The 109,316-nt window shown below is 43.1% G+C and overlaps 1 protein-coding gene across 1 annotated transcript; it reads left to right on the forward strand.

Moving 5' to 3' along the window:
• The first annotated feature begins 9,544 nt into the window (after positions 1–9,544).
• Positions 9,545–72,702, forward strand: stxbp4 (syntaxin binding protein 4). Its single transcript, XM_071393814.1, has 20 exons — positions 9,545–9,663; positions 9,838–9,911; positions 12,515–12,610; positions 15,710–15,782; positions 17,862–17,936; positions 27,966–28,057; positions 28,729–28,909; positions 29,395–29,527; positions 29,710–29,816; positions 30,128–30,431; positions 30,616–30,688; positions 33,479–33,579; positions 34,656–34,770; positions 48,080–48,201; positions 49,238–49,327; positions 49,455–49,520; positions 60,279–60,461; positions 62,548–62,664; positions 63,522–63,571; positions 71,058–72,702. The coding sequence occupies exons 1-20, from the start codon at positions 9,545–9,547 to the stop codon at positions 71,203–71,205; spliced, it is 2,319 nt and encodes a 772-aa protein (XP_071249915.1). The 3' UTR covers positions 71,206–72,702.
• Positions 72,703–109,316: the final 36,614 nt, after the last annotated feature.

Here is a 109,316-nt window from a genome sequence, read left to right on the forward strand (position 1 = left end):
CGTTGTTGCTGGTGATGTCTGGTGAGGACCTGCCTTACAACAGGCCTACAAGCCCTCAGTCCAGCCTCTCTCAGCCTATTGCGGACAATCTGAGCGCTGATGGAGGGATTGTGCATTCCTGGTGTAACTCAGGCAGTTGTTCTTTCCATCCAGTACCTGTCCCGCAGGTGTGTTGTTCGGATGTACCGATCCTGTGCAGAAGGCCAGCATCCCAGAGTCACCTCTTCACTGTTGACGTTGAGACTGTTGTTTTGCGGGTACTACTTAATGAAGCTGCCAGTTGAGGACCGCCCTGAGACGCATCCTCACCACCAAAAAGAAGGTAAACATCTGGTCTGCCTGATCTCTGTTTAGCTGAGTAGACCACCACACAATACTACTGGGCCATTGTGGTTTAATCCACTGAATCCATCATCACTAGCACTGCGTCCATAGAAATGTCCTAATAAGATAATATACAGTACCAGTCTAAAGTTTGGACACACCTACTCATTCAAGGGTTTTTCTTTATTTGTACTGTTTTCTACATTGTAGAATAATAGTGAAGACATCAAAACTATGAAATAACACATATGGAATTATTTAGTAACAAAAAAAAGTGTCAAACAAGTGCCTTGATGACAGCTTTGCACACTCTTGGCATTCTCTCAACCAGCTTCACCTGGAATGCTTTTCCAACAGTCTTGAAGGTCTTCCCACATATGCTGAGCACTTGTTGGCTGCTTTTCCTTCACTCTGCGGTCCAACTCATCCCAAACCACCTCAGTTCGGTTGAGGTTGGGTGATTGTGGAGGCCAGGTCATCTGATGCAGCACTCCATCACTCTCCTTCTTGGTCAAATAGCCCTTACACAGCCTGCAGGTGTGTTTTGGGTCATTGTCCTGTTGAAAAATAAATGATAGTCCTACTAAGCGCAAACCAAATGAGATGGCGTATCGCTGCAAAATGCTGTCGTAGCCATGCTGATTAAGTTTGCCTTGAATTCTAAATAAATCACAGTGTCACCAGCAAAGCACCCCCACATCATCACACCTCCTCCTCCATGCTCCACGGTGGGAACCACAAATGCAGAGATCATCCATTCACCTACTCTGCGTCTCACAAAGATGGAGGTTGGAACCAAAAATCTCAAACTTGGACTCATCAGACCAAAGGACAGATTTCCACTGGTTTAATGTCCATTGCTCGTGTTTCTTGGCCCAAGCAAGTCTCTTCTTCTTATTCGTGTCCTTCAGTAGTAGTTTCTTTGCAGCAATTCGACCATGGCCTGATTCACGCAGTCTCCTCTGAACAGTTAATGTTGAGATATGTCTGTTGCCGATTTCTGACGCTGGTAACTCTACTGAACTTATCCTCTGCAGCAGAGGTATCTCTGGGTTTCCCTTTCCTGTGGCGCTCCTCATGAGAGCCAGTTTCATCATAGCGCTTGATGGTGTCTTAAAGTAATGATGGACTGTCGTTTCTCTTAGCTTATTTGAGCTGTTCTTGCCATAATATGGACTTGGTCTTTTACCAAATAGGGTTATCTTCTGTATACCAACCCTACCATGTCACAACACAACTGATTGGCTCAAATGCATTAAGGAAATAAATGAATTTTTAACAAGGCACTCCTGTTAATTGTAATGCATTCCAGGTGACTACCTCATGAAGCTAGTTGAGAGAATGCCAAGAGTTTGCAAAGCTGCCATCAAGGCAAAGGGTGGCTACTTTGAAGAGTCTCAATTATAAAATATATTTGGATTTGTCTAACACTTTTTTTGGTTACTACATGATTCCATATGTGTTATTTCATAGTTTTGATGTGTTCACTATTATTATTATTGTACAATGTAGAAAATAGTAAAAATAAAGAGAAACCCTGGAATGAGAAGGTGTGTCCAAAGTTTTTATTGGTACTTTATATATATTATTATTATTATTATTTTGGTTGGAAATTTGTCCGCAGGCCTACCAGTAGCCTATAGCAGCTAGAGCCCTGTGACCGGTGCTGGCCTATCCTGTATTACCATATTACTGTTGCAGCAGGAGGAAGAACGGAACTTTTTAATCGCTACTCCGCCAATAACGCACTATAATGACTCACTCACTGTTTATTGATAAAGGGTTCTATATGTGGTAATGTAGGCTATAGGGTGTTTTTATAATAGTCTTTCGTAGGTTTCAGGAACAATAGCTGTTTAGATATCTTGCTATGAGACTTTGAAGACAGTGACTGTCCGTCTTGGTCATTGTCTATTGGTCAGTGTAATCTCCTGGGCTAAATTTAGAAATGTGGGCTTTTGTTGTGAAGGGGGCAGGGGATGGGGAAGAGCAGAAGAGGGAGGAGAGGACAAGATGGGAGGGGAAAGGGGGAGGGGGCTGGAGGAGAACACAGAAATGACAGGAGAGGAAAGGATAGAAGGGTAGAGAAGAGGAGATAAGGAGAGAGGAGGGTAGACAGGAGAAGGAAAATAAAAGACAGGAAAAGGAGGTGGTAATGATGAAATGAGAGGGGGAAGGGAATCAATAGGAATTGAAAGAAGAGGCAGAGGAGATGGGGAGAGGAAGGAGAGGAAAGTCAGAACCAGGTCAGCTCTTCCTAAATCTGGAATGTCGAACCTCTTGCTGAACCCTTTTCCACTGCTACTTACAGGGTCAGTTCAATACAGAGTCCTGAGCAGGGCCAACATAGGCCGTAGAAATACGGAAAACGGTGGTTTCTTTTCATGACAATGTCATCCAAGTAAAGCACAAATGAGTGAAAGGTCGGCAAATATATACGTTTGGTTCAGATTTGGTCCGGTCTGGACTGCCCCTGATTTCAACGTCCACAGACATCCGGACCAGACTATATTTGGTCCATAGATGTCTATAATTAGTTCAGACTTGGTCCGGTCCAGACCGGCTTTGATTTGGCCCAAACATAGAAGTCTATAATTGGTTCAGATTTGGTCCGGACCGGATCAAATTTGAACCAATCATAGACATCTATGTTTCACAAGTTTGAATAGCACAGTACAGCACAATACAGTACAGTAGAGCACAACATATTACAGTTCAGTACACAGTACAGTAAAGAAAAGTAGAGTACAGTACAACACAGTAGAGTACAGTAAAGTATAGTGTACTGTACCCTACTTTACTCTAATGTACTCTGCTCTACTGCTGCTTACCTATTGCAGATTCAGTCTTCCCAGCCTGGTGCAGGTCTACAATTTTGTTTCTGGTGTCCTTTGACAGCTCTTTGGTCTTGGCCATAGTGGAGTTTGGAGTGTGACTGTGAGGTTGTGGACAGGTGTCTTTTATACTGATAACAAGTTCAAACAGGTGCCATTAATACAGGTAACGAGTGGAGGACAGAGGAGCCTCTTAAAGAAGAAGTTACAGGTCTGTGAGAGACAGAAATCTTGCTTGTTTTTAGGTGACCAAATACTTATTTTCCACCATAATTTGCAAATAAATTCATTCAAAATCCTACAATGTGATTTTCTGGATTTTTTTTCTTCTCATTTTGTCTGTCATAGTTGAAGTGTACCTATGATGAAAATTACAGGCCTCTCTCATCTTTTTAAGTGGGAGAACTTGCACAATTGGTGGCTGACTAAATACTTTTTTGCCCCACTGTACATCAAATCAAATGTTATTTGTCACATACAACAGGTGTAGACCTTACTCGAAATGCTTACTTACAAGCCCTTAACCAACAATGCAGTTTTAAGAAAAATAAGAGTTAAGAAAAGTATTGACTAAATAAACTAAAGTAAAAAATAAAAGAGCAACAATAAAATAACAATTACAAGGCTATATACAGGGGGTACTGGTACCGAGTCAATGTGCGGGGGTACAGGTTAGTAAAGTGACTGGATATACTGTATAATAAACAGTGAGTAGCAGAGCTCCAAGGGAAAAAAAGGGGGGGTGTCAATGCAAATAGCCATTTGATTAACTTTTTGAGGATCTGAGGACCCATGCCAAATCTTTGATTAATTGTTCAGCAGTCTTATGGCTTGAGGGTAGAAGCTGTTAAGGAGCCTTTTGGACCTAGACTTGGCGCTCCGGTTTCAGCTTGCTGTGCGGTAGCAGAGAGAACAGTCTATAACTTGGGTGACTGGAGTCTTTGACAATTTTTTGGGCCTTCCTCTGACACCGCCTAGTATATAGGTCCTGGATGGCAGGAAACTTGGCCCCAGTGATGTACTGGGCTGTATGCACTACCCTCTGTAGTGCCTTACGGTCGGATGTTGAGCAGTTGCCATACCAAGCGGTGATGCAACTGGTCAGGATGCTCTCGATGGTGCGGCTGTAGAACTTTTTGAGAATCTGGGGACGCATGCCAAATCTTTTCAGTCTCCCGAGGGGGAAAAGGCATTGTCGTGCCCTCTTCCCGACATTCTTGGTGTGTTTGAACCATGATAGTTTGTTGGTGATGTGGGAAACAAAGAACTTGAAACTCTCAACCCACTCCACTACAGCCCCATCGATGTGAATGGGGACAGGAAGTCCAGGATCCAGTTGCAGAAGGAGGTGTTTAGTCCCAGGGTCCTTAACTTAGTGATGAGCTTTGTGGGCACTATGGTGTTGAATGCTGAGCTGTAGTCAATGAACAGCATTCTCACATACAGTGGGGAGAACAAGTATTTGATACACTGCCGATTTTGCAGGTTTTCCTACTTACAAAGCATGTAGAGGTCTGTAATTTTTATCATAGGTACACTTCAACTGTGAGAGACGGAATCTAAAACAAAAATCCAGAAAATCACATTGTATGATTTTTAAGTAATTAATTTGCATTTTATTGCAAGACATAAGTATTTGATCACCTTCCAACCAGTAAGAATTCCGGCTCTCACAGACCTGTTAGTTTTTCTTTAAGAAGCCCTCCTGTTCTCCACTCATTACCTGTATTAACTGCACCTGTTTGAACTCGTTACCTGTATAAAAGACACCTGTCCACACACTCAATCAAACAGACTCCAACCTCTCCACAATGGCCAAGACCAGAGAGCTGTGTAAGGACATCAGGGGTAAAATTGTAGACCTGCACAAGGCTGGGATGGGCTACAGGACAATAGGCAAGCAGCTTGGTGAGAAGGCAACAACTGTTGGCGCAATTATTAGAAAATGGAAGAAGTTCAAGATGACGGTCAATCATCCTCGGTCTGGGGCTCCATGCAAGATCTCACCTCGTGGGGCATCAATGATCATGAGGAAGGTGAGGGATCAGCCCAGAACTACACGGCAGGACCTGGTCAATGACCTGAAGAGAGCTGGGACCACAGTCTCAAAGAAAACCATTAGTAACACACTATGCCGTCATGGATTAAAATACTGCAGCGCACGCAAGGTCCCCCTGCTCAAGCCAGGGCATGTCCAGGGCCGTCTGAAGTTTGCCAATGACCATCTGGATGATCCAGAGGAAGAATGGGAGAAGGTCATGTGGTCTGATGAGACAAAAATTGAGCTTTTTGGTCTAAACTCTACTCAACGTGTTTGGAGGAAGAAGAAGGATGAGTACAACCCCAAGAACACCATCCCAACCGTGAAGCATGGAGGTGGAAACATCATTCTTTGGGGATGCTTTTCTGCAAAGGGGACAGGACGACTGCACCGTATTGAGGGGAGGATGGATGGGGCCATGTATCGCGAGATCTTGGCCAACAACCTCCTTCCCTCAGTAAGAGCATTGAAGATGGGTCGTGGCTGGGTCTTCCAGCATGACAACGACCCGAAACACACAGCCAGGGAAACTAAGGAGTGGCTCCGTAAGAAGCATCTCAAGGTCCTGGAGTGGCCTAGCCAGTCTCCAGACCTGAATCCAATAGAAAATCTTTGGAGGGCGCTGAAAGTCCGTATTGCCCAGCGACAGCCCCGAAACCTGAAGGATCTGGAGAAGGTCTGTATGGAGGAGTGGGCCAAAATCCCTGCTGCAGTGTGTGCAAACCTGGTCAAGAACTCCAGGAAACGTATGATCTCTGTAATTGCAAACAAAGGTTTCTGTACCAAATATTAAGTTCTGCTTTTCTGATGTATCAAATACTTATGTCATGCAATAAAATGCTAATTAATTACTTAAAAATCATACAATGTGATTTTCTGGATTTTTGTTTTAGATTCCGTCTCTCACAGTTGAAGTGTACCTATGATAAATATTACAGACCTCTACATGCTTTGTAAGTAGGAAAACCTGCAAAATCGGCAGTGTATCAAATACTTGTTCTCCCCACTGTAGGTGTTTTTTTTGTCCAGGTGGGAAAGGGCAGTGTGCAAATTGTGGATCTGTTGGGGTGGTATGCAAATTGGAGTGGGTCTAGGGTTTCTGGGATGATGGTGTTGATGTGAGCCATGAGCAGCCTTTCAAAGTACTTCAGATAAAGAAAAAAAAATGGAAATCATGAAATTGGGGAGAAAAAATAAATAAATAGTTAAAAAAAATATACACAATTTTTTGGGTTAAAACGGATTTAAGTTTCCCTGCATTAACTTCCCCGGCCACTAGGAGTGCCGCCTCTGGATGAGCATTTTCTTGTTTGCTTATGGCTTTATACAGCTCGTTGAGTGCGGTCTTAGTGCCAGCATCGGTGTGTGCTGGTATATAGACAGCTACGAAAAATATAGATGAAAACTCTCTTGGTAAATAGTGTGGCCTACAGCTTATGATAGTCTACCTCAGGCGAGCAAAACCTTGAGACTTCCTTAATATTTGATTTCGCGCACCAGCTGTTATTGACAAATAGACACAGACCGACATCCCTTGTCTTACCGGAGTCAGCTGTTCTGTGGGCCTGGTCTGGTATCTGGAGTAAATCCTTTGTGTCTGACTCGTTAAAGATCAAATCATTGTTCAGTTCGAGGTGAGTAATCGCTGTTCTGCTATCCAGATGCTCTTTTCGGTCATAAGAGACGGTGGCAGAAACATTATGTACAAAATAAGTTGCAAACAACCACACACAATAGCACAGTTGGTTAGGAGCCCGTAAAACGGCAGCCATCTCCTCCGGCGCCATTCCCAATACATGCTGTATTCTTGACATAGCTCATCCTATGTAACTACTGCTGTACATACATTTTTCCTACTTACACTACCGTTCAAAAGTTTGGGGTCACTTAGAAATGTCCTTGTTTCTGAAAGAAAAGCAAATTTTTTGTCCATTAAAATAACAACAAATTGATCAGAAATACAGTGTAGACATTGTTAATGTTGTAAATGACTATTGTAGCTGGAAATGTCTGATTTTTAATGGAATATCTACATAGGCGTACAGAGGCCCATTATCAGAATCCATCATTCCTGTGTTCCAATGGCACATTGTGTTAGGTAATCCAAATGTATCATTTTAAAAGGCTAATTGATCATTAGAAATTATGCAATTATGTTAGCACAGCTGAAAACTGTTGTTCTGATTAAAGAAGCAATAAAACTGGCCTTTAGACTAGTTGAGTATCTGGAGCATCAGCATTTGTGGGTTCAATTACAGGCTCAAAATGGCCAGAAACAGGACTTTGTTCTGAAACTCGTCAGCCTTCATTTCTCAGAACAAGAATAGACTATTCCATGCGAGAAATTGCCAAGAAACTGAAGATCTCGTACAGGGCTGTGTACTACTCCCTTCACAGAACAGCGCAAACTGGCTGTAACCAGAATAGAAAGAGGAGTGAGATGCCCCGGTGCACAAATGAGCAAGAGGACAAGTACATTAGAGTGTCTAGTTTGAGAAACAGACAAGTCCTCAACTGGCAGCTTCATTAAATAGTACCAGCAAAACACCAGTCTCAACGTCAACAGTGAAGAGGCGACTCCGGGATGCTGGCCTTCTAGGCAGAGTTCCTCTGTCCAGTGTTTGTGTTCTTTTGCGCATCTTAATATTTTATTTTTATTGGCCAGTCTGAGATATGGCTTTTTCTTTGCAACTCTGCCTAGAAGGCCAGCATCCCGGAGACGCCTCTTCAACCTCCTTCAACCTCGTGGCTTGGTTTTTTTCTCTGACATGTCAAATGTGGGACCTTATATAGACAGGTCTTTCCAAATCATGTCCAATCAATTGAATTTACCACAGGTGGACTCCAATAATGTTGTAGAAACATCTCAAGGATGATCAATGGAAACAGGATGCGCCTGAGCTCAATTTCGAGTCTAATAGTAAACGGTTTGAATAATTACGTAAATAATGTTTTCCTGTTTTAAAAAAAATTATGAAAAACTGTTTGTCCTTCATCATTATGGGGTATTGTGTGTAGATTGATGAGGACATTTTTTTTATTTAATCCATTTTTGAATAAGGCTGTAATGTAACAAAATGTGTAAAAAGTCAAGGGCTCTGAACACTTTCCAAATGCTCTGTATGTGCAGTTGAAATTTGGCCATAGAATCAATGACCGAAAAATACATATTTTCAACATCTGTAAATTATGTATTTTCAACATCCGGAAAATACGGATTTTTGACGTCCGTAAAGTATGTATTTTCACTTTTCATTAAGCACCTAAAATGCACCTGATTTCAAAGTCCGGAAAATGCTTATTTTTAACGTCCGGAAAATACATATTTTCACCCTTCATTTAGCACCTAAAATGCACCTGATGTCAACGTCTCTGTGTACACTACGTTTGAAACAATTGTATTGACTGTAGTCTTCCATTGCCCTAGTTTGAGCCCAAAGCCTTTGTCCTCTGCTTCTTCCTGTGTGTGTCTGTCCAGAGGATTACCTCGCCTGCCCTGTCCTCCCAGGTCTGCAGATTGGCAGCAGCGTTTTCCAATACCTAATGCACCCGTTTAGACTGTAATTACTTTTTCATAATTTAAAAGATCTAGAAGCTCTTTGCTGCTGTAACCTATTTACTCCTATTGGTGACACAGCTTGCAATAAAACTTACACACAGGTACACAGGCACATGTTGTCTTTCCCTGGTGGAGATATCCACTGAAGTACTCATACTGTTTACAGTATAAGGCCAGGAATTTTTCCTGTTGACGGATTCAGAAAAAAGCTCCTGTACCTTACTATATTGCATCATTAGGACGAGGAAAACTTTTCCTTGATCACATGAGCTGTCCTGGAAAAACTTCTGACCGTGTACAATTTACCAGCATAATGGCATTAATTCTCAACAACAAATCTTCTTTTCAGATTGGGCTAAGTCCTTGGTTATTACTGTCATATGGTGCATTTTAATGCCGAGAATGGCTCAGAGGGAGATTGGTCTGGACAGCCTGAGCTGATGTGATTCTGCCAGTCAAATTCCCTGTGAAGAGATGAGACAGTGTGTTTTTGTTTTCCCCTGATGCTAAAACCCTGTCAGTCTGTGTCTGGCTGCTGCTTCTGACCCCACATACACTCCCAATGCACCGACACACACACCCGCCTCACACACTCTCACCTTAAACTCACCACACACACTTGCAGCCACTCTGGACGCCCACACACACTCACCTCACACACTCGCCAGACACTTTGGTGGCTCCGCAGACCACACACTTCCTACACACACTCTCTCTGCACACTCGTGCGGCAGCTGCTGACACATCTCATCCCAGCTTGTCTCTAAAGCCAATCCACAGCTGGTTATGGAACTAATTGGTGTTGCTCTCGGAACCTATTCTAACGAAATTCTTTGGACAATGATTCAATTACATCTCGAGACCGAAGACGAAAGCTCATTCAACGAACTCTGTGACTGTGAGAGGTCGCCACTCTTTCTCTCTTGCTTTATCTCTTCCCTTAACTCTTCCATTCTCTCCTTCTATCCGTCATAAGTATTCTTCTTTCTCCGTCGACGAGGAAGGGACGGGCTTAATATTTATTTTTCAAATGGTAAACGTTGGGATGACGTGACAGAGGAGGTGTTTGTGTGTTCCAGGACTATCATGGGACCTCACGGCATCAACCGGGCCATCGAGAGATTGGAGTTCTGTGACTGCAAGAAGGGACTGGGTCAGTATAAAACTTCACCTCGTATGTGATGTGCATTATGAATACATGTAGCTACAGTGAGTGTATACATGTATAATGTTTTATCAGGCTATAACTGGAGCCCAGAGGTTTCCCTGGTCAGGTTGTGAAGGAAAAACTATTGGCCCTAGCAATGAATGTTTATTATAAATGTTTATTATATTATATTATACTAAAGCTAACTCTCTCTCCTCTGCTCTCATCCTTCTAGACCTATCGGCTGCCTTTGATACTGTGAACCATCAGATCCTCCTCTCCACCCTCTCCGAGCTGGGCATCTCCGGCGCGGCCCACGCTTGGATTGCGTCCTACCTGACAGGTCGCTCCTACCAGGTGGCGTGGCGAGAATCTGTCTCCGCACCACGTGCTCTCACCACTGGTGTCCCCCAGGGCTCTGTTCTAGGCCCTCTCCTATTCTCGCTATACACCAAGTCACTTGGCTCTGTCATATCCTCACATGGTCTCTCCTATCATTGCTATGCAGACGACACACAATTAATCTTCTCCTTTCCCCCCTCTGATAACCAGGTGGTGAATCGCATCTCTGCATGTCTGGCAGACATATCAGTGTGGATGACGGATCACCACCTCAAGCTGAACCTCGGCAAGACGGAGCTGCTCTTCCTCCCGGGGAAGGACTGCCCGTTCCATGATCTCGCCATCACGGTTGACAACTCCATTGTGTCCTCCTCCCAGAGTGCTAAGAACCTTGGCGTGATCCTGGACAACACCCTGTCGTTCTCAACTAACATCAAGGCGGTGACCCGTTCCTGTAGGTTCATGCTCTACAACATTCGCAGAGTACGACCCTGCCTCACGCAGGAAGCGGCGCAGGTCCTAATCCAGGCACTTGTCATCTCCCGTCTGGATTACTGCAACTCGCTGTTGGCTGGGCTCCCTGCCTGTGCCATTAAACCCCTACAACTCATCCAGAACGCCGCAGCCCGTCTGGTGTTCAACTTTCCCAAGTTCTCTCACGTCACCCCGCTCCTCCGCTCTCTCCACTGGCTTCCAGTTGAAGCTCGCATCCGCTACAAGACCATGGTGCTTGCCTACGGAGCTGTGAGGGGAACGGCACCTCCGTACCTTCAGGCTCTGATCAGGCCCTACACCCAAACAAGGGCACTGCGTTCATCCACCTCTGGCCTGCTCGCCTCCCTACCTCTGAGGAAGTACAGTTCCCGCTCAGCCCAGTCAAAACTGTTCGCTGCTCTGGCACCCCAATGGTGGAACAAACTCCCTCACGACGCCAGGTCAGCGGAGTCAATCACCACCTTCCGGAGACACCTGAAACCCCACCTCTTTAAGGAATACCTAGGATAGGATAAAGTAATCCTTCTAACCCCCCCCCCTTAAAAGAGTTAGATGCACTATTGTAAAGTGGTTGTTCCACTGGATATCATAAGGTGAATGCACCAATTTGTAAGTCGCTCTGGATAAGAGCGTCTGCTAAATGACTTAAATGTAAATGTAAATTATATCAAGTCTAAGGGCGACATTTCCCCCCGCAAAAACTAGCTAACACACCGCAACCTTCTAAATAATAGTAGCTCCGATGTTGTACCTCGAAATTTCCCTAAATGTACTATCTGCTAGTTAGATAGAAGACCCCATAGATTTTATCTACTGGTGGTTCATATACACTACCAGTCAAAAGTTTTAGAACACCTACTCATTCAAGGGTTTTTCTTTATTTTTACTATTTTCTACATTGTAGAATAATAGTGAAGACATCAAAACTATGAAATAACACATATGGAATCATGTAGTAACCAAAAAAGTATATTTTATATTTGAGATTCTTCAAATAGCCAGCCTTTGGCTTGATGACAGCTTTGCACACACTTGGCATTCTCTCAACCAGCTTCACCTGGAATGCTTTTCCAACAGTTGAAGGAGTTCCCACATATGCTGAGCACTTGTTGGCTGCTTTTCCTTCACTCTGCGATATGACTCATCCCAAACCATCTCAATTTGGTTGAGGTCGGGGGATTGTGGAGACCAGGTCATCTGATGCAGCACTCCATCATTCTCCTTCTTGGTAAAATAGCCCTTACACAGCCTGGAGGTGTGTTGGGTCATTGTCCTGTTGAAAAACGAACATGTGCGCTATCGTGCATAAATTTATTTTGTCCCCCTACACCAAACGCGATCACGACACGCAGGTTAAAATATCAAAACAAACTCTGAACCAATTACATTAATTTGGGGACAGGTCGAAAAGCATTAAACATGTATGGCAATTTAGCTAGTTAGCTTGTACCTGCTAGCTAATTTGTTCTATTTAGCTAGCTTGCTTTTGCTAGCTAATTTGTCCTGGGATATAAACATTGAGTTGTTATTTTACCTGAACTGCACAAGGTCCTCTACTCCAACAAATTAATCCACACATAAAACGGCCAACCAAATCGTTTCTAGTCATCTCTCCTCCTTCCAGGCGTTTTCATCGTTGAACTTATATGGTGATCGCATCTAAACTTTCATAGTATTACCACGACTATGAAAAACATTATTTTGCGACGCTCGAGCACGCGATGTGTCCAGTCTGGTCAGCATGTTACTTCTGTCTCTTGTTTCTCATCCAGGGTTGAAAATCATAGGTGGCTACAGAGATCAAACACGGGAAGAGTTTGGGATCTTCATCAAGCGGGTGTTACCGGGAGGTCTGGCTGCTCAGGATGGTACGTTAATGTCTGGTTGTTGTTGTTTTTTGTTTTGTATCATTTACTACTATGTTGATAATAGGGCTGTCAAAGTTAAAGCATTAATTACAGTTAACTTTTGACATTTTTAATGCTGTCATTTTTTTGGAAGCTGTTAATGGCATCTCCATTTCTTCACCCAAGTCTGTTTCCTCATGGACCCTTTTAATCGCAGCACACACACACACGCTCTGCTCTGCTCACTGAGGTGTAATATTAACTGGTGACTGGGTCCAAGGTATGGACCATCTATATCCAGGTTGCATCCGGTGTATACAGACAAACATTTTAATTTAGCACTCAGTGCGCACAGCGAGCAGCGTGAGCAGCAACGCCATCCCAAAAAATGGCAGACATTGGATGAATATAACATTTTAATATCTTCAGCTGTGAGTGATGGAAAAAAAATAGACTTCAGCCACAATTATTTGAATAATTCAATGGATGTTTTGTGCACAAAAGTGATGTCTAAAGTGTCTTATTAGGAATTTTCCAATCTGACTTCTCTATGTGGCACTCTATGGAAATTGTCTTTCTGGGCCGGGTGTCAATTAAACTGCAGTACTGAAGCAAAACTGTAGGAGCAGTCTAAACCGTGCTTCTAGACCAGAACACTGCCCCCCTTGGCTGTGCTGTGTGCTCTTAGTCTTGGCAGCTAACAGCTCCTGGAGAACTGTGAAACTGTCTGTCTCTCTTTTGTGGTGCATCCACTATGCACATCCACTATGCACATCCACTATGTGTGCAGCTTTTGAGCAACAATTTCAAAGGAAAACTTACAGAAAGTTCAATCATCAACACATTCCCAGGCATTTCTTTGAATAACAGTAAAAACTTAATTTGCACAGAAGTAGCTAACTAGTTATGCTAACCAAACGAGAATGTTTACAATGCCATGGCTGAATGCTTCTTGATTTAATTAACTCTAATTTCCCACAATTATTTTAATCAGAACAGGACATCCATTCCACTTAGCTACTGCTTTTGTTGTAGTTCTCAGGTCAAAAGATTTAAAGTAACTATCCAGTGTTTCCACATTTCTATGAAATACAATAGGAAATACAAAATAAGAGTGATATAGTTTTCCCTCCAATTTTGTATTTATTAAGTATGTTAAAAATCTGCTTTTCTGTGTTGGAATGGTGTGGCTGTATCCCAACAACAGAATGATGTGGGCGTATACCGGTCATAAAAAATATTAACGCAAGTAGAACACTGGCCAGCTCATCCTCCTCAGGAAGATGACATCATGAAACAGTCTGCGTGAGATAGATACACGTTTGAGGTGGAGTTTTTTCTCCAATGTATGCTTTGGCCACAAAAACGAGTATAGGATGAGTCAACAGCATTATTTGGGTATGAGTTAACAGAATATTAACGTTTAAAAGTGTTTTTTTCCCCCTGGACAATTACTTTAAGCAAATGATCCCAATTCTAGTAGTAGCAGCTTGTGACTAGTTCATGTTGAAGAACATGGATAAGTAACCTAGCTTAGGCTATATTTTAATAGCTGTATTATATTTTTACATGACCTCAGACTTGGCTGAGCTGTTGTTATTGTCTTAGAATATAGTTTTTTTGTGTTTTCTTCCCCTATATTAAAAAAATATATTATTCCTACAACCCAATGTCAAATCAAATTTTATTTGTCACATGTGCCGTAGACCTTACCGTGAATTGCTTACTTACAAGCTCTAAACCAACAATGCAGATCAAGAAATAGTGTTAATAAAATATTTACTAAATAAACTAAAGTAAAAACTTGGATTACATCAAAAAGTAAGATAAGATATTTACATAACAATAACGGACTATATAAAGGGTGTACAGGTTAGTCGAGGGTAATTTGTAAACTGACTATGCATAGATAATAAACAGCGAGTAGCAGCACTGTATAAACAAAGGGGGGGGGGGGGGGGTCAATGTAAATAGTCTGGGTGGCCATTTGATAAATTGTCCAGCAGTCTTATGGCTTGGGTGTAGAAGCTGTTAAGGAGCCTTTTGCTCCAAGACTTGCCGCTATGGTACCGCTTGCAGTGCGGTAGCAGAGAGAACAGTCTATGGGTGACTGGTGACTGGAGATTTTGACAATTTTTTGGGCCTTCCTCTGACACCGCCTAGTATATAGGTCCTGGATGTCAGGAGGCTTGAACCCGGTGACGTACTGGGCCGTACGCACTTCCCTCTGTAGCGCCTTACGGTCAGATGCAGAGCAGTTGCCATACCAAGCGGTGATGAAACCGGTTAGGATGCTCTCGATGGTGCAGCTGTAGAACTTTTTGAAGATCTGGGGACCCATGCCAAATCTTTTCAGTCTTCTGAGGGGGAAAGGTGTTGTCGTGCCCTCTTCACAACTGTCTTGGTGATAGTTTGTTGATGATGTGGACACCAAGGAACTTGAAACTCTCGACCCACTCCACTTCAGCCCTGTCGATGTTAATGGGGACATGTTCGGCCGTCCTTTTCCTATAGTCCACGATCAGCTCCTTTGTCTTGCTCACATTGAGGGAGAGGTTGTTGTCCTGGCACCACACTGCAAGGTCTCTGACCTCCTCCCTATAGGCTGTCTCATCATTGTCGGTGATCAGGCCTACCACTGTTGTGTCGTCAGCAAACTTAATGATGGTGTTGGAGTCGTGCTTGGCCACGAAGTCGTGGGTGAACAGGGAATACAGGAAGGGACTAAGCACGCACCCCTGAGGGGCCCCAGTGTTGAGGATCAGCGTGGCAGATGTGTTGTGCCTACCCTTACCACCTGGGGGGCGATTAACTCAATATTCTTTTTTTTGTCGTTTGACAGCCCTAGTTGATAAACAACCTCTGTTGCTGATGATGGCAAAATGCTCTCTCTCTCTCTCTCTCTCTCTCTCTCTCTCTCTCTCTCTCTCTCTCTCTCTCTCTCTCTCTCTCTCTCTCTCTCTCTCTCTCTCTCTCTCTCTCTCTCTCTCTCTCTCTCTCTCTCTCTCTCTCTCTCTCTCTCTCTCTCTCTCTCTCTCTCTCTCTCTCTCTCTCTCTCTCTCTCTCTCTCTCTCTCTCTCTCTCTCTCTCTCTCTCTCTCTCTCTCTCTCTCTCTCTCAGGACGGCTTAGAACGGGCGACCTCGTTTTGGAAGTCAATAATATGAGTTTAGGAGGACAAGTAACCAACGAGAGGTAGGTCAGTAGTGCACAGTGGTAGACTCTGAACCTAAGGTGTGAATGACGCTATACTAGATCTCTTGTTTATTCTTACTGATCCTTAACTTATTAGTCTCTAAAGCATGTTTCATTGACTTTTGTCTTTCAAACATGTTTTCAATCAATCAAATCAAATGTATTTATGAAGCTCTTTTTACATCAACAGATGTCAAAGTGCTATACAGAAACCCAGCCTAAAACCACAAACAGCAAGCAATGCAGACGTAGAAGCACGGAAATAATCTACTTGAATCCCACACGTTGCATAAAAAAACAACTGGAATTTGTACATAGAGGGCTATGATGTGTATGTCTACTGTATTAACAGTGCATTGGGAAAGCATTCAGACCCCTTGACTTTTTCCACATTTTGTTACATTACAGCCTTATTCTAAAATGGTTTAAATAGTTTTTACTCCCCTCATCAATCTACACACAATACCCTATACCCTACAAAGCATACCCAATACCCTACAAAGCAAAAACAGGTTTTTCAAGATTTTTGCAAATGTCATTATTTTTTTTTTTTTTACATAGGTATACAGACCCTTTACTTTGTTGAAACACCTTTGGAAGCGATTACAGCCTCGAGTCTTCCTGGGTATGACACTACATGCTTGGCACACCTGTATTTGTGGAGTTTCTCCCATTCTTCTCTGCAGATCCTCTCAAGATCTGTCAGGTTGGATGGGGAGTGTCGCTGCACAGCTATTTGCAGGTCTTTCCAGAGATGTTTAATTGGGTTCAAGTCTGGGCTCTGGCTGGGCCACTCAAGGACATTCAGAGACTTGTCCCGAAACCACTCCTGTGTTGTCTTAGCTGTGTGCTTAGGGTCGTTGTCCTGTTGGAAGGTGAACCTTCGCCCCAGTCTGAGGTCATCAAGGATCTCTCTGTACTTTGCTCCGTTCATCTTTCCCTCAATCCTGACTAGTCTCCCAGTCCCTGCCGCGGAAAAACATCCCCACAGCATGATGCTGCCACCACCATGCTTCACCGTAGGGATGGTGCCAGGTTTCCTCCAGACGTGACACTTGGCATTCAGGCCTAAGAGTTCAATCTTGATTTCATCAGACCAGAGAATCTTGTTTTTCATCGTCTGAGTCCTTTAGGTGCCTTTTGGCAAACTCCAAGCGGGCTGTCATGTGCCTTTTACTGAGGAGTGGCTTCCGTCTGGCCACTCTTCATAAAGGCGTAATTGGTGGAGTACTGCAGAGATGGTTGTCCTTCTGGAAGGTTCTCCCATCTCCAAAGAGGAACTCTGGAGTTCTGTCAGAGTGACCATTGGGTTCTTGGTCACCTCCCTGACCAAGGCCTTTCTCCCCCGATTTCTCAGTTTGGCCGGGCGGTCAGCTCTAGGAAGTCTGCTGCTTCCAAACTTCTTCCATTTAAGAATCATGGAGGCCACTGTGTTCTTGAGGGCCTTCAATGCTGCAGACATTTTTTGGTACTCTTCCCCAGATCGGTGCCTCGACACAATCCTGTCTTGGAGCTCTACGGACAATTCCTTCGACCTCATGGCTTGGTTTTTGCTCTGACATGAACTGTCAACTGTGGGACCTTATATAGACAGGTGTGTGCCTTTCCAAATCATGTCCAATCAATTGAATTTGCCACAGGTGGACTCCAATCAAGCTGTAGAAACATCTCAAGGATGATCAATGTAAACAGGATGCACCTGAGCTCAATTTCGAGTCTCATAGCAAAGGGTCTGAATAATTATGGAAATAAAGTATTTCTGTATTTATTTTTTTATACATTTGCAAAAATTTCTAAAACTGTTTTTGCTTCGTCATTATGGGGTATTGTATGTAGATTGATGAGGACAAAATGTGGAAAATATCAAGGGGTCTGAATACTTTCCGAATGCACTGTATGTCTGAAAATGTTATGTCCGGTTGGAGCACCAACCTGTGTGTTCCAAATGGGACCCTATTCCCTATGGGCCCTGGTCAAAAGCAGTGCACTATAAAGGGAATAGGGTGCCATTTTGAGACACATAGTTTCTTGAACCTTGAACCTGTTAAAACTGCTCTCCTCTCTCCTGTGGTCCTATAGGGCGGTTGATATCCTCCGGTCAGCGTCAGCCTCCAATCACATGTCTCTGATGGTTGCCAGGGACGATGAAAGCAGGTAACCAAGGCTGACTTTATTTAATACATTTAATTATTTAATATATATATTTTATTTTTTCTCATCAGAAGTTTTGCCAGTCTTGGTTGAAATTATTTATACTTTGGAGCATTTAACCAATCATTTCAAACTCTTCTTAAAAGTTCCAATCCTGACCTCAAAGAACAGTAAAGAAAAATGCAACACAGTCTTGTTTGATTTGTGCTGTGTCACTGTGTGAAGGAGTTACACTATGATAATCACTGGACCTTTTTGCTCTGAGATGAACCTGAGAGACCTCAAGTGTGGAGTCTATGCTCTACTATTTTTACACTAACTTACACGCAGCTTGGCGGCTGTATTTCACATTATAGTACACCTACTGACATTTTTTATTTTTTTTACTTTTTTGACAGGGAGTCAATGCTGAGACCAAGGTCTCTTTTCCAGATGAGCCCTGTATAGCACAACAGTGTGTAATATAAATACGGTCACTTCAGCATGTACTGTGTAATGACATACAGTACAATACCGTCAGATTGAAGTTATTACACTTTTAAAGAAGTATACACATAGGAGTAAAATTGGTACAGCATTCTCACTCACAGGTGCAACAAATATTGCCTCTTACAAGGCACGCCTCAAAATATGTTAAGGAGCCAGAAACAACAATACCATGCGGTCAAAAGGTTTTTGGCGTTCTAAAAATATGGTACAGTACTGTGTTCTGTGGGGTGGAATTACAGTACCTTTTGAAATACAGCAATATTCTCACAATGCACCATCATTTTACAGCATGCTGTTGTTAAACATTTTAAAATGTTTCATGGTTGATAATACCTCAAATTACTGTATAAATTACAGTTTTCCATTGCAGTGTAGTGCTTAGCCTCTGTGAGGTTGTGTGTAGTCTATGTACGGTAGGGTGCACTACATCAGAGTACTTCATCATTGTTGTCACTACTGAACGAGGCTTAATCTTGTTAGGAGCTGAGTGGTTATAAACCCCTTGATTTGTTTTTGATCAATCTAAAAATAGGGTTAATACAGTAAGAACATTAAGGGGCTTTGGTAGTGTTCGCTCATAAACAGACACGGCGTCCCAAATGGTGCACTATTCTAATATTGTATTATCATATATAATGTATAATATATATATTAAATATAATATACTTTTTGGAATATTATATTCCTAACCAGAGCCCTGGTCAAAAATAGTTCACTATATTGGGAATAGGGTGACAGAAACAGAGAGTTTAGGGAAGAAAGGTAGAGTGTTGCGTAACAGTGTTTGAGGCCTTGATGTATAAATAATATAATACTACATGCCATTAACAAGACGCTTTTATCCAAAGTGACTTACAGTCATGTGTGCATACATATGTCCAATGTGCAGATTCAGAAAACGGCTTATGACAAGACAGATAAAGCACATTCATTCATAGCTGCAAGGGTGTTTGTTTGCTTCTGTTTGCTTCTATTGCATTTGGCACTCTTTTCAGAATACTTCATAGTTATATTAGAATGATGCCAATGAGAGATAGCCAAAGTGATCTATAGAAACAACTAAAGTTCATCAATCAAGACTTGATCTGAAAGCAGAGCTGCTCTGAAACAGAGAGCTCAAAGCAGTGTTGTTTTTGAGACCACCTGAAGTGAGACCGATTCAAGACCAAGACTGGAGCAAATTGAGTCTGAGTCAAGACCAAGACCGGAGGGGGGGCGAGACCGAGTCCAGACCAAGACCAGAAAAATGCAAATTAAAATTCAAGACCATGATTGTAAAATGTCCAGTATTTCTGAGTTCATATTTTAGAACAACATGGATTCTTTAGACATTCAGAATAGTGAAAACATGCATGCTGAGGGAAAACTACAAATTATTACTAACCCAAACACAGTGGGGAACAATGGGCCTTCTACACCTGCAGAGGATTTATAAAATAATGATTATAATAATAATAATGATAATTATATTATTATTTTCAATGATGTTCTGATTTTATCTCTTCAGTTTTTGTTGGAAAGTGAAAAGAAGAGAAAAAAAGATCCATTCAGGAATTTCTTTGGGGGAGATAAATCTAGCTAGCTAATCTAGCTCGGCCATCAGAAGCTAGATAAAGGCACCTATTAGGGCAACATTTTGGAGTGACAGTGGAATCAACCAACCAAATTTTTTTTAACCCACTTTTTTCTCCCCAATTTCATGGTATCCAATTGTTAGTAGTTACTGTCTTGTCTCATCGCTACAACTCCCGTACGGGCTCGGGAGAGACGAAGGTCGAGAGCCATGCGTCCTCCGAAACACAACCCAACACAGCGTGCATCCAACCCGGAAGCCAGCCGCACCAATGTGTCGGAGGAAACACCGTACACCTAGTGGCCTGGTCAGCATGCACTGCGCCCGGCCCGCCACAGGAGTCGCTAGTGCACGATGATACAAGGATATCCCTACCGGCCAAACCCTCCCCTAGCGTCGCCCCATGGACCTCCCGGTCGCGGCCAACTGCGACAGAGCCCTGGCTTGAACCCAGAGTCTCTGGTGGCCTTAGACCACTGCGCCACCCGGGAGGCCCTCAACCAACCACATTTTGACTTAATGGGTTGGACCATTTTTACGAAAACACATGGAATATTATGCCCTCTTGAAGGCAAACAGGTCACTGCACAATAGCTAGTGCAGGTGTTATCAAAAATGATGTTGCTAATTTGTTAGCTTATCCCTTTTAAAGAATAACTTTAAACAATAAGTTATGTTTCAAATAAACATCATCTGGTGAGTGGAACTGTGTTTGTTATTGCATCCCGCTTGACGTTGTTAGCCATCTCTTTGAAAATAACTTATGTGTGTGAAACATTGTTGCATTTAAAGTGGAACTGACAGAATTTTAGCAACATGAAATCTTATTAAAATCTGTTCATATACATCCCCAGGAAGAATATGACAATTTCTTTTACATTTTCTGCAAGCGACCACTTAAATATGGTCACGAATGGAATTACGTATCCTAAGGCATGTGTGAAAATTCTATAGCAATATAGAGTGGGAAAGCTGACATGCGTTTGGACAATTAATAGACATTGCAGTAAATAAAACCGAATAAAAACATCTGTCTTGTCCAGGAACGGAGAATACACAGACTATAGCCAATCAGAGCTACAGTAGGCCTTTATAAAAGCAAGACATTTGCCACACGGGCCTGCCATCATTCACTTTGAACCTTACTGTGTGTTTACAGGCAGTTGCAACAGCGCAACGTTAGATTATTAGAACGCATTCGCCAAAAGCCACAAAATATACCTGAATGGATTTCTGCAAATATGTAAACACCACGGGAGTCCTCTTACATTTGGAAACTTTACAGTACTGATCAAACAACCATGAAAAGGTATGCTCTCTCTCCCTCAGTTATGCATATCAACAAGATCAACAACTACGCTAGCCAGAGCAAGGTGAGCTAATATCTAAAGAAGGACCATTAGATAAAGCCTCTTAAATTTTTTCAGCTAGTTGGATGTCAAATTTGCACTGATAAACGATGGGGAATTGTAGCCTCCTCATCCTTCTGCAGCTTGCCTGCCTATGCATGCTTGTCCCAACCAAGCACCCAAGCTAACTGGCTAAAGTTGGCTAGCTTGCTAGATAGCTACTTTCAGACACAAATGAGAGAACACCTCATTCTAACCATTTTACTTGCCGTAGCAGAGCTGGTTAGGCTGTTTACATGTTATCTAGAGCGTTCTTGAGTAACTATTACTTTTTTTTTTACCTGCGCTTACTGACTGTAAATAGCCAGCGTGAATTTGTGAACACAAGAGATATGCTAACTAGATAACAGTCGATCAAGTTCTTGCTATCTAACCAAATGACACCTGCATCTCTAGCTGTGTATAGCCACCGAAAAATGATATGAGGGGGAAAAGTCAGTCCCTCACCCACTCCTCCAATGGCATGACATGACATCCTCCTAGCAGCTAGCTAGCTAGCGATCTAGCTACCATTAGGCTCCGTGTTTTTAGCTTGCTACATAAATAGATACACAAGCATATTATCCACGTTATGACTGACTTGTGATCATTGCCCTTGCTAGTTTTATTGTATTAACATTCCCAGCATTCGTTACATTTGTCTGTTTTTGTCCAGAATATCGAGTCATTAAAACTGAAACAATGTACCAGGCCAGCTATGATTTACAACCTGATAGCAATATTTTTTGGACTACCAAGAAATGTATTGGTGAATTATATTAATCATGCAATGAACTGCATCCATCTATTCTGCCAACAATGTCTTAGTTTACCTCATGGAACGTTGAATCAAATATAACCTATTTTTAAAACCTCTTATAAAGTTGGTTTTCTAGCATAAACTGGGAATTTGATATTTTCGACTGATATTATGATTGTTTGTTTGCAATCTGCAAATTAGTTAAAATGCTGTCAGTTCTACTTTAAACTTCAGGTCACCAGTTACTTTGTGTGCTAAACTTGACATGCTTTTTGCAATGGGAATTAATAGTTGTACATTTCGATTGGGAAATGCTTAATGGTCGTGTTTTTGTATTCTTATGATTGGGACCTATTGGCTGATTATGTCCAAGTTTATGGACTGCTTATCCTTTAACATCATGCTGTGTGTGACTGCTGTCTTTCCATCGGCCCTATGCAGTGGAGAAGTGGTACCTGGAGAAGTGGGTATACTCACATTTTGCCATAAAGTTCCCAAACGGCCAGCCTAGTGAAGGAATGGCACCCTGTGTGAAAAATCCTATGTTTTCCTATGTTTTTTCAATTTTATTTCCACTCTCAAAATCACTTAAAAATAAATAAATTGACCATACATTTTTTATATATTTTTTCTAAGTCCACAACAATACCACAAACAACATCAATCAGGTTGGGTGGGCCTGGCTCCCCAGTGGGTGAGCCTCTGTCCCAGGCCCATCCATGTCTATGCCCCTGATGCACGCAACGCATGATGACAATTGTGCATCAAAAATAGCCTACTAACCAACACTTCGCACGAAACTTTTTCAATACCTGGTTTGCATACTGGTATATATAAATTCCTACCCTACCGGCTACCGATGTTATTCTTCTGTGAGCTGCACACTTGCTGCCTGATGATGATATTCCGTTGAAACTAGGCTTTGTGTGCGGCGCGCATGTGAATATACAGTATTTCACGTCCTTTGCGATTGTGAAGGCTACTTTGTGCATGATTTCTCTTTTGTACTACATCATTGATATGTCGTATACCTCCACTACACTACTTTGATATGCATCAGTAAGGATTAAGAAGTGAGTATACGCAAAGCCCACTGAAAAAAAAGTGGGTATATGGTTTATAGCTGCTTAGACCTTCCACTAACGTTACACCATTTTGTGTTTTACAGAAAGTGTATTCTCCTACATGTGTGCGCTGATATTACGGTTGCTTTCTTTTTATAATCACGAATCTATCTCAACCTGAAGGCCTGGTCTCGGGAAGAAATTATGAGTCCTTATTGTCCGAGACCGAGTCAAGACCGAGTACAAATGTATCGACACCCCGAGACAAGACTGAGACACTCAATATGTGGTCTCGAGACCGGACTACAACACTGGCTCAAAGCCAGGTCAAATCAAATCAAATCAAATCAAATTTATTAGTCACATACACATGGTTAGCAGATGTTAATGCGAGTGTAGCGAAATGCTTGTGCTTCTAGTTCCGACAATGCAGTAATAACAACAAGTAATCTAACCTAACAATTCCGCAACTACTACCTTATACACGCAAGTGTAAAGGGATAAAGAATATGTACATAAAGATATATGAATGAGTGATGGTACAGACGGCATAGGCAAGGTGCAGTAGATGGTATAGAGTACGGTATATACCTATGAGATGAGTACTGTAGGGTATGTAAACATAAAGTGGCATAGTTTAAAGTGGCTAGTGGTCCATGTATTACATAAGATGGCAAGATGCAGTAGATGATATAGAGTACAGTATATACATATACATAAGAGATGTGTAATGTAGGGTATGTAAACATTATATTAGGTGGCATTGTTTAAAGTGGCTGGTGGTACATTTTTACATAATTTCCATCAATTCCCATTTTTAAGGTGGCTGGAGCTGAGTCAGTTTGTTGGCAGCGGCCGCTAAATGTTAGTGGTGGCTGTTTAACAGTCTGATGGCCTTGAGATAGAAGCTGTTTTTCAGTCTCTCGGTCCCTGCTTGGATGCACCTGTACTGACCTCGCCTTCTGGATGATAGCGGGGTGAACAGGTAGTGGCTTGGGTGGTTGTTGTCCTTGATGATCTTTATGGCCTTCCTGTGACATCGGGTGGTGTAGGTGTCCTGGAGGGCAGGTAGTTTGCCCCGGGTGATGCGTTCTGCCGACCTCACTACCCTCTGGAGAGCCTTACGGTTGTGTGCGGAGCAGTTGCCGTACCAGGCGGTGATACAGCCCGACAGGATGCTCTCGATTGTGCATCTGTAGAAGTTTGTGAGTGCTTTTGGTGACAAGCCGAATTTCTTCAGCCTCCTGAGGTTGAAGAGGCGCTGCTGCGCCTTCTTCACAACGCTGTCTGTGTGGGTGGACCAATTCAGTTTGTCCGTGATGTGTACACCGAGGAACTTAAAACTTTCCACCTTCTCCACTACTGACCCGTCGATGTGGATAGGGGGGTGCTCCCTCTGCTGTTTCCTGAAGTCCACAATCATCTCCTTTGTTTTGTTGACGTTGAGTGTGAGGTTATTTTCCTGACACCACACTCCGAGGGCCCTCACCTCCTCCCTGTAGGCCGTCTCGTCGTTGTTGGTAATCAAGCCTACCACTGTAGTGTCGTCCGCAAACTTGATGATTGAGTTGGAGGCGTGCATGGCCACGCAGTCGTGGGTGAACAGGGAGTACAGGAGAGGGCTCAGAACGCACCCTTGTGGGGCCCCAGTGTTGAGGATCAGCGGGGTGGAGATGTTGTTACCTACCCTCACCACCTGGGGGCGGCCCGTCAGGAAGTCCAGGACCCAGTTGCACAGGGCGGGGTCGAGGCCCAGGGTCTCGAGCTTGATGACGAGTTTGGAGGGTACTATGGTGTTGAATGCTGAGCTGTAGTCGATGAACAGCATTCTCACATAGGTATTCCTCTTGTCCAGATGGGTTAGGGCAGTGTGCAGTGTGGTTGCGATTGCGTCGTCTGTGGACCTATTGGGTCGGTAAGCAAATTGGAGTGGGTCTAGGGTGTCCGGTAGGGTGGAGGTGATATGGTCCTTGACTAGTCTCTCAAAGCACTTCATGATGACGGAAGTGAGTGCTACGGGGCGGTAGTCGTTTAGCTCAGTTACCTTAGCTTTCTTGGGAACAGGAACAATGGTGGCCCTCTTGAAGCATGTGGGAACAGCAGACTGGGCTAAGGATTGATTGAATATGTCCGTAAACACACCAGCCAGCTGGTCTGCGCATGCTCTGAGGACGCGGCTGGGAATGCCGTCTGGGCCTGCAGCCTTGCGAGGGTTAACACGTTTAAATGTTTTACTCACCTCGGCTGCAGTGAAGGAGAGCCCGCAGGTTTTGGTAGTGGGCCGTGTCAGTGGCACTGTATTATCCTCAAAGCGGGCAAAAAAGGTATTTAGCCTGTCTGGGAGCAAGACATCCTGATCCGCGACGGGGCTGCTTTTCTTTTTGTAATCCGTGATAGACTGTAGACCCTGCCACATACCCCTTGTGTCTGAGCTGTTGAATTGCGATTCAATTTTGTCTCTGTACTGGGACTTAGCCTGTTTGATAGCCTTGCGGAGAGAATAGCTACACTGTGTGTATTCGGTCATGTTTCCGGTCACCTTGCCCTGGTTAAAAGCAGTGGTTCGCGCTTTCAGTTTCACGCGAATGCTGCCGTTAATCCACGGTTTCTGGTTTGGGAATGTTTTAATCGTTGCTCTGGGTACGACATCGTCAATGCACTTCCTAATGAACTCGCTCACCGAATCTGCATATTCATCATTGTTGTTGTTGGACGCCGTGCGGAACATATTCCAATCCGCGTGATCAAAGCAGTCTTGAAGCGTGGATTCAGATTGGTCGGACCAGCGTTGAACAGACCTGAGCGTGGGAGCTTGTAGTTTTAATTTCTGTTTGTAGGCTGGAATCAACAAAATGGAGTCGTGGTCAGCTTTTCCGAAAGGAGGGCGGGGGAGGGCCTTATATGCGTCGCGGAAGTTAGTATAACAATGGTCCAGAGTTCTGCCAGCCCTGGTCGGACAATCGATGTGCTGATAGAATTTAGGGAGTTTTGTTTTTAGATTAGCCTTGTTAAAATCCCCAGCTACGATGAATGCAGCCTCAGGGTGTGTGGTTTCCAGTTTACAGAGAGTCAGATAGAGTTCGTTCAGGGCCATCGATGTGTCTGCTTGGGGGGGAATATATACGGCTGTGATTATGACCGAAGTGAATTCCCTTGGTAGATAATGCGGTCTACATTTGATTGTGAGGAGTTCTAGATCAGGTGAACAGAATGACTTTAGTTCCTGAGTGTTGTTATGATGGTCACACCACGTCTCGTTAATCATGAGGCATACCCCCCCGCCCCTCTTCTTACCAGAAAGATGTGTTTCTGTCTGCGCGATGCGTGAAGAAACCAGCTGGCTGCACCGACTCCATTAGCGTCTTTTCAGTTAGCCATGTTTCCGTGAAGCAGAGCACGTTGCAATCCCTGATGTCTCTCTCGAATGTTACCCGTGCTCGGATTTCATCGACCTTATTCTCAAGAGACTGGACATTGGCGAGTAGTATGCTAGGGAGTGGAGCGCGATGTGCTCGTCTCCGAAGCCTGACCAGGAGACCGCTACGTTTGCCCCTTTTTCGGCGTCGTGTAGCTTCGCCGGCTGGGATCAGGTCCATTGTATTGGGTGGAAGGCAAGACACTGGATCCGTTTCGGGAAAGTCATATTCCTGGTAGGAAGGGTGGTTAGTTGACGTTAATCGTATATTCAGTAGTTCCTCCCGGCTGTATGTAATGAAACTTAAGATCACCCGGGGTACCAATGTAAGAAATAACACATAGAAAAACAAAATACTGCATATTTTCCAAGGAACGCGAAGCGAGGCAGCCATCCTGTTCGGCGCCGGAAGGCGCCGAACAGTAATATTTCCTCAGAATGCTGTGATGAGTCATTCAGTTGGTTACAGTTAAACAATTCCCTAGCATCCTCTGTGACTAGTTCTAACTGCTGAGGAAAGGTCTCCGTCCTCTGTCTCTCTCTCCTGTCACGTCTCACCCTGTCTTGAACACCGGGCCTGACATAAAGGGACCTGGCACTTTGCTAGGCTCTGTGCTTTTCATTGTTTGTCAGCCACGTTAGTCACACCCAACGGCCCAACCGCCAGACAGCCAGACAGATACAAGCTGACATATTAGGGACAGAAGACTGTCTGTCTGTCTGTCTGCCCGGCCCATTATGTCCTGAAGTGGACCCTTCTCTTCCAGAAAAAACCAAGGTGAAGAACCTACAGATTAGATAAACTAGAATGACAGTCTCATTCACGTTGCACAAAAAGAGTTGAGTAAACCACACCCCAAAATATTCAAATGAGCTGCCACCCCTACATTTGAATTATCACGAAAAGATGAAAGAACCCGTTTCTGAAGGGCAACCAACCACTGAAGGGCTCAATGGGGTCTTTGGGTCAGTATGGTTCCACAAAGAACTCTCAAGGAACCCTCATCTTTCAGTGTCTATGGCACAAAACTGAATCACAGATCAGACAGTTGGTGGCAAGAGGTCAATCCCTCTCTCCAAGACATACTTATTAGGTTATGGCTGGGCTCCAAGCACCTAGACTCTTTACTGCAAGATTAAACTGGATTAGCAGCCTAATCTGATATAGCTCAAATAATCCTAATCTCAACCACTGACAAAGAAGTCACTTTTAATGAGTCCGCGCCCGTCAGATGTCACTGGGAATCAATGTCTCTCTGACCATGGGAGGGGGACAGAGATCTACTGCACTGTTTCTATGGGTAAATTGACAGTCTGGGTCTGTGTTTGTGTGTGTCTTCCAGGCGGGAGTTCATAGAGTTGATGAATAAGTATGGTTCTCAAAGCAGTTTTAAAGGAAGCTCAGGGAGAGTCTCCCCTACACAGCTTTCTACAGGTGAGTTTCTGTACCTAGGACCTTTGTATCCCAAATGGCTCCCATTTGGGAAAAGGGCCCTCTTTTGAAGGTAGTGGACTATATGGTGCCATTTGGGACTCATCCACTGTACCTAAGACCTGGTTATCCCCCGTTCCCCTCCTCATCTCCATGTAACACTATAGTCTCTTAACCATTATCTTCCTACTTTCACACTCCTTCTAATTCTCATTAATTTACCCTTTCACAATCCTTACTCTCATCCATATTCACAATTGTTTTCACCTTCTCCAACTGAGTGCTGGCACAGCTCCTCTCGCAATCCGCCTCCCTCTCCAAACATCCTTTCACCGACACTCAAATTCAACACGGCATTATTTAAAATAATAGAGCACTGAATCCTACCTTGAGATATGCATGAGAACTTTGGGCAACAATGTGGCTAACATGTGTAGGTGTTTCTCTATGCTAATCAAAAGAGCTGTTTTTACACCTCACAATGTGTGATTCATTATTGGCTCCTGTACCAATGTCTGTCATCGATCGGAAGTAACAAACCCTTTCTCTGTCTGTGTCTGTCTGTCTCTATCCTTCTCACTCCTTAACCGCCTTTCTCTCCGCTCCATTCTCTTTCTGTCCCTGCCCCCCTCTCTTCCTCTCTCTCTCTCTGCTCTCTCTCTCCCTCTCTTTAGGAGGCAAGACAGACACGGCCTCCTCCTCTTCCTCTTCTAGATCTACCAGTCCCACCAGCCAGCTCCTCAGCCCTAAAGAGGGGGTCACAGCACCCCCTTACACCCCTGGACCCCTCTATACCACTGGGCCCCCCTATACATCGAACCCTAACACAACCCCTACACAACACGTCTTCAACAAGTATGTGTCAGTCAGAATAGAATTAGACAGTTGAAGCACCGGGAATATTGCACTTGTTGTCACTGTCTGTTTGTCCTCATAATTTAAAATCCAGACAGAAGGTCCTTGTGTCACTAAGATAGATTGAAAGGTTGTAACAGTTTATCCTTGATATCCTTTTATATAAGATCTAGTTGTGTAACACAAAACAATATATTGAATGTGTGCATGCTGCTGAACAGTCACGTTGCTCTCTGACAGAAGAGAAACCCTCACATTTATAGAAGGAGAGAGATAAAGAGACAAATACAAAGGAAGAGATATTTGTTCAGGGACAGCCTGAATGAAACCTGTATGTTTATTTAATCATGCTCACAGTCTGTGTGCTAGTCTGAGATACTGCCCACTCTCACTTCCTCTTCCTCTCTCCCTGACTGCCCCTTTCTATCTTTCTCTTTTTCCCTGCCCTATTTTATATATATCTCTCTCTCTCTCTCTCTCTCTAGCGACAGCGTCATTCAGTTGATATGCGTCTCAAAGGGAACAGGCCTGGGCCTCATCATCAACGGCGGAGCTAACCGAGCCGAGGGACCAATGGTGTTGATTCAGGAAATAATACCTGGAGGAGACTGCCAGAGGGTGACTTGTCACTATGTTTAACTTTTGATACAGGGGGAATCAGGTGTTATTCATGGGGTTTTGTGGGAAGACATAAAGTGTGAGACAGGAAAAATATGTGTTGGTTCAACTGACAATGACCATGTTTTTTATAGTCAAACTATAGGCTAATGAACTAATGATATTCTCTATCTGCATTCCAGGACGGTAGACTACAGCCAGGAGATCAGCTGGTGTCGATTAATAAGGAGTCGTTAATTGGAGTGACCTATGAGGAGGCTAGAAGTATCCTGACACGCACCAAACTCAGGTGGGGCGCACCTGTATGACTCTACCTGAATATGTATTGACAGGATAAACCTCCTGAGGTCTACCACCTTGTTTTCAAGGGGTTCCTGTATAAAGATACAGTAGAAGAAGAGTAAACACGTTCATCTCTACTGTAGTAATTGTGTGAACTGTAACCTAGGATGCGTTCATGGCACCCTATTCTTTAAATAGTGCACTACTTTTGACTTGATCCCTTTGGGACCTGGTAGAAAATAGTGCCATTTGGGATGTATCCCTATTTACTACATTACAAGTATTCCAATCCATTCTCATTTCTCTGTCCTTCTTCAGACCAGACCCTACGGTGGAGATAGCGTTTATGAGACACAGGTCTTCCTCCAGCTCTGCTTCCTCCAGCAGTGGCCCCCAGAGCCCTATCACCCCCCAGGGCCCAGTCAGCGGAGCCCCCGCAGTGCCCCCCATCAGGAGAGAGACCCTGGCCGTGCTGGGGGCCCTGCCTCCCCCTGCATCACTGCTCCAGCACAGGAGAACCACACTCCCTGCAGCCCTCCCTGGGGTTCCCCTGGTGGTGCCCAAGATCACCTCCACCCCCAACCCCGCCAGCGAGGCCCTGCCATCTGTCAACCTTAGCCAGGTTAGTGGCTGAGGCTCGAACACACGTTCAACGTGTGTTCCACACACACCAGTCTTCAACCACACACACCAGTCTTCTGTGGTCTTCAACCACACACACCAGTCTTCTGTGAATATGGTTATTCCTCCTATATGGTATTAATGGTTGGTGTGGTTGGTGTGGTTTGTGTGGTTGTGTCCTGCAGGTTCGAATGAGAACAGAACAGACGTGTGTCTCCTCCTCCCGTCAGAGTCCCAGCACCACAGATGCCAAGCCTGGTGAGAAATCTGTCTACTTCTCTATCATCTCTGTGTCTCTGTTTCTGTTTTTCTCTGTCTTTCGCTCCTCCAATTATTTCTCTCTCCCTCTCTCTCAGCCTCTCTCTCTTAGCCTTTCTTTCTCTCAGCCTCTCTCTCTCTCTCTCCTTCTTTCTTCTTCTCTCCCTCTCTGTCTCACCTTCACATTTGCCTCTGGGCTAATATAACTATTCTGACATTTCTTAAAGCAGCAAGACCAGAAAGTTGTTGATGTACATTTGGGAACATGGTGTCCCATGGCTTTAAGACATGTTCCAGTCCCACCCTTACATACAGTACACCTACACTTTGAATGCATCCCAAATGGCACTCTATTCTCTATGTAGTGCACTAATTTTGATCAGGGCCCATAGGGCTCTGGTAAAAGGTACTGTACTATATAGGGTATAGGGTGCCCTTTGGGACTCACACCTCCAGGTGGGAACTATACTGGGAAACTGGTCACAGCAGGTGGTAAAGAAGAGATAATAGTAAAATGAGGGTGTGCCTTTTAGCCCTTATCTCTCTCCAGAGGACAGAGCCATGTCATGAACTCAGTCAGTGAGTCAGGCAAACAACCAGCCCAAGTAATGATGTGACCTATACTTGAAACCTACATTCGAAACCAGTTCTAACATGATATATTGTCAAGCACACACGCACACCTCGCTCCACGTGTGTCTCTGTGTAATTTCAAGGGTTCACAACTGTTCTGTGCGTTGGTGTGTATCTGTTCTGTGTTGTTCTAGGCAGTTTTACTTCACTGAGCTGGGTTGTACAGTTCTAAAGAAATGTACTCTGCTCTACTCTGTTCTATACCACTCTAAGCAGTTCAAAGCAATTCTGCAAGGTTATGTGGGGTACCAAAGTTCCCCCTCGTGAGAAAATGAAGTATATTCTATTCTGCTCTATACTGCCCTATGTTGTCTTCTAGAGTTGGCCATATGAGCCCTGGTCAAAAGTAATGCACTATATAGGGAATAGGGAGCCATTTGGGAACCCAAACTCTGATAAATATATCAGACACTGTTGCGTTGGTACATAGAGAAGATACACAGCAAATTATCCAGTCTAAAAAATATTCAATTTCACACTGAGAGTGTTACTATTTGAATAAGGCTTTACACTTAGCAGTGTGTTAATGTAACACTTCCGGTGCATATATGGGTCCACAGACTCAACATTTTCAGTGTTGATTTAACTCTGTTTGTTTTTTAACACTGGAGATTTGGCTGTGTAGACTGGTAGGACAGATGTAGCGTGGTGTGGCGTGCAGCCAGGAAGGAGGAGATCGAGTGAGGCGGGAGACGCTTCATCTGAATGTGTCAAAACAAGACATGTCTATTAGGTGGAAAAAGGCTAATCTGGCCTTGGATGTCTAGTCTACACAGTCTAGGGGACATTTTGTCCCACACTTGGACCTGGAGGTGTCAAAAACAAGACACTGTCATCTTCCGGATGGAATCCCTTCTCAGAATAATGTTCTTTGTGCAGCTTTGGTATGATGATGAGTGGGGAACCAGGGGAAACCCAGGGAGGGCTGTCTGGATGTTCTGTGTTGCTCAACATGTTAATGATCAGTTGATACAGAGATGTGAATGATTGGCACATAGGCTTCCTTCAAGTGTTGCCCAACATGTTAATGTTCAGTTGGTGCAGCCATATAATCAGATATGACTCCTGTGCACACATTTTAAATGTTTACTGCATTTGTCAACGTAACCTAAAACTGTTTTACATACATTGTCTACCTTCTTTACCTATACTAATTACCTGAACTACCTCGATTCACCACTTCCAAACTTTCAATTTGTTATAATAATAATAACAACATATACCATTTAGCAGATGCTTTTATCCAAAGTGACTTAGTCATGCTTGCATACATTTTACGTTCAGGTGGTCCCGGGAAACAAACCCATTATCCTACCGTTGGAAACGCCATGCTCTATCAACAGAGCTACAGAGGACTATATCTGTATCTGTCTGTCAGAGGACTGTACAAAGGACTGCATCTGTCTGTCAGAGGACTGTACAAAGGACTGCATCTGTCTATCATCTTGCTATGTCGTGAGCTTGGTAGATTTTTAACAAATATAATGTGGGGGTTTGAAAAGCTGTGAAGCAGAGCCGTCCATCAGAATAGTAATTTCCTCCCTCGTTCTTTCTGTCTTTTCTCCTCTGTGCCTTTCTCGCTAATTATGCCTCGCTCCAGACTCTGTGATACTGTCTGTTTACACCTGTAGCTCACCTGGGGTGCGTTCAGTTCACTTAAACGTTTGCTACATCGCTGAGCGTTTTTAACTGAACGACACATTTTCCCCAAACTTTCTTGTACTGAAAAGACTTTGAGATACGTTGGGTCCTTTTGGTGGGTGTACTGGGGTGTGGCTTGAAGCAACGAGTGATGCATTTAAAGAGCAAGGGTGCATTTTGAACCCATAACCCAACCCCTCCCCATTTTTCAACTGGTCGTTCAGTTCAGTACCGTTTTCGTTGAACGTTCTATTACACTTTTATGTACTGAACGCAGCCCTGTTCTCTCTCTCTCTCTCTCTCTCTCTCTCTCTCTCTTTCTCTCTCTCTCTCTCTCTCTCTCTCTCTCTCTCTCTCTCTCTCTCTCTCTCTCTCTCTCTCTCTCTCTCTCTCTCTCTCTCTCTCTCTCTCTCTCTCTCTCATATTTATATATATATATATGTAAATGCAATAAACATAAGTCATAAACATCAAAGAAGAGATACATTAACACCTCACCTGTGTCCCGATACTCAGAATCCTACCCTGCCTGTCAGCCAAACAGCATCCAGCACACACCACACAGGAAGTGCTCCCTCAGCTCCATCAGTCGCCTCAAACTGGAGAGGCTGGAGCAGGTCAGTGTGGATGTGGAAGTTTGTGTATTTGTTAGCGTGTATTGGTGAACTGTACGGTCAGGTCCATAATGATTGGCACCCTTGATAAAGAGCAAAAAAGACTAAATAAAAATGACAAATAATGAGCTATATTGTATGCACATAAAGATGTTATACTAATACAATAGTTCAGAGAAAGAGCTTTTGTTTAACAAATAATAACTGTATGACTCACAGGAGGCTGGTGGCACCTTAATTGGGGTGGACGGGCTTGTGGTAATGGCTGGAATGTAATGAGTGTAATGGTATCAAGCACATAGTTTCTATGTGTTTGATACCATTCCATTCGCTCTGTTCCTGCCATTATTATGAGCCGTCCTCCCCTCAGCAGCCTCCACTGGTATGACTGTATGTGCCTGTACCTGAGGATTTGTGAGTATGTGTGTAGGAATGTTTGTGATTGTCTTGGTGTGTCTGTAGATGTCTGTGTACAGTATGGATGTGGTTTGATGCTAGGGTCATTGCAGTGTAATGCTTGTGTTGACTTTGACCCCTCCCTGCAGAGGCACTGCTCAATAAGCTATTACTGCTGCTGGCCAGTCATTTGCTCTGGCCTAATCAAATGGATGCCTACACTCTTAGAAAAAAATGTGCTATCTAGAACCTAAAAGGATTCTTTGGCTGTGCCCATAGAAGAACCCTTTTTGGTTCCAGGTAAAACCCTTTTGGCTTCCACGTAAAACCCTTTCCACAGAGGGTTCTACCTGGAACCCTTTTTTCTAAGAGTGTACAGTCAAGCCAATGTGCATGTTACTGTGTGTGTGTGCGCACGCGTTGTGGTGCATGTTGTCCAAGCTGCTCCAATCCCTCTCCCACAACATCATTGCAAAATCACATTCAGCATGCTCAGTCACACTAGGTGTGCGTGTGTTTACTACTCTGTGTGTGTAGTCATGTGTGTATAAATGTGTGAGGGTAGGGTGTGTGTCTTTGATACGGTGTGTGTAAACTCTGTGTGTGTGTGTGTGTGTGTGTGTGTGTGTGTGTGTGTGTGTGTGTGTGTGTGTGTGTGTGTGTGTGTGTGTGTGTGTGTGTGTGTGTGTGTGTGTTGGCAGGCTCTGGATGCATTAGGACTGAATCCTACGGAGGCACAGAGACAGACGTTGAGGGCCAGACTGCGAACAGACCCTGCTGGGACCGTGGCCTACGCAGGTAATACTACACTTCACCATAACCTTACCTGATCCTAACTCTAACCCTAAGCCTGCTGGGACAGAGGCGTACGCAGGTAAGACTACACTTCACCATAACCTTACCTGATCCTAACTCTAACCCTAAGCCTGCTGGGACCGTGGCCTACACAGGTAAGACTACACTTCACCATAACCTTACCTGATCCTAACTCTAACCCTAAGCCTGCTGGGACCGTGGCCTACGCAGGTAAGACTACTCTTCACCATAACCTTACCTGATCCTAACTCTAACCCTAAGCCTGCTGGGACAGAGGCCTACGCAGGTAATACTACACTTCACCATAACCTTACCTGATCCTAACTCTAACCCTAAGCCTGCTGGGACAGAGGCCTACGCAGGTAAGACTACACTTCACCATAACCTTACCTGATCCTAACTCTAACCCTAAGCCTGCTGGGACCGTGGCCTACACAGGTAAGACTACACTTCACCATAACCTTACCTGATCCTAACTCTAACCCTAAGCCTGCTGGGACCGTGGCCTACACAGGTAAGACTACACTTCACCATAACCTTACCTGATCCTAACTCTAACCCCAAGCCTGCTGGGACCGTGGCCTACGCAGGTAAGACTACTCTTCACCATAACCTTACCTGATCCTAACTCTAACCCTAAGCCTGCTGGGACCGTGGCCTACACAGGTAAGACTACACTTCACCATAACCTTACCTGATCCTAACTCTAACCCTAAGCCTGCTGGGACCGTGGCCTACACAGGTAAGACTACACTTCACCATAACCTTACCTGATCCTAACTCTAACCCTAAGCCTGCTGGGACCGTGGCCTACACAGGTAAGACTACACTTCACCATAACCTTACCTGATCCTAACTCTAACCCTAAGCCTGCTGGGACAGAGGCCTACGCAGGTAAGACTACACTTCACCATAACCTTACCTGATCCTAACTCTAACCCTAAGCCTGCTGGGACCGTGGCCTACACAGGTAAGACTACACTTCACCATAACCTTACCTGATCCTAACTCTAACCCTAAGCCTGCTGGGACCGTGGCCTACACAGGTAAGACTACACTTCACCATAACCTTACCTGATCCTAACTCTAACCCTAAGCCTGCTGGGACAGAGGCCTACGCAGGTAAGACTACACTTCACCATAACCTTACCTGATCCTAACTCTAACCCTAAGCCTGCTGGGACAGAGGCCTACACAGGTAAGACTACACTTCACCATAACCTTACCTGATCCTAACTCTAACCCTAAGCCTGCTGGGACAGAGGCCTACGCAGGTAAGACTACACTTCACCATAACCTTACCTGATCCTAACTCTAACCCTAAGCCTGCTGGGACCGTGGCCTACGCAGGTAATACTACACTTCACCATAACCTTACCTGATCCTAACTCTAACCCTAAGCCTGCTGGGACCGTGGCCTACACAGGTAAGACTACACTTCACCATAACCTTACCTGATCCTAACTCTAACCCTAAGCCTGCTGGGACCGTGGCCTACGCAGGTAATACTACACTTCACCATAACCTTACCTGATCCTAACTCTAACCCTAAGCCTGCTGGGACAGAGGCCTACGCAGGTAAGACTACACTTCACCATAACCTTACCTCACCATAGCTCTAACCCTGCTCTGACCGTGGCCTACACAGGTAAGACTACACTCCACCATAACCTTACCTGACCCTAACTATTATTCTACGCAGGCAAGATAACCCCTTACCTTACCTGACCCTTAACCCTTAACCATACACAGGTAACACAGATCATCTCCAGCTATATCTAATCTATACTGTAAAAAGTGGGACGGAGCTGTTGTTCATCTGAAGTGCTTTTTCTGATCGGTATGATCCCAAAAATTGAATGAAAGCTTCTAAATTGCTTTTGTTAAGTTCCCCAATAAGAAACCAAAAATCGTCGCTCAACAGAAATAGGGAACTACCAAATGACGTTGAAAACCAGAACGAAACAGGTGGGGGTTTAAAATTGGTTCTGAAAGGCATCCATGGGGGTGCCTACAGACTGGATTCTGACCAAGCAAACTTGAGTCGGGTCTTAACACACACCCAGTAGATTTGCCTGATATCAGAAACTAAAGGAAAAGAAAACCCACACCAACTTAGGTAGGGGAGTGCAAATAACCGTGGAGCAAACCAAGCAGGTGAGACAAGATAAAACTTAAAAAGGAGGAGCTCTTCCAACATCTCTCATGCTAACTGGAGCACTGGGCCAGCACGGGAAACTAACGACTAACTAACCAGGCGACAGGGGTAACACATCCTGACCAACGAGGAGGATTCCAATCAAGGCAAACCACACCCAACAAAACCAACATCGAAATCGAAAACCAAATCAATCAAAAGCCTATAACACTTTCAACACCTCATGTGCATTCACATTGAATAGTGGTGGGTGCAATGTAGCGGCGGCAGCCTACCAGAAGAGATGGAGGCATGGCCTATTGAAGGGGGGGTGGCCTTCACTTAATTGTTTGGCCACCCTTGAGAGTGAATGTCATTCCAGGTAATGTGTTCTGTTGAGATTATTTTTTTTATTGTTATAATGTTCACTGCCTGCACTGAATCTTAAATTACAGTACATCTGTGTAAGTATTGTGATACTAAAGAGCCTGGGAAGGTTTCCATTGAGATGGTCACCATTTGGTTACAATATTGTAATATTGTAACCAGATAAAGTGAAACTTCACCGTTAGACATTATTTGGGGTGTTGTTCCAGTCTCCCTACATAATTATGATTGATGAGAGGCGTTTCAGACATAATTATGCACCATAGTGGTATTTGGTTTTTTTCACACTGGGAGAGGTCAACCAATTACGTCATCGGTTGATTGAGCCTGCTGTCTGATCTAAAAAGGAATGAGGTCGAGTTTTGTAGAAATTATTGTGGCCTTTGTGTTCACCGATTGGAATAAAAACGCTTGCAGTGAGTAGATATGGTTGGCCTTCAATAGAGCCATTGGACTTGTCTCAACGATGTTCTTATATGCCACGACATTGCAGGATATCTAGGTTAACACGTTTTACCTGGCTTTGTAAAGACTGCAGCCTGACGGTAGCCCTAGTTCCTTGTCCAATTGTGTTCCCACCCTCAAAGGCAGGCTTTTAAAAACAGGGGCAGTACTAGTTTCTATGGGTTCACAGAAGCCATGTTAACGTGCACTGTCTATCCAAGATGGCTAAATAATTACAATGGCTGCTTCTGATGATTCCTCTTTCCAAGAAGAGCTGGACGACAAAACAGTCTTTGATTTTCTTTTACATCGGGACATATAGTGCTATTCATTTGAGCTGTAATATACTGAAGCAGAGTTGAGAGAGAGAAATAGAATTGCGAATGCTGAATTGCCGGTGCAATTCAAGTCTGTGCTGCAACGAATTTGATCGCGGAAAGTTCTTACTGGAGAGGGTCACTGCAAACCCCATGGATCGTGTGTGTGTGTGACAGACCATCAATGTTTCTATGCACACATGGATAGAGGGATGCTGGAAACATCCTTCAGAACTTCCCAGATCAACTGGAGACGGCAGCATAGACCAGCTGGACCAGGAGGGCAAATGACAAACGAGTAAGTTGTTTTGCTGTCGGTAAAATCTTTTTACACGAGGCAGTGTTGTTCAGTACAGTATAATTTTGTGATCGATTCGGCCATAACGGGGCTTGCTAGTACCATTACTAGCCAAGTTGAGCTAGCTAGCTTTGTTTGCTATACCCAAAATATACTGTAGCCTAACATTATAGCTAGCTAGCCTCAGTGCATCTCATTAGGAGAAAAACTGGATAAATGTTTTGATGGTGATGACGAAGAGTAAAGGAATGACTTTGGCTTTATGACTCAGATTAGTCTTGGAGTAACTATACCTGTGTGCTGTAGCTAACTAGCTAGCTCACATTTGTCTGTGAGATGTCTCATATTCTACACCATGCTGCTACAGTAAGAAATCAGTCATTACACAACGATTGCCCATGAAAGTCTAATAGCGTTTTTGTCATTCTCTTACAGACAATACAGATTGGTGGTTTACAGATTATTTTTGGAGTTTGTTTTACGCGGGGAGAAGCTAGGCAGAGGGTATTGAATCCCCTTGCCTGCGTGTGTTGTTGGTGCCATTCAAGCAATGTATCCCTCACATGATGGACAGTCTGTTGGATACAATGAAGTTGATGACTTAAGGGAATATGTGGAAGGTTGTTAGTGGAATTAAATAATTCCTCTAATGTACTCATTAATTAAAATCAATCTGTCTCTTTATAAGAATTTGTAAGATACTTATTAACATAAAATAGACAGGATACAATCTTTTAAAATTAGATAATAGTATTTATTCTCGGAGCACGCTACCATTTGACCATAAACAACAGTTTATATACAAGATATGACGTCATAGGTTACAGAATAAATCTCCTCCTCCTGACCAATATAAAACAGGTTCAAAAGTTCATTCCAACTTCCCAGCGCACACACATGACACACAATATAATCTATTCTCCTGAAGGCTCACTATAATTTATTACCACTTTAGCAGACAACTCAAGATAATGGAAGACCTAAAAAGTTACTCACTGCCTTATCTAAACATCTCAGGGCTAAGTTGGGTCAGTTCAACCATAGTTTAACAACCCTTTTTGCTTACTTTATAACCCACAGCACAAATCTCTTTCACTAAGCGTGCAGAGTTCAATTAGTTATAGTTTTATCTAAATCTAGAAATTGTTTTAGTTATTATTTACAAAATTCCTAACAAAGGTCCCATAACAACAATCTCCCATTGTATCTAAGTGGCTCCGAACACCACACTGCATCACCCAAACACACCATATGCAAGTATTCCCTTAGTAGAACTGTAGTGTTTAATATAGGCGATAGTAGTATATTTTCCTCCTACTGTATATATGTCATACATTGCCATGACTGTTCCTGCATACTGCTGTGTAAACTCATTTTGGTCACCAGAGCAAATTAACTTTGTCTTGAAAACAAGCCATGAAAGAGCAAGATAGCACCGACAGACATGACAACTCTGCTTCTAGTGCCTAAGCAACTTCGCAGTACTAGCTGGCTAGTGATGGCACCTTAGAGGCTGCTGCCCTATGTACATAGACATGGAATCACTGGTCACTTTAATAATGAACCACTAGTCAATCATGTTTACATACTGCTTTGCTCAATTCACATGTATATACTGTATTCTACTGTATTTTAGTCAATGCCACTCTGACATTGCTCCTAATATTTATATACAGTGCATTCGGAAAGTATTTAGACCCCTTGACTTTTTCCACATTTTGTTACTTTACAGCCTTATTCTAAAATTGATTAAATAATTGTTTTCCTCATCAATCTACACACAATACCCCATAATGACAAAGCGGAAACAGAAATTCCTTATTTACATAATTATTCAGACCCTTTGCTATAAGACTCGAAATTGAGCTCAGGTGCATCATGTTTCCATTGATCATCCTTAAGATGTTTCTACAACTTGATTGGAGTCCACCTGTGGTCAGTTCAATTGATTGAAGATGATTTGGAAAGGCACACACCTGTCTATATAAGGTCCCAAAGTTGACAGTGCACCTCCTCAGGGAAGTGACCAAGAACCCAATGGTCACTCTGACAGAGCTTCAGAGTTCCTCTTTGGAGATGGGAGAACCTTCCAGAAGGACAACCATCTCTGCAGCACTCCACCATTCGGGCCTTTCCGGTAAAGTGGCCAGATGGAAGACACTCCTCAGTAAAAGGCACATGATAGCCCGCTTGGAGTTTGCCAAAAAGGCACCGAAAGGACTCTCAGACCATGAGAAACATGATTCTCTGGTCTGATGAAACCAAGATTGAACTCTTGGCCTGAATGCCAAGCGTCATGTCTGGAGGAGACCTGGCACCATCCCTAAGGTGAAGCATGGTGGTGGCAGCATCATGCTGTGGGGATGTTTTTCAGCGGCAGGGACTGGGAGACTAGTCGGGTCGAGGGAAAGATAAACAGAGCAAAGTACAGAGAGATCCTTGATGAAAACCTGCTCCAGAGCACTCAGACTTGAAACCGATCGAACATCTCTGGAGAGACCTGAAAATAGCTGTGCAACGAGGCTTCCCATACAGCCTGACAGAGCTTGAGAGGATCTGCAGAGAAGAATGGGAGAAACTCCGCAAATACAGGTGTACCAAGCTTGTAGCGTCATACCCAAGAAGACTCAGGGCTGTAATCGTTGCCAAAGGTGCTTCAACAAAGTAAAGGGTCTGTATACTTATGTAAATGTGATATTTCAATTTTTTATTTAATAAATAAATGTGTAAAAAATTCAGAATCTGTGTTTGCTTTATCATTATGGGGTATTGTGTGTACATTGATGAGAAGGGGGAAAAAACTATTTAATCAATTTTAGAATAAGGCTGTAGCGTAACAAAAAGTGGAAAATGTCAAGGAGTCTGAATACTTTCCAAATGCACCGTATTTCTTAATTCCATCCTTTTACTTTTAGATTTGTGTGTATTGTTAGGTATTACGGCACTTTTGGAGCTAGAAACACAAGCATTTCGCTACACTACACATGTGTATGTGACCAATACATTTTGATTTGTCTACTTATTTGCTACATTGACAGAGTAATGTACTGTTTTTTATAAACATCTTTACTTGCCAACAAATTAAAGTTTAAATGATACACCAACTCCCTGCATCATTTGTTTTAGCATTAAGATTGTAGTTAGTTACTTCCAAATACATTTAATGAATATCACATGAATTGATCCAGAAGTTGAAGTCAACACTTTAATGGTTTCTAATGCAGCTGGAACCATTTAGTCACTTGTCAGTACACTTGTAAAAAAATATGATATAAAACACCATTATATACATATGTACAGTTAGCAATATCTATACCACAATGCAGTTGTGAGTATACTAGGCTTTTTATATCAGTGTTTCCCAACCCTGGTCCTCGGGTACCCCCAACATTACACAGTTTTGTTGTAGTCCATGGCAAACACACCTCATTCAACTCATTGAGGGCTTGATGATTAGTTGACAAGTTGAATCAGGTGTGCTTGTCCAGGGTTAAAATACAAGCGTGTACTGTTGGTGGTGCTCGAGGACCAGTGTTGGGCAACAATGTTCTATATTACATTACAACATCAGTCTAACTGAATATATATGAGGTGTTGGCAAAATGTTCTTCGGCTGGTGATGTACCAGTCAAAGGTTTGGACACACCTACTCATTCAAGGGTTTTTCTTTATTTTTACTATTTTCTACATTGTAGAATAACAAGGAAGACATAAACTATGAAACAACACATACGGAATCATGTAGTAACCAAAAAAGTGTTAAAAAAATAAATATATTTTAGATACTTCAAAGTAGCCACCCTTTTCCTTGATGACAGCTTTGCAAGCTCTTGGCATTCTCTCAACCAGCTTCATGAATGCTTTTCCAAGAGTCTTGAAGGAGTTCCCACATATGCTGAGCACTTGTTGGCTGCTTTTCCTTCACTCTGCGGTCCAACTCATCCCAAACCATCGCAATTGGGTTGAGGTTGGGTGATTGTGGAGGCCACGTCATCTGATGCAGCACTCCATCACTATCCTTATTGGTCAAATAGCCCTTATTCAGCCTGGAAGTGGGTTGGGTCATTGTCCTGTTGAAAACAAATGATAGTACCACTAAGCCCAAACCAGATGGGATGGCGTATCGCTGCAGAATGCTGTGGTAGCCATGCTGGTTAAGTGTGCCTTGAATTCTAAATAAATCAGACAGTGTCACCAGCAAAGCACCCCCACACCATCACACCTTCTCCTCCATGCTTCACGGTGGGAACTACACATGCGGAGATCATCCGTTCACCTACACTGCATCTCACAAAGACATGGCGGTTGGAACCAAAAATCTCAAATTTGAACTCCAGACCAAAGGACAGATTTCCATCGGCCTAATGTCAATTGCTCATGTTTCTTGGCCCAAGCAAGTCTCTTCTTATTATTGGTGTCCTTTAGTAGTGGTTTCTTTGCAGCAATTCGACCATGAAGGCTTGATTCACGCAGTCCTTTCTGAGGCTGGTAACTAATGAACGTATCCTCTGCAGCAGAGATAACTCTGTGTCTCCCTTTCCCGTGGCGGTCCTCAGGAGAGCCAGTTTTATCATAGCACTTGATGGTTTTTGCGACTGCACAAAGTTCTTGAAATGTTCCGGATTGACTGATCTTCATGTCTTAAAGTAATGACTCTCTGCTTATTTGAGCTGTTCTTGCCATAATATGGACTTGGTCTTTTACCAAATAGGGCTTTCTTCTGTATACCACCCCTACCTTGTCACAACACAACTGATTGGCTCAAACGCATTAAGAAGGAAAGAAATTCCACAAATTAAGTTTTAAGAAGGCACACCTGTTAATTGAAATGCATTCCAGGTGACTACCTCATGAAGCTGGTTGAGAGAATGCCAAGACTGGCTAATCTCAAATATATTTTTATTTGTTGAACATGTTTTTGGTTACTACATGATTCCATATGTGTTATTTCATAGTTTTGAGGTCTTCACTATTATTATACAATGTAGGAAATAGTAACAATAAAGAAAAACCCTTGAATGAGTAGAGGTGTCCAAACGTTTGACTGGTACTGTATATACACTGCTCACTAAAATAACACATCCTAGATCTGAATGAATGAAATATTCTTATTAAATACTTTTTTCTTTACATAGTTGAATGTGCTGACAACAAAATCACACAAAAATTATCAATGGAAATCAAATTTATCAACCCATGGAGGTCTGGATTTGGAGTCACACTCAAAATTAAAGTGGAAAACCACACTACAGGCTGATCCAACTTTGATGTAATGTCCTTAAAACAAGTCAAAATGAGGCTCAGTAGTGTGTGTGGCCTCCACGTGCCTGTATGACCTCCCTACAACGCCTGGGCATGCTCCTGATGAGGTGGCGGATGGTCTCCTGAGGGATCTCCTCCCAGACCTGGACTAAAGCATCCGCCAACTCCTGGACAGTCTGTGGTGCAACGTGGCATTGGTGGATGGAGCGAGACATGATGTCCCAGATGTGCTCAATTGGATTCAGGTCTGGGGAACGGGCAGGCCAGTCCATAGCATCAATGCCTTCCTCTTGCAGGAACTGCTGACACACTCCAGCCACATGAGGTCTAGCATTGTCTTGCATTAGGAGGAACCCAGGGCCAACCGCACCAGCATATGGTCTCACAAGGGGTCTGAGGATCTCACCTCGGTACCTAATGGCAGTCAGGCTACCTCTGGCGAGCACATGGAGGGCTGTGAGGCCCCCCAAAGAAATGCCACCCCACACCATGACTGACCCACCGCCAAACCGGTCATGCTGGAGGATGTTGGAGGCAGCAGAACGTTCTCCACGGCGTCTCCAGACTCTGTCACGTCTGTCACATGTGCGTGTGAACCTGCTTTCATCTGTGAAGAGCACAGGGCGCCAGTGGCGAATTTGCCAATCTTGGTGTTCTCTGGCAAATGCCAAACGTCCTGCACGGTGTTGGGCTGTAAGCACAACCCCCACCTGTGGACATCGGGCACTCATACCACCCTCATGGAGTCTGTTTCTGACCGTTTGAGCAGACACATGCGCATTTGTGGCCTGCTGGAGGTCATTTTGCAGGGCTCTGGCAATGCTCCTCCTTGCACAAAGGCGGAGGTAGCGGTCCTGCTGCTGGGTTGTTGCCCCCCTACGCCTCCTCCACGTCTCCTGATGTACTGGCCTGTCTCCTGGTAGCGCCTCCATGCTCTGGACACTACGCTGACAGACACAGCAATCCTTCTTGCCACAGCTCGCATTGATGTGCCATCCTGGATGAGCTGCACTACCTGAGCCACTTGTGTGGGTTGTAGACTCCGTCTCATGCTACCACTAGAGTGAAAGCACCGCCAGCATTCAAAAGTGACCAAAACATCAGCCAGGAAGCATAGGAACTGAGAAATGGTCTGTGGTCACCACCTGCAGAACCACTCCTTTATTGGGGGTGTCTTGCTAATTGCCTATAATTTCCACCTGTTGTCTATTCCATTTGCACAACAGCATGTGAAATTTATTGTCAATCAGTGTTGCTTCCTAAGTGGACAGTTTGAGTTCACAGAAGTGTGATTGACTTGGAGTTACATTGTGTTGTTTAAGTGTTCCCTTAATTTTTTTGAGCAGTGTATTATTTTGTATTTATGTTATTTATTAAGTTTAACCAAAGGGGAAAGGTAAGTTGCGTGTTGAAAGAAATAGGTTGCAACTAGGTTTGTTAGTAATCAAACATAAAAGTCGGCATTGAATTGGTTTCAACTAAGGTTGCTAAATTACAGGAACTTTCAATAAATTCCCTGGTTTCCCAGCAATCCTGGTTGGAGATTTGTGGATTTCCTGCTTTTTCCCTTCTTATTCTGGGATTCCTCCAACCGGGATTTCAGGCGAACCAGGGAATTTATTGAAAGTTCCTGTAATTTTTCAACCCTAGTTTCAACAATTATATATATATATATTTTAAATGAGAACCTAATTGAAAACTAGCTGATGCAAAAAATGTTAATTGATCCAGAGTCATTTTTTACAGTTGTACCCTCATTTTAACCCTGATCTTTATGCTGACTCTAACTTGAACACATCCAACATTACACTAGCTCCTTAACCTTTACCTTAGCTTTCTAACGCTGACATTTACTGTACCTTACCACTTTACCTTAGCTAACCCGTTCACTATCTGTGGTCGTGTTCTCCTGCTCAGACGTTGCATGCATCAACCCATGATTGCATGTCATTTCATTGACTGTGCCGTCGGGCACCAGATTGCTATAACATATAATGTGGTTAGTTGATACGTAAAATACTTATCAAGGTATTGTAAGATCTGGCATGTGTCAGCAACCACATGAAAAAATACTACAGTTTACTATAGAATACTACAGCACTTACAATAGAATTCTATAGTAAATTGTACAATATAATCCCTACAGGTTATGCAAAAGAGCAGAAGTGCTGAATTATCTGTTCAGACCCCAGCCCTACCTACAGGTTGTGGAACATTTGATCTTTTAGTATTTCTCCAGTAGGTTTCCAGAAGGAGAAAGCCTCCGCTTTTGTGTCAAAGATAATACAACAAAAACACGATAGTAAATACTACAGTAATGCCTGAAAAAACACCACAGTAAATACTGTAGGGTAGTACAGTCTGCAAAAACACTACAGTTAAATACTGCAGTATACTACAATGTACAAAAACACTACATTAATTACTATAGTATATACTACAGTTTTCTTTACTACAGTATGTATACAATAGTTAACTGTAACTACTACAGTATACTACAGTAAATACCACAGTATCCGGAAAAACATTACAGTGAATACAACAGTCAAGTATGCGAAAGCACTACAGTGAATACTATAGTATTTATACCATAGTATACTTCTAGTATTTTTTCATGTGGGTTATCTTGACCACACTGATTTTATTGAAAGAGGACATTATAATAAATGTTCTTTCATCCAGAGAACTGCCTCTACAATACATACAGTTGAAGTCAGAAGTTTACATACACCTTTGCAAAGTACATTTAAACACATTTCTTTCACAATTCCTGACATTTAATCCAAGTAAAAATTCCCTGTCTTAGGTCAGTTAGGATCACCACTTTATTTTAAGAATGTAAAATGTCAGAATAATATTAGAGAGAATGATTTATTTCAGCTTTTATTTCTTTCATCACATTCCCAGTGGGTCAGAAGTTTACATACACTCAATTAGTATTTGGTAGCATTTCCTATAAATTGTTTAACTTGGGTCAAACGTTTTGGGTAGCCTTCCACAAGCTTCCCACAATAAGTTGGGTGACTTTTGGCCCATTCCTCCTGACAGAGCTGGTGTAACTGAGTCAGGTTTGTAGGCCTCCTTGCTTGCACACGCTTTTTCAGTTCTGCCCACACATTTTCTATAGGATTGGTCAGGGCTTTGTGATGGCCACTTCAATACCTTGACTTTGTTGTCCTAAAGCCATTTTGCCACAACTTTGAAAGTATGCTTGGAGTCATTGTCCATTTGGAAGACCCATTTGCAACCAAGCTTTAACTTCCTGACTGATGTCTTGAGATGTTGCTTCAATATATCCACATAATTTTTCTGCCTCATGATGCCATCTATTTTGTGAAGTGCATCCAGTCCCTCCTGTAGCAAAGCACCCCCACAACATGATGCTGCCACCCCCGTGCTTCACGGTTGGGATGGTGTTCTTCGGCTTGCAAGCCTCCCCCTTTTTCCTCCAAACATAACGATGGTCATTATGTCCAAACGGTTATATTTTTGTTTCATCAGACCAGAGGACATTTCTCCAAAAAGTACGATCTTTGTCCCCATGTGCAGTTGCAAACCATAGTCTGGCTTTTTAATGGCGGTTTTGGAGCAGTGGCTTCTTCCTTGCTGAGCGGCCTTTCAGTTTATGTCGATATAGGACTCATTTTACTGTGGATATAGATACTTTTGTACCTGTTTCCACCAGCATCTTCACAGGGTCCTTTGCTGTTGTTCTGGGATTGATTTGCACTTTTCGCACCAAAATACGTTCAACTCTGGGAGACAGAACGCGTCTCCTTCCTGAGCGGTATGACGGCTGCGTAGTCCCATGGTGTTTATACTTGCGTACTATTGTTTGTACAGATGAACGTGGTACCTTCAGGCGTTTGGAAATTGCTCCCAAGGATGAACCAGACTTCTGGAGGTCTCCAATCTTTTTCCCTGGTGTCTTGGCTGATTTCTTTTGATTTTCCCATGATGTCAAGCAAAGAGGCACTGAGTTTGAAGATAGGCCTTGAAATACATCCACAGGTATACCTCCAATTGACTCAAACATTGTCAATTATCAGAAGCTTCTAAAGCCATGACAAATTTTCTGGAATTTTCCAGGCTGTTTAAAGGCACAGTGTATGTAAACTTCTGACCCACTGGAATTGTGAAACAAAAAATTGTTGGAAAAATGACTTGTGTCATGCACAAAAGTAGATGTCCTAACCGACTTGCCAAAACTATAGTTTGTTTACAATAAATTTGTGGAGTGGTTGAAAAACGAGTTTTAATGACTCCAACCTACGTGTATATAAACTTCCGACTTCAACTGTATGTATAATGTAGCATGTTTCTATTGAAACTATAACAACAGGCAACAGTCTTTTCTTATGTGTTTTTCAGCGATACAAAATGTGCAACAAGCATCTATATTTATAGATTGTGATTATAAAACACATGTTATTACTCTGTGTGCAGACTTTGAGACACTGACACGGGAGCTGTTCAAGCTTCAGTTTGAGGAGTCAGGGGTCGGAGGTCAAGGCTCAAGGTTCGTGTCAGATGACCTCTCCAGTCTCCTAGAGTCACCTACCAACACGGTAGGAGATATTAATACTGTACACTTTAGCCTCTAGGCTTTTCTTCTGTGAAGACGCTAATGCATTGTAGTTGGTTAAGTGCACATCTGACTGCGAAATTTGAAATTGGTATGAGGATTTGCAGATCTGTCTTACGCTAAGGTGGCGATGGGCAACTCTAGTCCTCAGGGCCTGATTGGTGATACACTTTTGCCCCAGCAAACACACCTGACTCCAATAATCAACTAATCATGGTCTTTAGTTTAGAATGCAATTAGTTTAATCAGCTGTTTCATCTATATGGCTGGGGGAAAAGTGTGACACCAATCAGGCCCTGAGGACTAGAGTTGCCCATCCCTGCACTAACACAGTAGAGTGTTTCTCTATTGTAGCAGTGCTGTTTGCTGTTGTAAACATCCATGTGTAAAGTGTAATAGTGGTTATGGATGTCGACCTGTTGATGCTCTGCTTGAAGGTGATTAATGTGTGTAGTAGTGTGATTGTACAATATATGTTTGCAGTAAAGTCTTCAGTAACCGATATATTAGGGGTTTTGGGACACCCATCTGTTGTGACACCCATCTGTTCCATGCATTTGAACTGTTCCAGAGCTAGCACACCTGATTCAACTTGTCAACTACTGTAATTATCAAGCCCATGTTAGGTGCATCAGGTGAGCTAGTCCAGGACTACAACAAAATTGTGAAATATCTAGGGGTCCCCGAGGATAAGTTTGAAAACCACTGGCCTATATGCATGTGTTCCTATGTTGTAGTGTGTGTGAGAGTGTAATACACGCTGTAACTAAATCATGTAGTAACATGTTATTTTAATGATGATGTTGTGTTCCTGTGTTGATGCTATACATGATGGTAATGCCTGTTTGATGTAAAGCCTTTGACAAGGTGTTAGTCCCATGTTCCGGTGCTGTGATTATGTGTGAAGTAGAGCCTTTATTCATGTCCCTCTGTCTTCCGGTCTCTCCATATCATCCTTCACTGTTAGATCAGCCTTCACTTTCTGTCTAATAATGTCCCTGTTGTCCTGTATCTGTCAGCCTTCACTGTCTGACTCTGATGACCTGGAGGAGATGGAGAGACTGAGGAAAGACCACATTGAGGCTCTGAGAGAGATCAAGAAACTACAGGTATCACAGGAGTTAGAGAAATAAAACATTAGTAGGTCAGAAAACAGGAACATTTGTGTGTTGACTTTAGAGAATATATAGACTTTTTTTTTTTTTTATGTTCTTGCCGTGTCTCTACATTCTCCAGGAGCAGTTGGCAGAGTCAGAGAGACTTCACCTGCAGATGCAGGAAGAGCTGAACAGGGTCAAACAGGTGATTTTAGTATAGTTTATCTGGCCTTACACATACATCTGAAGCTCACTTACTGGAAGTTAGCTGGTTTTGTTGAGCTTTTTTGGGGGGTGCGTAGCTGTTTGCCTATTCACCAGAGGGCGCTCTGCACAAGCATGCACACTTACATGCATGCGTTTTATTCTGTAGGGTTCTTTGTCTTATGAAGAAGCAGGGAGCAAACCAGACACTTGAGGCCACATTAGGCTGCTGAGGGGAGGACAGCTCATAATAATGGCAGAAACCGAGCAAATGGAATGCCATCAAACACCTGCAGACCATGTGTTTGATGAATTTGATACCATTCCACTCCAGTCATTACTACGAGCAAGTTCTCCCCAATTAAGGTGCTACCAACCTCCTGTGTGCTTGAGTCCAACTGAAGTTTTGTTAACGACCGGCCGTGAAGAGGTAGCATAAGACTAGCATGCAATCTTTTAAATACATGTATCTAGATTACAGTTTATATTCAGCAAGCGATGGCGTTTTCTTGGTCATAGACTGTGGACTTCATACAATAATACAAGATTGTCCAGGTTTGTATTGTGGATGACCATGTCCGAAATCTGCCTTGCCTACTACTTACTAACGACATACTGTGTACTGTACTAATCTTACTACATACTATTTAGAACGTACTTTTTAGTAAAAACGCAGTAAGCAACAAATATAAACTAAGCTCATCCATACTAAGAATGCATCATGTTCTTTTTATTGAACCTTTATTTAACTAGGCGAGTCAGTTAAGAACAATTCTTATTTACAATGACGGCCTACCCCGGCCAAACCCTAACCCGGATAATGCTGGGCCAATTGTACGCAACCCTATGGGACTCCGATCACGACCGGTTGTGATACAGCCTGGAATCGAACCAAAGTCTGTAGTGACGCCTCTAGCACTGAGATGCGCTGCGCCACTCGGGAGCCCCTAATGTGTAATTGCGTTAATTCCCGCCATTCGTTCAATTTTGTACAGCACGTTCCCTTATCTGATTATCAGCTGTTGTCAAACGCACGTGGGTAGAGAAAGACAATTCTCTTCCTCAACAGTGTGTGGAGAATTCTAGTAGATGAAAAGCCAAAATTAGTATGGCATCCTGGCATTTTAAACATTTACTACATTTGACATTTCACATGCTATAACACTTTATATTTTTGCATACCCAAAAACCCTGCTATTTATGGTAGAATGCAACCAGGGGTATTCGGACACGGCCGATAAACTGATAACCCATGAGCATCACATACTGCATACACCCAACCACATGAGCGTCACATACTGAAACAAACAAACCCCTCATTATGAACTCCTTAATTCGCTACGGGACCCTAGAGCAGTCACACACTCTCTCAAACTTCCCCTCCATGCATGTTCGTCATCATTCCTAAGCATCTTTTCTCTGAGTGTGTTGAGAGCACGGGGTTTAAGCACGTACTGTATTGTAGTAGCACCGCGGCAGTACTCACCATGTGTAGGAGGGAGAAACGGACGGCACCGTGTAGGCTTACTGTATGATGTGTGAGACTACAGGGAACATAGAGGCGGGTGCACCCTAAATAGATCCTCCCTGTATTGTGAGTCATTGACACAGCACTCCTCTTCTTCTCTCTGGTTGCATCCCATCCCAAATGGCACTCTATTCCCTATATAGTGCACTACTTTTGACCAGGCCCATAGTAGAGCACTTAGGGGATAGTGTGTCATTTGGGACTCATCCTCTGATGCATAAAGCACATAGATCAATTTCCAAATGTAATATATCCCAACAGGCACTGGGATAGTAACATATTTATTCGGTTTTTCCATATCCCTCTATCTTCCTTCTGTACATCATGTTCGTCACGACACTGATTGCATATTAAGTAGTCACTACCTGGCTATCAGATTAAGTTCTACACCAGGGCTGCCCAATACTGGTCCTGGAGGCCTGAAACATTTGAGTTTTTTGTTTCTACCTGATAGTTAATTGCACTCAACTGGTGTCCCAGATCTGAATTAGTCCCTGATTTAAAAGGAGAGGATGGAAACCAGAAGTTTTTTGGCCCTCCGGGACCAGGTTTGGGCAGCCCTACTCTACACAGTAACACACGCGTATGCAGACAAATGCACAAACACACAGGCACACACACAAACACAGTGGGGTCATACTTGCGAACATTAGAAACAGTTAAAATGTAAACTCAGCCAATTAACATTGTTGATTTACTTGCACGTGATAGAACACTATTGTAGCTGGTCCCATCAGATAATCTGGCACACGTTAGTCCTATGCTAAAATCACCAGATGACAGTAATTATTTCCTGGAACAAGTTCTGCATTGGCCAATTACAAATGTAGTTGGATGTGAACAAACCCTTTTTCATAAGAGCACCCTTAACCAAGTCAACCACTCTCGTTATCATCCTACAGATTGCAGTAACAGTGTTAGTTATTTTAAAGAAGTTTATTGCGAGTCCACACTAGAGGAAAGTTTTTATCGTTCTACAGTACACCTGTCAATCCACTGATCAACACATCCGACTGCACACTGTAGGCCTACTAATGCTTTCAGGGTGTGTTAATTGTCAGTGACAACTGCAAATAATACTTCAATTTACGTACAATGAAAAATGATCTAAACTCGTATTTAATTGTAGCAAATCAACAGCAAACGCCGTTTAGCCTGCACATCTTTTACAGCATGTAATTGCTTGCCTCGTTGCTCAAGTGTTTTGCTTTGAATGTCACGTTCTTGACCTTATTTCCTTTGTTTAGCCTTGTTTAGTTGGTCAGGACGTGAGCTGGGTGGGCATTCTATGTTATGTGTTTCTATGTTGGGTTCATTCAACTAGCCTGATATGGTTCTCAATCAGGGGCAGGTGTTTTACGTTTCCTCTGATTGAGAACCATATTAAGGTAGGCTGTTCTCACTGTTTGTTTGTGGGTGATTGTTGCTGTGTCTGTGTTTGTTCGCCACACGGTACTGGTTCGTTCGTTTGTTCCTGTTCGTGCGTTCATGTTTTATGTTCTCAAGTTCAGGTCTGTTCACGTCGTTTTGTTATTTTGTATTTTGTCAGTGTTCTGTTTAGTTGGATAATTCATTAAAATTCAACATCATGAACATTCACCACGCTGCGCCTTGGTCCTCCTCTCTTCCACATAAAGACGAGCGTTACATTGAATGTGTAAGGCTTGGAAATAAAGATGGGCCAAACAACTTTTCTCTTCGATTATTAATATTTAATCCAACTGCTAGCTCCACATAGACCATGACAATCTGGGAATATTTATGAACACCAATAACCTTTACCCAGGTCAAGTATTCCATAGAGTAGGCTCGACTTCCAGGCCAGTAGGGTGAAAGCCTAGTAGAGGCTAACCATAGTGACTACGCCCTCTCCTGACGAGGAGACATTAGCATATCACTTTCTACAATTGTAACCTACATCTTGTAGTTTACCTGACATTTGATATAATGACAAAAGTAAACTGGCATGTTCTATTCGCTATCACATGTAGGTGCTTTCACCGGAGAAGCTTTTCCTCAAATAGTCTATTACAAACACAGTAATGGTCTATGCGAAACCGTATTTCCGAAACAACCTTGATCACTCACTTCACAAGGCTTGACAGGGTGGCACACTTTAGACTTAGGCTACCATTCAAATGTAGCCTCGCATATTAGGCCTACACTAATTATGATAGTGTGTTGTGGAGAGAAGTACATGCAAACCCTTGTAAATAAAGATTACGAATACATGAAGAGCTTCTTGTCGGAGTCCCTCTTGCAGACCCAACATAAGATACTGCCTCTGCTACATAAATAATTGTCGCTACTATAGGCTATATTACATAGACATGTAGGCTACACTTACACTACCAGTCAAAAGTTTTAGAATACTTACTCATTCAAGGGTTTTTCTTTATTTTGTACTATTATCTACATTGTAGAATAATAGTGAAGACATCAAAACTATGAAATAACACATGGAATCATGTAGTAACCAAACAAAGTGTTAAACAAATCAAAATATATATTATATTTGAGATTCTTCAAATAGGCACCCTTTGCCTTGATGACAGCTTTGCACACTCTTGACATTCTCTCAGCCATCTTCACCTGGAATGCTTTTCCAACAGTCTTTTCCTTCACTCTGCGTTCCGACTCATCCAAAACCATCTCAATTTGGTTGAGGTCTGGGGATTGTGGAGGCCAGGTCATCTGATGCAGCACTCCATCACTCTCCTTCTTGGTAAAATAGCCCTTACAAAGCCTGGAGGTGTGTTGGGTCATTGTCCTGTTGAAAAACAAATGATAGTCCCACTAAGCCCATACCAGATGGGATGGCGTATCGCTGCAGAATGCTTTTGTAGCTATGCTGGTTAAGTGTGCCTTGAATTCTAAATAAATCACAGTGTCAGCAGCAAAGCACCCCCACACCATAACACCTCCTCCTCCATGCTTCACGGTGGGAAATAGACATGCGAAGATCATCCGTTCACCCACACTGCGTCTCACAAAGACATGGCGGTTGGAACCAAAAATTTTACATTTCACTCCAGACCAAAGGACACATGTCCATCGGTCTAATGTCCATTGCTCGTGTTTCTTGGCCCAAGCAAGTCTCTTCTTATTATTGGTGTCTTTTAGTAGTGGTTTCTTTGCAGCAAATCGACCATGAAGGCCTGATTCACGCAGTCTCCTCTGAACAGTTGATGTTGAGATGTGTCTGTTACTTGTTCTCTGTGAAGCATTTATGTGGGCAGCAATCTGAGGTGCAGTTAACTCTATTGAACTTGTCCTCTGCAGCAGAGGTAACTTTGGGTCTTCCTGTCCTGTGGCGGTCCTTATGAGAGCCAGTTTCATCATAGCGCTTGATGGTTTTTACGACTGCACTTGAAGAAACTTTCAAGTTCTTGAAATTTTCCGTATTGACTGACCTTCATTGTTTAAAGTAATGATGGACTGTCGTTTCTCTTTGCTTATTTGAGCTGTTCTTGCCATAATATGGACTTGGTCTTTTACAAAATAGGGCTATCTTCTGTATACCACCCCTACCCTGTCACAACACAACTGATTGGCTCAAACGCATTAAGAAGGAAAGATATTCCACAAATTAACTTTTAAGAAGGTACACCTGTTAATTGAAATGCATTCCAGGTGACTACCTCATGAAGCTGGTTGAGAGAATGCTACGAGTGTGCAAAGCTGTCATCAAGGCAAAGTGTGGCTGTTTGAAGAATCTCAAATGTAAAATACATTTTGATTTGTTTAACACGTTTTTGGTTACTACATGATTCCATATGTGTTTTTTCATTGTTTTGATGTCTTCATTATTATTCTACAATGTAAAAATATAGAAAATTCCCTTGAATGAGTAGGTGTTCTAAAACTTTTGACCGGTAGTGTACATGTATACTGAACAAACATATAAACACAACATGCAACAATTGCAAAGATTTTACTGAGTTACAGTTCATATAAGGAAATCAGTCAATAGGGCCTAATTAATTCAATTCAAGTCTATGGATTTCACATAACTGGGCAGGGATGTAACCATGGGTGGTCCTTGGAGGGCGTAGGCCCACCCACTGGGGAGCCAGGCCCAGCCAATCAGAATGACGAAGCAGGATGTGGAGGTCCTGGGCAGGTGTGGTTACACGTGGTCTGCGGTTGTGAGGCCGGTTGGACGTACTGACACATTTTCTAAAACAACGTTGGAGTCAGCTTATGGTAGAGAAATGAACATTAAATTCTCTGGCAACATCTCTGGTGGACATTCCTGGAGTCAGCATGGCAATCTGTGACTGCGTTGTGTGACACAACTGCACATTTTAAAGTGGCCTTTTATTGTCCCCAGCACAAGGTGCACCTGTGTAATGATTGTGCTTTTTAATCAGCTTCTGCTTTTTGTGTTTATGGAACATTTCTGGTATTTTTTATATCAAATCAAATTTATTTATATCATTTCATGCAACATGGTACCGACACTTTGCTTTTATATTTTTCTACAACGCTTTATATACATTTTAATTATCATCTACTTTGTCACATATGCGTTATTTGATTCAAGGACCAACAATGGAGAGTTTTTTTCTTCCTCAAATTAAACCTTGCCCCTAAGGGAATTGCTTGTGCCTGTCGTTTTCCCCCGCTATCAAACACACCACAGTACTGGATCAAATGAGCTCAAAAGGATACATTGCCTTTCCGTTGAATCCATAAGAACGTTAAAGCTTTGTCTGGGATTTAACCCACCGTCTCGACACTTGCATCACAAGAAAGAGAACAAAGAGAACTTGATGGGAGTTAATTTTTTGTGGGAATTGAAAAAAGTTATAATTGAATACAGTTGAAATGTTTACAAATTAGATGCGCTGAAATGAAGGCAACTAACGAAAAAAAACACTTAGATTATAGCGATATTATGTATTTTCTCGCAAACAATGTAAAGTATGTTTAGATAGGTATAATGTAGAGCCAAGCATGTTGATTTTGAATCTGAGGGTATCCTGCTATTAACACACTTGTTGAATTATGCAAGTGAACAAGACAACAACAGTAATTATTGAGTCTAGACAGTGCAGGTACGGAAGATGGCACAAATGTTTGATGGTTGCAGCCATGTCGCTCCCCGTTATGTTAATGTATTCATATATGCAAATATGCTATATTTATGTAAATTTTGCACACATAATTATCTTTATATGAACACAGAATATAATAAAAAATACCTGATACAATAAGAAAATTTATAAATGAGTGCATTCTAATAAAAGTAAAACTCCATTATTTGTCTGTGCCAGTAAAATGTTTTATGTGCTATAATTCAGTCAATATCTGAGGATTATAACATTTCTAAAAGTTTGGAGTATCTTCACCCATTATCCAACTGTTGCATTAATTGGAAATATATTTTTTAACTTATTACCCCTTTTTCTCCCCAATTTCGTGATATCCAATTGGTAGTTACAGTCTTGTCCCATCGCTGCAACTCCCCTACGGACTCGGTAGAGGCGAAGGTCGAGAGCCATGCGTCCTCCGAAACACGACCCTGCCAAGCCGCACTGCTTCTTGACACACAGCCCGCTTAATCCGGAAGCCAGCCGCACCAATGTGTTGGAGGAAACACTGTACAACTGCCGACGGAAGTCAGCGTGCATGCTCGCGGCATGCCACAAGGAGTCGCTAGAGCGCAATGGGACAAGGACATCCCAGCCGGCCAAACCCTCCCCTAACCCGGACGACGTTGGGCCAATTGTGCGGCACCTCATGGGTCTCCCGGTCGCGACACAGCCTGGGATCAAATATTATAAATGTTTTTAAAACCTTTTTAACTATTTCGATGACCGTTGCTAAGTGCACAATATAAGAAATAGGGTGCCATTTGGGATGCTGCCTTTAAGAGCTCTGTATAGTGCTCCCTGCAGACTCAGCAGCTTCAGGCTCAGAGGGTAGCAGCATTACAGAACTAAATCCCTGCTGTCATCCCAGCCAGCACACAGAAAACATTACACAAGCGGATAAAGAAAATACATAATTTACTAGTAAAATAACTGAATTATGTATTGAATAGATCCAGGGACATGTCCTGCTGTTGCTATTTTGTGAAGGTTTACAACGCCATCTGATAAATCCATGTTTGATCAGTTTGCATGGGGTTTGGTTAGATTTTTTATTAAGGCTCTTTTGTAGAGCTGAGGGGAAAAGGAGAGACACAGACTAACAGTATATAAAGATACAATATTATGGGCTTACTCAGTGTTTAGAGTTACAGCTTGTATGTTGCTCTGCCCTATCGTGCCCTTCCTGTGTACTGATGCTGTTGGTCATTGCTAACTCGGGAAACTCATTCACATGACTGTGAGATGTATCCCAGCTTAAGTGATCTTATCCCTCGCTCTCTAGCTCTCTCTCTCGCTCTCTCTCCTTCTGTTCTCTGAAAGTCGGTTCTGAGAATATATAGAATTCCCAGTATTCCAGTCACAGGAACAGATGGTCTGGTGTGTGTGTATGCGTATGTGCCCATTTACTGGTGTGTGTGTGTGTGTGTGTGTGCGTGTGTGTGTGCACACATGTGTTCCATGTAGGGAACACCAGGGGAGATCTAGGTCACAGAGAGTTAGGTGTTTATTTTTAGCCAACAGCAAGGATCAGCATTGACCACACACACACACACACACACACACACACACACACACACACACACACACACACACACACACACACACAGAGAAATAGTTTGTGGAATAAATCCATCTGAGACTTTATAACTGGACGGCTATATTGAGGTTTTCCACATACCTACAGATTGATAATAGAACATTGGCTAGAGGGTTTGAACTTTGAACTAACTGACAGACTAATGCATGTTATGCCACTAGGCTTACGAAACATTGTTTTTTAAGTCTTCAGAGGCGTCGCCATCCCACGTTTTTTGTTAAAACCATGAACTGCAACTCAATATTACGCTACAGCTTGTATAGATTGGCCACACCACACGTGAGCCTTCTGTGTCAATTATCTACCGTATTATCATAGTATCAGGTACGGCTAGGGGTTCTTTCAGGTCAAGTGGTCAGGAAAAACTACTGGGAATTTTCTATGTAGAGCATTACATAATCTTATGTAATTATGTAGGTTAGTCTGTCAGGTTGTCTCTCTCCAGAGTAGTCCCATCATCCATCATGTGTCACTAGCGTTTTGACTCGCGTGTTAACACCACTCTAGCGTGTTGACTCTACTCTAGCGTGTTAACACTACTCTAGCGTGTTGACTCTACTCTAGCGTGTTAACACCACTCTAGCGTGTTAACACTACTCTAGCGTGTTAACACCACTCTAGCGTGTTGACTCTACTCTAGCGTGTTAACACTACTCTAGCGTGTTGACTCTACTCTAGCGTGTTAACACCACTCTAGCGTGTTGACTCTACTCTAGCGTGTCAACACCGCTCTAGCGTGTTAACACCACTCTAGCGTGTTAACACCACTCTAGCATGTTAACACCACTCTAGCGTGTTGACTCTACTCTAGCGTGTTGACTCTACTCTAGCGTGTTAACACCACTCTAGCGTGTTGACTCTACTCTAGCGTGTCAACACCGCTCTAGCGTGTTGACTCTGCTCTAGCGTGTTAACACCACTCTAGCGTGTTGACTCTACTCTAGCGTGTTAACACCACTCTAGCATGTTGACTCTACTCTAGCGTGTTAACACCGCTCTAGCGTGTTAACACCGCTCTAGCGCGTTGACTCTGCTCTAGCGTGTTGACTCTACTCCAGCGTGTTAACACCACTGTAGCGTGTTGACTCTACTCTAGCGTGTTGACTCAGCTCTAGCGTGTTGACTGCACTAGCGTGTTGACTCTACTCTAGCGTGTTAACACCACTCTAGCGTGTTGACTCTGATCTAGCGTGTTAACACCACTCTAGCGTGTTGACTCTACTGTAGCGTGTTAACACCACTCTAGCGTGTTAACACCACGCTCTAGCGTGTTGACTCTGCCCTAGCGTGTTGACTCTGCCCTAGCGTGTTGACTGCACTAGCGTGTTGACTCTACTCTAGCGTGTTAACACCACTCTAGCGTGTTGACTCTACTGTAGCGTGTTAACACCGCTCTAGCGTGTTAACACCACGCTCTAGCGTGTTGACTCTGCCCTAGCGTGTTGACTCTGCCCTAGCGTGTTGACTCTGCCCTAGCGTGTTGACTCTGCCCTAGCGTGTTGACTCTGCCCTAGCGTGTTGACTGCTCTAGCGTGTTGACTGCTCTAGCGTGTTGACTACTCTAGCATGTTGACTGCCCTAGCGTGTTGACTCTGCTCTAGCGTGTTGACTCTGCCCTAGCGTGTTGACTCTGCCCTAGCGTGTTGACTGCTCTAGCGTGTTGACTGCTCTAGCGTGTTGACTGCTCTAGCGTGTTGACTACTCTAGCATGTTGACTGCTCTAGTGTGTTGACTCTGCTCTAGCGTGTTGACTCTGCTCTAGCGTGTTGACTCTGCTCTAGCGTGTTGACTCTGCTCTAGCGTGTGATGAGTGAGGGAGACCTGCAGTGTTGTAAAGTACTGAAGTAAATATACTTTGGAGAACTACTTAAGTAGTTTTTCGGGATATCTGTACGTTACTTTGCTATTTATATTTTTCACAACTTTTACTTTTACTCCACTACATTCCTAAATAAAATAAGGTAATTTTTACTCCATACATCAGGGATAACACCCAAAAGTGTGGGAGCGTGCCCGCCTGTCTGTAAAAAAATGAAGACAAGGATTTTGATGTATAGCATTTACTTTTTACTTTTACTCAAGTATCAACACTTTTCCACCTCTGTATTTAAGTACATTTTAAACCAGATACTTTTAGACTTTTACTCAAGTAGTATTTTATTGGGTGACTCACTTTTACTTGAGTCATTTTCTATTAAGGTATCTTTACTTTTACTAAAGTATGACAATCAGTACTTTTTCCACCACTGGAGACCTGTTTGTGCGTGTCAGTGTCACACACCTCAGAACACTTTTATCCTCTAGCAGAGAATTACAAAAGAAAGCTAAAATGCCTCTGAAATAGGCCAAAATAATTGAAGAAACAAATTAAAGCAAAGCACCGTTTCTAAAAAAATAAATAATGTAGCATCCTTTTCATTCATTCAAGCAGTAAAATGTTCCAACACAAGTTCAAAGTGCACTGAACTTTTACCTACAGCATATTCCTGTGCCTGTTTGACTCTCCTGTCCTCTCCTCGTCACTCTCCCTGGTAGGAGGTAAAGTCTGGGACGGATGAGAGCCGTGCTCTGCGGAGCCGGATCCACTTGGCTGTAGCAGCCCAGAAGCAGGCCAGGGGAATGGAGATTGATTATGAGGAGGTGATCCATCTCCTGGAGGCTGAGATAGCCGAGCTCAAGGCCCAGAGGAATGAACAGCAGCAGCCCGGCCAGGCTAAGGTAACAGACTGGTTCTCAAATCATACCCTATAATCCCTATTGCACTACTTTTGACCAGAGCCACTATTCCCCATGTATTGCACTACTTTTGACCAGTGGCGTAAAGTACTTAAGTATCTGTACTTTACCATTTTATGTTTTGCCAACTTTTACTTCACTACATTCCTAAAGAAAATGTACCTTTTACTCCCTACATTTTCCTTGACACCCAAAAGTACTCGTTACATTTTGAATGCTTAGCAGGACAGGAAAATGGTCCAATTCACACACTTATCAAGAGAACATGTGGTCATCCCTACTGCCTATGATCTGGCGGACTCACGAAACACAAATGCATAATTTGTCAATTACAGTATGTCTGAGTAAATTTCAAAATTTTAAAATAAAATTAAAACTTTGTTTAATATAAGGAATTTGAAATTATTTATACTTTTACTTTTGATACTTAAGTATATTTACAACCAAATACTTTTAGACTTTTACTCAAATAGTATTTTACTGGGTAACTTTTACTTGAGTAACTTTCTATCAAAGTATCTATATTTTTACTCAAGTATGACAATTGGGTACTTTTTCCACCACTGCTTTTAACCAGAGCAACTATTCCCCATGTAGTGCACTTCTTTAGACCAGAGCTACTATAGCCTACACACTTTTTAACGTAACTATTTTCACCCATAGCGCACTACTTTGGACCAGAGACTACTTTTGAGAAGCAGAATTGCCATTAAACCTGTCAACCGCCATTCTCGGATTTGAGACCCCCTTCTCTCTTTCCTCTTTCTCTGTTGAGCATAAAACCCATGCCCAGACTGAGGTAACAGACTACACTACATTCCCCTGTTGGAATAAATAACAGTCTATTCCTCAAACGCATGTATTATTATCTTGGTGTAAGGTATCAACCACAGGGAGCTCTGCTAGATCTGAGGGGCCTTACTATACCCTGTCTCTCTCTCTCTATCTGTATCTGTCTCTCTGTATCTGTCTCTAAGTCTCTGTTTCTCTCTCACACTCTCTCTTCCCCTGTCTTCAAAGGTCGTAGCTCCTTCCTCTCCCTTCCTTCCATTTATCTGTATTTCCTTCTGTCCATCCTGTCATCCAGTGTGTCGAGCCCACCCAAACCCTGCTGGACCTTGCTCCTGGTTGCTTCCTTTCCTCCCTGTGTGAGTCCGTTCCAGGTTCCTCCCTCTCCCCTGTGCTGAGAAAAGTCTGCTCCTGATTTCCCCCCTCTTCCTGTCTGAGTCTGCAGGATTTACTGCTTCACTGTGTGAGTAAAATAAATTTAGACCCATCTCATCATTCTTAACTTCTCTCCCTTGCTTTCCCTCTCCCTCCTGTCACTGCTCACCCTTCCATACTGTGTGAGTCCGCACCAGATCCCCAATCCTCTTGTCTGTGATCCCGTTCCAGGTTTTCTCCATCCTGTTCGGGAGACCTTTACCTGGACCATAATTATAATCCCAGTTACACTTTTGGCATGTAGCCTACATAGTACTCTGAGTCAATGGGAAAAGTGTGTGATAATTTATAAATAAATAAAACATATCACACTTTTGGCAGTCACAGAAAAGTCAATAGAAACCTTTGCTATAGTTTTAAAATAATTTAACTATCATCAATGAATGACACTTTATTGAAAATATGTAACTTTATTGAAAATTAGGGCTGTTAATCCCAGGATTTGCTGTGATTAATCAAGATGAATCACAAATTCAGATTTAGCTCAAATTGAGCTGTAATTTAAGATTTGTTATACAAAAAGCATTGCAAGAATATTGACGCCTTGATGCTGTCCAAAATAACGGTTAGCAAAATCTGGTAAATTGATAATCACACTTTCTTTAACCTCATTGTCAACTTGTTTTGACATCACATTGTTGTTTTTAGCTGTATAGATTATGTATTTTGGACATTTTCAGTGTATTTTGAACGCTTTCAGACAATGCGATTAATAATAATAATAATAGTTTTATTTTTTTATAAAAAATAAACAATCTTTCAACTTATGAATGAAAACCCATCCAGATGCAGGCCAGTCAGTAGAACCCATGCTGATGACCTAGTCTGATGTCCTTCCTGATAGGATGAGGTGGAGGAGCTGAAGAAGAGAGTGGCCGTTCTGGAGTGTCAACTACGTAAGAACGAGGGGGCCAAAAAGGGCTTTGAGGTGTCCATGGGAAAACTGCTCAACTTCGTGGAGGTACTGTATGTGTGTGTACTGTGATTACTGAATGTCAACACTAACTCTCTCTCGAAGACCATTACTTCATATCTAGTTTACAATGTGTGAAGGGAAACAGGTTTGAGAAGGAGAAACAGATTTGAATTCACATCCTCAGAAAGAAAATACAGAAATATAAAGACAAACTGAAATTAGCATTTACATCTCTGAATAATGACAAGTTTATAAATAGCAGACCTGGGTTCAAATACGTGCTTTGTATTTGTATTTTAAAATACTTATTTTCTGGTGTATTTGAGTATTTTCAAATATTGTAGCTGAATCAACTACTTCTATTTGAAGTATTTTTTTTCAAATCAATTCCTATAAATACTACTTTAAAATATTTTCAAATACTTATTTCCAAAAACATAGCAAATACCCCTTGAACCAAACTGACCTGGCTTTAAATGCATGGGAGTATTTTAATATTTGTATTTGAAAATACACTTGTCTGTGTATTTGAGTATTTTCAAATACATGCCAATACTTTCCAACTGTATTTCAAAATATTAAAATCCAAATATTTACTTTGAAATGTATGTGAAAGTAATTGAAATACCTTAATAGTATTTGAAGCCATGTCTGATAAATAGGGTTGTAGTGTTCAGAAAAGTGGTCTCATCAAATGTGTCCCACATGGCGCCCTATTCCCTACAAATAAGAATTTGTTCTTAACTGACTTGCCTAGTTAAATAAAGGTAAAATAAAAAATTTTGACCAGAGCCCTATGTATATGTCCTGGTCAAAAGTAGTGTACCATAGGAAATGGAGTGCCATTTGAGATGCATATATCAACTCAAATAATACGTACGTTTACATTCCTTCCCATTTAGAATGTCCAAGACTTCCTCATTGAAAACCAAGGTCCCGTGAAGAGCTGTAGGTAAGAATGTGTATTGTGCACGTTTCTAATGAATAGAGAGTGAATCATGTCTGCTTCTTTCTTCAATAGTGGGCTATCTTTCAGATAATCTCCTTCATTCACAGTGTATACACCCTTACGAAAAAACCACATGATTTCACATGTGGAAAATCACATGATTTCACATGGCATTTCCACATGTTTTGTTGATGTGAAATCATTTGAAACCATGTGTTTTTTGGAACACTTCACATGTGATGATGTTTCACTTGTGAAACAATGTTTTTTTGCATTCGGCGGGGGAGAGTGTACTATTGATGGTTAATTCACCTTTGATGGAGCTGTGTCATAGTGCGGCAGATCACCTGGGGGTGGATTGGCCATCTTCTCCCCGCAGCGGCGTTCCGGCAGGTTTGGGGGAAGGTATTTACCTCCTGTCCTTGCAGCGGTGAAGCATCACTTACCCGTTTAAAGATTTTGCCGATGAGCTAAAGGCGACCTGGGATTCCCCTCATTCAGCCAGACTGATACTATCAGGTTATGGTGAGTTCATAAATGTAGAGGGTATGGAGGAGGCGGGGCTCGTTTGCACACTGCCAATGGATGGAAAGCTAGCGAGTTACTTAGCTCCAGAGGCTAACAAGGGGGCTAATCCTAGCACTGTGCTTCCAAATAAACAGTGCCGGTTCTCGGCGGATCAGCTGGACAAAGGGTACCAGGGTGAGTGTGTGACGGGCCGGTCGTTGAATGTGGTCACAATGCTGCAGATGTATCATATCGTTTTGCTACAGGAGCTGAATAAGACCATGGAGGCGGGGAAGCCGGCTCCATAGCTTCTCGATGAAAGCCATGCTACGACTGATTTTGTGCTGTGTCTGTCCCGCTGTTCTATCCTGGCTGTGTGGAAAAGTATGGAGGCTCAGGGCCATGTCTAGTTGATGTAATCTTGGATTCCTGAGAGGGACAGGCGGATGTATTTGGATGAACCAATTTCACCAACAAGGTTGTTTGGCTTGGTTATGGAGTCCTTACAGGCTTTTTCGAGGACAAACAAAAGTCCTTTGCAGGGGCGACGCAGCAGTTTCCGAGGCATAAAGGAAAGGGTCCGGGCCAGAAGCGTTTTTTTTACCGTATTGGTGCTTCTGGGCAGCGGCAGACGTTTTGGCACAGACACCGTGCTGGGTCGAAGAAGAGCAGGGTGAAAACGGATTATTTCGCGGTGAGGGGCAAGAGGCAGATCTGGTGAACCTAGCTGGAGGCCGGGTCACGAGATCCTCCCTAAGCATTTACTGTGGCAATAGTGCTCCCAAGTGGCTCGGTCAATGGGGGAAGTTACCGGTTGCCGAGGTCCCCGAACCCGGTGTGGTATCACAACGGCGGTACCACGAAAGCACATTGTTTCCACCCAATGTTCCTCAGTGTTTAGGGGTATCGAGAGGAGGCCTCAAGGAGGCATGAGGACTGCAGATGTGGCCAGGGCAATAAATTGCCATGTCTGTACTGTGAGACGCCTAAGACAGTGCTACAGGGAGACAGGACGGACAGCTGATCATCCTCGCAGTGGCAGACCACGTGTAACAACACCTGCACAGGATCGGTACATCCGAACATCACACCTGCAGGACAGGTACAGGATGGCAACAACAACTGCCCGAGTTACACCAGGAATGCACAATCCCTCCATCAGTGCTCAGACTGTCCACAATAGGCTGAGAGAGGCTGAACTGAGGGCTTGTAGGCCTGTTGTAAGGCAGGTCCTGACCAGACATCACCGGCAACAACATCGCCTATGGGCACAAACCCACCGTCGCTGGACCAGACAGGACTGGCAAAAAGTGCTCTTTACTGACGAGTCGCTGTTTTGTCTCACCAGGGGTGATGGTCGGATTCGCGTTTATTGTCAAAGGAATGAGCGTTACACCGAGGCCTGTACTCTGAAGCGGGATCGATTTGGAGGTGGAGGGTCCGTCATGGTCTGGGGCGGTGTGTCACAGCATCATCGGACTGAGCATGTTGTCATTGCAGGCAATCTCAAAGCTGTGCGCTACAGGGAAGATCTCCTCCTTCCTCATGTGGTACCCTTCCTGCAGGCTCACCCTGACATGGCCCTCCAGCATGACAATGCCACCAGCCTTACTGCTCGTTCTGTGCGTGATTTCCTGCAAGACAGGAATGTCAGTGTTCTGTCATGGCCAGCGAAGAGCCCGGATCTCAATCCCATTGAGCACGTCTGGGACCTGTTGGATTGGAGGGTGAGGGCTAGGGCCATTCTCCCCAGAAATGTCCGGGAACTTGCAGGTGCCGTGGTGGAAGAGTGGGGTAACATCTCACAGCAAGAACTAGCAAATCTGGTGCAGTCCATGAGGAGGAGAGGCACTGCAGCACTTAATGCAGCTGGTGGCCACACCAGATACTGACTTTTACTTTTGATTTTGATCTTATGTTCATACAAATATTTACACGTTAAGTTTGCTGAAAATAAACGCAGTTGACAGTGAGAGGATGTTTATTTTTTTCCTGAGTTCATGAAGACAAGTTTTCGAACTACCAGAAGTTTCTTTGAGAAGATATGTAAAACAATCTGTGCATTTGAACAGCAGCATAATTACACCTATTTCACTTTTGCATCTCAATAACCGAATGACCACTGCTGCACATGCTGCCTCTGTTTTGAACAGATTAGATCAGGTCCCAAACTGGGGTACACGCAATGCCGTCGGGGTTACGCCAAATAAAAATGTGATTCACATTTTTTTAAATATTTATGTATAAAAAAAGACATCCTCCTCACTCATGTGGTACCCTTCCTGCAGGCTCACCCTGACATGACATGGCCCTATATATGGAAAATGTATTTTCCAACGGGGCTATACATTTGGGTGAGGTTCTTTTCCTCGCCTGAGTAACATAATTTCACTGCCAAAAATAAAATGAAACCATCTTGGGTTCAGCGAAATAACAACACAATGTCAAATACAGGTAGCGTAGTCAAATAATTAACATCCAATCACATTAACCGTTCCTCTTTCGCTGGAATACCACTAACGGTCTGTATGTAGCCAAACGTAGCTGCTGCTCATGTTGGTATCTGTACTGATGGTGCAAAAGCCATGACAGGGAGACATTGTGGAGTGGTAACGCGCGTGCAAGCAGTTGCTCACGACACCACTTGGGTACACTGCAGCATCCACTGAGAGGCTCTTGCTGCCAAGGGAATGCATGACAGCTTGAAATACGTTTTGGACACTGCAGTGAAAATAGTTAACTTTGTTAAAGCAAGGCCCCTGAACTCTCATGTATTTTCTGCACTCTGCACTGATATGGGCAGTTTTCTTTACTGACCATAATTTTCTACTTGTCTGACTGCTTGCATGATGATGAGTTTCTCACACGACTGGCTTATCTGGGTGATGTTTTTTCTCGCCTGAATGATCTGAATCTAGGATTACAGGAACTCTCCGCGACTATATTCAATGTGCGGGACAAAATTGAGGCTATGATTAAGAAGTTGGAGCTCTTCTCTGTCCGCATTAACAGGACAACACACAGGTCTTTCCATCATTGTATGATTTTTTGGTGCGCAAATGAACTCAAGGTTACGGAAAATGTGATATAGTGAAGCACATGAGTGAGTTGGGTGCGCAATACGCAGGTACTTTCCCGAAACGGATGACGCAAACACGCAAACTGGATTCGTTATCCCTTCATGCCCTGCCTCCAGTCCACTTACCAATATCTGAACAAGAGAGCCTCATCGAAATTGCAACAAGCGGTTCTGTGAAAATTGAATTTAATCAGAAGCCACTGACAGATTGGGCTGCGCTCAGAGGATCCTGCTTTGGCAAATTGCGCTGTTAAGACACTGATGCCATTTGCAGCCACATACCTATGTGAGAGTGGATTCTCAGCCCTCACTAGCATGAAAACTAAATACAGGCCCAGACTGTGTGTGGAAAATGATTTAAGACAGACTCTCTCCAATACAACCCAACATTGCAGAGTTATGTGCATCCTTTCAAGCACACCCTTCTCATTAATCCTTGGTGAGGTATTCACAATTTTTGATGAACAAATTAGGTTTTATATGTAAGATGGTTAAAAAAATACCAAAATTATTGATTATTATTATTTGTGCCCTGGTCCTATAAGAGCTCTTTGTCACTTCCCACGAGCCAGGTTGTGACAAAAACTCACACTCATTCTTATGTTTAATAAATGTATCGTATAATGTGTGTGTGGCAGGCTTACAATGATGGCAAAAAATAACATTTGAGAGTGCGCTAACCCTGGTGCTAGAGGGGGTACGCATGTGGAGGTTGAATGTTTGAAGGGGTAGGGGACAATAAAAAGTTTGGGAACCACTGGATTAGATGATACTATTTAAAACCTGCAGCCAAGATCATGAACGAACAAGTGAACCTGGGAGAACGCAACAAACATACCGATGCTGCGGATATTGACATGGGTGTTAACTAGCTAGCAATAGCTAGCTGCTTATCAAAGGTACCGTAGATAAGTGGTTTATTTGACCCAAGAAAATCGACCAAACTATTTCTCAATATTACTGTAGCTGGCTAATTAATTTGATCGTGCTTTGTAAAACACCTGATTTTATGCTGTTGTAGTCGACACATGTCGCCATGTCACTTACAGTAGAACCTGATAAACAACATTTTAGTCATTTAGCAGACACTTATCCAGAGTGCATACATTTTCATACTTTTTGGTACTGGTCCCCCGTGGGAATCCAACCCACAACCCTGGTGTTGTAAGTGCCATGCTCTACCAACTGAGCCACACAGGACCCTAACAGTGGGAAACAATAAAAAGAAATCCCTACCAGATCCACGATGAAAAGGTTCTAGCTACTGTATCGCTCTGTCCTTCGACGCAACATGCTGAGGAGTATTTCTCTATAATAAAGAGACTGATTGGGAGGAGGAGACTAGAGCAAACCCAGAAGTTCTGACTGAACGGACACACATTTGATCGCCTCAGGACGGCCCATTTACTTTGTGCTGTTATAATTCATGCTATGAATTCCTGTGATTTCATTTGGACTATTCACCCTCATAGCAAACAGCTGGCAACACAATCCAAGCAATGTTCGCACGGCCTGTTCACCCACGGAGACGGAGCTGCCACTGCTGACAGTCACTTAGGGGCAGAGTAGTAAGTAACTGAACAGCTTGTTTTGAACAATATATTTTTGAAACAGAAAAATCTACACATTTACCACACTTTTATGAGCATTTAAAACATAAACCATTAATTATATATTTTTTGTTGACCAATCACAAGTGAGGTGCCGCCCTTAACGCTCTAATGGGCATTTTTTATATACTTAAATGCTAATAAAACACTATTAAAGTTGACATTAAATGTGTTAAAATGTTTTCCAATTTAGATTATTTTAAATATACTAAAGTATATATATTATGGACATAATTCTATATACTTAAATATATTCAAGTATGATATAAGTATATTTAAATATATTTACTTTCCACTTGGGTATCGAGCTGCAGTTTGTGCAGTTTTTAGCAAACAACGTGGGGTGATGATTAGTTCTGGCCCTCTGAAGACCTAGACAACGTCCTGTTTTGTAAGTCTGACTACCTAACATGCATTAGTCTGTGTCAGTTTGAAACACTTTTTTACAAAGACCCCCTGTGCTACCACCTACCCAGTGTTCTATTGTCAATCTGTAGGTCACTGGAAAACCTCAATATAGCTGTCCAGTCAGTCTCACATGGATTTGTGACAACAATGCTGTCTCATATGCATTTGCATGATATTATAGTTATTTTTTTATGTCCCTCCATTTTGTATGACATGTTACAAATGGTCCAGTGGTTGTACAGTATCATACATATTAGCAGTCGTAGAGTATCATACATATTTTTGTGTTGTCATTTGTAGTGAACATTTGCTTAGCAATTGTGGCTAACTTTAGGTAGGTTAAGGATTAGGGGTTAGGATAAGGGTTACCTAAGTAGTTGCAAAACGCTTTTGGTTGGGGTTAGCTAAAGTTGTTAATTAGCTAAGATGCTAAAGGTGTCCCCGACGCGATTCGAAGACGTTCCCTGACCAACCTCCCAACTTTCGTTTTTATGTTAAAGATCCAGTGCAGTCAAAAATGTGATTTTCCTGTTATATATATATATATATATAAATTTCCACACTGAGGTTGTAATTATACTGTGAAATTGTGAAAATGATGATAATAGTTGTTTGAAAAGACCGCCTGAAATTTCTGCCTGTTTTGGTGGGATGGAGTAAATTAGTTAATAGACCAATAAGAAAGAAGATTTCCAAACCTCTCTGCCAGCAACAGCCAGTTTACCCCTCCCTACTCAGACTATTTTAGTCATTTAACAGACACTCTTATCTTACAGGATCAATTAGAGTTAAATGCCTTGCCCAATAGATTTTTCACCTAGTCAGCTCGGCGATTCAGAAATGGCTGCATTGGACTTTTAAGTAACCTTCAGTCTTAGGTAACCAGACCATTTGTTAGATAAACAACACTTTTGACAATACGTTTTCTTCCTAGAACTGCAGGTGTTCCTGGTCGTTTGTAGGGCAGTAGTTGTAACAGATGAAATGTAGGTTGACATGTTGTTGTTTACACCTCGGTAATGGTAGACAAAGATAATTATATCCATTGCTCATTGTCATAATATAATTACTTCATCAGTCACTGTCAGACAATAATTACTTTCTCTAATATTGATATCCCCCATTAACTGTGGCAATAACCATTTTTACAGCATCATAATTTCCATCAATTTAGGTGGCAAGGTCGGCAATATTGTGGTATTTTCTAGCAACCCTATTGAATTGAATTCAGACTATGGTATTTTGGGGGAGGGGGGGGGGGTTATTTGGATCCCCATTAGCTGTTGCAAAAGCAGCAGCTTCTCTTCCACACAAAACATGAAACATGACATAATACAGAACATTAATAGACAAGAACAGCTCAAGAACAGAACTACATCAATTTAAAAAGGCACACGTAGCCTACACATCAATACATACACACAAAATATCTAGGTCAAATAAGGAGAGTAGATGCACCCACAATACAACTCTGCTAGTTTTGTTTGGTCTCCACAACGCTCACAGTTGTAACCAACTGCTTAACTTGAGACAAGGCTATACTCTCAGTTATGAAGTATTAGCTATGACATGTGTCATGACCTGCCATCATGCCACCATATTCCCGACCAACTGTAGTACAGCCTATGTCATCTACTCTTTACAATAACATCCCTAAGAAAGAGTACAGTATTTTCCTGCATCACTTCTGACTTCATCCTATCTAGCCTATCCATATCCTTAATATCTCATTATTTTATGTCAGACATAAATAGACAATTCCAGGTGAAAGCCAATATCCATAGAGTTTTCTCTTGCTAGATTAATGAATACAGCCATGGTAAAAACAGTGTAAAAGTGCTGTAAGCTTGAAAGGTTAACTCTATACCTGTCTGTTTCTCTGCAGCTCTGGTGACATGAAGCCCGGCGCTTCCTCTCAACCCCTGGGAGCCCGCGTGGGGAAGAAGTCCCAGTGGACGACGGCTACGCTAGCTGCAGAGGCTAAAGAACTCACACGGACTATTAGAGCCATCCTCGAGGTGGGCTGTAAGTGATCTATCATCTTGACTCGTCGTGTTACGAGTCGACTTGCTACATGCCTGCATATCGTCTCTCTCCCTGGCCTAGCATGCAAATCCAATCAGCTCAACAATCACCACCGTAGTTTTGAAACCAACCTAAACGAACTGGATAACAGACACCAAACCAACCAAATCACCTCCATAGTTACTATGCCAACCAAAACCAACTGCATAACCGACATCAAACCACATAGTTGCTAAGCTAAGTAAAACCAACCGGATAACCAAAACCAATCAGCTCATCATACACCAAGCCAACCTCCATAGTTACCAAGCCAACCAAAACCAACTGGAAAACAGACACCAAACCACCTCTGTAGTTACTATACACATAATCTCAATAGTTGTTTTTCAGTGGAGCAGCCTGTAAGGAAATGAAGGACATCCTTGCACTGGAGTATCAGACAGCAGAATTAAAGACAATACAGCAGCTAAGCAACCTCGAGATGTTCCAGCCTCTGTGTCCAGTGGAGTTGAATGAACCAGGGACTGACAGTGTTAAGCAGTCTCGAGATGTTCAGCCTCTGTGTCCAGTGGAGTTGAATGAACCAGGGACTGACTGAGTGTTAAGCAATCTCAAGATGTTCAGCCTCTGTGCCCAATGGAGTTAAATGGACCAGGGACTGAGTGTTAAGCAACCTCGATGTTCCAGCCTCTGTGTCCAGTGAAGTTGTGTTCCATCCATATTTACTCAAGTTTTCTCTGTAGTCATCGTCTAGTGGACGGACAGACTGATCTTTCATGCAACATGAAATGCAATGCAATGTTCTACTTCCTATAGATATGTTTTGAATGATTTTTTCCCAGAATTGTACAAGTGTATCTAGAAATGTACAATAAGACCTACGTCAATACAGAACATCATCATACATACACCTGTGATCAAGTCAGTAGCTAACCATCAGTGTTGGGGAGCAAATAAAAGTTTATTGGTCACGTACACAGTTTAGCAGGTGTAATAGCTGTGCAGCGAAATGCTTATGTTGCTAGCTCCTAGCAATGTAGTCAAATGTCAAGCAATTACAATGTAAAGAAAAAAACATTGTAAAGAAAAATACAAAAAAGAATGGCAGGACGAATCCAATTAACAACCCAAATAGCAATGTAGCAGTATCCAAATGGAATCTATACATACATTATGTACACCGGTGGAATTTACACCAGATCAACTAAGAATGTACAGCAGTATTTAGTGAACTATGTCAAGAATCAAGTATATAAATAAATATGTGGTGTGTATAATCAGTGTAAATAAAATACAATGTGCAGTTGTAGAAATATTAGAATAAACTATGTTGAGGATACATTATTTAAATACACAGTGTGAAACGGGAAGTGACCAGTGGTTGGTTCAATGTCTCTATAACATGATACAGCAGCGTTGGCTGTGCGTGTGTGTGTTGATGTGACTGAGGTCCTTGATGATCTTCTTAGACTTCCTTTGACACCGGATGTGGTAAATGTCCTCGAGGTCAGGCAGCGTGGCCCCTGTGATGCGTTGGGCTGTCTGCACCGTCCTCTGGAGAGCTATGCGGTTGAGGGCGGAGCCGTTGCCATACCAGGCAGTGATGCAGCCCGACAGAATGCTCTCAATGGTGCAGTTTGTGAGGGTCTTAGGTGCTCAGTGATGCGCACCACGAGGAACTTGAAGCTATTGACCTTATCCATTGCAGTTTTGACCCTATCCATTGCGGCCCTGTCAATGAGGATGGTGGCATCCTACCTCTTCTGTCTACTGTAGTCCAAGATAAGCTTCTTTGTTTTGTTGACATTGAGGGAGAGGTTATTTTCCTGGCACCACTCCACCAGGGCTCTAACCTCCTCCCTGTAGGATGTCTCGTTGTTGTTGGTAATCAGGCCTACCACTGTTGTGTCGTCAGCAAACTTGATGATTGAGTTGGAGTTGTGTGTGAACAGGGAGTACAGGAGGGGGCTGAGCACACACCCATGGGGGGCCCCCGTGTTGAGGATCAGTGTGGCGGAGGTGTAGTTGCCTACCCTCACCACCTGGGGTCGGCCCGTCAGGAATTCTAGGAACCAGTTGCACAGGGAGGAGTTCAGACCCAAGGGCCTGAGCTTAGCGCACTATGGTGTTAAATGCTGAGCTGTAGTCGATGAATAATATTCTCACATAGATGTTCCTCTTGGGTGTCAGGTATGGTGGAGGTAATGGCCCTTGACTAGCCTTTCAAAGCACTGACATAATGACAGAAGTGATTGCTATGGGGCGATAGTCATTTAGTGCAGTGGTTTATTTATTATAATAAAATAAAAAAATTAAACATCAGCTTTAATATTGAAGATAGATTGTGGCTTCTGTCAATGTAATTGTCTGCAATCCCCCATATCTATATATTTTTATTTTCCCCTAACTCTAGCACCCCTCCCATAATTGGAGTAAACTAATGGAAAATAATACTTAAACATACTACATACATTTCACTGACAGTATATTTTACATCAGTTATCTTTTGTTGGTTTTTAGTCCCAGCCTTGAGCTACTCTCAAACCCTCCCATCTATCTCTGAAGACCATCCAGTTTAGATTTCTAGCTGCCATATATTTTTCTACTGTGCTGAACCTAAAATTGTTATCATTTTTTTACCCCTTTTTTGTGATATCCAATTGGTAGTTACAGTCTTGTCCCATCGCTTCAAAAGACTCGGGAAAGGCAAAGGTCGAGAGCCATGCGTCCTACGAAACACGGCCCTGCCAAGCCGCACTGCTTCTTGATAAACTGCCCGCTTAACCCAGAAGCCACCCGCACCAATGTGTCGGAGGGAACAGCGTACAACTGGTGACCGAAGTCAGCGTGCATGCAACCGGCCCGCCACAGGAGTCTAGTGTGCAATGGACTAGGACATCACGGCCGGCCAAACCCTCCCCTAACCCAGACGACGCTAGGCCAATTGTGCGCCACCTCATTGGTCTCCCGGTCGCAGCCGGCTGCGACACAGCCTGGGATCGAACCCGGGTCTGTAGTGATGCCTTAGACCGCTGCGCCACTCGGGAGGTGCTGAACCTTTCTATTTTCAAAGTTTCTACAGATTGTAAATGAAAGATAAACACCTTTGCTGAGTATTATTATATTATTGACCGAATGACTATGACTTCAAATCACCCAGCAGTGCTATTTGCAGAGTTAGCTCCTAGTAAATGTTTAAGTTTTTCAGCCATTCCTGGACCTGCAACCAAAAACAAGATACATATGGGTAGTACCAAAACAAGTGATCTAATGATTGTCTCTTCACAGCAAAATCTGTAGATCTGGGATGGTTGTATACATACAGTTGAAGTCGGAAGTTTACATACACTTAGGTTGGAGTCATTAAAACTCGTTTTTCAACCACTCCACAAATTTCTTGTTAACAAACTATAGTTTTGGCAAGTCGGTTAGGAAATCTACTTTTTGCATGACAAGTAATTTTTCCAACAATTGTTTACAGACAGATTATTTCACTTATAATTCACTGTATCACAATTCCAGTAGGTCAAAAGTTTACATACACTAAGTTGACTGTGCCTTTAAACAGCTTGTAAAATTTCAGAAAATGATGTCATGGCTTTAGAAGCTTCTGATAGGTTAATTGACATCATTTGAGTCAATTGGAGGTGTACCTGTGGATGTATTTGAAGGCCTACCTTCAAACTTAGTGCCTCTTTGCTTGACATCATGGGAAAATCAAAAGAAATCAGACAAGACTTCAGAAAAAAATTGGTGACCTCCACAAGTCTGGTTCATTCTTGGGAGCAATTTCCAGATGCCTGAAGGTACCACGTGCATCTGTACAAACAATAGTATGCAAGTATAAACACCATGGGACCACGCAGCTGTCATACCGCTCAGGAAGGAGACACGTTCTGTCTCCTAGAGATGAACGTACTTTGGTGCAAAAAGTGCAAATCAATCCCAGAACAACAGCAAAAGACCTTGTGAAGATGCTGGAGGAAACAGGTACAAAAGTATTTATATCCACAGTTAAACAAGTTCTATATTGACATAACCTGAAAGGCCGCTCAGCAAGGAAGAAGCCACTGCTCCAAAACCGCCATTAAAAAGCCAGACTACGGTTTGCAACTGCACATTGGGACAAAGATCATACTTTTTGGAGAAATGTCCTCTGGTCTGATGATTCAAAAATAGAACTGTTTGGCCATAATGACCAAATCAAATTTTATTTGTCACATACACATGGTTAGCAGATGTTAATGCGAGTGTAGCGAAATGCTTGTGCTTCTAGTTCCGACAATGCAGTAATAACCAACAAGTAATCTAACCTAACAATTCCACAACTACTACCTTATACACACAAGTGTAAAGGGATAAAGAATATGTACATAAAGATATATGAATGAGTGATGGTACAGAATGGCATAGGCAAGATGCAGTAGATGGTATAGAGTACAGTATATACATATGAGATGAGTACTGTAGGGTATGTAAACATAAAGTGGCATAGTTTAAAGTGGCTAGTGATACATGTATTACATAAAGATGGCAAGATGCAGTAGATGATATAGAGTACAGTATATACATATGATATGAGTAATGTAGGGTATGTAAACTTTATATTAAGTGGCATTGTTTAAAGTGGCTAGTGGTACATTTTTACATAATTTCCATCAATTCCCATTATTAAAGTGGCTGGAGTTGAGTCAGTATGTTGGCAGCGGCCGCTAAATGTTAGTGGTGGCTGTTTAACAGTCTGATGGCCTTGAGATAGAAGCTGTTTTTCAGTCTCTCGGTCCCTGCTTTGATGCACCTGTACTGACCTCGCCTTCTGGATGATAGCGGGGTGAACAGGCAGTGGCTTGGGTGGTTGTTGTCCTTGATGATCTTTTTTGCCTTCCTGTGGCATCGGGTGTTGTAGGTGTCCTGGAGGGCAGGTAGTTTGCCCCTGGTGTTGCGTTGTGCAGACCGCACCACCCTCTGGAGAGCCTTGCGGGTTGCGTGGGTGCAGTTGCCGTACCAGGCAATGATACAGCCCGACAGGATGCTCTCAATTGTGCACCTGTAAAAGTTATATCTTTCCGATTTGGTCCTGCCATACATACCTACACGTATGCTACGGTTACAAGATGCAGGCCTCCTAACTGTATCTCCCGGGTATCTCCCGGGTGGCGCAGTGGTCTAGGGCACTGCATCGCAGTGCTAGCTGCGCCACCAGAGTCTCTGGGTTCGCGCTCAGGCTGGGCTGGGTTCGTGCCCAGGCTCTGTCGCAGCCGGCCGCAACCGGGAGATCCGTGGGGCGACGCACAATTGGCATAGCGTCGGCCGGTAGGGAGGGTTTGGCCAGTAGGGATATCCTTGTCTCAGTATGTAAAAAAAAATGTTATAAAATGTATGCACTCTACTGTAAGTCGCTCTGGATAAGAGCGTCTGCTCTTGGCCGGTAGGGATATCCTTGTCTCAGTATGTAAAAATGTAATAAAATGTATGCACTCTACTGTAAGTCGCTCTGGATAAGAGCGTCTGCTAAATGACTAAAATGTAAATGATCTTTATGGCCTTCCTGTGACATCGGGTGGTGTAGGTGTCCTGGAGGGCAGGTAGTTTGCCCCCGGTGATGCGTTCTGCAGACCTCACTACCCTCTGGAGAGCCTTACGGTTGTGGGCGGAGCAGTTGCCGTACCAGGCGGTGATACAGCCCGACAGGATGCTCTCGATTGTGCATCTGTAGAAGTTTGTGAGTGCTTTTGGTGACAAGCCAAATTTCTTCAGCCTCCTGAGGTTGAAGAGGCGCTGCTGCGCCTTCTTCACAACGCTGTCTGTGTGGGTGGACCAATTCAGTTTGTCCGTGATGTGTACACCGAGGAACTTAAAACTTTCCACCTTCTCCACTACTGACCCGTCGATGTGGATAGGGGGGTGCTCCCTCTGCTGTTTCCTGAAGTCCACAATCATCTCCTTTGTTTTGTTGACGTTGAGTGTGAGGTTATTTTCCTGACACCACACTCCGAGGGCCCTCACCTCCTCCCTGTAGGCCGTCTCGTCGTTGTTGGTAATCAAGCCTACCACTGTAGTGTCATCCGCAAACTTGATGATTGAGTTGGAGGCGTGCATGGCCACGCAGTCGTGGGTGAACAGGGAGTACAGGAGAGGGCTCAGAACGCACCCTTGTGGGGCCCCAGTGTTGAGGATCAGCGGGGTGGAGATGTTGTTACCTACCCTCACCACCTGGGGGCGGCCCGTCAGGAAGTCCAGGACCCAGTTGCACAGGGCGGGGTCGAGACCCAGGGTCTCGAGCTTGATGACGAGTTTGGAGGGTACTATGGTGTTAAATGCTGAGCTGTAGTCGATGAACAGCATTCTCACATAGGTATTCCTCTTGTCCAGATGGGTTAGGGCAGTGTGCAGTGTGGTTGTGATTGCGTCGTCTGTGGACCTATTGGGTCGGTAAGCAAATTGGAGTGGGTCTAGGGTGTCCGGTAGGGTGGAGGTGATATGGTCCTTGACTAGTCTCTCAAAGCACTTCATGATGACGGAAGTGAGTGCTACGGGGCGGTAGTCGTTTAGCTCAGTTACCTTAGCTTTCTTGGGAACAGGAACAATGGTGGCCCTCTTGAAGCATGTGGGAACAGCAGACTGGGATAAGGATTGATTGAATATGTCCGTAAACACACCAGCCAGCTGGTCTGCGCATGCTCTGAGGACGCGGCTGGGAATGCCGTCTGGGCCTGCAGCCTTGCGAGGGTTAACACGTTTAAATGTTTTACTCACCTCGGCTGCAGTGAAGGAGAGCCCGCAGGTTTTGGTAGCGGGCCGTGTCAGTGGCACTGTATTGTCCTCAAAGCGAGCAAAAAAGTTATTTAGCCTGTCTGGGAGCAAGACATCCTGGTCCGCGACGGGGCTGGTTTTCTTTTTGTAATCCGTGATTGACTGTAGACCCTGCCACATACCTCTTGTGTCTGAGCTGTTGAATTGCGACTCTATTTTGTCTCTGTACTGGGACTTAGCTTGTTTGATTGCCTTGCGGAGAGAATAGCTACACTGTTTGTATTCGGTCATGTTTCCGGTCACCTTGCCCTGGTTAAAAGCAGTGGTTCGCGCTTTCAGTTTCACGCGAATGCTGCCGTCAATCCACGGTTTCTGGTTTGGGAATGTTTTAATCGTTGCTGTGGGTACGACATCGTCAATGCACTTCCTAATGAACTCGCTCACCGAATCAGCATATTCGTCAATGTTGTTATTGGACGCAATGCGGAACATATTCCAATCCGCGTGATCGAAGCAGTCTTGAAGCGTGGAATCAGATTGGTCGGACCAGCATTTAACAGACCTGAGCGCGGGAGCTTGTTGTTTTAGTTTCTGTTTGTAGGCTGGAATCAACAAAATGGAGTCGTGGTCAGCTTTTCCGAAAGGAGGGCGGGCCTTATATACGTCGCGGAAGTTAGTATAACAATGATCCAAGGTTTTACCAGCCCTGGTAGCACAATCGATATGCTGATAGAATTTAGGGAGTTTTGTTTTTAGATTAGCCTTGTTAAAATCCCCAGCTACGATGAATGCAGCCTCAGGGTGTGTGGTTTCCAGTTTACAAAGAGTCAGATAAAGTTCGTTTTGGGCCATCGATGTGTCTGCTTGGGGGGGAATATATATGGCTGTGATTATAATCGAAGAGAATTCCCTTGGTAGATAATGCGGTCGACATTTGATTGTGAGGAATTCTAAGTCAGGTGAACAGAAGGACTTGAGTTCCTGTATGTTGTTATGATCACACCACGTCTCGTTAATCATAAGGCATACCCCCCCGCCCCTCTTCTTACCAGAAAGATGTATGTTTCTGTCGGCGCGATGCGTGAAGAAACCAGCTGGCTGCACCGACTCCGTTAGCGTCTCTTGAGTTAGCCATGTTTCCGTGAAGCAGAGAACGTTACAATCCCTGATGTCTCTCTGGAATGTTACCCGTGCTCGGATTTCATCAACCTTATTGTCAAGAGACTGGACATTGGCGAGTAGTATGCTAGGGAGTGGAGCGCGATGTGCCGCGATGATCCCAAGCATACTTCCAAAGTTGTGGGAAAATGGCTTAAGGACAACAAAGTCAAGGTATTGGAGTGGCCATCACAAAGCCCTGACCTCAAGCCTATAGAAAATTTGTGGGCAGAACTGAAAAAGCGTGTGCAAGCAAGGAGGTCTACAAACCTGACTCCGTTACACCAGCTCTGTCAGGAGGAATGGGCTGAAATTCACCCAACTTATTGTGGGAATCTTTTGACCCAAGTAAAACAATTTAAAAGGCAATGCTACCAAATACTAATTGAGTGTATGTAAACTTCTGACCCACTGGGAATGTGATGAAAGAAATAAAAGCTGAAATAAATCATTCTCTCTACTATTATTCTGACATTTCACATTCTTAAAATAAAGTGGTGATCCTAACTGACCTAAAACAGGGAATTTTTACTAGGATTAAATGTCAGGAATTGTGAAAAACTGAGTTTAAATGTATTTGGCTAAGGTGTATGTAAACTTCCGACTTCAACTGTATTTAAATCAATCGCTCTCTATCCGAGTCTGTTGTCCCCACATTTTTCAAGATGGTCACCATTGTTCCTGTTCCCAAGAAAGCTAAGCTAACTGAACTAAATGACTATTGCCACGTAGCACTCACTTCTGTCATCATGAAGTGCTTTGAGAGACTAGTCAAGGATCATATCACCTCCACCTCCACCTTACCTGTCACCCTAGGCCCACTTCAATTTGCTTACCTCCCCATTAAGTCCACACACGATGCAATCGCCATCACACTGCACTATCCCATCTGGACAAAAGGTATGAATACCTATGTAAGAATGCTGTTCCTTGATTACAGCTCAGCATTCAACACCATAGTACCCTCCAAACTCATCATTAAACTTGTGATCCTGGGTCTCGACCCCGCCCTGTGCAACTGGGTTCTGCACTACCTGACTGGCCGCCCCCAGGTGGTGAAGGTAGGAACAACACCTCCACTTCGCTGATCCTCAGCACAGAGGCCCCACATGGGTGCTTGCTCAGCCCTTTCCTGTACTCCCTGTTCACCCATGACTTCGTGGCCACGCACGCTTCCAACTCAATCATCAAGTTTGCAGATGGCACAACAGTAGTAGGCCTGATCACCAACAAATGACGAGACACCCTACAGGGAGGAGGTGAGGGCCCTGGGACAGTGGTGGCAGGAAAATAACCTCTCACTCAATGTCAACAAAACAGGAAATAGCAAATGGAACACGCCCCTAACCACATCGACGGGAAGCTCAGTGGAGGAAGTGGAAAGCTTCAAGTTCCTCGGCGTGTACATCAAAGACATCAACCACCCAAGCTACGGCCTGTTCACTCCGCTATCATCCAGAAGGCGAGGTCAGTACAGGTGCATCAAAACTGGGGCCAAGAGACTGAAAAACAGCTTCTATCCCAAGGCCATCAGACTGTTAAATAGCCATCACTAGCCGGCTTCCATCCGGTTATTCAACCCTGCACCTTAGAGGCTGCTGCCCTATATACATAGATATGGAATCACTGGCCACTTTTATAATGTAACACTAGTTACTTTAATAATGTTTAAATAATGTTTACCTACTGCTTTACTCATCTCATATGTATATACTGTATTCTATTCTACTGTATTTTAGTCAAAGCCACTCCGACATTGCTCAATCTAATATTTATACATATCTTAATTACATTATTTTACTTTTAGATTTGTGTGTATTGTTGTGAATTGTTTTTAAATACTACTGCACTGTTGGAGCTAGGAATGCAAGCATTTCACTACACCCGCAATAACATCTGCTAAATATGTGTATGTGACCAATAAAATTTGATTTGATTTGTATTGGGATATCAAAACCACAGGGAAGGAAGAACTAAGCCAACAAGATGATTGAGATGAAAACGGATTAGATATTGACATCATCACTAACGAGAACCATATAGGAGTCAACTGTTTCCGATTGTTTCATTCAGTTCTATTCCAGCGCCATGTGTTGTCAGGTTATGAGCAGGGAGAAGCAGTGCCATGCAGTATATTAAGAGAGTTTGGCCAGGTTTTAGAATGGACGCCATGTTAGCGCCTTTATTCTTAAAATGTTGGTGATGTAACAAAAATTCCCAATGAATTTCTTTTGTGAGCCAATACTAACTAGCGTTAGCTCAATGACTGGAAGTCTATGGGTATCTGCTAGCAAGCTTTTCTATGCTAGCAGATACCCATAGACTTCCAGTGTCAATACAGGCATCCTGTTTGCAACAAGGCACTTGACCCCTCTTGAACTTTCCCAGTCAGAGGTGAAGCAGCCAATCAGCTAGGTGATCTAACTCTCACCCATAGAGATAGAGGACTCTAGTACCCCAAAGCTTGTTTAAGCATGGGCAGCACCATTGAGGACATTCACCATTTTGAAGTAGTCAACTGAGTGGGACATCCTATGGGTTAAGGAAGGATCACATACTTCCATCCAGGTCATCAGGAGGGATCAGCCAATGAATTATACTCATGTGCAGACATTCCATAATTTCAGGTGGCAGTAAATTGCCACCTTGGCTTTTTACCTGTTCAAACAACACACTGCACCCTTTCAGGTTGTTTACCAACTCATAGAAGTAGTAGAATAAGAAAATGAAAAATAGAGATGGGGTCATGCTCTCACAGACGGCATAATGAGACATACAATGTTGTTCCTTTAACAATCTCTATGCTCTCACCTGAGGCTAATGAGTCATGGTGAATCTGGGGTGTGTAAACTCAGACTGTCATCTGAACAAAACACAGCATGCTAGCCAAGCTGGTGTTTCATCACTTTAGCTTTGGACGTGTCTCTCTAATGAGTCCCAAATGGCACCCTAATCCCTATATAGTGCACGACATAGTGAATAGGGTGCCCATTGGGACACAGTCTTTCTCTCTTTCAGTTTTCATTTCTGGTAATCACAGGTGAATTTCAGATTAAACAAAACAAATACAAATGTACTGTCCTTGATTAAGGACAGTCTGCCTTCTGAGTCAATCACCACCTTCCGGAGACACCTGAAACCCCACCTCTTTAAGGAATACCTAGGATAGGATAAAGTAATCCTCCTAACCCCCCCCTCCCCCTTAAAAGAGTTAGATGCACTATTGTAAAGTGGTTGTTCCACTGGATATCATAAGGTGAATGCACCAATTTGTAAGTCGCTCTGGATAAGAGCGTCTGCTAAATGACTTAAATGTAAATGTAAAATTAAATGAGTCAGTGAACTAGAAAATGTATGGTAGGAATAGAGGCTGCCAGACTGTTTCGTTACAGTTCTACCATTTTTCATTCCTTGTATCATCTCAGTCTGCCTTCTGAGGGCGTTAATGATATTAAGTGATTATGTGAAAGGAAATAAAGTCCTGTGAAAGTTATGTGAAAGGAAGTCCTTTCTGGTGTTTGATCATTTTTAAGAGGACATTGGCATAATCGGAAAATCTATTGTGTTCATTTTGTGTTATGTAAGCGTGTGTGTTGTATAGAGGTAGGTAAGTAGGTCAATAACTAGGTCAATCTAATATTGGGCGACCCAAAGTGTTAGTTAGGGTTAAAAAAAATGATAGATTTTAAGAACCACATTGTGGACCACTCAAATGGAGTTTTATGACACTAGAAGCAGTCATAGACTGCATTAGACCCTGTTGAAGGAGAACTTTCCTGCAATGCAGGAAACATATCACTTGTAGTGTATTTGATGTTTTAAAAGGCTTCTGAAGTTTGTCATTTCCACTTTGAAATTTCAGACTTGATTTTCCATTTCGAAAAAGGTATCAATCTCTACAAAAATTTGCATTAATTATAATCCACACAATAATTCACATTTCCTGTTGTTGCATAATTATTTTCCTTCTGTAGCAAACTGGCTCAAATTAAGATCCTACATCTTTATACACATGTATGCATAATCAAAAATCTAAGTACAGTAGATAAAAGATCATTTAGGCACTTCCAGTGCATTCGGAAAGTATTCAGACCCCTTGATTTTTTCCACCTTTTGTTACATTACGGCCTTATTAAATCAAATCAAATGTGATTTGTCACATGCGCCGAATACAACAGGTGTAGACCTTACAGTGAAATGCTTACTTACAAGCCCTTAAAACTTCTTATGGCTGTCGAAGTGCAGGGCGCCAAATTCAAAAAACAGAAATCTCATAATTAAAATTCCTCAGACATTCATGTGTCTTATATCATTTTAAAGGTAATCTTGTTGTTAATCCCACCAAAGTGTCCGATTTCAAATAGGCTTTTCAGCGAAAGCACTACAAACGATTATGTTAGGTCACCACAAAACCACAATAACCACAGCCATTTTTTCCAGCTAAAGATAGCTTTCACAAAAACCAGAATAGAGATGAAATGAATCACTAACCTTCGATTATTTTCATCATATGACACTCATAGGACTTCATGTTACACAATACATGCATGTTTTGTTTGATTAAGTTCATATTTATATAAAAAAATCTGAGTTTACATTGAGGCGTTAAATTCACTAGTTGCAAAAACATCAAGTGACTTTGCATAGCCACATCGTTTCAACAGAAATACTCAACATAAATATAAATTATAATACAAGTAATACACATAGAATTACAGATATACCTCTCCTTAATGCAACCGCTGTGTCAGATTTCAAAAAAACTTTACGGAAATATAAACCATGCAATAATCTGAGACGGAGCTCAGATGATTAGCCAAATTAGCCACCATGTTGGACTCAACAGAAACCAGAAAATACATGATAAATGTTTCCTTACCTTTGATGAATTCGTCAGAATGCAGTCCTAGGAATCCCAGGTCCACAATAAATGCTTGATTTGTTCGTTCATGTCCGTTATTTAGGTCAAATTAGCTATTTTCGAATTGTTTTCCTAATACCCTAACCAAAGTCTCAAAGAGCGACCACTATAACGTCCAAACGTTCCGTTACAGTCAGTAGAAACATGTCAAACGATGTACTGAATCAATTTTTAGAATGTTGTTAACATACATCTTGAATAACGTTCCAACCGGAGAATTAAATCGACTTCAATTGAGAGAAGGAACGGAGCTCACTCTCACGTGAACGCGCCAGTTCAATGCGTGGGGACCTCATGGCAGTGATTACTCATTCCTGTCTCCTTCGAATCCCCTTCAAATTAGAGTCATTAGACTAAGTTCTATTGACTGTTGACATCTAGTGGAAGCCGTAGGAAGTGAAAACCCATCCATATCTCTCTTTATATTCAATGAGAGCTTGGTTGAAAATATGGCACCCCCAGAAAAAATCCAAACAGGAAGTGGAACTTCTCAGGTTTTTGCCTGCCTTATGAGTTCTGTTAATCTCACAGACTTAATTCAAACAGTTTTAGAAACATTAGTGTTTTCTATCCAATACTAATAATAATATGCATATATTAGCAACTGAGACTGAGGAGCTGGCCGTTTACAATGGGCACCTTTCATCCAAGCTACTCAATACTGCCCCTTCAGCCATAAGAAGTTTAACCAACGATGCAGTTTTAAGAAAATACCTTAAAAAAAAAAGTTTAAAAAATGTAAGAGATAAGAAAAACAAATAATTAAAGAGCAGCAGTAAATAACAATAGCGGGGCTATATACAGGGGGTACCAGTACAGAGTCAATGTGTCAATGTGCGGGGGCACCGGTGTCAAGGTAATTGAGATAATTATGTACATGCAGGTAGGGTTGTTTAAAGTGGCTATGCATAGATAATAACAGAGAGTAGTAGCAGCGTGTGGGGGTGCAAATAGTCTGGGTAGCCTTTTGATTAGCTGTTCAGGAGTCTTACAGCTTGGGGGTAGAAGCTGTTTAGAAGCCTCTTGCACCTAGACTTGGCGCTCCGGTACCGCTTGTCATCCGGTAACAGATAGAACAGTCTATGACTAGGGTGGCTGGAGTCTTTGGCGATTTTTAAGGCCTTCCTCTAACACTGCCTGGTATAGAGGTCCTGGATGGCAGGAAGATTGGCCCCGGTGATGTACTGGGTCGTATGCACTACCCTCTGTAGTGCCTTGCGGTCGGAGGCCAAGCAGTTGCCATACCAGGCAGTGATGCAACCCGTCAGGATGCTTTCGATGGTTCAGCTGTAAAATCTTTTGAGGATCTCCTGAGGGGGAATATGTTTTGTCGTGCTCTCTTCATGACTGTCTTGGTGTGCTTGGACCATGTTAGTTTGTTGTTGATGTGGACGCCAAGGAACTTGAAGCTCTCAACCTGCTCCACTACAGCCCCGTCGATGAGAATGGGGGAGTGCTCGGTCCTCTTTTTCCTGTAGTCCACAATCAACTCCTTTGTTTTGAGCACGTTCTGGGAGAGGTTGTTGTCCTTGCACCACACGGTCAGGTCTCTGACCTCCTCCCTATAGGCTGTCTCATCGTTGTCGGTGATCAGGCCTACCACTGTTGTGTCGTCTACAAACTTAATGATGGTGTTGGAGTCGTGCCTGGCCGTGCAGTCATGAGTGAACAGGAAGTACAGGAGGGGACTGAGCACGCACATCTGAGGGGCCCCCGTGTTGCGGATCAGAGTGGCGGATGTGTTGTTACCTACCCTTACCACCCGGGGGCGGCCCGTCAGGAAGTCTAGGATCCAGTTGCAGAGGGAGGTGTTTAGTCCCAGGGTCCTTAGCTTAGTGATGAGCTTTGAGGGCATATTAAAAAATGTATTTAAAATAAATCCTCATCAATCTACAGACAATATCCCATAATGACAAAGCGAAAATAGGTTTTTAGAAATATTTGCAAATGTATTATCTTATTTACATAATGATTTCATTGGAGTCCACCTGAGGAAAATTAAATTGATTGGAATTGATTTGGAAAGGCTCACACCTGTCTATATAAGGTCCCACAGTTGACAGTGCATGTCAGAGCAAAAACCAAGCCATGTGTTTGAAGAATTGTCTGTAGAGCTCCGAGTCAGGATTGTGTCAAGGCACAGATTTGTGGAAGGGTACCAAAAAGGGCCTTAGTCAGGCCTTTATGGTAGTGGCCAGACGGAAGCTACTCCTCAGTAAAAGGCACATGACAGCCCGCTTGGAGTTGCCAAAAGGCACCTAAAGGACTCTCAGACCATGAGAAACAAGATTCTCTGGTCTCATGAAACCAAGATTCAACTCTTTGGCCTGAATGTCAAGCGTCACACCTAGAGGAAACCTGGCATCAACTCTAAGGTGAAGCATGATGGTGGCAGCAGCATCATGTTGTGGGGATGTTTTTCGGCGGCAGGGACTGGGAGACTAGTCAGGATTGAGGGAAATATGAACGGCGCAAAGTACATAGAGATCCTTGATGAAAACCTGCTCCAGAGCGCTCAGGACCTCAGACTGGGGCGAAGGTTCACCTTCCAACAGGACAATGACCCTTAGCACACAGCCAAGACAACAAAGCAGTGGCTGCGGGACAAGTCTCTGAATGCCCTTGAGTGGCCCAGGCAGAGCCCCAACTTGAACCCGATCGAACATCTCTGGAGAGACCTGAAATTAGCTGTGCAGAGACGGTCCCCATCCAACCTGACAGAGCTTCAGTGGATCTGCAGAGAAGAATGGGAAAAACTCCCCAAATACAGGTGTGCCATGCTTGTAGCATCATACCCAAAAAGACTCAAGTCTGTAATCCCTGCCAAAGGTGCTTCAACAAAGTCCTGAGTAAAGGGTCTGAATACTTATGTAAATGTGATATTTCAGTTTTTTAACACATTTCTAAAAACCTGTGTTTGCTTTGTCATTATGGTGTATTGTGTGTAGATTGAGGGAAACAAACAATTTAATCCATTTTAGAATAAGGCTGTAATGTAACAAAATGTGGAAAAAGTCAATGGGTCTGAATACTTTCTGAATGCACTGTATACTGAAACATCTCCATTGAAGGATAAGGTGGCAGGCTTTCACATAATTTTTACCTGATGTTGCCCAATTTATTATTTCCATCTAGAACGTGAAATGTTTTACTTTGGCTGAACAGTTGATGAAAATGATCATCCCTGTTGTGGTTGTGTAACCCATGGTAAAGCAAGACATGAGCTTCTGTTTCAATGGATGTATCGTTACAAAAACAACAGACGTTTATCTAAGGGAGTGTGTGTGTGTGTGTGTGTGTGTTTGCACCTTTGGACAATCTCCTCCTTTCCCCAGATCCAAATCTTAGTAATTTTCCCTGGGGTCAGTGTTGCTGGTTACAGTATGTACTGCTGAGAGAAAACCATCTTACCTTAGGTTTCAACCAGATGGTCTTTCTGAGACACATACACACACACACACACACACACACACACACACACACACACTCTTTGGGTCGCCTGATATTGGATTGACCTACTTACCTAGCCCTTCTCAACACATGCACACACACACACTCAACCTAATCACACAGTGTTGTTTGCGCAAAGGTTGTAATTGAATGGAGTTGACCTGAGCCCCTTACTAAGAAGCAGGTTTGAGGAGTTAGCGAGCTAACTTTGGTGAACTGAGTTCAACTCGGGATAGCCGGTCATACGAAAGTGGTTCACCTTTTAGACAGGTAAATTTCTATGGCAACGAATCCTTCAGAACTTACCTGATCTGGGGCAATCTAACTGATGGCTACCTCCACTTGCCCTGATTGATAGTACTGAGCCGCGAGTTGAGGACTAATGGAATCAGATTGCCCTCCCTCTCGCAAACATTTTATTAATCAAATGTATTTGTTTTTTGGATAAAAATAGGTATTTTAATATTACTATCACATTACCTATTTAGTAATGACAGGATGCATTTGAAAGTTCACGCACAGTAAAACTTTTGTTTGACTTTATCAAATTATTTTATCGATAGGGTTGAGGGGTAAAAGTGCTTGTGCATTAATAAACACACCAAAGCAAGAAAATAAAGACTGCACTTCTTAAAGTCTATTTCACACAATAACCTACTGTATTTGCAAGATAACTTTTATTTTATTTAGATTTTGGCACAATTAAAATGTGGTACAGACTTGCCCATGGATTGATTTATTCAGCATTTTCTCAATGAAGAGTTTGGTGTTCGAATAGCCACATGCACTCGCTGTTACAAGCCTGCTGGAGTTAGCGGCAGGTGGACGAGCAATATCCACCGTCGTAGTATGGATGAAGCCTTTCAAAACTATCAAAATTAACAAAAATCCTCCCGATTAAAAAGTTAATTTGCATTATTCTGATCATGACTGATTATATACATCCTGTCAATCTCAAATCACATGAAACAACCCTTTCTGATCACTCCACAGGCTAAAGCATTTATCAAGATATTGACCAATTTAATTTCACATTGGAATTTTTGAAGATTACAATATATTTCATACAATACCTTTTGGTATTAAAACATGTTTAAGTGCTGAAATTATTTGAATGACCAAAGTTGTTAATGTAGGTACTGTATATTTGCCTTGTACTGTATGCTATATTGATGAAAGGTTAGGCTGTACAGTATGTTGAAAGTATATATCACAAAGTTGTACATGATGCAAATAAACTACAATAACTTCTCCATCTAAATGGGTTGTCGATCCTGTCAGTCCTTGACTTCTACCATCTGTTATTAATGATATAATGTGATAGATTTCAGATGCAATAAGTACCTAGGGTTAGATTTGGAATGGAGGATACTCCTTTACAAGGTCATGTAGCATCCCAGACGATACAGGTTAGTTCTGTCCGATCCTGTGCTGGTTACTTAGTAGCGTAGTAGTCATGAGTTTTGGCACGCCAGCCCCGTCTGTCTAATTTGTTATTCAAGTAACTTTATTGACTAATCATGTATAAGTTTATTGGATATCACCAGCCAATAATAAGTCCACTGTGCGCTGCAGTGTTACCACAATCCCTTGTGTTGGTTAGTGATCCTGTTGAGTCTTTGCATGCCAGCCACAACCATTTCCTGTCTCCCTGTAGCCAAACACACACACTGCTTACGTATGTGTGTACATGGGTCCATGCCCAAAAAAGGCTCCTCCATCTATCAGTCTAATGCAAATGTTTACACACGAGGCTTACCCCTAATCCTAACCCCACAGGGCTCTACGCTGACCTTTTTTTACAAGGAGCACGTGTGCACCTACAGTGGGGCAAAAAAGTATTTAGTCAGCCACCAATTGTGCAAGTTCTCCCACTTAAAAAGATGAGAAAGGCCTGTAATTTTCATCATAGGTACACTTCAACTATGACAGACAAAATGAGAAAAAACAATCCAGAAAATCACATTGTAGGATTTTTAATGAATTTATTTGCAAATTATGGTGGAAAATAAGTATTTGGTCACCTACAAACAAGCAAGATTTCTGGTTCTCACAGACCTGTAACTTCTTCTTTAAGAGGCTCCTCTGTCCTCCACTCGTTACCTGTATTAATGGCACCTGTTTGAACTTGTTATCAGTATAAAAGACACCTGTCCACAACCTCAAACAGTCACACTCCAAACTCCACTATGGCCAAGACCAAAGAGCTGTCAAAGGACACCAGAAACAAAATTGTAGACCTGCACCAGGCTGGGAAGACTGAATCTGCAATAGGTAAGCAGCTTGGTTTGAGGAAATCAACTGTGGGAGCAATTATTAGGAAATGGAAGACATACAAGACCACTGATAATCTCCCTCGATCTGGGGCTCCACGCAAGATCTCACCCCGTGGGGTCAAAATGATCACAAGAACGGTGAGCAAAAATCCCAGAACCACACGGGGGGAACTAGTGAATGACCTGCAGAGAGCTGGGACCAAAGTAACAAAGCCTACCATCAGTAACACACTACGCCGCCAGGAACTCAAATCCTACAGTGCCAGACGTGTCCCCCTGCTTAAGCCAGTACATGTCCAGGCCCGTCTGAAGTTTGCTAGAGAGCATTTGGATGATCCAGAAGAAGATTGGGAGAATGTCATATGGTCAGATGAAACCAAAATATAACTTTTTGGTAAAAACTCAACTCGTCGTGTTTGGAGGACAAAGAATGCTGAGTTGCATCCAAAGAACACCATACCTACTGTGAAGCATGGGGGTGGAAACATCATGCTTTGGGGCTGTTTTTCTGCAAAGGGACCAGGACGACTGATCCGTGTAAAGGAAAGAATGAATGGGGCCATGTATCGTGAGATTTTGAGTGAAAACCTCCTTCCATCAGCAAGGGCATTGAAGATGAAACGTGGCTGGGTCTTTCAGCATGACAATGATCCCAAACACACCGCCCGGGCAACGAAGGAGTGGCTTCGTAAGAAGCATTTCAAGGTCCTGGAGTGGCCTAGCCAGTCTCCAGATCTCAACCCCATAGAAAATCTTTGGAGGGAGTTGAAAGTCTGTGTTGCCCAGCATCAGCCCCAAAACATCACTGCTCTAGAGGAGATCTGCATGGAGGAATGGGCCAAAATACCAGTAACAGTGTGTGAAAACCTTGTGAAGACTTACAGAAAACGTTTGACCTCTGTCATTGCCAACAAAGGGTATATAACAAAGTATTGAGAAACTTTTGTTATTGACCAAATACTTATTTTCCACCATAATTTGCAAATAAATTCATTAAAAATCCTACAATGTGATTTTCTGGATTTTTTTTTCTCATTTTGTCTGTCATAGTTGAAGTGTACCTATGATGAAAGTTACAGGCCTCTCTCATCTTTTTAAGTGGGAGAACTTGCACAATTGGTGGCTGACTAAATACTTTTTTGCCCCACTGTAAGTAGAACAATTTAGGAGCACACAAAGAAATTTAGGAGCACAATAAAAAGTATTTGAGATAAAAAGCAGTTCTCTTTGTAGTAATGTTGCAAGCATGGCAGTCATGAATCTGCGCTCAGTGTATTCTCCATGGCACTCAGGGGCTGTGGCACAGTGAAGTAATCATTGCAACAATTATCATCTAAGCTGTGGGTGAAAGTTGTGGGTGAGTTGTCACTCTTTTGTCCCAGAGTGATGTTGATGGATGGGGCACCACTCCTCCAAACACAGAGGTAGAATTCAAGGGCAGGGGCCCAAACTCCACAGGAGCTTTAACACACAAAGGAGCTGTTGTCTACAGGTAGTCATCTATCTTCTCTGTCTTTCGCTCTGTCCCTCTGTATTTGTATATATTTCTGTGTATTTCCCTCTCCATCTCCTCCTGTCTCTATCCCTAGGTCTTTTTCTTTCAGTTCTCTGACTCTTTTTCTCTCTCAAGTGCTCAGGTGTAGTCCTTCTATTTGAATAGCTTTGTGTCCATCCTAACACCGACATCTTCATCATTAAACACTTGAAGATGAACTTTACACACTCTCATATTAGATCATGCTGCACCCCTTTAATATGGTCCTTAAATAGAGTCAGAATTAAATATTGACACTAATAACAACAAAACACAAGGCTGGCTTTATGTGTTACACCTACTGTGTCACTTCTACTCCCTCCTCCCTCAGTTGAAATATTGTAATCACCTTTTGGCATTGTTTTTCTTGGCAACCCGACAAGAAAGTAGAGAGAGCGAGAGAGTGTGTGTGTGTGTGTGTGTACAAGAAGCATGTTGACTATGTGTCAGGTGTGTGTGTGTGTGTGTGTGTTTGTGCATGTGTGTGCATGTGTGTGCGTATGTATACAAGTGTATTAGCAACATGCTGACTAAAAAGTGTCCTGCAGCCTGGGCAGAGTGTGACCGAGGAGGGGAGGGGATGCTCACATTTTCATCAGACTCATTCTGTGATGCCAAGTGTGTGTGTGTGTGTTCTAACTTAGAGATTCAGTATGGCAGCTGAATCACCATACTAGGACGGTGGATATTGCTCGTCCACCTGCCGCTAACTCCAGCAAGTATGGCAGCTGTTCATATTCTTCTGGAGCAGCACATTAGTCAGGCCCATTATGGGCCATGCCACCTGTGGAGGCCACAGTGACACCAGGGTGACGGAGGAGAGGAGCTATCCAGGGCTGGAGCAGAGTGAGAGGGAAGGCAATTAGGCCTAGCTGATTCCCCTCACAGGAGAGGCAGTTGGAAGGGGAAGGAGTGATGAGGAGCAGAGGGACTGGGGATTGGTAAGGGCCCGGGGGAGCCAGCAGGGTTATTAGCTGTAATATTGGATTAAGCATTCAATGAGTGACGTACTTACAGCCACTACACACAAACATGCGCTCCCACACACACACACACACACACACACACACACACACACACACACACACACACACACACACACACACACACACACACACACACACACACATATACACTTCACAATTATCTCCTTAACCTGAACCTAGCACAATGATCCTCTATTGATCATTTCACATCCCCCATCTTTCTCATCTCCCTCTCTCCCTTATTTTCTCGATGAATCTCTCTATGACATTCTGAGGGGTTTGTTGTAAGTAGCTTTAATGCTTTATTTGATGCTTTATTTCTCAGAAACAGTCAAATTAATTCAGTCCACTGCCCCAGGATGTTAGGGGCAAAGGCCCCTGACAAAGCTAGTATTCAGCCCTTCCTGCTTCATGTGGCCAGACTCCTCTCACTACTCTTTCCGAGGCCAGAGCTTGTGCTCTGTCTCTGGGCACGAGGGACTCACTCACTCTCCTGGTTCTCTATGTTAGAACCAGCTGCAGATACAGAAATTAAAGCCAGAAAGCCAAGTTCAATCAGTTCAAATCAAATCAAATTTTATTGGTCACGTACACATGGTTAGCAGATGTTATTGCGAGTGTAGCAAAATGCATATTCTTCTAGAACCGACAGTGCAGCAGCATCTAACAGGTAATATCTAACAAATTCCACAATAAAACCTACGTAATTCACACAATCTAGTAAAGGGATGGGATAAGAATATATAAGTATAAAATATATGGATGAGCAGTGACAGAGCGGCTAAGATGCAATAGATAGTAAAGAATAGATAGTGAAGGATACAGTATACATTATATACAGTTGAAATCGGAAGTTTACATACACCTTAGCCAAATACATTTAAACTCAGTTTTTCACAATTCCTGACATTTAATCCTAGTAAAAGTTCCCTGTCTTAGGTCAGTTAGGATCACCACTTTATTTTAAGAATGTGAAATGTCAGAATAATAGTAGAGAGAATGATTTATTTCAGCTTTTATTTCTTTCATCACATTCCTAGTGGGTCAGAAGTTTACATACACTCAATTAGTATTTGGTAACATTGCCTATAAATTGTTTAACTTGGGTCAAACATTTCGGGTAGCCTTCCACAAGCTTCCCACAATAAATTGGGTGAGTTTTCGCCCATTCATCCTAACAAAGCTGGTGTAACTGAGTCTGCCCACAAATGTTCTATAGGATGGAGGTCAGGGCTTTGTGATGGCCACTCCAATACCTTGACTTTGTTGTCCTTAAACCATTTTGTCACAACTTTGGAAGTATGCTTGGGGTCATTGTCCATTTGGAAGAACCATTTGCGACCAAGCTTTAACTTCCTGACTGATGTCTTGAGATGTTACTTCAATATATCCACGTAATTTTCCTACCTCATGATACCATCTATTTTGTGAAGTGCATCCAGTCCTTCCTGCAGCAATGCACCCTTACAACATGATGCTACCACCCCAACCGTGAAGCACAGGGGTGGTGTTCTTCGGCTTGCAAGCCTCCCCTTTTTCCTCCAAACATAACAATGGGCATTATGGCCAAACAGTTCTATTTTTGTTTCATCAGACCAGAGGACATTTCTCCAAAAAGTATGATCTTTTTTATGGCGGTTTTGGAGCAGTGGCTTCTTCCTTGCTGAGCAGCCTTTCAGGTTATGTCGATATAGGACTTGTTGTACTGTGGATATAGATACTTTGTACCTGTTTCATCCAGCATCTTCACAAGGTCCTTTGCTGTTGTTCTGGGATTGATTTGCGCTTTTCGCACCAAAGTACGTTCATCCCTAGGAGACAGAACGCGTCTCCTTCCTGAGCGGTATGATGGCTGCGTGGTCCCATGGTGTTTATACTTGCGTACTATTATTTGTACAGATGAACGTGGTACCTTCAGGCGTTTGGAAATTGCTCCCAAGAATGAACCAGACTTGTGGAGGTCACCAATTTATTTCTGAGGTCTTGGCTGGTTTCTTTTGATTTTCCCATGATGTCAAGCAAAGAGGCACTGAGTTTGAAGGTAGGCCTTGAAATACATCCACAGGTACATCTCCAATTGACTCTCATGATGTCAATTAGCCTACCAGAACCTTCTAAAGCCATGACATTATTTTCTGGAATTCTCCAAGCTGTTTAAAGCCACAGTCAATTTAGTGTATGTAAACTTCTGACCCACTGGACTTGTGATACAAATAATTATAAGTGAAATGTAATGACTCCAACCTAAGTGTATGTAAACTCACGACTTCAACTGTACATATGAGATGAGTAATGCGAGATATGTAAACATTTTTTAAATTGCATTATTAAAGTGACTAGTGTTCCATTTATTAAAGTGGCCAATGATATCAAGTCTGTAGGTAGGCATCTGCCTCTCTGTGCTAGTGGTGACTGTTTAACAATCTGATGGCCTTGTTTTTCAATCTCTCTGCCCCAGCTTTGATGCACCTGTACTGACCTCGCCTTCTGGATGGAAGCAGGGTGAACAGGCAGTGGCTCGGGTGGTTATTGTCCTTGATGATCTTTTTTGCCTTCCTGCTGCATCGGGTGTTGTAGGTGTCCTGGAGGGCAGGTAGTTTGCCCCTGGTGTTGCGTTGTGCAGACCGCACCACCCTCTGGAGAGCCTTGCAGGTTGCGTGGGTACAGTTGCCGTACCAGGCAATGATACAGCCCGACAGGATGCTCTCAATTGTGCACCTGTAAAAGTTATATCTTTCCGATTTGGTCCTGCCATACATACCTACACGTATGCTACGGTTACAAGATGCAGGCCTCCTAACTGTCCCTACAATTTCTAAGCAAACAGCTGGAGGCAGGGCTTTCTCCTTCAGAGCTCCATTTTTCTGGAATGGTCTGCCTACCCATGTGAGAGACGCAGACTCGGTCTCAACCTTTAAGTCTTTATTGAAGACTCATCTCTTCAGTAGGTCCCATGATTGAGTGTAGTCTGGCCCAGGAGTGTGAAGGTGAACGGAAAGGCACTGGAGCAACGAACCCCCCTTGCTGTCTCTGCCTGGCTGGTTCCCCTCTCTCCACTGGGATTCTCTCCCTCTAAGCCTATTACAGGAGCTGAGTCACTGGCTTACTGGTGCTCTTCCATGCCGTCCCTAGGAGGGGTGCATCACTTGAGTGGGTTGAGTCACTGATGTGATCTTCCTGTCTGGGTTGTGCCGTGGCGGAGATATTTGCAGGCTATACTCGGCCTTGTCTCAGGATGGTAAGTTGATGGCTGAAGTTATCCCTCTAGTGGTGTTGGTGCTGTGCTTTGGCAAAGTGGGTGGGTTATATCCTTCCTGTTTGGCCCTGTCCGGGGGTATCGTCGGAAGGGGCCACAGTGTCTCCCGACCCCTCCTGTCTTAGCCTCCAGTATTTATGCTGCAGTAGTTTGTGTCGGGGGGCTAGGGTCAGTCTGTTATATCTGGAGTATTTCTCCTGTCTTATCCGGTGTCCTGTGTGAATTTAAGTATGCTCTCTCTAATTCTTTCTTTCTTTCTCTCTCTCGGAGGACCTGAGCCCTAGGACCATGCCTCAGGACTACCTAGCCTGATGACTCCTTGCTGTCCCCAGTCCACCTGGCCGTGCTGCTGCTCCAGTTTCAACTGTTCTGCCTGCGGCTATGGAACCCTGACCTGTTCACCGGTCGTGCTACCTGTCCCAGACCTGCTGTTTTCAATTCTCTAGAGACAGAAGTCGAGGTAGCGGAGCGGAGCGCATATACTCCAACTCCAAATCCAGCTGACATTTACTCCTGAGGTGCTGACCTGTTGCACCCTCAACAACCACTCTGGTTATTATTATTTGACCCTGCTGGTCATCTATAAACATTTGAACATCTTGGCCATGTTCTGATATAATCTCCACCCGGCACAACCAGAAGAGGACTGGCCACTCCTCATAGCCTAGTTCCTCTCTAGGTTTCTTCCTCGGTTTTGGCCTTTCTAGGGAGTTTTTCCTAGCCACCGTGCTGTTTGGGGTTTTAGGCTGAGTTTCTGTACAGCACTTTGAGATATCAGCTGATGTAAGAAGGGCTTTATAAATAAATTAGATTTTGGGTCGGCCTTTGGAATAAGTTCAAATGCCATGGGAGGTGCAGACAAAGGATGCGCTTTTTTAAGCTATCTGTGACCAACATATGCATATCTGTATTCCCAGTCATGTGAAATCCATAGATTAGGGCCTAATGAATTTATTTCAATTGACTGATTTCCTTATATGAACTGTAACAAGGTAAAATCAATGAAATTGTTGCACGTTGCATTTATATTTTTGTTCAGTATAAATGACGTGGAAGCAACGTTGATTCAACCAGTGTGCGCCCAGTGGGATGTTTCTTTGTTTCCGAGGGTGCATCGTTGCCGTGTACAGTATGTGCATTGTGTGATTGTGATGCGTATAGTACAGTGACACTTCCTGTTTACAGCAAGAGTTACAGGATTATATTCGGTGAGAGGCGACTGTAACCATAGAATCAAAACCAATATATTCGGACACGGCTCCAAAGATTAGTTGAATTTCTCACAATCCAGTCATAATTTCAGGTGTTGAATGTTGAGAGAGACACTGAATTCCAAGTGATAATGTCAGAACCATCAATTGATTAAACAAATGGTACATCCAACATGGCCACCAGTGTACCCACAAAAACAATGCTTTGTTAAAATCAACCCAATTTGGGTTATTTGGTAACCCAGTACTGGGTAAATATGAGTTATTTTGACCCAACCAGTTGGGTTGTGTGAATAACCTTACTTGTCGGGATTACCAAAACATGGGTTAATTAAACCCTCAGTTGGTTATTTTTAACTTTCATGCTTTTCAGGAGGCGTGGCTTATTGGAGGTGTGGCTTTCAGATAGATCTTATTGGCCACCCGTGAAAGTAAATGTCATTCCTGTTCATCATCTTAAAGGGGTACTCTGATATTGCGTAATACCGTTTTTGTGGATGAGGTGTTCCTGAAATGTCAGCCTGTTCAAGTGGGATGGAACTTTTGTCCCACATCATGATGTCACTATGTGAACTGATTATCATAGACCAGTGACTGTTCATCTGGGCAAGGGGGTGGGCTGTAGACCATATCTTCACATTTATTTCCCAACACCCACACGATGAGACTGATTATTTCAGTCTGGCTCAGGGAAAAAGATTATGAAAAATATATTTTTGGGTTATTTTCATTAGATGTCCCGGACAGTAATTTTGATTCCCATGTAAATTAGCCTTTTGAATGACTAAAATATCATGCATAATGTTTTTGCATGATTGAAATGCTCACATTTTTTAAATAATAATTTTTCTCTCATATCTAACTACCAGGAAGTTTGAAAAGGCAGGCTGAGTGGGAGGGGAGATTATATTAATGAGTTTGCCTTGACTGCTAGCTCTTTGAAATACATATGTCAAGAAACTTGGATGCAGTGGGCAGTGTTGCGATAACATAATGTCAAGCAAATTTGGTGATACACAAAGCAACTCAAATAATATCGCAGTCAAGGTTTTTCTCTCCCATTTGGCATGTCTCTTGTGATGTGGTTCACAGCAACACTGATGGATGTGTTGACATGACAACGGCAGGAGAGTTTTGAATGACCCGTCCCCCCCTTTTGTTCCATGCTGGCTGAAGCCCTACCTAGCCAGTAACTAGCTGAAACCAGACACAGATTAAAGGGGGGACATACAGTGAGTGTACAAAACATTAGGAACATCTGCTCTTTCCATGACAAATCAAATCAAAGTGTATTTGTCACGTGCTCTGAATACAACAGGTCTTACACATAATTTTAACAGTTTTAGAAACTTTAGAGTGTTTTCTATCTAAATCTACCAATTATATGCATATCCTAGCTTCTGGGCCTGAGTGACAGGCAGTTTACTTTGGGCACGCTTTTCATCCGGACGTGAAAATACGGCCCCCTATCCCAAAGAAGTTATTAAGAAGCCCTAACCAACAGTGCAATTTTAAGTAAAAAATAGGTATTAGGTAAACAATAGATAAGTAAAGAAATAAAAAACAGTAAAATGACAGTGAAAATAACAGTAGCGAAACCACACCCCTCCACACCCCTCCACAAACACGCCTTCTCCGATGTTCTTTACAAGGCGGTACTTATTTAAATTAGGTAAGAGAATGTCATGTTATCATTGGTGTATTAAAATGAGAGTTAAGGTGATGTCACCCTAACCCCTTAATAATCCAGGACAATGATCAAACTTTATCAGTGTTGAAACAACAGTCATTTTTCATCATGGTCATCACGGAGACTTCCGCATTCAACAACCCGGTCGCATTCCGCTTCGCTCCACAGGTAGTATCACATTTCATTTCATTTCATTTCATTACAGTACAACGGTTTGATTTGTTTGATCTTAGCTAGCTACATAGCCGTCTTTGTATCAAAGATAATTGTGTAGTTTAGAGCGATTTTCTAGGTTAGCTAGCCAGCTATTTTCGTCCTTTTAACGTAACGTAACGTAATCAACACTGCTAGCTAGCCAGCTAGCCACCGAATAGCAGCACTGTAGAAACTATTACACTCAACGGAACAACGGAACGACTTGATTAGTGTAGTGTTAGCTAGCTACATAGTTGTCTTTGCTGTCTTTGTATCTAAGATAACTGTGGAGTCTAGAGTAATTTCGGTTAGCTAGCCAGCTATTTTCGTCCGCCGCGCTGCCGTTCTCCTACCTAGTCAACACTGCTAGTCAACACTGCTAACACTGCTAACACTGCTAGCTAGCCAACTTCTACCGAATAGCAGCACTGTAGAAACTATTACATTACAACGGAACGATTTGATTAGTGTAGTGTTAGCTAGCTAGTGTTAGCTAGCTACATAGTTGTCTTTGCTGTCCTTGTTCTAAGACAATTGTGTAGTTTAGACTAATTATCTAGCCAGTTACCTGGCCAGCTACACTTTCAAACAAAGTCAACAACGCAGCCACTGCTAGCTAGCCTACTTCAGCAGTACTGTATCATTTTAATCATTTTAGTCAATAAGATTTTTGCAACGTAAGCTTAACTTTCTGAACATTCGAGACGTGTAGTCCACTTGTCATTCCAATCTCCTTTGCATTAGCGTAGCCTCTTCTGTAGCCTGTCAACTATGTGTCTGTCTATCCCTGTTCTCTCCTCTCTGCACAGACCATACAAACGCTTCACACCGCGTGGCCGCGGCCACCCTAACCTGGTGGTCCCAGCGCGCACTCCACGTGGAGTTCCAGGTCTCCGCTAGCCTCTGGAACTGCCGATCTGCGGCCAACAAGGCAGAGTTCATCTCAGCCTATGCTTCCCTCCAGTCCCTCGACTTCTTGGCACTGACGGAAACATGGATCACCACAGATAACACTGCTACTCCTACTGCTCTCTCTTCGTCCGCCCACGTATTCTCGCACACCCCGAGAGCTTCTGGTCAGCGGGGTGGTGGCACCGGGATCCTCATCTCTCCCAAGTGGTCATTCTCTCTTTCTCCCCTTACCCATCTGTCTATCGCCTCCTTTGAATTCCATGCTGTCACAGTTACCAGCCCTTTCAAGCTTAACATCCTTATCATTTATCGCCCTCCAGGTTCCCTCGGAGAGTTCATCAATGAGCTTGATGCCTTGATAAGCTCCTTTCCTGAGGACGGCTCACCTCTCACAGTTCTGGGCGACTTTAACCTCCCCACGTCTACCTTTGACTCATTCCTCTCTGCCTCCTTCTTTCCACTCCTCTCCTCTTTTGACCTCACCCTCTCACCTTCCCCCCCTACTCACAAGGCAGGCAATACGCTTGACCTCATCTTTACTAGATGCTGTTCTTCCACTAACCTCATTGCAACTCCCCTCCAAGTCTCCGACCACTACCTTGTATCCTTTTCCCTCTCGCTCTCATCCAACACTTCTCACACTGCCCCTACTCGGATGGTATCGCGCCGTCCCAACCTTCGCTCTCTCTCCCCCGCTACTCTCTCCTCTTCCATCCTATCATCTCTTCCCTCTGCTCAAACCTTCTCCAACCTATCTCCTGATTCTGCCTCCTCAACCCTCCTCTCCTCCCTTTCTGCATCCTTTGACTCTCTATGTCCCCTATCCTCCAGGCCGGCTCGGTCCTCCCCTCCCGCTCCGTGGCTCGACGACTCATTGCGAGCTCACAGAACAGGGCTCCGGGCAGCTGAGCGGAAATGGAGGAAAACTCGCCTCCCTGCGGACCTGGCATCCTTTCACTCCCTCCTCTCTACATTTTCCTCTTCTGTCTCTGCTGCTAAAGCCACTTTCTACCACTCTAAATTCCAAGCATCTGCCTCTAACCCTAGGAAGCTCTTTGCCACCTTCTCCTCCCTCCTGAATCCTCCTCCCCCTCCTCCCTCTCTGCAGATGACTTCGTCAACCATTTTGAAAAGAAGGTCGACGACATCCGATCCTCGTTTGCTAAGTCAAACGACACCGCTGGTTCTGCTCACACTGCCCTACCCTGTGCTCTGACCTCTTTCTCCCCTCTCTCTCCAGATGAAATCTTGCGTCTTGTGACGGCCGGCCGCCCAACAACCTGCCCGCTTGACCCTATCCCCTCCTCTCTTCTCCAGACCATTTCCGGAGACCTTCTCCCTTACCTCACCTCGCTCATCAACTCATCCCTGACCGCTGGCTACGTCCCTTCCGTCTTCAAGAGAGCGAGAGTTGCACCCCTTCTGAAAAAACCTACACTCGATCCCTCCGATGTCAACAACTACAGACCAGTATCCCTTCTTTCTTTTCTCTCCAAAACTCTTGAACGTGCCGTCCTTGGCCAGCTCTCCTGCTATCTCTCTCAGAATGACCTTCTTGATCCAAATCAGTCAGGTTTCAAGACTAGTCATTCAACTGAGACTGCTCTTCTCTGTATCACGGAGGCGCTCCGCACTGCTAAAGCTAACTCTCTCTCCTCTGCTCTCATCCTTCTAGACCTATCGGCTGCCTTCGATACTGTGAACCATCAGATCCTCCTCTCCACCCTCTCCGAGTTGGGCATCTCCGGCGCGGCCCACGCTTGGATTGCGTCCTACCTGACAGGTCGCTCCTACCAGGTGGCGTGGCGAGAATCTGTCTCCTCACCACGTGCTCTCACCACTGGTGTCCCCCAGGGCTCTGTTCTAGGCCCTCTCCTATTCTCGCTATACACCAAGTCACTTGGCTCTGTCATAACCTCACATGGTCTCTCCTATCATTGCTATGCAGACGACACACAATTAATCTTCTCCTTTCCCCCTTCTGATGACCAGGTGGCGAATCGCATCTCTGCATGTCTGGCAGACATATCAGTGTGGATGACGGATCACCACCTCAAGCTGAACCTCGGCAAGACGGAGCTGCTCTTCCTCCCGGGGAAGGACTGCCCGTTCCATGATCTCGCCATCACGGTTGACAACTCCATTGTGTCCTCCTCCCAGAGCGCTAAGAACCTTGGCGTGATCCTGGACAACACCCTGTCGTTCTCAACTAACATCAAGGCGGTGGCCCATTCCTGTAGGTTCATGCTCTACAACATCCGCAGAGTACGACCCTGCCTCACACAGGAAGCGGCGCAGGTCCTAATCCAGGCACTTGTCATCTCCCGTCTGGATTACTGCAACTCGCTGTTGGCTGGGCTCCCTGCCTGTGCCATTAAACCCCTACAACTCATCCAGAACGCCGCAGCCCGTCTGGTGTTCAACCTTCCCAAGTTCCCTCACGTCACCCCGCTCCTCCGCTCTCTCCACTGGCTTCCAGTTGAAGCTCGCATCCGCTACAAGACCATGGTGCTTGCCTACGGAGCTGTGAGGGGAACGGCACCTCAGTACCTTCAGGCTCTGATCAGGCCCTACACCCAAACAAGGGCACTGCGTTCATCCACCTCTGGCCTGCTCGCCTCCCTACCACTGAGGAAGTACAGTTCCCGCTCAGCCCAGTCAAAACTGTTCGCTGCTCTGGCCCCCCAATGGTGGAACAAACTCCCTCACGACGCCAGGACAGCGGAGTCAATCACCACCTTCCGGAGACACCTGAAACCCCACCTCTTTAAGGAATACCTAGGATAGGATAAAGTAATCCTTCTGACCCCCCCTCCCTCCCCCCTAAAAGATTTAGATGCACTATTGTAAAGTGGCTGTTCCACTGGATATCATAAGGTGAATGCACCAATTTGTAAGTCGCTCTGGATAAGAGCGTCTGCTAAATGACTTAAATGTAAATGTAAATATTTTGATCTGTTTTCATCCAAATATCATCTAATTTCATGAACATTTGATTTGAACTGTTCATGAGCTTTAAATAAACATGTACAGTGATTTATTAGACATACAGTGATGATTTAAAATAAAATGACAAAGACCGCACGGGGGCCTTAAGTTTACATTCTGCAAATGAAATGTTTCCTTGAAATGTTTAGCATTTTACACATTCTTATAGAATATTACAATTGCTTATTACATATAATAAATTGGTATTTATCCCGAAATTAGGATTTGCATAGGCTTTTAAGGAACTCATACACATGTGTAAACCTAGTTGAAGCTACAAAAAAATCTATGTTCAAAGTTAACATGAGATTACTATACAACAGAACAGATTAACAAAAATGACATTTACTCTCATGGGGGCTAGAGATTAGTCCCAGCGGGTCAGATCAGAAGACTGGAGACGTAGTTTAGTAGGGGCGTGGCATTCAGATAGATATTTTTAGCCGCCTATGAGAGTAAATGTCATTCCTGTTAATGTATTCTTTAGTTATCACATGGTATGTTTGAACATAGACATTTTGTAGTTTAAATGGCACTTTGGCTTTTAGGGAACTCATACACTTCTCTATGTAAATCCCACTGTTGGGCTACAATAAGGTGTTATACCTTATTATATGTAATAAATTATCTTAATATCGTCAAATAATATTTAAAAAATATATATATATATTTGCAGTATGTAAAGTTAACATGATGAACAGGAATAACATTTACTCTCCTGGGTGGCCAACAAGATCTAGCTGAAAGTCACGCCTGTAATAAGTCACCTAATTATTACTTTCAAAAAGACCCAGCTGCTATGTCAAGCCGGCATGAGATTAAAACATGCCCAAAAAATGTTTAAATGAACCCATGTTTGGGGAATCCCAACAAACCAACATGTTGGGTTATTCACACAATCCAACTGGCTGGGTCAAAATAACACAACATTTTTCTGTCCACTATTTAACCAGTGCTGGGTTACCAAATGACCCAAATTGGACTGTATGTAGCACAGGGAATAATATTACCGATTCTGGGAAAATGGTTTTCCTAGAAACTTACATCTAGTTACAGACTGTTACAGATGCACTGGAACAAAAACCACACCTGCACAGCAAGTTTCACTAAACTCTGACGAAGTTTGATACACTGAAACTTTGCAAGTTAGCAATGTGAAGGATTTTCATCTTCTGAAAAAAACAAGCTTAGAAATCCCCCAAAAGATCTTGATTAGAGGTCGACCGATTATGATTTTTCAACGCCGATACCGATACCGATTATTGGAGGACCAAAAAAGCCGATACCGATTAATCGGATGATTTGTTTTATTTATTTGTAATAATGAAAATTACAACAATACTGAATTAACACTTATTTTAACTTAATATAATACATCAATAAAATCAATTTAGCCTCAAATAAATAATGAAACATGTTCAATTTGGTTTAAATAATGCAAAAACAAAGTGTTGGAGAAGAAAGTAAAAGTGCAATATGTGCCATGTAAGAAAGCTAACGTTTAAGTTCCTTGCTCAGAACATGAGAACATATGAAAGCTGGTGGTTCCTTTTAACATGAATCTTCAATATTCCCAGGTAAGAAGTTTTAGGTTGTAGTTGTATTATAGGAATTATAGGACTATTTCTCTCTATACCATTTGTATTTCATTAACCTTTGACTATTGGATATTCTTATAGGCACTTTAGTATTGCCAGTGTAACAGTATAGCTTCCATCCCTCTCCTCGCTCCTACCTGGGCTCGAACCAGGAACACAACGACAACAGCCACCCTCGAAGCAACGTTACCCATGCTGAGCAAGGGGAATAACTACTCCAAGTCTCAGAGCGAGTGACGTTTGAAACGCTATTAGCGCGCACCCCGCTAACTAGCTAGCCATTTCACATCGGTTACACCAGTCTAACCTCGGGAGTTGATAGGCTTGAAGCACAGCGAAGAGCTTCTGGCAAAATGCAGGAAAGTGCTGTTTGAATGAATGCTTACGAGCCTGCTGCTGCCTACCACCGCTCAGTCAGACTGCTCTATCAAATCATAGACTTAGTTATAACATAATAACACACAGAAATACGCGCCTTAGGTCATTAATATGGTCGAATCCGGAAACTATCAATTATGTTGGTAGCTTGAGGGTTAACAACAACAAACAAACATACACCATCAAAGAATCCATTGAACCCCAGCTACAACTTCTATTATTACAGACGGAAACATTCAACTGCTGCCGTAGAGCGGCAACTCCAGTAAACCATAGAATATACTCACCCAAACATAGATCTGCTTTAATCTCAGTCTTACGCACACTCTTAGCCCTGCTGGCTGTGCATAAAAACATGCAGGGAATTGTGGGATGTGACTTAATGTGCTTGATGACTAAGTGAAAGTAATGTGGTAGTAGTGACATGCTGTAACGGATTTCCTCTTCGTCTGAGGAGGAGTAGCAAGGATCGGACCAATGTGCAGCGTGGTAAGTGTCCATAATGAGATATTTAATAAATCAAAAGAACACTGAACAAAATAAGAAAAGTACAAACAAACAACCGAAACAGTCCCGTATGGTGCAAACACTAACACAGGAAACAACCACCCACAAAACACAATAGAAAACAGGCAACCTAAATATGGCTCCCAATCAGAGACAACGACTGACACCTGCCTCTGATTGAAAACCATACTAGGCCAAACACATAGAAAAATAACAACAGAACAAAACATAGAAAAACAACATAGAATGCCCACCCCAACTCACGCCCTGACCAACTAAAATAAAGACATAAAAAAGGAACTAAGGTCAGAACGTGACACATGCCCTGGTAATTGGGTAGTTTCCTTAGTACACTATTGAACAGGGAAGTAGGGGTACTGCAGCACCACTTGACAAATCTGAAGAAAAAATACTATAACCTTTTTTGGGGGTGGTTAAAAAATGTATTATTCACAAAAGTAATGCACTGGGCCTTTAATAGTCCTGTATTAGCGGCTATATCTGTCTGCAGCGCCAGCACGGGCAACAAGATTACTTTACGCCGTTATGGGTAACACCGGGTGCCAGTCTGTTACCGCTTTAGTCTACTTGTTGTTGTCTTGCCTAACAGGGATATACAGTTGCTTTGTTGATTACAGGAACTGTCAGATGCCCAGGCTTGTGAGCACCAGTATTATGTCTAACCAACATTATTAATTAACATTGTCCAATGACACCTGTGTATTTTTACCATTGTTCAATGACACCTATGCATTCTGTAATTCTGAATGTGTCCTTCTGTCTGTCCATGTCAAACAACCCGTACCTACAGTATCTAACCCATAACATTACACAGCCCACATGAGCAGTGCACACTGACACCCACTAAACTGATGTTATTTAGGGTTAGAAGCTCGTAGACGTTAAGCAGGTTGATCCCTTCAATAGAACAGGGCTCAGGGGTGATGACCTGAGAGTGATGTGTTGTTCTGTGCCGTATTTTTGCCTTGTGCCAGTTATGTGGCGCAGACAGCATTGTGGACCCATCCAATGACTAGATATCATGTGTGTCTTGGAGTTGGAGAATAGACCGGCCTGGCAGGCATCCCTGTACATTACATTTACATCTCAACGTTCTGTAGTGGCACCTCCCCAAGAGAAGAAAAGAACACACCTGAAGGGAATCCTACGAAGCAAGCTAGATCTACACCGGGTTGTTAACCAGCTTCAGTTAGCTTCACATTACAGCTCAGGCTTCATCCGTACTACCACGGTGGATACAAGCATTTCGCTACACCCGCAATAACATCTGCTAAATATGTGTATGTGACCAATAAAATGTGATTTGATATTGCTCGTCCGCCTGCCGCTAGCTCTAGCAGGCTTGTAACTGCGCATGCATGTCACACATGGCTAGTTGAACGCAGAACTCTTCATTGAGACAATGCTGAAACATCAATCCATGAGCGAGTCAGTGCCACATTTGAATTTCTGCCGAAATCAAAATGAAAGAAAAGTTATTGTGAAAATTCCGCAGGCTATGTGGGGAAATAGGCTTTTAGAAGTGCTGTCTTTATTTTAATATTTATCTTTAATGCCGACTCGGGTGTGCTTTGGTGTGCTTATCAATGCACAACCACAAGCCCCTTTTCCCCTCTCCTATCAATAATATAATTTTATTAGCTAAGTCATACAAAACTGTTACTGTGTGTGAAGTTTAAAATGCATTATGCCATTACTAAAAGTGTAATGTGAACATTACTATTTTTTACACAGAAAAATATTTGATTAATTAAAGATGTAATCAGTCATCTTCCTCAAATGAAGGGGATGATGATGCAATCTTTGCAAGAGGGAGGGAATCTGATTTCATTTGTTCTCAACTCGTGGCTCAGTCATTTCATGCAGGGTAAGTGGAGTTAGCTGTGAGTTCTGAAGGATTCCTTGCCTTAGAAATTTACCTGGCTAAAAGGTGAGCCACTTTTGTATGAACGGTTATCGCGACTTGAACTCAGAGTTGACCAAAGTTACCTCGCTAACTCCTCAAACCTGCTTTGTAGTATACCCCTCAGGCAGCTGTGAAACACCTGTCATTCAGCCTGTCCTCCTGTACAAATGGAGACTCTGAAGAACCATCGAGGTGGATACAGAGACAACTAGTTGGAACCCTTTAGGTGCCCCAACAAACACCTTGTGTCCTTAAAATCATATAACTAGCTATACATAGTGCTTCATTAAGTGGCATTACATTAGCTGTTCTGGTGAATATGCGTTTGGAAACGTATTTTTTTTACAGAGAAACTAGCCGTAAGTGAATTATGTTCAAATGAGTTGCACAAGGCTAGCTTCCCGGTTCAATGGAGTTGAATGATGACTCTTTATTATCTCACTCTGTGTTTTTTTACGGAGTTACTGGAATTGCCTCTCCTCCTTCCTCTCTATTATTTATGTTCTTCTTTTCCTATTAACTCTTTCAGGAACAATGACCAAACACTCTCTCTTCATCTCTCTTTCCACCTCCACCATCCTCCACCACCATAATGCCCAAGCAATCTCAATTGCTTGGGCATTATTGTCTCATTCAATTTATTTATTTAAATTGTCGAACATACCTTTCTAGGTTCTTCTGTTAAATGAGACACTTTAAGCTTTGCAATAGTAACCTAGATGAACCAACTTCCCAGGTTAATTTAAGGTTTAATTCCCAGATAGCCTATCCAGGTATGATTAATCATGATCATTGATTAATTCAATTTGCTTTTGCAAATTCATTCACGTCCAACTTCCACAGTACTGTCCAGTACTGATAGCTCATTAACGTCTATAAATAGATTAAAATCGTCTTTGCAGCTCCCAATATATTCCAAAACCAAATTTAGGAAAATTAGGAAAAACATTTTTCCTTTCAAAAATTTTCTAATAATGTGCAAGCAATCAGAGGGGGTAATCCCCACCCGCCCGCTAATTAGTGAACCTCCACCCGCAAATGTATTGATCTCTGACCTCAGCAGCGATACCAACACTAATTATGCCCTTAGTGGAAAAGCAGACAACAACATTTTCCAAAATCAACCATCAGGCGCAGGCCTCGTAAAGGTTCTCTCCAGTCTAGCCCTGATGTCTTGCCACCCGAGATTGGCATCTGTCCAATACCGCAGTGCACAGCTGAAGCACGAGCAGGTGATGGTAGACATGGAGGGACAGGTGGAGAGAACCGGGAAACTAATGACAAATGCAGAAAATTGAAAAATTCTGCTAGCTATGGAGCTGCGCTTGAAAACTGAACAATTAAATAAAATTGCAAAAACGTATGACGATGAACAAGCACAAGCTCTTCAACAAAATCGTTTTCTACAGGAACAAAATCAAATGCTACTGGAACAACTCGATTTATACAAAACTAAATACGATGATGTCCACGCCAAACTAGATAAATCTGAAGAGTTATCTACAAACAGGAGCGCTCAACTTGATAACATGCATGCAGTTATGTTGAACGTTACTCAAAATAACACGGTTCTACTCAAAACGCTGCAGACCAAAGACGATCAGTTAATGAACATAATGACAAAGTTGGATGACAAATCAGCAGAACTCATTGAAGTCGCTGACCAAATGAATGATGAGAGAACTCAGGTGATGAAGATGGAAATATTGATTTATAAGCAAGCAGCGGAAATCTCATCACTGAATCTCTCGCTCCGTACTCGAGACCTCTATTTGCAAACCATGACAGATAAGTTTGAGACCGAAAGGAGCAAGTGTGACACTCACGTGTCCAAAATCAGTACTCTAAGCGCTCAAGTGGACTCTGCAATGCAGCAGATTACCACCCTTAGGTACCATCTGGATGAAGTCCAGAATGGTCACGCTCTACAGCGCGACTACCATTCCAAGCAACCGGAGCCCTGTACTCACAGGAGTAAAGACGATAGGTTTCAGACCTTGCCTCCCTCATGTGTCCCTCAGTCTTCTCCTCTTGGCCATTCGGCACTGAGTAATATTGCACCTCTTGGCCAACAACAACAAGGCTTGGCTTCTTCTCTTGGCCTTTCGGCCCCAATCTCTCCACAGGATGAAGCCAACCCTCTCCGCCCGCTTGGCGCGGAATACCTTGACAAACTCGTCAAGTATTTCCCCACCTTTGACCCCGTTCCAGGTCAGCCAAACGATACTGAGACGTTCCTAACTGACATAGAGGACGCGTTGGATGGCTACCCGAACGCTACAGGTTCTGACAGGGTTTACCTGTTGAAGCGAACGTCAAATAGACACGTGACAAGGTTCATTCGTCTACAACAGCAACACGTGCTAAATGACTACGCTA

The sequence above is a fragment of the Salvelinus alpinus genome, chromosome 3 (genome assembly GCF_045679555.1).
Source record: "Salvelinus alpinus chromosome 3, SLU_Salpinus.1, whole genome shotgun sequence".
Classification (NCBI taxonomy): Eukaryota; Metazoa; Chordata; class Actinopteri; order Salmoniformes; family Salmonidae; genus Salvelinus; species Salvelinus alpinus.

What these genes read in the sequence shown, in the direction of transcription:
- stxbp4 (XM_071393814.1), top strand. Translation starts at nt 9,545, where the DNA reads ATGGAACTAATTGGTGTTGCTCTCGGAACCTATTCTAACGAAATTCTT. An exon ending in CATCTGTCAACCTTAGCCAG is followed by an intron (nt 30,432 to 30,615) that starts GTTAGTGGCTGA and finishes TGTGTCCTGCAG; the next exon opens with GTTCGAATGAGAACAGAACA. An exon ending in CACCACAGATGCCAAGCCTG is followed by an intron (nt 30,689 to 33,478) that starts GTGAGAAATCTG and finishes CCCGATACTCAG; the next exon opens with AATCCTACCCTGCCTGTCAG.